At 40.9% G+C, this 144,179-nt stretch overlaps 2 protein-coding genes and 1 long non-coding RNA gene across 3 annotated transcripts; 1 reads left to right on the top strand and 2 right to left on the bottom strand.

Moving 5' to 3' along the window:
• Positions 1-203: 203 nt before the first annotated feature.
• LOC134296610 (uncharacterized) lies at positions 204-5,044 on the bottom strand. Its single transcript, XR_010003405.1, has 2 exons — positions 4,723-5,044; positions 204-2,917 (listed from the first exon to the last, which is right to left on the bottom strand). It is a non-coding gene; the product is annotated as an uncharacterized LOC134296610 (long non-coding RNA).
• Positions 5,045-5,237: 193 nt separating this feature from the next.
• Positions 5,238-73,923, top strand: smc5 (structural maintenance of chromosomes 5). The gene is made up of 24 exons (XM_008103295.3): positions 5,238-5,482; positions 9,550-9,691; positions 16,608-16,660; positions 16,859-17,021; positions 20,367-20,501; positions 21,742-21,882; positions 23,048-23,209; positions 27,806-27,877; positions 29,217-29,472; positions 30,570-30,724; positions 31,598-31,711; positions 33,848-33,942; positions 34,246-34,378; positions 35,448-35,621; positions 38,685-38,854; positions 43,811-43,934; positions 47,082-47,204; positions 56,066-56,191; positions 59,565-59,660; positions 62,750-62,854; positions 64,137-64,256; positions 67,080-67,259; positions 67,344-67,439; positions 73,067-73,923. The coding sequence occupies exons 1-24, from the start codon at positions 5,307-5,309 to the stop codon at positions 73,193-73,195; spliced, it is 3,240 nt and encodes a 1,079-aa protein (XP_008101502.1). The 5' UTR covers positions 5,238-5,306; the 3' UTR covers positions 73,196-73,923.
• An 11,279-nt stretch (positions 73,924-85,202) lies between these two features.
• klf9 (KLF transcription factor 9) lies at positions 85,203-119,439 on the bottom strand. Its single transcript, XM_062971986.1, has 2 exons — positions 117,951-119,439; positions 85,203-90,313 (listed from the first exon to the last, which is right to left on the bottom strand). Exons 1-2 carry the CDS (start codon positions 118,531-118,533, stop codon positions 90,084-90,086), a joined length of 813 nt encoding a protein of 270 aa, XP_062828056.1. The 5' UTR covers positions 118,534-119,439; the 3' UTR covers positions 85,203-90,083.
• Positions 119,440-144,179: the final 24,740 nt, after the last annotated feature.

Consider the following 144,179-nt stretch of genomic DNA (forward strand, 5'->3'; position numbering starts at 1 on the left):
TCAATTGAATTAGAAGATGTTATGGTACGTGATGCAAGCTGAAAAGAAAGTACATAAATTGTAAGAGGGAAAAATATGGACAGAGAACTCAAGACTGAATTGAAGTGATCAAGGGAGAAAATTGGGATCAAAGAATAGATAACAGATCAGAAGGAGAAATTGTGGGTGGGGAAAAATGAGAGAAAAAAGAAAAGGAACTTACAACAACAACAACAACAATTTTATTTCTTACTCCCCTCTAATTGTGGCTTTAGGCGGGTTACAGCATAGTTAAAACACAAACATTGGAAAATTTTTAACACACATTTTAAATGTGTTTCTATAAAAGATTCACATTAAACCATATTTCTATAAATGCATACAAAATAGAGAATGCTGCTTTAAACAGAGGATAGGTAGAGAAGCACAGTATTGCATCACTGTCACACTATAAAGCAAGAAACGGGAGTTTGAGACAGAGCAAAGTTATTGGTACAGGGAGGGTGAAAGGTAACAGTAATAGCGGGGTGGCAGATCTGTTCCTTCCGTCTTATGTCAGTAATAGATAATTGACTCACCACATACCGTAATTATACTTCGATTCTGACACACTGCTTAATAGATTTTGTTAACTATGAATCAGAGAGTTGGAAGAGACCTTGTGGGCCATCCAGTCCAACCTCCTGCCAAGACGCAGGAAAATCGCATTCAAAACACCTCTGACAGATGGCCTCTGTTTAAAAACCTCCAAAGAAGGAGCTTCCACCACACTCCAGGGCAGAAAGTTCAACTGTTTTATTTATTTATTATTTATTTACAGTATTTATATTCCGCCCTTCTCACCCCGAAGGGGACTCAGGTCGGATCACATTATATACATATAGGGCAAACATTTAATGCCCATATACACATAGAACAGAGACAAGACGCAGAGGCAATTCAACCTTCTCCTGAGGGGATGTTCGATTCTGGCCACAGGGGAAGCAGCTGCTTCATCATCCACTGTGATAGCACTTCCTCATTCCAACATCATAAATTAGCTAAATTTGCCTCCCCACTTTATAAGTGGTACCTTATTTCCTACTTGATAGATGCAACTATCTTTCGGGTCGCTAGGTCAGCAACGAGCAGGGGCTATTTTTTATTTTTTAATTGACGGGTGCTCACCCCGCCACGGGCTGGCCTCGAACTCATGACGTCATGGTCAGAGTGATTTATTGCAGCAGGCTGCTCACCAGCCTGCGCCACAGCCCAGCCCCTGTTGAACAGCTCTCACAGTCAGGAAGTTCTTCCTAATATTCAGATGGAATATCCACCTAATATAATTAAATATGTGTGCTCAAGAACGCACAGTTTACACTATGTTCTACTTACTGAAGCTTTTGTACCCACAATCCTCAATTATGGGTAAAGACAGCAACCGGCAATAAATGTAATTGAGTGTTGTTGTGATTATGCTGTGTTATCAGAGGCACAGTGCACAAGGCAAATTATTGTTCTTGCAAGATTTGAAAACATTCTCCGTCTGCATAGTAAATGCATTTGCCTGATCACTACCTTTTGGCACAAAATACAGAGATCTATAGTACGGAGTTCTGAGGAATGTAATCTTTTTGGATTTCTAAATGATAGATTATTGATTCATTAGATATGGCTCCTTTGTTGCATCTACTGATGCTGCCGCCGCAGTTACTACTTCAGACTGAACTTGAGGCAACAGCTTCTGACAACGCTGTTTCTCCTTCTGAGGAGTTGTAATAGATAAAAGTAAAAAATCAGTTGCCTCAATGCAAATATGACAGAGGAAGAAAATGTGCAGATTCTTGTTTTTTAAAAAATAAATTAAAAAGTGAGGTAAAGTGGCAATTTCTATTTGGGACATCCTGTTTGACATCCCAAACAGAAATGGTGGGTCATGAGACTCCGCCCCCAGACACACATCCGAATTTCAAGTTGCTGATGGGATGCATACTGATTTCCTGATCATACACGAAAACTCAATCGTTTTTCAAATAGTACAGTTAGAATAACACCTAAAAATATACTGTTTTCCAGATGGATTTCCAACGGGATGGGGTAAACATCATGCGACTGTTGGAAATAATCTTAAATAAGTCTCAGAAATGGAATATTTCTCAATGTGATGAGGTCTTAAAGCTGGAGATCTGTTTAACTCCATGCTGGCTGGATCTGCTGTATTTACCTCAGACTGCTGTGGAGTGTCTGTCAGTGCTGGTGGGTCATCCTCAGCAATGATTGACTGAACCAAGCTGGGGAGATTGCTGGGAGCTGCTGACATCCATCTCCACCATTGGCCCTTCCAGCCACTTCCCGCCGTTGGTCTGAGCTGGCCATCACAAGTGTATAGAAACCTCACTGCTGTAAATACATTAGCCTTATTTAAAACATGTTCCTATCTCACATTTGTTGAAAGATGGTTTCAAGAGCCACCGAAACACCCTAAAGGCATGAGATCTCTTGTGATCTTGCAAGCTATGCAGGGCCAACTATGGTTAGTACTTGGATGAGAGACTGCCAAGGATTGCCAGGTACTGCAGGCTATATTTCAGAGGAAGGAACTGGTGAAACCACTCCTAAGAAAACACGGATGAAACTCTTAGGGTTGCCATTAGTCGATGTGCAATTAGTTGGAGATGGCAACCTTCTCAAGCCTCCTCTATCCAATGTTTTGTCTGTCTATAATGTGTCGTTTATTTCTTGAAGTGTATGTCTTCTTTGGTTTGCAAAGAAGTTCTATGTGCTTGAGGCAGTGGGAGGGGCTGTAGACCATGTGACTGGTTCAGTAATTGTTTAGAATGCAGTTTAAAAAGATGACAGTTGAGGAATGATAGTTGAGGCTTGAGTCTGAGTTCAGAAGCCAGTGTTGGAAGTCTGTTGAGGCTTGAATTCCTTGGAAGTAGACTGTTATAAAAGAGAGCTGGACAGAGCAATATCATTTTAAAGAGACAGTTAAAGACTATAAGTTAAAAATACAAACTGAAACATTTTAAAGCTTAACCTGACGGGAAATGTATCTGTATATGTAAATACATGAAGGTGTGAGTAAAACAAATATGTTATTTGAATCTTAGGAACCCCGGTGGCGAAGTGTGTTAAAGCACTGAGCTGCTGAATTTGCAGACCAAAAGGTCCCAGGTTCAAATCCTGGGAGCGGAGTGAGCGCCCACTGCTGCTCCAGCTTCTGCCAACCTAGCAGTACAAAAACATGCTAATGTGAGTAGATCAATAGGTACTGCTCCAGCAGGAAGGTAACGGCACTCCATGCAGTCATGCCAGCCACATGACCTTGGAGGTGTCTATGGATAACGCCAGCTCTTCGGCTTAGAAATGGAGATGAGCACCAACCCCCAGAGTCAGACATGACTGGACTTAATGTCAGGGGAAAACCTTTACCTAGTTGAATCTTTGTTTGCTGACAGTATCGAATAGAAACAAGATATTTACATGCCCAGTGATCTTCCATTACCCAAAAAACTAAAGGAACACTCCTGAAACTCCACTACTCAATGTTATGATCCTAACAGGTTATAATCCCCAATAGGCTATGATCCTAACAAGTTATAATTCAATAGTCCAATAAAACTTGAAGTCATGTCCACACATAAGAGACAGTTTGATGTGATTTGAGCTTGATAGAGAATAGCCTGTAACCTGAATAGGTAAAAACACCACGTGGAGAATGAAGTGGTACACAGATTAAAATGTAAGCATAGCGTATTTTGAAAGCCAGTATCATACTGCTAAACAATGCAGTTTCAAATTGCATTATATGGAAGTGCAGATGGGGACCAAGATTCAAATCCTTATTTGGCCATAGATTTGCCTAAAGTCACTCAGAGGACTTCCATGGCCTATTGCAGATATGAATCCTGGCCTCCAGGGTCATAATCCAGTGAATTCACTGCTCAAACCACACCTCAGTGATATTATATTCTTACGCAGTTGTTTTGTGGCATGGATTATTGGAAAAATAGCACTTGATCCGACTGGTGTGAGTCATGAGCACCTTATGGAAAGGAACATGAGCCCTGTATTGATTGTGACTTCTTTTCCCTGCTAATTTTAGCGAAATGTATAGCCGCATTTCTATGGATCATTTCCCCATAATGACCAGTTTGGTTTGGTAGCTATTTGTTGTTCACTGTTGCCAAATCGACTACCATTTATGGCAATCTCATGGACTCTGGGCCAAGTAGAGTTTCAGGATTGAATCCATCCATCTGGAATGGGGGCTTCCTGTTTTCCTACTGCCTTCTGATTTGCCCTGCCCAATTACTGTCCTTTGTAGTGCATCATCTCATGATATGGACAACGTACACACAACAGTCGCTTGACTTCTAGGGATTCTAGTGGAAGACTAAGGATGCAGCTGCACTGTAGAATTAGTGCAATTTGACACCGCTTTAGCTGCCACAGCTCAGTGCTATGAATTTCTGGGAGTTGTAGTTTGATGAGGCCCCAGCACTGTTTGGTAGAGAAGAATAAAGACCATGTAAAACTACAGCTCTTAAGAGCATTGAGCCATGGCAGTTAATCTGTCAAACTGTATTAACAAATGATTCCCCCAGGCAATAAGCAGCCAGACCTTGAAGCTGCAAGGCTATTCAATGCTAAGGTGAGCCATTGCAACATTCCCACCTGGCTCAAGCAGACAAGGGTTCTTTCTCCCACCCTCGACATTACACAGATATATAAACCCCATTTTACTAGTTTCCAACAGACCTCACAACCTCCGAGGATGCCTGCCACAGATGCAGGCGAGAAAATGCTTCTGGAATATGGCCATACAGTCCGGAAAACTCACAGCAACCCAGTGTATTAATTCTACACTATAGAATCTGCAGCTCAACATAACCTGAAGGTCTATAGTCAAAATAACTACATTTCCCAGTAAGCCCTGCGCAACCAAAACCAAGCTCGTAATTATTTCTGGCGCAAGGAATCATGGGGATGGTAGTTTTCTCCCCTCCGTATATAGTAGGAGTCATAAGAAAAAGCTTGAGACTTCTCCCGCTTTTCAAGCCGCCCCAGATGCACCATGTGGGCAAGGTGGCCAATCCTAGCGCCGCCCCGCCTTTATATGTTCCTTATTCCCCTCCCCACGCTCCGTGACCAATCAAAATCTAGCTACCGTTTTTAGCGGTTTCTAAAAGGGAGGGGCATATTTCCGAGCCCGAGGCAGTCCCAGCCAATGAGAAACGGCCTCAGCATGACGCTCCACCGAGCCGGCCAATGAGCGGCGGGGGCTCCTCTGCCGGTTTCCTAGACCCTCGCAACGAGAAGCACCGTTGCAAGAAGCCATAAAAATGGCGACTCCTGCCAAGCGCAAGTCTAAGGGAGCTGAAACCGGAGAGAGCAGTGTTAGTCGCAGCCAGAGGAAACACAGCGCGGCGGTGGCAGAGCCGGAAGGCGGTGGCCAGCGGGAAGGAGCGTCGCCCTTCGTAGAAGGTGCCATCGTGCGGATCTCTATGGAGAACTTCCTGTGAGTGCGGGCGGGGGGAGGAAAGCGCGAGGACTTGGCACGGGGGCGTGGCCCTTGACAGTTGAGGGGCGGGGCTTTGGGTTGCCCTGGAGACAGTCCTCTTATAAAAGATGGAGGGTGGAGGTCCTCGAGGGTTCTGTCAGCACACGAAATAGTCTCCAGGCAAGATGCACAGTTCAGCTCTTTAGAATCAATGTACTGTGGCACTTGTGCTTCGTAGCATTGAGCCACTGTGGTTAAAGTGGTATCAAACCACATTAATTCGACAGTGTAGAACAGGCATGGGCAAACTTGGGCCCTCCCTCCAGGTGTTTTGGACTTCGACTCCCACCATTCTTCACAGCCTCGGGCCTCTTCCTTTTCTCCCTCAGCCGCTTAAGCCTGAGGCTGTGAGGAATGGTGGGAGTCGAAATCCAAAACACCTGGAGGGAGGGCCCAAGTTTGCCCATGCCTGGTGTAGATGTAGCCCCTACAGCTGTATAGTACAGTTGTATAGTCTTGTATTTACTCACCATGTCTGTCTCCTGAGGAATCTGTATAACAACCAAGTAGCAACAGTAAGAACAGACCATGGAACAACAGACTGGTTCAAGATTGGGAAATGAGTACGGTAGGGCTGTATACTCTCACCCTACAGAAAACATCATGCAGGGCAGGGCAGGGCTTGACAAATCCAAGGCTGGAGTTAAAATTGCTGGAAGAAACATGAACAATCTTAGATATGCAGATGATGCCACGTTGGTGGCTGAAAGCAAGGAGGGGTTTATCTATTGCATCAGAAGTGACCCGAGGGTACAAGTAATATATTTGAAAACACAAGTTTTTTAAAAAAAACCCAAACAACAACAATTTGGCATTATACTAAATGTGCTTTGACCAGTAGCTGGCCACTTGGAGTGCCTCTGGTGTTGTTGGTGGATATGAAAGAAGCCTTCCTACAGGATCGTGACCCATCCAGGTGTCCTTTGGGCAATGTCTTTGTAGACAGCTGATTCTCTCACTTGAGGAGGAGTTGAGGCACCTTGTAACAAAGGTGGAAGAAGGAAATGCAAAAGCTGGGTTGCATTTAAGCATAAAATAACCAAGATTGTGGCAACCAGACTGATTCATAACTGGCAAATAGAGGGAGAAACAGACATTATATTTCTAGATGCAACGATTACTGCCGATGCAGAATCAGAATACGTTTACTTTTGGGATGAGAGCAATTACCAATCTTGATAAAATAGTGAAGAGTAGAGACATCACACTGGTAATGAAGGTCTGCATAGTTAAAGCAATGGTATTCCCTGTAATAACCTATGGATGCGAGAGCTTGGCCATAAGAAAGGCTGAGTGAAGATAGATGTTGGAGGAGAATTCTGATAGTGCCTTGGACCGCATAAAGAGCAAATCAGCCCATGCTACAGGAAATAATGCCTGGAGGGAAGGATATTAGAGGGAAAGATGAAGTACTTTGGCTACATAATGACAAGACAGGAAAGCTTGGAGAAGATAATGATGCTGGGGAAAATGGAAGGAAAAAGAAAGCGGGGCGGATCAAGGGTAAGATGTATGTATGGTATCTTTGAAGTGACTGGCTTGACCCTGAAGGAGCTGGGGGTGGCCATGAAGAGTTTGAAGCAACTGAACGAATAAACAACAACAAAATAGTAACTCCTTCCACCTCTCTCTTTGTACATAAAGGACCCATGGTTTTGGGTTGTTTTAGTTGTAAAATGCAATGTCAAATGCAATTTACATTGATGGTGCTATGAAAACAACAATGTAGATAAACAATGTTAATGTGCTACTATGCGGAATGTCCTTCCATCAGAACCTCAACATGCTCCAATTGCTGTTAGTTGTTAATGGTATAGACATCTCCAAAATAACAGAGTATTTTAAAAATACATAACAAGATACAGTCAGCTCACAGCAAGCAGACGTGAAGTGGCTTTTAAAAGAATTCTTGATTTAAGAGGCAAAGATGCAGAATTCAATTTCACCTCTGCAGGAGTCTACCATATACCATGCAGCTGTGGACAAGTCTCCATGGGGACCGCCAAATGCAGCATTGCCCAAACACAAATCAAGGAACATGAAAGACACTTCTGACTAATTCAACCAGAGAAGTCAGCCATATCAGAGCATTTGATGATGCAACCTGGACACAGGGTATTATTTGAGAACAGAGGAATGCTGGACCACTCTAACAACTCAGATTACACTGAGAAGCCATTGAAATCCACAAGCATGTGGACAATTTCAACAGAAAGGAGGAAACCATGAAAATGAACAAAATCTGGCAACCAGTATTAAAAAGCTCTTAAATCAGGACAGTAAATAAAGAACATCACTCAGAAAACAGGGGAATTCCAGACAGGAAACGAACAGGACCAGTTAACACTTCCCAACAAAAGATTCCCCCATGCAGTAAGAAGCCAGACATTTAAGCTGAAAGGCTATTCAATGCTAATCATGGTGGTTGAAACATTCAAACCTGCCTCAAACAGACAAGAGTCCTTTCTCCCACCCTGGACCTTCCACAGACTTGCCTAGTTTCCAACAGACCTCACAACCTTTGAGGATGCCTGCCATACATGTGGGCGAAACGTCAGGAACATAGCCATACAGCCCAGAAATTTCACAGCAACCCAGTGATTCTGGCCATGAAAACCTTTGACAACACATCCATCTTTAAAGTTTTAAAAGGTTTATTTAAAAAATATAGGAGCTACATTTCTCTGATAGAAAAGATTGGGTCTAAGCTTCTTTCTAACTCCATTATGTCTTAAGGTTCAAACAAAAGGGAAAAAAACAACTTCCAAATACTTTTTTCTGAATCACACAGAGTAGAGAGAGGTATGAATAAAGAGGTGGAAAAAGAAGTGTGACCACGAGGTCTTAAAACAAAAGGACATAAAATGCCATTCTACATATCAATTGGGATGGGAGGAGAGAGAAAACAAGATAGGGTTGTTGTATGTCTTTCGGGCTGTGTGGCCATGTTCCAGAAGCATTCTCTCCTGACGTTTCGCCCACATCTATGGCAGGCATCCTCAGAGGTTGTGAGGTATGGAGAAAACTAAGCAAAGAGGTTAATATATATCTGTGGAAAGTCTAGGGTGAGAGAGGTCAGTGTGAATGTGTAGTTCACACATTCACACTGACCTCTCTCACCCTAGACTTTCCACAGATATATATTAACCTCTTTGCTTAGTTTTCTCCATACCTCACAACCTCTGAGGATGCCTGCCATAGATGTGGGCGAAACGTCAGGAGAGAATGCTTCTGGAACATGGCCACACAGCCCGAAAGACATACAACAACCCTGTGATCCCGGCCATGAAAGCCTTCGACAACACAGAAAACAAGATACATCAACAGACATTTAGGAGTTGGGAGGGATTTCCTAATGCTATCTAGTTGCTTCTCATTGAAGACTGTAGATTTGAGCAGTGTGTGGTCAAATTCCAACAGTTAACATATGTTTAGGCATATTTATTTGTACAAACATTTGTTTTATTCAACCTGATATCTCTCTCTTGGACTTTAAACAGAATGGATGTCTTTGCTACATATATACCTGGTGCTTCTGCTCCCCTGCTTCAATCCTGGCTTTCTTTCTTCCTTTCTCTTCCTTTCTTCCTGTTTCTCCCCCTTTCCATTCCTTTCTTCCACTTTCCCTTTCTTCTTGCTTCACTCTGAGAAGGTCTACTCTCAATGTCTCCATGGCAACATGGATCTCTTTGCGACTCTTTCATCCTCCCTCCCCTTTATACACCTGTCCCCTTTCTTTCCCAGAGAAATCACAGAAGGCCACTTCACCTAGCAACAGACTTTGTGGTACAGACAGACATGTTTTTACACAAACACAGACAGACAGATCAATTAATGTGTACCACTTATACATTTTGGATAAAATAGGTATATAAATATTTGTGAATAAACATAATGGTTTTTAGAAAACAATGCAATATAAATATAATTCACAGCTGCTCTTGTAGTCCAGCTTTTTATTTCTTTCCGGTTGAATACATATATATTCCTCTAAAGGTTAATTTTGTGATAACATTTCTTTTCAGGACATACGATAACTGTGTGGTGTATCCAGGGCCCCATCTAAATGTGATAGTGGGAGCTAATGGGACAGGTAAATCCAGCATTGTTTGTGCTATATGCCTGGGATTGGCAGGAAAACCTTCCTTCATTGGAAGAGCAGACAAGGTGAGAAAAGCTCTTTCCAACCTTATACAATTATGTTAGAAATCGGCATAAATCTGTTATGGTATATTTAAATGGCGCGAGATAGCCGACATGAAGTTGCTTGATTATATCTGAAATAGCAAATAAATAGATGAATCCCAGGTCAGAGGGTTTGCTCATGATTTTCACCAAGCTGCCCTAAAATACTTTTTTCCCTCCCAGTTCCCTTAGGGCAGGAGCTATTTTGTTTTAAAATCACTGTATAGATTTCCAGATATTTTAGGAGCTTTGTTTTTTTTAAACATATTTTTATTGTTATTATTCTAGAAAAAAGTTGAAATAGAACACACCAATGATATATATAGCTTCCAGATACTATACATGCATCTGTATGGTATCTACTACTACTAATTTACAATTTACCTTCAAATGTCACTTCGTCGATAGAATGTAATTTTCTAACATTTGTGGTTGTAAACCTAATAATAATAATAAACTATGTATTATATTTTAGAGAAAATTCCCTGACCCTCCTGGGGGATATATTATACAACACTCTTAACCAACAATGTATTATAAGAAAACAGACCCAAAGATTACTTATAGTAAACAAACAATAATTTTGTTATCTAACATTTGTTTCTAATATTCTTCTTCTTTCTATCAATGATTTTTAGTAACTAAACAATGTTTGTGGCCAATCCTTAAATTCGCTGTTCATCTGTTCCACACAGATTCCATTTTTATGGCATTTTATTGATTTAATTTTAAGAGAATATGTCACTTTAACCAATTCATAGAATCATAGAATCGTAGAGTTGGAAGAGACCTCATGGGCCATCCAGTGCAAGAAGCAGGAAAATCTCATTCAAAGCACCCCTGACAGATGGCCATCCAGCCTCTGCTTAAAAGCTTCCAAAAAAGGAGCTTCCACCACAGTCCGAGGCAGAGAGTTCTTCCTGGTGTTCAGTTGGAATCTCATTTCCTGTAGTTTGAAACCATTGTTCCGGGTCCTAGTCTGCAGGGCAGCAGAAAACAAGCTTGCTCCCTCCTCCCTATGACTTCTGCTCACATATTTGTATATGGCTATCATGTCCCCTCTCAGCCTTCTCTTCTGCAGGCTAAGCATATCCATCTCTTTAAGCTGCTTCTCATAGGATTTGTTCTCCAGACCCTTCCTTCCCGTTCCTCTTCTTTTGGATTGTGTTTTTGATTTTCGTAGAATTCTTTAACTTGTTGCAAATGTTGTAATCCAGAATCTTCTATTATTGAGATGAAAGGGTAGTCCTTCCAGTTTCTTTGAGTGGAGTCTGTGAAAGACGCACATATGGGTTAACTCCTGCGCTTGCGCAACTGTTTGGAACTTTCTAGATCTTAAAAGAAACATTTTGGCAGAGGCCCCGCCCACTCTCCCATTGTACTATAAATGCCCGAAGGCGGGGAATGTGCCCTAGTTCCTTTTTCCTCGCTAGTTGCAGCAGCTTTTGGAACCTCTCTGGCGTTTTTTTCTGCCATTTTTAACGGTTTTTTTGAAACAGATTGCCTGACTATTGCTAGATTATCCAATACCAGTTTCTTCCCCATCAGAATGAGTACTACTTCATTCTTTAAAAAATGCCGGGCGTGCGGGGGCAAGCTTCTCGATTCGGATGGCCATTCTATGTGCCTACTCTGCTTGGGGGGAAAATACCTACCCCAATCATGCAAGATCTGCCTGGCCTTCACCCTGCAAGCGAGGCGTAACAAGGAATCCCGCCTTAAGGCTCTATTATATGAAAAAGCATTGGCTCCTGATGTGGCTCAGGCCCCTAAACGCCCGGCCTCTAAGCCACCATTCGCCTCTTCCGCAGAGGAGTCTGTAGAGGGCTCCTCTCCGAAGTCGATGCCTTCGCCTTGACCACACGATAGCCCCTAAGAAAGTTAAGCCTTCTAAGCAATTGGGGACCAAAACAAAGGAAGGCCAAAAGAGGCTTAAAAAGAAGGGGCAACTTGTCGGTGCCAAACCCTCAAGTACCCAATTGCCTGGAAACTCATCCCACCAGGGCTCACTGTGTGGCTGTCTCCCTGCCAGAGACTATGGCAAACCCTCCTGTACTTCCCCAAATCTCCTCTCCAGCAGCAGGACTTGGAGATCTGGCTGCAGTGAATGAGGGCGCACCTCCTTTGACTCTGGAGGCACCAGAAGCGGAGGGAATTGGGGAAAGAGACTCGATCACATCAAACCCTCCTCAGTTTCAGCCAGCCACCCGGTCTGGCAGCGAAAAGGCCCTGGACCAGGGAATGCCAGCGGGAGAGAGACTCCCACCATTCCTTGCGCCGCCGGCACCGCTCATCTTCAATTTCCTCTTGGAGCCCCTGATCCCGGAGCCCATCGGTGGCTTCATGATACTTTGCCAGCCTGGGGTCCCCGCACCGTCGCCCGCCTCTTTATTACTACGATTTCGGGCATTACAAATACGCCCCTCCCCCTGCCCGGCTACGGATTCTGCCACCATCTTGACTGTTGCGGAGGGGCGGTACCATATGCTGGGTACGCCCCATGCCAATGACTCACAACCAGGGCTCTGCCCCAGTGGAGGCAGCCCTTCCAGGCCCGAGTGCAAGCCAGAGCCACACCCCTCAAGCTGCCTTGCTTCCAGCAGCACCAGCAAAAGGGCCTGGAGGGAAGCTCCTTGCCTCCTCAGGACCGAGGCACTCGGTACCGACTCAGCTGCCAGTTGCAAATATGGAGGAACCCGACGACGATCCCGGGGATGCAGATGATTAATCTTCAGTCTTCTCGGGTACAGAAGAGCCTCCCTCCTCCCCAAATGGATGATGCAAACCTCCCTGAAGAGGCAAAGGGATTTTCTGCCTTGATGATGAGGCTTTCCAGAGCCTTAAAGTTAGCCACTTCCCAGCCTGCGAAGGCAGTGGAGGATCCCATGTTTCCATCATCCCTCAACTGCGGTTCTGCCTTCCCTCCCATTCCTCCTCTAACTAAGCAAAGCTTCAGGAATAGCCCCAGCCGCGGTGCCAGCTACACCCAGAAGGGCTGAAAATCTATACAAAATTGACTTAACTTCAGCGCCTTGGCTCACAGGGCAGCCAAAACCGAACTCCACTGTGGTTAACATTAGTTAATCAAAGCCTTCCCAGAGATCCCATGTGACTCCCTCAGATAGGGAGGGTAAAAAATTAGAAGCAATGGGCAAAAAGATGTACGCCTTTGCGTGCTTATCTACTAGAATGGCCCACTATGCGGCCTACATGGCTGGCTACCAAATCTACCTGTGGGAGAAAATCGCGTCATATATAAACCTCCTTCCACCAGCGGAACAGGCCCTGGCACACACATTTCACCAAGAAGCCTCAATACTAGGCACCTTCCAAAAGGAATTGGCAAAACATACCAGGGATTCCACGGGAAAGCTACTGGTGGCAGCGGTAGCCTTGTGACAACATGCCTGGTTAAGAGCTTCCGGCCTCTCCCAGTTGGCACGGAATGTGATAGAGGACTTACCTATGGATGAGACCGGCTTATTTAATCCCGAGACAGACTCCCAATTGGAGCATAACCAGAAAATGTGTCAAACAACGCATAAATACGGTTTCTCCCCTTATCTCTCTCACTACCATAGACTCTGCTGGCCATCCCGCTACCACTACAACTGCTGGAGAACAAGCTCCCCAATGTTTAAGGGACAGCGCCCCCAACCACAGTCAGCGACGTCTAGGAAACCACCAGTACCCTACAAGGGCCAGCAGCGTGGAAGAGGTTAAACGGGGATCGCCATAAGTGCCGCTTCTAGCCCGATGGTTAGAAGCAACTCACCAGTTCCTTCCAGTTCCTCAGTTTATGAAGTTCACAGTTGTTTGAGCGATTCCGTTGAGTCTAACTCAGTTGAACCCGGTTCCCGTTTTACCTTTCATTTTTCCTTAAGAACTCTGTCATGTCAGATTCCCTGCGGAGCTTTCAGAGATCGCTTACTCCCTTTTATCCAAGCATGGAGGAGGATTACTACTGACTCTTGGGTTCTTAATATCGTTGATAATGGCTACGCCATTGAGTTCCAGCCTCTTCCTCCAGTGGGGCATATAAAGATTACAAGGCCATCTGACACACTGCGTGAAGAAGTAGCGACGCTCCTGACTAAGGGAGCAATTACTAAACTCCATGCTTCCAACGTGTTGACGTGCTTCTTCTCCAGATATTTTCTTGTTTCCAAGCAGGGTGGTGGCCTCCGGGAAATCTTGGATCTAAGGGGCGTCAATTCCTACATAAAACCGCAGAAGTTTCGGATAATTACCCTGGCCACCATCCTTCCACTACTAACCCCACAAGCTTGGTTTGCAACAATTGATATCCGAGACGCCTACTTTCACTTACCTGTCACAAGACGCCACCGCAGATTCCTGAGTTTCGCGGTCGGCAACCAATATTTCTGCTTTAAAGTTCTCCCGTTTGGCGTCTCCACAGCCCCCCGTGTCTTCACCAAGTGCATGGCAGTAGTGGCGACCTACCTTCGCCAACGAGGTGTCACAGTATTCCCATATTTGGACGATTGGCTTTTGACCTCAAATTCCAGGAGACAATTGGAATCTGATATATCTCTCACCCTGTCTCTTCTACAGGCATTAGGGCTCATGGTCAACACTGAAAAGTCCTCGTTGACCCCGACAAGATACATCCATTTCATCGGAGCTATCATAGATTCCACCAGACAGAGAGCCTATCTCCCAGAAGATCGTTTTCGCTCCATACGATCTGTTGTCACCAAGCTCTGCAACTGAGGTTTTGCTTCAGCATTGGGAATTTAATCTCTCATTGGCCACATGGCGTCAATTACTGCGGTCATGCAGTTCACCAGACTGCGGATGCATCCGCTGCAATACTGGTTTTTCCAGAACTTCAGCCCCATAACCGACAGCCAAGACATTCGACTACACCCTCCAGTAGAGGTGTTGATTTCTCTACAGTGGTGGACGAGGCGTCACAACGTGTGCATGGGCATGCCCTTCAAACAGTGCCACCCCTCCCGACAACTCACATCACATATGTCCCTGCATGGCTGGGGTGCCCATCTTCAGGATCTAACAGTCTACGGCAAGTGGTTTTCAGTGCAGCATTCGGCAGAGTTGTCCTTTTCTCCTGTGTGGCATGACCACGCCTACAAAGGTTAGTAGCTTGTTAATCACCCATGAGTGCGTCTTTCACAGACTCCACGAAGAAGAAGAGCAAGCTGCTTACCTGTAACTGCGTTTCTTCGCAGTTACAAATTTGCACATTCCCGCCCATCCTCCCTGCAGTAGTCATGCCTAATTCTGATAGCTGCTGCTAGCGGCTACAGAACTAGGGCGCAGTCCCCGCCTTCGGGCATTTATAGGGGAGAATGGGCGGGGCTCCGCCAAATGGTTTCTTTTAAGATCTAGAAAGTTCTGAACAGTTGTGCAAGCGCAGGAGTTAACCCGTATGTGCGAATTTCACAGATTACCACTCGAAGAAAGGCAGTTACAGGTAAGCAACTTACTCTTCTCCCACCTATATACAGTGTTTTTCTTCTTAAACTTCTCTGTCAAGAAAGAATAGTCTCTTCTTGCCAACGTACGACCTAGGATGTCTTTCTTTATAATAATCTGTGTTCCTTGATATGTCCATTTATTTTCTCGATGTTTCTGTAGAATCTCATATCTGAAACATTTCTTGACAAAGTAGACAAGCTCATCACTTGGTTCTTTCTTGTGATCCACTCTTCTTTTTGTGATCCGGAAAACCTGTTTCTGAAGTTCTTTATGCCCAAATAGTCTGCTATAAAGCCTGTATTATCATTCTCTTTGTGTCTTTTTGTGATTCTAACTGTGTATCCTATAGCTGGTGTAAAAAAGAAAAAATAACAGGCTCTTAAAATGGAAAGAAAAAAAATCTCATAATCTCCAAAAATTCGACTCTTCCAGCTTGCATCTTCATCAGTTGTTTACATTCTCCAAAAGTCTTTGTTCTTAATCAAAGAAGAAAAAATAAGCACTAAATCAACCTGATAACTGTTAGGGAATTCTCCCAAAAATAGCAGCGCATCTAAAAATACAAACAGGATACTTAATTGAGCAGTTAGCTCACAGCAAACAAGGTGAAGGGTTGTGACTGTAAAAGAATTCTTGAGCTTAGGAGGCAAAGATGCAGATTTCAATCTTTAAAGTTTCAAAAGGTTTATTTAAAAATATAAGAACTACATTTCTTGATAGAAAAGAATTTGGTTTAAGCATCTCTCTAACTCCATTACTTCCAAGGTTAAAAAAGCCAACTAATTGCTTTATTGAGGATTGCAGACTTGATCGGTATGAGGTTTACTTCAAACAATAATGCCCTGAAAGAAGAAAACAGACAACAAACTCCCATGGGCAGCAGTCTCCTTAATTTATTTTGTGTCAAAGCATTGCATAAATAAGTATAAAACCGATAAAAATAGAACACTTAATTCTCTTAATTCTCCTTAATTCAAAAACAATAGATGATTTGAAAGTTTCCCAAATATGTTTGCTTGTAAATTTTGCTTTCTATGTTATTGATGATATTAGAAGACTAATCCAGCTCAATCATTTACCCGGTTGTTTGCCAAGTGGCACTCAGTCACGAAGGGGAAAAATGTCTTTTACAGCTTGTTCTTATGGCAGCTTCAATGCACCTCTTCATAAGTTCTTTACAGCTCCTTAGCAGAATTTTGGGCTCACGAAGATGTCCCTCTGGTATCTCTTTCCTAGGAAATACCTAGCAAAAGTTTTTGCAGCTTCTGCAACAATGCAGTTGGCTATTTCTCAGGTCACCCTTGGGAGCTCCAAAGAAATGTGTCTGATCCCAGGCACAAGAGATCCCAGGGCTTTGTTAAAGACAAATAATAATATTAATAATAGTTACATGATGGGCTTTATTTTTTTTTTCAATCTTTTTCTCTTGTGCCAGGTTGGACACTATGTGAAGCGAGGTTGCAACAAAGGAGTGATTGAAATTGAGCTGTGAGTCACCAAATGTGTTCATCTTTTTATTTGGTGTATATGTTTTTAATTTTTTTCTTTCTGATCAAATTAAATGGGAAACTACAGTATCGATATATTGAATGATATACTGGATGAGCATGCTTTTTCCATTTTAATTTTGGTGTTTTCTATTTTATAGTCATGGGTAAAAAGTCACAAATCTTTTTTTTTACCTAGGTATAAAAATCCAAAAAACCTTATTATCACACGGGAAATATCTGTAACAAACAACCAATCTACTTGGTTTATTAACGAAAAGCTATCCACGCTCAAAGCGGTAGAAGACCACATCTCGGCATTAAATATTCAAGTAGGGAATCTTTGCCAGTTTCTTCCTCAGGTATGTAAGGATTTCATTTTGAAGAGAATATTCCTTGTAATGAAACAGCAGTTGTAAGAATTATCTCAAACCTTTTAATATACAGTAGAGTCTCAGTTATCTGTGATAATGGGGCGGGCCCAATCTCGGATAACCGAAATCCCCGGATAACAGGGAGGCCTGGTTTAGAGAAGCCCCGGTGCATGCTTGCTGCCTAGCAACATGCACCGGGACCTCCCCGAACGGCTGCTGGGCGCTGGGCGTAGGAAAGAGGCACTCTTTCCTCCACCCAGCGCCCGTTCAGAGAGGCAGTGGTGCGTGTTTGCTGCCTAACAACACGCACTGGGGCCTCCCTGAACAGCTGCCCGGCACTGGGCGAAGGAAAGAGGCACTCTTTCCTCTGCCTAGCAGCCCCCTTCAAGGAAGCCCTGGCGCCTGGTCTGGTGAAGGAGTGAGCGAGCGAGGGCCTTTGCTGCCCTCCTTCACTCACCCGCCCTCTGTCCCTCGCTCACTCACCAGGACCCGGCGGGGTGAGTGAGATAGAGAGTGAGGGGGGAAGGCCATTTGCCTCGGATAATTCAGACGCTCGGATTAGCAGGGCTCGAATTAGTGTGGCTCTACTGTACATGTCAAGTTTGTTTCCAAAAGGTACCAAATACAAACAAATTGAAAAATGAGTTGCAGTTTGCAGTTCCTAAGGCCATTTTTTAAAAGGTTTTTTTTGCCTCCAAACATCCTCTATGGTGTGGGGGTGCCAGATTTTTTATTCTTAGATTGCTACTTGTTAGAAATAATAATAATAATAATAATAATAATAATAATAATAATAATAATAATAATAAATAATAACAACAACTTTATTTTTATACCCCGCCCCATCTCCCCGGAGGCCTTGCCCGACACAACAACATAATAACAGCAATAAAACAATAAAACAGATATCCCAACAATAAAACATCAGCATCAATAAAACAGTCATAAAAATCAACGTACAGCAGAAAATGTTAAAAACAGGAGACAAAACACGGATTTGGGCCAAAGTGCAGAATATTTCAAAATAGGGAGAGGTAGTTTCACAGCTAAAATAGTCAATAAAGTGCAAGGTAATAATGGCAAAGCATCCTATTGTTGAGTGGGCAGATAGGTCGAACCTACAATGATTAATCATGGAAGGCCTTTTGGAAAAGCCAGGTTTTTAGGCTCTTCCGGAAGGAGAGGAGGGTAGGGGCCTGCCTGATCTCCCTGGGGAGCGAGTTCCAAAGCCGGGGGGCTACGACGGAGAAGGCCCTCTCTCTCGTCCCCACCAACCGCGACTGCGAAGGTGGTGGAAGCGAGAGGAGGGCTTCCCCCGACGAGCGAAGAGAACGTGCAGGTTCATAGGGGGAGATGCGGTCTCTAAGGTAGGTGGGTCCCAAACCGTTTAGGGCTTTGTAGGTGATAACCTGCACCTTGAATTGGGCCCAGAAAATAAACGGCAGCCAGTGGAGCTCCTTAAACAGAGGCGTAGAACGCACTCTGTAATTCGCTCCGGTTAGAAGCCTGGCTGCCGAGCGTTGTACTAATTGTAATTTCCGGGCCGTCTTCAAAGGCAGCCCCACGTAGAGTGCTTTGCAATAATCAAGTCTAGAGGTAACTAAGGCATGGACCACCAGGGTCAGATCAGACTTCTCGAGGTACGGTTGCAGCTGGCGCACAAGTTTTAATTGTGCAAAGGTCCTCCCGGCCACGGCCGACACCTGGGCCTCAAGAGTCAGCCCCGAATCCAGTAGGACCCCCAAGCTGCGGACCTGCACCTTCAGGGGTAGTGTGACTCTGTCAAGCACAGGTTGCCACCCAATACCCCGATGAGACGTACGACTGACCTAGAGGACCTCTGTCTTGTCAGGATTAAGTCTCAGCTTGTTCGCCCTCCTCCAGGCCCACACAGTAGCCAGGCACTGGTCCAGAATCCAAGGGGCTTCCTTTTGGTGGAAAAGAGTAGTAGAGTTGGGTGTCATCCACATAGAGATGGCACCGTACTCCAAAACTCCGGATGACCTCTCCCAGCGGTTTCATGTAGATGTTAAAAAGCAGAATAGAACCTTGCGGGACCCCACAGGTCAATGGCCAGAGGTCCAAGCAGGTGTCCCCCAGCTTCACCAACTGGGACCGGCCCTCCAGGAAGGACTGGAGCCACTGCAAAGCAGTACCCCCAAGGCCCATCCCAGAGAGCCGTCCCAGAAGGATACCATGGTATCGAAAGCCGCTGAGATGTCCAAGAGAACTAGCAGGGTCACACTCCCCCTGTCCAGTTCCCTGCGGAGGTCATTCACCAAGGTGACCAAAGCCGTCTCGGTACTGAACCCAGGCCTGAAGCCAGACTGTGATTGGTCCAGAAAATCCCTATCTTCCAAGAATCCCTGGAGCTGAGAGGCAACCACCCGCATTTACTCGAATCTTGTGCGCCATCCAATCTAATGCATATCTCAATTTTCAAAACCCTGGAACCAAGGCTGGGCTTTGGAAGATTTGGCTTCATCTTCTGACTCTTCTCTCTCTCAGGGAGGGAAAGCAGCTCTGTTTCCCAACTTGGGGGATGAAGGAGAAATGGCTTGGGAAGGGAAAGGGGCTCCTTTGTCTCTCAGCTGGGAGGTGAAGGAGAAAAGCTTGGGGAGGGAAGGCCCTGCTTCATCATCAGGCGGAGCCTGGTGAGTTTGGTAGTCTCACCCTGATGGAGGCGCAAAGGTACCTTTTTGAGTGCAATTTTAATGTGCCATTGAATCTAATGCACATCTCAATTTTGACTAAGCAGTTAAGCCAAAAAAGATGTGCATTAGGGTTGAGTAAATACGGTATTTAAATATAATATATTTCTTCAAAATGTTGCTGGTTGTTTGAGGGTTCCAGTTAACTGAAAATCTACTGTGTTTCTTATTGATAGCACTCTCTTGAAAACATTTTTGTAGATTCCTGTCGGCAGATTGTTCCCAGAAGTTTTAGCTGAAAAGTTATTGTTTTCTTTAGATAGGATACCAAGTGGGAATTTTTGGGATGTGTGTGTATGTTTAATATTAAAATTACCTGCCCAGGTCACAGTACATGGAGTCATCTGTTTGATGAGTAAAAGTTGTTAGCAAGCTTTAGAAATGGTGTGCTGGAAATTTACATGAGATTTTAAAAAAAATGTAAGCACATTTCAGTTGCGGTATTCTTGGGATGGCACAAGGAGCAATCCTATGGATAGTTTATCCTGTATGCCAAGCTGACTGCAAGAGAATAAGAACTCAGCACACAGGATCATCCATTTGTGATGGATTCCTCCTCTTGCCACCCAAGAATGAACCTTTATGGCAAATCCAATCTTTCATTTTTAGTCCTGTTTTGCAGGACAGAGTTGGAGAATTTGCAAAATTATCCAAGATTGATCTACTGGAAGCCACAGAGAAATCAGTTGGTCCTCCAGGGATGTACAAATTTCACTGTGATCTAAAGAGCTTCAGAAATAGAGATCGAGATCTTGAAGTAAGTGGCTAACTTTTATAGATAATATTTTTCCTCTTTCTAACAATCATAAACATTTCAAAATTAATATGTAACAATGCTTCAGTTTTAGAAGGATGATATATCACTAGAGCTGACCTTCATTAACACCAGGAGTTAGGGGTCTTAATGAAGGGTAATGTATTGCATCCTCACACCTGGTCCTTGGAGCAAGGTATTTTTTGTGAATTTTCTTTTTCAATCGCTGTTCTGAAGGAATTATTGTTAAGGTAATGATTTCTTATATTGATAGTGCCTATCATTTTTGAAACACTGAACAAATATTAAAACATAAGACATCCCTTGTCTAAAGACACAAAAAAGTAAAAGGTTTTGGCCAGGGAAAGAACTAAAACAACTGTTCTTTCTTTACATGCTGGATGGAGTCAAGCGGGGTTTCCCCTTTTGTTTGATACACACACACACACACACATACACACACATATACACACACACATACACAGCGTTCCCTCATTATTTTGCAGTTCGCTTTTCGCACCCTTGCTGTTTTGCGGGTTTTCAATAAATATTAATGTACATCATTTATTGCGATATTTTCAGTTTTGCGGGTTTTGGAAGGGGAAAGGGAGAAATAAAGGGAGAGGGGGGAGGGTAGGGTAGGGAAGGAATGGAAATAAAAAAGAGTTACTTAGCTTCCATTCTTCTCTGCCTGTGTAATGTATATTGTAACTGCTAAAATAAAGTATAAATATATAAATAAAGTATAAATATTGAACTAAATATAGTGTCCCTACTTTGCGGATTTTCACTTATCGCGGGTGATCCTGGAGCATAACCCCCGCGATAAGTGAGGGAACACTGTATGTGTGTGTGTGTTACTTTGAAGTTTTTGTTTGCGACATTATTAATTGATATTGTATTTCACTACTCCCCCCCCCTCAAAAAGTAATTGCTCTAAACTTACTCTGTTGATCACTACTTTACACGTCTTTTCATAAGGAAAAGTAGGTGATGAATATAATTAACAGTTTTGAAAAGTTACTTTGTATTAGAACTCCCTGAATTCTTTAGCTGTAAATTAATTATTGCAAGTGCCAATGATTCCATTGTCACTTATGGTTCAGGCCAACTGACTTGCTGTTGAAATCAAGTATTTTCTGGTTCCAAATTGTGGAAACCTGAATATTTATGTTATCATTTGATTTGTAAATAGGGCATGGAACAATGATAAAATGAGAACTAATTTTATTAATTCTGACAGAATGCAATAAAAGAGAAAACTAACAACCTCGAAAAAATGAAGCAAAAGAATGTAAGGTATGAGCAAGATGTGGAGAGATATTATACACATAAGCGACATCAAGATAAAATTGATATTCTTGAGAAAAAAAGGCACTGGGCGGTAAGATACAATTTTTAAAAGCTTCTTAAAATGTTTCTTTAAAATGTACAGACACACAAACTTGATATAACAGGGGTAGTTGGCTATAAAAGGTAATCAAATAAAAGATGATATATCGTGGGGAAACTACATAGAATTATTGAAGAAACTGCAAGGGTCTAACCCCTTGTCATGCAGGAACACATAGACAAAGCACTCTTGACAGAGGACCATTCAGCCTCTGTTTAAAACCACACTCCCAGGTAATGCATTCCATTGCCAAAAAAACTCTTACCATCTGGAAGATCTTTGTAATACTTAGGTGGAATCTATTTTCCTGCAGTTTGCTCCATTGCTCTGTCCAAAGGCACATCTACACTGGCCATTTCAGCGGATGTGGCCTGGATCAGCTCCATGGCGTAAGAAGGGGCAACCACGACTGCTGTCATTGCCATCCTGTTTCTCCCAGGTTCAGGTGGCCTGGGTACACGGGATGGCACTTACGTCTCCTCCAGTCCTCTGTGTCATGGTGGCTTATGGCTGTAACGTAGGTCATATCTGTGCAGAGTGCATATGATGACATGATTATGGTTACCGCAACAAAATCCTCAAGAAGAAATTTCACATTGGCAAATGATCAAAGATTTGGTAGAAGCTGTTCAGGACAGCATCAATTGCTTGGTGTTTACTAGCACAGAGACTTCATCAGGATTTCCAAGTCCAGATCTGGAGTTTCTCCCGGTAGCTTTAAGGGTTCCTGGAAGAGTAAACGGGTATGTGGCAGGCATACTTCTTTTTCTGTGATTGTAGACACTCTTTCCTTCATTATAGCAAGCAGAAACACTGTAGCAGAGATAAGATAGTCTCATAAAGGGAACAATATGTAGTGAACCTAAAAACAAGAAAAACTATGATATATTTTTTAAAATGATGTGACTCTTACCCTCCTCTGATGAAACAGAACAGAAATACGAATAATGAGTTGTCTGTTAATTTTAGTAAAGGTGCTTTTTTTGCTAAGTAGTACCTAGATAGGGCACCGCTCCTGAAACATAGTTTGATGAATCCCATGTTTGTTAACTAGAATTAATATCTGCCATCTGTCTGTATCCTAGCATTAACAGAAACTTCCTGAGCTATTTTGAACATGGTGTAATGTCTTTAATAACTGTGCATTTCTTGCCAGGTATACGAATGTGTTCGTAATGAGTATGAAGAGGCGAAAATAAGTCGAGATCGTCAGAAAGCAGAACTCAAAGCTTTAAAGGAAAAACTGTCTCCCATGAAGTGTCAGATTGAACAGGTTGAGAAAGAATGCCGAATGCTGGATAGCAAAATCAGCGAGAAGGTTAGTTTTTTAGATTACTGGTGTCAATTTGCTTGTCTCATAAATAAGTCCTACCCCAATTAAGTTCAGCCAGACGGTTGCATTTAGTATGTTCATTGCAACACATGGCGGACATATTCAATTATTAAGGAATAATATTAATAGTATTAATAGATAATAAAATAAAATAAATTATATTGACAACACATGACAGACATATTCAATTATAAAATATTAATAGATTATTCAGTAAAATACATTATATTATTGACATTAATACTTCAAATAAAAGATAATATGAATTATAGTTAAGTATTTGCAAATATCCAAGCGGGTGCCTTTGGATGAGAAGCCGGGATTTGGAATTTGAAGAGCTATGACGATGTTCCAGAAGAAGATGACATGACTGCTTTTAAATACAGTAGACTCTCACTTATCCAAGCCTCGCTTATCCAAGCTTCTGGATTATCCAAGCCATTTTTGTAGTCAATGTTTTCAATATATCGTGATATTTTGGTGCTAAATTCGTAAATACAGTAATTACAACATAATATTACTGCGTATTGAACTACTTTTTCTGTCAAATTTGTTGTATAACATGATGTTTTGGTGCTTAATTTGTAAAATCATAACCTAATTTAATGTTTAATAGGCTTTTCCTTAATCCCTCCTTATTCTCCAAGATATTCGCTTATCCAAGCTTCTGCCGGCCCGTTTAGCTTGAATAAATGAGACTCTACTGTAAATGTAGATTGTTGTACATGAAAAAATAAGACATCCCCTGAATATAAGCCCTAATGCATCTTTTGGAGCCAAAATTAATATAGGACTCTATCTTATTTTTGGGAAAATATGGTCTTTGTGGTTGGAAAGGTCTGTTATTCTCTTCAGCCAGCCTTGAAGCTGATTGAGCATACACATACAAGGGTTGCTCTGGATTTATGATAAAGCTCCTGGTTCAAGCACCTGATGTCTAGTAAACATGCACAAAACTTATATATCCTGCTCTTTCTAAGTAAAGAGCAGGATATATGAATTTCTTTCTCTTTTACTGGCCCACATTCAGCACTCTTTCTATATTTGTAGCAGTTCATGATGTCCCAAAGAGGGAAGAAAAAGTGTTTTCTGTTGAGGTTGACTACCAGTGGTCTATTGGCCTCATGTTGTCAACCCCTATTTTTGTACAGCCCCATTTTTCACTGCTACTGAATCAGTGGCACAAAAGGAGGCCATAATTCTGTAAGATATCTGTAAGATATCTATCCTCTAGACTGTTCCACTATTTTATGTCCCTGCTCCCCGTGGTTTTATTCATATGTCTTTCTCACCAAGTTTTAATTTAGTGTTCATGTGGCCTGCCCTGGTTTTTATTGCTTTTTCTGAATTTTGGATTATAATGTATGTTATTATTTATTGTATTGTTAAACTGTGTTATGATGTGTTGTTTTATATTTTGTCATATTGTATGGTTTTGGGCATGGCCCCATGTAAGCTGCCCCGAGTCCCCGTTGAGGAGATGGTGGCGGGGTATAAATAAAGTTTTTTTTTTAATTATTATTATTATTATTATTATTATTATTATTATTATTATTATTATTATTATTATTAGAAAACAAGTGGCACTGGTTATGACCATCTTGTTTTTGAAACCATAACTGTACTCTTCATTAGCCGCATCAAAGCATGATTCTGATTTAATTCAAAGTTTTTGCTCCCCTTTATAACTTGTTTACAAAAAAATGGAATGTATTTTCCAGTTTCCCTGCCATCATACTGCCAAGCCTGGCAGCGTGGAAGCAAATTTGGCAGCACAGTTAAGGCAGAGTGAATAAGGTGAAAATCACATGGATTTCAAGCATAGCCAGTGATGGAAGTACTGGCACTTGGGAAGTCCAATTATGTCTGAAGACCCATACATTTCCTTTAAAAATGTTTTTATTAGGTTTTCAAAAAGATACAACTTATAAACCACGCCCCACAATCTCCCTCCATCCCTGTAGCCTCACCCTTTAACAATACAAATAAAATAAACGTAAAAATAATTAAAGACATTAAAAACATAGTTGACTTCTCCCCCCCCCCCAAACTAGGGCTTCTAAAAAATGTTGAATTGTACTTTTATTCTAGTTGCTTTAACCTTTGATAAATATGAATAAGTATGGTTAAAATTGCTACTTATCCTCAAGAGATATTAATAAAAGAAATTAAATATTTTCACTAAAATTCAATTCTTAGAATTTCATCTTATATTTCCCATCTTAATGTATCCTAGCTTTTTCCTTTTAATCTAGATTTATTTTACTGCATTTCTACAATTTTCTCCAATCTATCATTGTATTTCCCCTTTCATATTAAATGTTTTTGTTCCTTTCACTCTCTCTATATTAAAATTTATATTTTATTTTGATTTCTTCCAATGATTCTGTTATATTTTATACACAACAGTATTCCTTATTAAAGGGATTATTCCACCTACCCACAAATAATCTTAATAATTAATTTAAATGTTATTGAATACTGATTTTTATATATTATAGTTCAGTATTTCCACCAAAATTCTTCCTTTTAATTGGAAGTAATCCTACTATTTTTCAACAATTTTCTATGTATTATCTTATCTTCAAACTATCCTCTTTCTTTAAAAAAAGGAATGATTATTTCAGTTCTTACAGAGTTTAATTTCCACACCGATGTCGACTTTTTCTGTACAGAAGGGCATCCTTGAATTAACATTTGTTCATTTAATTTTTATGTGTTTTTCCCAATGGAATGAGTTTATATGTAATTCAGTCAGTTCATGCGTGGTGGCACAATGGGTTAAACCCTTGTGCCGGCTGAACTGCTGACCTGAAGGTCAACGGTTTGAATCCGTGAGAGGGGGTGAGCTCCCATCTGTCAGCTCCAGCTTCCCATATGGGGACATGAGAGAAGCCTCCTACAGGCATCTCCTGGGTAATGTCTCTGCAGACAGCCAATTCTCACACACCAAAAGCGACCTACAGTTTCTCAAGTTGCTTCTGACACAATAAAAAATGCAGGTTTTGTTTATCTATCTGAGCAAAACTTGAAAACTTAAAACTCTCTTTCCTTCTGATTCCCATCTATAGTTGCCATTTGAGAAGTTGTCCATCCTGGTGAATGCAAGGAAAACCCAAACTGTGCTATAACAATTGCTGTTATTTAGGAAACTAATTGTTGTAGTCCAGCCATTGATTGTGCCTGTACCTTATGATCTCACTGGGGATTTTGGGCCTGTTAGGCAGCCTGATACTGACAGTGGTGATTTGGGGTCTGCAGATGAGCAAGAGAATCAGATGATTTTAGGCCCTGGGCAGGATAGCTCTCTATCTCACATTCTTAGAGATGCAAGGTCAGAGGCAGAAAGAAGCTTGGGGGAGGAAGATGCAAGGGAAGAAGAGACAACTCCAGGTGGACAAGTTAACGAGCAACAGATAGAAGATTAATGTTTAGGCTACAGAGGGTATCTCATGAAGCCCAGGGAAATTCAGCTCGACTATTATCGAAGGAACCCTTATCAGTCTTGGAAGGGCAACGGCTTGGATTTCTGTCTATATTAGAAAGACCAGCAGAGTATTCCCTCAGTCCAGACAACGTTGATTTTGGAGTCAAGTCTTCCAAGGAATTTTTAGTTTCAGGTTTCTTTGTGTTCATGCTTCCTAATATCATGTTTCATGTTTCATGTTCCTGTGGATTGTTCTTATATTGAATTTTTGGACTTGACTAAAATGATTAGGGGTCTGGAGAACAAGCCCTATAAGGAGTGGCTTAAATAGCTGGGTATGTTTAGCCTGCAGAATTAAAGGCTGAGAGGAGATATGTTAGCCATGTATAAATATGCGAGGGGAAGTCATAGGGAGGAAGCTTGTTTTCTGCTGCCCTGGAGACTAAGAAGCAAAACAATGGCTTTAAACTATAAGAAAGGAGATTCCACCTGAACATTAGGAAGAACTTCCTCACTGTGAGAGCGGTTCAGCACTGGAACACTCGGCCCCGGGGTGTGGTGGAGGCACCTTCTTTGGAGGCTTTTAAGCAGAAACTGGATGGCCATCTGTCGAGGGTGCATTGAATGTGATTTCCTGCTTCTTGGCAGGGGATGGGACAATATGGCCCATGAGGTCTCTTCCAACTCTGATTCTATGCTCTATGATTCTATGATTTACTTGCGTTTGTATTTCTGGCTTTTGATGCATTCCATGTATTTTGAACTCTGAGGATTATTCCTGCTTTTTGGACATTGATTTTACCCTATTTAGCTGGATTGCTTTTCAATAAACTGCTTAGCTATTTTATCTTTAATTGGTTTGTTTGTTAAGTACAGAGGTTATTCTCAGCCATGAAGTACAACACTAATAAAATGACTCCATAAAGCTTGTAACTGTTATTGGTACAACCTATAAACAGCAGTAGTACATGGCCTTGTATCAAGGCAATTATTCCTTAGAAATTGTTCCAATTGGGCCCAAAGACTATGCATAGGTCAATCAATTGTATATTAGTACAGTAGCACGCATGTGTTCGCTATAACTCTTTAACTGAATTTTCTAGGACATTTCTTAATTAGGGCTAACTTCTTTTTTAAAATGTTTTGCTATATAGACTGCAGCTATCAAAGCAGCCTCTGAGAAATGTAAACAGCAACAGGATGCTTTGGAGAGAAAAGACAAACAAGTAAGACATGTTTTTCCTTTTAAGATCTTAAGTTACATCTTGACAATCAGACACAATCGTCTTCTTCCTACTTGTGTTGATTTTTTAAAGCTTTTAGTGTTAATTTCATTCAGTTACCTCCATTTTTTAAAAAAATGTGAATGCAAATATTGAAAATTATATATTAATGGAACTTGCATTTTTGCTTGATGTTGGCACATATCCCACATAATATTGACAGATAAGCATCTTTTAAGGTGAAGCTGTGAAATCTTCATTGCATCATTTCTCATGCTAAGGGATTAGGGCCATAGCTCGTAGCCGTATTGTTCACACTTTGAATACTTAAGATCACATGCTTAGTCCCTCTTAGAGCAGAGTTTTCCAAATGGTGTGTCGTAACACGTTTAGGTGCGGGCTGTGGGCTGCAGTGAGTAGGTGTGTCACATGAGCATAATGAAAATTGACAAAAATCTTTGAAATGTGTGTTATTATCTTACAAACCATATATTCTTAACTATATGATGAAAGGTTTTCATGTGATATGTTGTGCCCCCAAACATTTTGTTATTACAATTTATGCATGTGTTTGTATTTCTTATAAGAGATTGATTTAACCTCCAGTTTGCCAGTAAAACTGAATCACTGTGTTGTGAAATGATGCATTTCTGAAAGATGTACCACCAACATGAAATGTTTGGAAAGGCTCTGTCTTGGAGAGGTGCAGCCAATCCGTATCAGCAATACTGAACTAGGTGAACCAAAGGTTTAGCTAATAACCCTGTGGTCCTAATAAAGCAAGTCAAGCTGATTATTATTAATTATTATTATTATTATTATTATTATTATTATTATTACTTTATTTTTATACCCCGCCCCATCTCCCCGAAGGGACTCGGGGCGGCTTACATGGGGCAGCCCAGTCAACAACAATAAAACAAAGCAATAAAACAGATCAAAACAACAATAAAAACAAGTCATAAAAAATCACATACAAGGACAAAAGATAAAATCTTGGATAAAATCTAGCGAAACCTAAGCCAAAAGTGCTAGTTATGTTGAAATCATCAGGAAGGGGTGGATTATCCAAATTGTCGTCGCCTTCAAGGTGCTGGAAGAGGCGTAAATATGGGACTGTTATTGGAAAGGCAACAGAATAGGATAGTCCTATTCTTCTTTCAAACAGGTAGTGAAGAAATCACCCAGATTTTTTATTACATGGAATGATGATGATTGTATTTACTTGGGCAATAACTTCAGTTTATCATAGCTAGAAAATTGTCAAATTTTCCCTTTTCTTGCTGCTTTGTAGAGGAATCTTATTTATTGATGATCTTTTTGGAAAAATCTCTTTCCTTAGATTGATGAAATTAAACTAGCTTTCAGGATTAAGAGAGAGGCAGAAATGGACCGTCAGAAGAGAATGGAAAACACTTATAAGATGATAGAAGATTGGAAAAATGAGCTTAAAAATACAGATAACGCTGAGAATATTCAGCCTCAGTTGGATCATGTCAATTCTGCCATTAAAAATCTTCAGGAAGAGAGAGCAAATGTTGATGGGAGTCTCCAAGAGCGGCACAGACAAAAGCAAAACTTACTGCAAGAAAAAATAGGTAAATAAATTGCATAGATGCTGTTAATATGCTTGGAATTTCGCAGGAATGCAAAATATCTTTGAAGTTATACAATCTCATTCAGCCTGTGAATTGCATGGGCAGGAAGGAGCTATGATCAAATTGGCTTCTACAGGTTTTTTTTTTTTTGGATCCTGCCATTGATATTTGAATGTGTTTTTGCACACTAGGATTTACCTAATATTTTCTTATTTTAATCTAAGTCTCCATTGCAAATGTATGCTATTGTGGACATTTATATTGGGATAGCTGTAAATTCTGTCATGTAAAGTTTAGCTCTTTGTTATATGAATGGCAGAGGTGAAAAATAGGATTTGTCTTCCTGTGTCGATGCTGGACCTTTTTCCATGTATAGTCCCTTATACTAATATTTACTGTCTCCTTTTTTTCTCCACAATTTGGTGTATTATCACCTGGAACTGAAATTAATTTAATTGGCATTGTTATCATTGCATTTATAGATCTCTGATTAAATACACCAGTTTCTGGAGGGCTCCAGAGTTTGATGGCATTCATATCTTTAGCATCTGTTAAATAAGACTCACAATTAAACCTCTGCCAAAGATATTTTACTGGGGAATAGAATACATACACAACCAACAATTGCCTACTGTTTTTGGTTACTTAACTTTTGTGGCATAATTTTTTTTGATCCTCCCATTGTTGAGCTGTGTCTCTGCTTTAAGTGTTGAGAATACCTATTACATTTATTTCAGTTCCAGATTGTAACACAACAAAATGTGGAAAAGTCAAAGCAGGTGGATATTTCTGCAAGGCGTTGTAGATAAGTGGTTCTCAACCTGTGAGTCCCCAGATGTTTTGGCCTACAACTCCCAGAAATCCCAGCAAGTTTATCAGCTGTTGGGATTTCTGGGAGTTGAAGGCCAAAACATCTGGGGACCTACAGGTTGAGAACAACTGTTTTAGATCTTTCTATTGATTGTGTGTCAGAGTGATGGGTTCAGCTGAAAGCATTCTGTTTAAGACATTTTATTTTATTACTATAAAATAGTGTCTATATTTGTGATTATGAAGGGTAATAAAGCATGACTTTTAAAGCTGTGTCAAAATTTCAGGGGTAGCTGGTCGCATTGAGAAGTTTGAGAATTTGATGAATGTGAAGGAGGAGAATCTGAGAAGGAGATTCCGAGACACATACAATGCCCTTTTGTGGTTGAGACAGAACAAAGACCGGTTTAAAAGGCCTTTCTGTGAACCTATGATGCTTGCGGTAAGCCAATTCACTTCAGTATTGCACAGCTTAATCTTCACTAAAATTTACACATTGCTTAAGTTACAACTTCAGTTTTAAAGCTTTCTGAAATAATCCACTATTTTTAAATGAATGGTGAAAATTGGCATACATGTGTCTTCATATCTTCAGTTGGTTCTGCAGGTATAATTTGCTTTGTGCAATTGTAAGCATGAAGAGCACAGAATATTATTTTATTTAAAGCCTTTTTATTAGGGAGCTGCCATGTTACACAGTGTGAGGCAACAAACATATGTTCAGAAAGGTTTAGCTTGCCTCCAGAAAAACAGCATTCTGACTTCCTAAGGCATAGGTTTCTCCAAGACTTGAGGCTTCTCATGTTACCCAGTTGTGGTGATTCCTATGACACAGAAATAAAGTAACAACACAACTACAGTGCAGCCATACAGACTATGAATTAAATAACTTATTTATTGTAATTTGAGTCTCTTCAAACAATATCTAAAATTCTGTTTGTTTCTTGATAAACACTCCATGTAAGCCAGACTTTTAAAATTAATAAGCAACTAAATTGAAATTTTGCCATGGCAAAAATGAAGTAGGTTTAAAAGACATGTGTACCTATGTGGGTATATGTGCACACCTTTGCCACACTGTCAGTTTCAGACTGTGTAACATTCCTTAATTCCTAGATAACATTTTTATTATATAGACATCTTAAGCCAGATTATATTTAATCAGTATAATATTTACAAATGGAATTTCACATTTCCTTGGACATTCTTGTATTTTCTAATGGCATGTTGCTGTAGTACATCACCTTCAAGTGCAATTTGTAGTTATTTTTCTGTTGATACTTTTATAATTGTTTCTATTTTTCTTCCTACACAGATCAATATGAAAGATCAGAAGTATGCTAAGTATGTGGAAAATCACATTTCATCCAATGACATGAGGGCCTTTGTCTTTGAAATCCAAGAAGATATGGAAATCTTTCTAAGAGAGGCAAGGACTTAGCCACATGATTACAAAATGATTGATGCCCCATATGAAGACCACAATAAATAGGTTGTTCATTTACCAGCATTTTAAAAAATACGATGACTATATAAAAAAATCAGAAAGCCACTGATTTTCTTGTCCCAGAGATCAAATTATATAGTATTCCCATCCACCCCTCTGCAAAAATGAGAGAAGCACTTCAAATATTCCTAGGGTTGAAATAGACCCTAGGACCCTAAGTAATGAACTATTGCTCTACAACAGAAATGGGTGGCTTGAGGACTACATGCTGTTCCTAGGGATGATTTTTTAGTCCTTCTGTGCATCATAGGGTTCAAGAGTGACTTCTGTTTTTTTTTTTTAAATGGCCTTTCCTGGACAAAAAATGTGGGAAAATGCCCAGGTCTCCTAGAATATATTGGGGAGTAAAAAAGTATTATTTTGTCTACATTGGATGTAACAGAGCTGTGGAACCTTCAGGGTATGGGGGAATGTTGTCTAATAATAATAATAATAATAATAATAATAATAATAATAATAATAATAATAATGAGTCTCACTTATCCAAGCTTCACCTATCCAATATTCTGTATTATCCAACGCAGTCTGCCTTTTAGTAGTCAATGTTTTTGTAGTAAATGTTGCAATGTTTTGGTGCTAAATTCGTAAATACAGTAATTACTACATAACATTACTGTGTATTGAAATGCTTTTTTCTGTCAATTTGTTGTAAAACATGTTTTGGTGCTTAATTTGTAAAATCATAATGTAATTTTATGTTTAATAGGCTTTTTCTTAATTCCTCCTTATTATCCAAGATTTTCACTTATCCAATGTTCTGCCGGCCCGTTTATGTTGGATAAGTGAGAGACTATTGTAATTTATTTATTGCCCATCTCTCCTTCAGCCCGAGGTGAGGCACAACATAGTTAAATACTTCTATGAAATTGTATATTAAAACATAGTTACAATGCAACCATGAAAGCATAAATTAAAACGTAAACATATAAAATACCTAAGACAAAAGTTAAAACACAATAAACATAGAATGTGATTTAGAATTCATAATTAAAACTGACTGGGTAGGGCTGTCAGAAGAGATACATCTTTATATGGTTTTAAAATCCCATCAGCTAATTTAGTTGTTGGGAGGTCTTCTGGCAGGTCATTCCACAGTCTTGGGGTGGTTGATGAAAAGGTCCTCTGGGTGATGGTCACCAGTCAGGTTTTGACTGGCTGGAGTGGCTGCTTCCCAGGGGACCAATATGTTCGAGGCGATTGTACGGAAGAAAGCCATCCTGTAGGTAACCTAGACGCAAACAATCATTACATTGTAATCATTACATTACATGACAAACTATCATGTCAGACTACACAGAGAAGCCATTGAAATCCACAAGCATGTGGACAACTTCAACAGAAAGGAAGAAACCATGAAAATGAACAAAATCTGGCTACCAGTATTACAAAACTAAAAAATCAGAACAGTAAATAAAAAAGCAATACTCTGAAAACAGAGGGTTTCCAGACATGAATCAACCAAGGGCAGTTAACGACTCTAAACAAAGGATGCCCCAGAGGCAGGAAGAAGACAGCAGATAAGCTCTTCAATGCTAATTTAAGTGATTAACTACACAACATTCATACTGACCTCTCTCACCCTAGACTTTCCACAGATATATATTAACCTCTTTGCTTAGTTTTCTCCATACCTCACAACCTCTGAGGATGCCTGCCATAGATGTGGGCGAAACGTCAGGAGAGAATGCTTCTGGAACATGGCCACACAGCCCGAAAGACATACAACAACCCTGCAATCATTACATTGTGTGATTATACTGGCCAACACACATTTTGGTACCTCAAATGTTAGAGCTGTTTTAGAAATGTTTAACCTGCTGATTCAAAAAATGACACCTGTTTCCCCCATCAGTTCCAGTTTTCGAGATGCAGAATATATGCTGAATATATTCATCTCCTCATCCATATCTAAGAAGGCAATTTTCTGAATCAGTGCCCCAAGTAACCCCAGGAACAGCTCTAAAAACAAGGCACCAAGAAAGTTTTTTTTTGTTGGACTATGTTATCATTTTGAGGTAAATTAAAAGTCTTTTTTTCTTCCTTGGTGTTATTTTTCAGGTGCGTGACAATCAGAAACTAAAAGTGAATGCGGTTTGTGTACCTAGTGAATCCTGTGCTGAAAGCAAACCTTCAAAACCAATTGAAGAGTTGCAGTAAGTGTTAAGCTACTAGCAATAAGATCTAACGCTAGTTTAAAGAACACAATTTACACATCTAATGATGAGGGAGGATTTCAGTCGAACCAAGTGGCTTTTTCTCTCTGTCAGATTCAGTGATGGCTGTAGGAGGAGGAGGAGGATTAGGGTTGAAAGAAAAACATAATTCTGACTGTAAATGTGCAAAAGTTTGACTAAAGTTAATTTTTCATCTTAGTCTATTTTTCTTAATATCCTTGCTTTGACAATTATTTATCTTTGTGATGGGAAAGGTAAAGTAACTGAATTTTCCTTCTTCAGCCGGTATGGATTTTCCTCTTACATGCGAGAATTATTTGATGCTCCTTCCCTTGTGATGAGGTATTTGTGTTCTCAATATCGTGTTCATGAGGTCCCTATTGGAACTGAGAAGACCAGGAACATGATTGAAAGGGTGAGCCATATTATAGAATATGCGGAAGGGGTTGTACTACTTAGAAAAGACTGCTGATTCTAAATTTTTGTTCTGAAAATAAAAACTAATACCTGTTCCTTGTGTATTCACACTTACTTGGTGTCTTAGATGTTATTTTTATATTTTAGTGTATTCATATTGTTTATTCAAAAAACTTAAAATTGCAGACATTATCACTCCACTTCAATTCCAGCCCTAAGAAAGTACAGCAACGTTTGAACTTTAAATGTTTTTGCTAGTCCTCTAGAGCTGGGCTTCTTAAACCTTTCCACTTGCAATCCCTTTGAGCCTGAGACATTTTTACATGACCCTAGGTATATAGGTATATAAAATAAGTATAAAAACTAAACACTTACTGATAACAAATCAACATTTGCAAGGCTTGCAAAATGGGCTGATTTTCCTTTTTATAAAGTACAGCTGAAGCATTTTCTGCAAAGTCTACTGTAACTCTGTGCAACAGATTCATATAAATATCTGAAACAGCCACTAGCTGATGTTCAGAAAACCTATACTCCTGCCAAATTTTTCGAGGCCCCAACATTGAGCTAAGGGGACTCCATTTGGGATGGAGACCAACAGTTTAAGAAGCAGCACTACAGAGAAGGGGTAGGAAATAGGCAGATCTCTAGGTATTTATGGACTGCAGCTCCAAGAATTCCCCATTATTTGTTTTGATAGCTGCACTCCAACAACACCTAGAAAGTGATCCCAGCACTGACCTTGTTTTGAAGAGATTTAAGTGAAGGAGTAAGTCTTTCTACGATTTCAGTCAAAAGTAGGTATAAAAGCAGAGCAAGAAGGGTTATGGAGCAGGACTTGGACATTCAAGCCAGTTTTTTCTTCTGTAAAATTCTGCTTCATGAGTGATAGTGAGCTGGGGTGGGATATTTGTGTCTCATAACATCTGTTTTCTGTTATCCAGAATTAAAAATACATGTTTGTTTTTTATTTTGTGATTTCCCCTAGTTTTGCTCTTCTTTAAATGCCCTCCCTTTTAGAATTACTGTGTTATAATTGTGTGGTGCTGGCTTTCATTGATGCTCAGGTCATAAAAGAAACTAAATTGAGACAGATCTACACGGCAGAAGAGAGATATACAATAAAAATATCAGCTTACACAAATGAAATTGTATCCAGTAATACATCACTGAAGCCAGCACAATTCCTTACTGTCACAGTAGATGCAGATGAAAGAAAACAGTTGGAAAATCAAAAGGCTGTAAGTTGATTTATGTTATTTTTTTCAAGAAAATAGATAAGCAGCCCATGATTTTAAATGTTTGGGAGTCAATGATTCTGCACTGTTTGGCCTCAGCAATTTGGCAAGCATTTTCTATCAATTTAACTCTTTGAGGCAACAATTTCAGTGAATTCATTTGCAAGGAAACGCCAGGTAAATATTTTTAGAATCAAGAGTAGTCACACCTGAGTTTTAAGATGCTCTGTTCTAATGGTTTTAAGGAGACTTTTCTCTCTTTTATTTTCTTGACCTTTGAATAGTTTGTCTATGCAAACCCTTAATTACATTGCTGCTTGTGTATGTTGGGTATTGTCAGGACCCTGGCTGCAGAGCACCAATAACCATGCGCAGAGACCAGAATCTATCTAATATCTTTATTAAGAAAATATATAAAGTCAATAAAAACAAGTGTAGAATATAGTTCAGAAGTAGACCTTTCAGGAAAGGTCAAATATAGTCCAGGAAAATAATGTCCAATATGTGATATTAAAGTCCAAAGTTATAATCCAATAACCGAAACACACACTTTGCCAAGCAAAGTATGGGGAGAAGACAAGGTCCTTAAGTCCATAGAAACTTGGCAAATAGGCTGGAAGCAAACTTGATACTTGGCTAGAACAAGACTCGAAACAAGGCAACAAGAGCAAAAACAAGGTCCGTGGTAAACGCGGGACAAGGCAGGGCTGGAAACTTGATCCGGGGAACAGGGAACTGGAGTACGAAGTCTACACACGATCTCACTCCTCCAGCTGACGAATTGACTCCGCAAGGATTTCTTTGCGGGCAAACACCTATATAGGATCTTGTTTTCCCGCCAAGGAACACTTTCCCTGGGGAACAAGAAACGAAACCCATACTGTGTCCAGATGCATGACTCCTTAAAGTTTCCCAAGGGAAACAGACTTAATCAACTAATTGTCTGGCAGCTATCCTGGTGCTCCTGCGAGTCGCCTCCCGAGCGCTTCTATCTTGATTATAATAATCCCGGCGAGAAAATGGGGGAGATTTCTGCTCAAGGCTTGTTTGGCTGACTTCTTGTGGCCAAACATCTTGCAGGTGCAATGGCTCCAATTCTGGCTGAAACGGTGGAAAACCCAAGTTTTCCTCTTCATCTGCCACAATAGTACTAGGAACGGGACTACATGGCCCATGAGTCATCACAGGTATGTTTTTGCCCCTGGAAAATTGCACACTTATTTTAGTAACTGCCAATAGATCAATAAGGCAGGATGGGTACTAGCCACCCCACTGCTGAATTGTCTTATGCTAGAGCTGATCTCAGAAGTGGGGTTAATTTCCCCAAGACAGTCTCTAATCTCACCTTTCTAAGTAAGGACATAGAGCAATTGGTAACAACACCACTCCAGGCTTCCTTGGATAAAACAAATTACCTTGATCCATTCCAGTCTCAGTTCAGATCTGGTCATGGGACAGAAATAGCCTTAGTTGCCTTGGTGGTATTTGACAGGAAGTGTTTCATACATAATATCCTGTACAAAACCCCCAGAAAAATAAACCAGATGAGGTCTGATAGTCGATAATCTAAATGTCCTCTCTGAAAGGCCTTGACTTAGCTTCTAAATGAGCTCAGTAATTTGGTAATACATGCCTCACAAAGGAAGCTATTCCGTGGGGTAGTGCCATATGCCCAGCCTACCAAGGTGATGGTTGTTCGCTCCCAGAGCAGGAATCTTCTTAAGGATCTTGAAAGTCTTAGGGGGTGGGTGGGGTGGAATATCATGAAAACAATATTTACTTCAACATGATTTGCATTCTGGCAGAAAAACAGTTTTATAAGGAACTAAGGTGTTAAATATTTGGTTTCTGAGAATATAACATTAGAGGAATACAGACAGTTCCCGAGTTCCTGTTGCACTCCTAGACTGCGTAGGCACCTTAAAACCACACTGGAGCCCCAGACTATAAGCAAATAAGCTGTTTATTGATGGTTATAAGTAAGCACAAGCAAATAAAGTTCAGAATAAATAAAATGGGTTTAAATCCACAAGTGTATTTAAAAATCTTAAAGCAAGAGTCTAGGAAAGTCACTCAAAAAACGTAGTCCAAACCAGATATCGAACTCAGTCCCATGAAAAGCATCAAGAATAGTCCAAACAAGATTCACTTCCAAGGCATGGAACAAACTAGAACCACAGGAAACAAGACTAGACTGCAGGATCAAATTCTAAAGTAATCCAAGGTAATAGAAATCTAAATGGCAAAGTGACTGGAACATTCAACTGGATTCAAGGGTAAACAAGGCTGGAACTTGAAGCAAAATCCACGGCTGCAAGAATATACAGGAACACGGAGAAAGATTTTTCTCTCTTGAATTGCAGTGTTGCCACCTCTGCCATAGCAGAGAGTAACCCGGCATTTAAGGAAAATCCAAGGTCTTTCTTTCATGAGAAAACTCTTTTCTCTCATGAGAAAACTATTCATTAGCGTGCTTCAAAAGCAGTCGTTTACTTTTCCGTAAACATTATCTTTCACTCCTTCTGTGAGTTATCGCCTCCCTCCTGTCAAACACATTATCCTCCTCTAAACTAGAATGTCCATCTGACACCTGGTGAACTGGCCTTCATCTCAGGCCCAAACCCATAGTCGTCTGGCAAAGCAGGTGCAGGGACCATTACTGGCTCAATCTCAGGCTCAGGCTGAGCTGCAAAAGTTACAAACATCTGGCTTACATACAACTCATAGTTAAGAACAGGGGTGAGATGACAGGAAGTGACAGGAACTCTACCCTTAGGAAGGGAAATTTGTCTAGGTATAGATCCTGTTTCTTACTAGAACTAACTTCTGAGCAGATATGCAGAGGATTTCACAGTTGACAAAGAAATTTGTGGCTGACATTTGTAGATTTAGTTGTTGAAGACAGAAGACAGCTAAGTAGTCCAAATTGTAAATTACTGTTTTGTTCAGCAGGATTGTTGAATGAGGAGATGTGTTGGTTTCAAGCAGCAAGTGACATAGAAATTTAGTGAGATTATGCTAAGAACATTGTAAAATCATATTTTCCTTCTGTGCTGTTTATATTAGGAAATCGACCGTCATTTACAGTCATTAGATAACTGGATGGCTGAACTATCTGGGGAACAGAAACTTCTGGAACACAGAGACAATGAGCTACGACAACAGAAAAAGGAACTTCTAGAACAAAAAAATAAAAGGAAGCAGTTGGAATCAAAAATTAGCATGAAATATGACAGGTGTGTGATTTTATAAAATTACATGTCATTTGTTTTATTATTTATTTTCAATTTTTTCATTAAAAAACAAAACTCAGCAAACTGGAGTTTTACTACTTTAATATTAGTCATTAAACAAATTGTGGGGTGTGGGGGAGATCTGTTGAGAAGAAAGAACTTCTGACATAGAAGATACAGCTGGGCTTTACTTATTTATTTTATTTATATCCCATTTTTCACCCAGTATGGGACTCAAAGCAGCTTGGAATATAAGTTAAAATAAAATAGCTAAAGGCTGAAACTATTGAACAGTTGATCCTATTCAAACATGACTTTAAAGACTTCAACATATATTATATACTAGCTGTGCCCGGCCACGCGTTGCTGTGGCAAAGTATGGTGGTATGGGAAATAAATTATTGAGGAATTGGTGGTAGTTATGGTAAAGGGTAAAGGTTTTCCCCTGACATTAAGTCCAGTCGTGTCTGACTCTGGGGGTTGGTGCTCATGTGCATTTCTAAGCCGAGGAGCTGGCGTTGTCCGTAGACTCCTCCAAGGTCATGTGTCTTGACTGCATGGAGCGCCGTTACCTTCCCGCCGAAGCAGTACCTATTCATCTAATCTCATTTGCATGTTTTTTAACTTTAGTGTTGGCAGAAGCTGGGGCTAACAGTGGGGGCTCTTTCCGCTCCCCCAGTTCAAACCTGCGACCTTTCAGTCCAGAAGTTCAGCGGCTCAGTGCTTTAACACGCTGTGCCATCAGGGGATATTATTTCCTAAAGCTTGTGAATATACAATATTTCTGATTGGTTTTTTTTGTCTGTTGGAGGCAAATATGAATGCTGCAATTAGGCAAAATAAATAGCATGTAATGGCCTTGCAGCTTTAAAGCCTGGCTGCTTCCTCCCTGAGTGAAGTTTTTGTTCGGAGGTGTTCGCTGGCCCTGATTGTTTCCTGTCTAGAATTTCCTTGTTTTTAGAGTGGTGTTCTTTGCGATATTTTATGTGCTTCTACTATCTGTGGCCCTCAGAAAACAGAGGATTTGCCAGACTTTGGTGATGGGAATACTTTGTTGGGAGGTGTTAGCTGGCCCCGATAGTTTCCTGTGTGGAATTCCCCTGTTTTCAGAGTGTTGTTGTTTATTTAGTGTTCTGATTTTAGAGATTGTATTGTTCCGTTTTATTATACCACAATAATTTTTATATATTCTGATTTTAGTGTTTTTGAATTCTTGGAGACAGATTGTATTCATTTTCACGGTTCACAGCAACACAATAATAATAGTAATAATAATGATGATGATGATGATGATGATGACGACTTTGGTAATACACACTGCTTCACTCCCTTCTCAGCTTCCTTTCTGGAAGAATCCTTTCTTGGGACGTGTTAACTGGCCCTGATTGTTTTCTTTTGTGGAATTCACAATTTCCCTGCTTTCAGAGTGTTGCTCTTTATTTACTGTCCTGGTTTTAGAGATTATATTGTTCTGTATTGTTCTACCACAGTAATTATTTCATATTACAGTAGAATCCAACATTTGCTTATCCAATGTTCTGGATTATCCAACACAGTCTGCCTGTTAGTAGTCAATGTTTTTGTAGTTTAAATTCATTGTGATATTTTGGTGATAAATTTGTAAATACAGTAATTACTACATAGCATTACTACGCATGGAACTACTTTTTTGTCAAATTCGTTGTATAACATGATGCTTTGGTGTGTTGAAGGGCCTTGAGTCTACACTGCCATATAATCCAGTTCAAATCTGATAATCTGTATTTTATAGGCAGTGGGGAAGAGGCCTAAGTGAGGCCTAACTCTGCCTGTCCCCTGGGCTGAGTGGGTTGCTAGGAGAACAAGTGGGCGAGCTTAGCCTTCTAACTGGCAGCAATTGGATAAAAACAATTATTCCTCTCCCTCTAATTAGGACTTTATTTTTCTTTTATTTTTGTTGTATGAACGTAGATGCATGGATGAGGGGTTGTGCTGCCAAGTTTAGTGGGATGTGTAGTTTTGTTGTTTTGTCCTAGGCCGAAATTCCATTACCATTTTATTTATTTATTTATTTATTTATTTATTTACAGTATTTATATTCCGCCCTTCTCACCCCGAAGGGGACTCGGGGCGGATCACATTATAACACACATAGGGCAAACATTCAATGCCCATAAACACATCAAACAGAGACTGAGAGACACACGCAGAGGCAAGTTAACCTTCTTCTGAGGGGATGTTCGATTCTGGCCACAGGGGGGAGCAGCTGCTTCATCATCCACACTGACGGCACTTCCTCATTCCAGGTCGTAAATTAGTTAATCTTGCCTCCCCACTTTATAAGTGGTACCTTATCTCCTACTTGATAGATGCAACTATCTTTCGGGTTGCTAGGTCAGCAACAAGCAGGGGCTATTTTTTATTTTTAATTGACGGGTGCTCACCTCGCCACGGGCTGGCCTCGAACTCATGACCTCATGGTCAGAGTGATTTAAGGCAGCTGCTCAACAGCTGCGCCACAGCCCGGCACACATCTTCTCTACGTCCTTCAACCAGTTAAGATTAAAATAAAATAATCTGTGTGCCTGTGAGCTAAAGAGAGCAGAGAGGGGCTCAATAGCCTTTCTCCTAAGGGAAATCCATAGCCTATGAGCAATAACTTAAAAAGGCCTCTTCTATATCCTAACAGATGAACCTGGTGTTTTTGGAACAGAGAATGCTCTCCCTCCCTCGGTTGTAAGACCTGGGCAGGCTTTCAGATACTTTGGACCTAAGCCATATAAACATTTGAATGCTCTGGTTTAGAATCTAGAGTTTTCACCATCATCTTTATTTAGGTTTTCATTGGTAATTTACTACAGTGGTACTACATGCTTGCTTCTTATAGTTTCCTATCACATTTTAAAAATATAATTTGAATACCTGAAGCCCTTCCATTCCAAAATTTCCTAGTCAGATATGTTTGCCATCAAGTTCCTTTGTTCACTTCACTTTCAATTATCCTCCTTAGCAGTACTTTCCTACAAGAAGTTTTACATAGTTTGGTTCCCTTTGCCCTAATTTTTATTCTATTTACTATAATATCAGTCTTACTTACTTACTTAGGTGATCCCTCGTAGTTCGAGGATGATGGTCCTCCATTTCTTGGAAGACGCCTGTGCGTGATTTTTTTTAATGTGTGGAGGTCGGTGCACGGCCGGTCAACACACAGCCTTCACAGATTGAGGTCCCAGCAGTGGTGTGATTAACACAATGAGAGTGGCTTCTCAGTGTGTTGCAGCCTTTTTCCGTCTTCACAGCCGTTGTAACATGTACCATGTTATCCTCTGCCTGCTCTGCCGTTGAGGTCTTTTGGGTCTTCGGATTGTTCTTGGTCTGGATCCTCCACTGTGGCCACTCCTGGGAGTGTGTGACTCCTGTGGTTGTGCCCGCAGATTCATTGGAACACACAAGCCCCCTCACCATGTCAAGGTGACAATCCATCAAGGGGGAGTATCAGTCTACTAGCTACTTGGGCTTCAGTAGCAGGCTGTATTTTCACTTGATTGGACATAGGCATATTCCAGGCACACTTTTGTTTCCTTTAATTAGGTTGATTGTTACAGGATTTTGGCATACTTTGCACAAACAGAATTTTCTCCCCTATAGGTAGCTAGATAGTTGTATGTTTCCATATCTGTTGTATGGGAAAAATATGGTTTAAAGATCAGTGGTAAGCAAGCAATATGCACGATCAAATGTAATTTTCTTCATTACCAGTAGGGAAGATACTGGATGGCTGTTGTCTTCAAAAACAGCGGGACACTACCTTGCACACAAGAACTCAAATACTTACCAATTTACATAAAGTCTTCCATATGTCTCTCCCTGTCCTGCCTGCTTGTATGGGATGCCCTCCTTCTCTCAGCAGTCATGGAAAGAAGGGGAAAGGAGTAATAGAAAGACAATAACGACAGTAAAAGAGGCTCTAGCATTTCCTGCTAAAAGAGGAGTTGTACAGTCTTCAAATGCCTAGCTTGCCCTTTGTGCGTGGGGTGATTCAGGAAATATTTTGTGTATGGACAGTTTGCTGGCCACCCCTTTAAAGTTACTGTACTTCCAGGATCTATGGTAACAAGCAAGAATGGGTAGAAGTGTACCCCTCCATTTTTGGTAGCCATAAGGATATTAATACTGCTGCTGTTTCGCCGTTCCACTTATTCTCTCATTTCCCTTCTGTGGTCATCAGGGGAAAGAATGGTGAGCCACTACTAGCACTGCTACTATTATTCAACTACATTTCTCCCAAGTGTTCTTCTTTTTGGTAAATTGGGTCCAGCCCAATCAAGGATTACAGCAGAGTTCTTCAACCTGTGGAATTCCAGGTGTCTTGGACTTCAGCTCCAAGAATTCCTGATCATTGAACAAGCTGGCTAGGGCTTTTGGGAGTTGGAGGCCCAAACAACTGGAGGGATGCAGGTTGAATAGGCCTGGATTAGTGGGACATTGGCTCTCCAGCTGTGGCCACCCCTTGATAAGTTTGTACTTCTAACATCTTGCCCGTGGAATCAAGATAGGATAGTTCTATTCTAGTAATACTACTGAAGATCCTAAAGGCACCAAAACCATTCTGATCTAGTACTAACTAGGTCAGCCCTAGTTAGTACTTGGCTTGGAGACCACCAACAAATATCAGGTAGACTATATTTCAGAGGAAGGGACTGTCAAAACCACTTCTGTGGATTCCTTGCCTAAAAAAACTCTACGTAATTCACAAGGTCACCATAAGTCAATAAGTGACTTGAAGGCACACACACACAACACTACTAATATTATTTTTTCAGCTGTGAAAAGATATTTAGAACCTTTTTAGAGTGCTCGTACAGCCTATTTTCTCTATATTGAAATATATCTGTCATTTTAGTTGTTGGTAATGTCTATTAATAATTTCTGGGAATTTTGTTGTGATTCACACAATGTCCATAAAATTTTCTTGTACAGTTTAAGACAGATGGAACAAGATGCCATCAACCTGGAAGAGGAGGCTGAGCAAGAAAGTGAGAAAATAAAACAAATTAACATACAGAAAGTAAAACTTGTAAAAGAAATTACACAGCTAATAAAGGTAAAACAATTTCTAAAGGGTGATTGTTGGCACTACTGCATATTATGAAATTATGATGAAATAATGCTCTCATTCTGTTTTGAATAAGGCACATGTATAACTACAGTACATGAATTGATAGGCATATTGGACGTGGTTCTTAACTGCAATTCATTCAGCAACAGTCTCCATGTTAGAAGAATTTTGCTGAGTGATGTTGGATGATTTCAATAACAGATGTTCAACACATGCAAATTATTATTTGTGTTATATGATGTGCATTAGTTGAATATACTTTAAATTGGTAGAATTTGTTTATTTGGTATCAGTGTTATTGTCCACCTACGTGTTCCAGTATGTGCCTCAGGAGTTTTCTGGTCTGCAAAAACATCTGTTCAGATCTGTGGCTTTGAAAAAAAATCTGCCTTTGATTATCCAGTTTGTTTTTTAAAAAACCTGCCCTTACCTCCAAGACAGGAGGAAGAGGAGGGATAGTCCATCCCCAAACAAACAGGTCTGTTTCTGGGTGTTTGGGGTTTTTTTGCTGCTTAAAGAAAAGAGGAAGGAGAAGGGAAGTTCCGAATTCTAAAGTGCTCTATTTCAGATTTTGTAAATTGCCTTGCCTTTGAAGCTCCAGAGAGCACTGTTTCAATTTTGTAAACTGTCTTGCCTTTGGAGAGAGAAGGAAGGAAGAGAGAAAATGAGCCCCAAAAGGCTGTGCGACAATTGCATGAAGAAAGGCTGGAAGCTAATTTTTGGAGGGGGTGCCACTCTTATTCGGTGGCAACTATTATGCAGTGAATTGCTGTAATTAACTCATCCTGGGCAAAACAGTTAAAGGAGGGTTGAGCTTATAACCCCGTGTTTCTTTTAATGCAGGGTTGAGGAATGTCCGTTCCCTAGCAAGTCTGTTGTCAGTATTTGGTAATCCTCCTAGGCCTATTTTATTTATTTATTTATTTATTTATTTATTTATTTATTTATTTATTTATATCACTTGTATTCCGCCTTTCTTACCCGAGGGGACTCAAGGCGGCTTACAAATCTGGCAAAATTCAATACTAATAAACAACAATACAGTAGAATAAAACATGAAGCAATTAAAAAGAATTAGGCAATAAACAATAAAACAATATACAAATTTAAAACCTATAAAGTGCTTAAAACCATTCATCCAAAAAACCTGTGCATAATCCTTAATGCAGACCGAGTCAAAGCTGTCAGAGCTTATTCTTTAAACGCTGGACATAAGGGATAGGTTTATTCTTAAACCTATCTCTTTATGCCCAGCTCCCAGGGCCCAACCATAATTGGAAGTTAGCTCTTCCAAATGTTAACCATATTCTGTTAACCTGCACTCTTCCCATTCCTCTGACCACTCACACTTCTACATTTGGGAGGTGGAATGCATAATTGGTATAGAAGTACAGTGTCGAAGGAGTGTCAAAGGCTTGAGTATTTCTACTGGATGGAAAATGTGCATTTATGATGTTTGCTAATTTCAACATACTCCTCATGAATGCTGTCACATTTCTGTCATTTAGATAAGGAGTGCTCTGGCTTTAAATAAATGTGTAGAGAGTCAAAATATGGAATAGATACTTTAGGGTGGGTGGACAGAGGAACAAGAGTCGTGTTGTTTTTCCTCACTGATGTTGCAGACACCAGTTCCATTACAGATTGCTCAGATTATGACAAACATTTTAGAGGAAAAAATGCATCTTCCTCAGTGCCTAAATGCTGTGTTTTATAGCAATAATAATAATAATTTTATTTTTATACCTCACCTCCATCTCCCTGAAGGGACTCGGGGAGACTCACACATGGGACAAAAGGTCCACAAAAATAAAAGCAAAACAATAAATTAAAACAAAAAACACAATTAAAATAAAGCATAGCAAAACATAAAAATTAAATAAAAACACAATTAAATACAACATAAGGGTATAAAACAACAGCTTTAAAACTCGGTCAAACAATGCATGACAAAAAACCAATAACCAGAAATACTAAGATGGGCATGATCAGGCTATAATAAGGACTGGGCATAGGATAGTGCAAAATAGGATAGCATAGGGCCAGGGGATTGGAAGAAGTGCAGAGACAGAGAACTATCTGGCTAACTAGGGACTGGGCATTTATAAGCAGAGACTAGTCATTCTCAAATGCTTGTTGGAACATCCAAGAACATATGGCGTCAACGTATTTGAGACATTTCCCCAAGACATTGTTTGCACGCAACAACTGAGCAACAGTCAGGAAATATACATCCCCTCACATACCAATACTGCATTGACTGAGTATCACTCATTATTGGGTTGCTTAAAGCATGGGTGGAGGGAACATTCCTTGGTTCTACTGCCTGTGTACTGAAATGCCACTAGATGTTCCTGGGTTTTAAGTTTAAGACCTACACCTACATATAGGGACAAAAATACATGTGCCAAGTTGAGATCATAGTAAAAAAAAGATCCCATTCTTGTGCTGTCTGGGAAGATACTGTGTGGTATAGTATGGCAAAAAAGAGAAGCCTATAGAGCAGGCATCTTCAAACTGCGGCCCTCCAGCTGTTTGGGCCTTCAGCTCCCAGAAGCCCAAGCCAACTTGTTTAATGATCAGGAATTCTGGGAGTTGAAGGCCCAAACTATTGGAGGCCCACAGTTTGAGGATACCTGCTATAGAGTTATGATAACTGATCCCATTCATACATGATGGAATAGCATAATCAAAAACCACAATCCTGAACATTTATAGGCTTTAAGTATTCAGTTAGAGGAAGTAGATACATAACACTATATTTGGAGTATAGAAACTACCCACATTTTCAATTACACTATTAAAATAGATCTAGCTTATACCTAACTTCTAAATACCTAAAGGTAACAGATCCTGTCTGATCTTGGAAGCTAAGTAGGATTAGTCTTGGTTAGTTCTTGGATGCCAATGAATATTAGATATTTCTGTAGGCTGTGTTTCTGGGGAAGGAACTGGCAGAACCCTATCGGAGTATTTCTTGCCTAAGAAAACCATTTAAAATTGATTTGGTTGCCATAGGCACCCATAGCAATAAAATGTTAGCACAAAGAGAAAACATGATGCCTCCGAACATGTAGCTATTTCAAGCATGACAAATGTTTTCTTTAGCAACTTCTGATTTTTTTTTTGCAGATTTGTATCACTCTGAATCAACACAAAACAGCTTTGGTTCTACAGAAAACCACAGCTGCTTTTCATAAGAGCAAATTGGAGTCTGACTCTAAAGCTGCAACTGTAGAAATCCAAACTGTAGAGGTAAGAGTTCCATTTTACACTTTCTTGAATGAACATGAAAACATATTTAATATGTTAACATTTGGAAGAGTATCTGATAAAAGCTGCAGGGAAACATAGATCAGTGACGGAGCAGAACATTCAGAACCCGAAATTTCAAAGTAGGAATTGGAAAATCCTATGAAACATTGGAGGACACTTTTCTCATTTTGGCCACAGCTCTTTGGCAGTATGCTGCTTTGGCAGGGAGGGTGGACAGGATTTGTGCTGTTTTAATGGTGGGGTCCTCCTGTTGGATTCTTCACTGCCTGCCCACAGTGGTCCACAGCCAGCTTGCTTGTCTCCTCCTCTGAGGAGACAAGCAGGGTGGCAGCGAACAATTGAGAGAGAACAGACAGCAAAGTGGAGCTGGAGAAAGAAGCAAAAAAAGAAAAAAAAAGAAATTAGGAGCCCCATCTGCCAAATAGTTTTCATCACCACTGATACTTCTTTGCTCAGTTTCAGCTGGATCTCTCTGCCAAGTTTGAAAGGGCTGCTGATTTTTTGTTTTGTCTTGGTGGCGGCGGTGGCTCCCTGCTGCAGCAGTAGCAGCAGCAGCTGAGAGTAAAGCAAATAGGTTTATCTTTTAGACTTTCTCAACACAAGCCAAGCTCCAAGATCTGAGAGCTTATTCCGTGCTGGAAAATTCTGAAAGAACAACAGCCATCTTTGTTCCTCTGTTTGTTGAGGTTTTCCTCCACAGCTGACAGGTCATTTCTCTACTTTAGTGAGGAAGCAGCAAAGAGTTGCCGTTGCCATCATTTTTCTGCCCAGAAATTGGAAAATGCCACTGGAGAGAGTAGAAGAGGTTAGTCCTTCTTTTAGAGTGATAGAGTGGCAGGAAAATAGTGACAGTGGTCCCCGAGTTACAAATATCCGACTTACATACGACTCTTTGTTACTAACTTGTGGGGGGGGGGGGGGCTATATGGGCCTAGAAGTGGGGACACCAACCAGCAGTGCTGTATTTGAAAAGCACTTACATGGACAGGTAAAAATAAATAATATGTTAAGACAAACATATGTCCAAGTTGTTGTCGAAGGCTTTCATGGCCGGGATCACAGGGTTGTTGTATGTCTTTCGGGCTGTGTGGCCATGTTCCAGAAGTATTCTCTCCTGACGTTTCGCCCACATCTATGGCAGGCATCCTCAGAGGTTGTGAGGTATGGATAAATTAAGGAAAGGAAAGAATATATATCTGTATAGTCCAAGGTGTGGCAAGAGTTCTTTGTCACTGGGAGCCAGCATTAATGTTTCAGTTAATCACCCTAATTGGCATTGGAAATGTTTTGTCCCTTGCCTGGGGGCATCCTTTGTTCAGTCAAGTCCTTATTGTGTTGGTTCCCATCTACTGTTTTGATTTTGGAGTTTTGTAATACTGGTAGCCAGATTTTGTTCATTTTCATGGTTTCTTCCTTCCTGTTGAAGTTGTCCACATGCTTGTGGATTTCAATGGCTTCTCTGTGTAGTCTGACATGATAGTTGTTAGAATGGTCCAGCATTTTTGTGTTCTCAAATAGTATTCTGTGTCCAGGCTGGTTCATCAAATGCTCTGCTATGGCTGATTTCTCTGGTTGAATTAGTCTGCAGTGCCCTTCATGTTCTTTGACTCTTGTTTGGGCGCTGCGTTTGGTGGTCCCTATGTATACTTGTCCACAGCTGCATGGTATCCGGTAGACTCCTGCAGAGGAGAGAGGATCCTTCTTGTCCTTCGCTGACCGTAGCATTTGTTGGATTTGTTGGATTTTCTTTGTGGGTCTGTAGATAGTTTGTAGGTTGTGCTTTTTCATCAATTTGCCTATGCGGTCAGTAGTTCCCTTGATGTATGGTAAGAACACCTTTCCTCTGGGTGGATCTTTGTCTTGACTCTCATGGCTTGTTCTTGGCCTTGCAGCTCTTCTGATGTCTGTGGTGGAGTATCCATTGGCCTGTAGAGCCCAGTTTAGGTGGTTGAGTTCACCTTGGAGGAGGTGAGGTTCACAGATTCTTTGTGCACGGTCTGTCAGGGCTTTGATGAACCAGCCTGGACACAGAATACTATTTGAGAACTCTTGCCACACCTTGGACTATACACAGATATATATTCTTTCCTTTCCTTACTTAATTTATCCATACCTCACAACCTCTGAGGATGCCTGCCATAGATGTGGGCGAAACGTCAGGAGAGAATACTTCTGGAACATGGCCACACAGCCCGAAAGACATGCAACAACCATATGTCCAAGTTGCATTTAACGTAGAACTCCATGCAAAAAAATTTTTTTTTAGTTTTGCTTAGTATGGTGTAGGGTTAGAGCAAGCATGGACAAACATCAGACCTCCAGGTGTTTTGGACTTTACCTTCCACATTTTCTAACAGCCGGTAAGTTGGGTAGATTTTCTGGGAGCTGAAATTTAAATCACCTGGGGGCTGAAATTTGCCCATGTCTGGTTTCGAGCCACTGCCCCTGAGACAACAGGAAGTGAGAGGAAATCTACCCATAGGAAGGGAATATTCACTCCTATAAGAGTTATCATGGGAGAAAGGTGTCTCCACTGAAGGTTTATTGCCAAACTTTGTCTCCACGACAACCCAATATTTTAAAAATTCAGTTGTCACAGGGACAGAAAGAGAAATGAAATCTTCAGAATAGGCACAGACAACAAAGCAAACGATACAGGGGTGTTAACACTTCCCATTGCTGTCCAATACAAAATAATTGTGGCTGGAGTTACATTTTAAAAATGTTTATGTTCTGACTTACATACAAATTCATCTTAAGAACAAACCTAGAGAACCTATCTTGTTCATAACCTATATATATGGTAAGTTATAGTAAACGAAGGAAGAAACCTCTAAATCTGTTAATGAAAAGGCAGAATTGATAAAAGTAAGAGAAAGGGAGATCATAGATTCAGTGGAAGGGAAAAAGATCATGAATTCCTTCTCTGGAATGGGTGCAAATTGATAGTAACCCAAAGGATTGTGAATTGCTTCTCTATACTATCCAGAGAATTGTTGACAGCTAAAGCCTGGATATAATGTATAAGAAATAACAAGGTATTAGCTCTTTGACCAATAACAAAAGCTTGACTAAGTCATTTTGAGCATAGTGTATTCCTTTTCTAGTATAGTAATTTGTTTTGTTACTTTTATCATTACTTTTTATTATTGACCTTAGTAAGACTTACTCACAACCAAATGTATGTATAATTGCAGCCTTAAGTGCACATAGTAAAGTAACAGGGAGAACATTATCTCTTCTCCAAACAAAACTTTAAAATCCGTATAATCCTTCCTGTAGAAAGAGGAAGACCTGTTCCGTCTCCCAGGAGTTTGATTTTACAAGCTGCCCATAGTTGTAGAAATAGCACCTGTTTGCATTTGTTCCAGGGTTGCTGCAGATTCTGCAGCACTCTGATAGTTAGCCATTAGTAGAGTTTGTAGCCAGCTCAGCAAAGTCTTTGCTGCTTGCAGCTTGCAAATGTATCTTTTTGTTCTGGAGACCACCCCTTTTCCTAGGGAAAGAAGGTTCCATTTTGAGAAGCCCCTTGCCTTCTAGACTGAAGAAAAAAGATGTCAGATGTGCTTGTGTGGCCAAGCCAGACCAACTCTGACAAAGCCATCGTAAGTACTGATCTCTGCCTTTAAAACCAGTGCTGAGCATACATAAGGAAAGACCTGCTCTTTCTAAAAATAGTAGCTTAGCACTGGAGCAGAGAATATCTCAGGATTTCTCTGCCACTGGAAGAATCCCCCCACCATCACCCCATCTTCTCCTCGCAGAGGCCCTATTGCCTCCTTGTTCTTCCTTTTTCTACCAACGTAAGCAAAAAAGCCTTTTTTTGTTGTTTTTAATGTCCCTGGCAAGTCTGAGCTCATTTTGTGCTTTAGCCTTGCGAACCTTTTCCCTACAGGTGTTGGCTATACTTTTGAATTCTTCTTTGGTGATTTCTCCCCTTTTCCACTTCTTGTGCATGTCTCTTTTGAGTCTTAGCCCGGTTAGAAGTTCTTTGGACATCCATTCTGGCTTCTTCGAAGTTGTCTTTTTTTTTCTTTGTTGGCACTGTTTGCATTTGCGCCTTGAGTATTTCACTTTTAAAAAACTCCCATCCATCCTTAACTCCCTTGTCTTTTAATATTGGCGTCCATGGAATGCTGCTCAGTATTTCCTTCATTTTTTGGAAGTCAGCTCTCTTAAAGTCCAGAATGCGTGTTTGACTTGTCTTAGTTTCAGCCTTCCTTTGTATCGCAAACTGCAGGAGCACATGGTCACTTGCCCCTAAGGATCCGACCACTTCGACTGTATTGATCAGGTTTTCCACATTTGTTAAGATTAGATCAAGAGTAGCCGATCCCCTTGTTGCCTCTTCTACCTTCTGGACCATAAAATTGTCTGCAAGGCAAGTGAGGAATTTGTGGGACTTTGTACTCTTGGCTGAGTTTGTTTTCCAGCAGATATCGGGATAGTTGAAATCGCCCATGACTACTATATCTCTTCTTTGTGCTTGTTTGGTCAGCTGTTGACAGAATGCTTCATCAAGTCCTTCATCCTGACTCGGAGGTCTGTAGTAGACACCCACAACAAGATCTCTTTGAGTCCCGGTTCCCTTTATTCTTATCCAGATGCTTTCAAGCTGGTTTCCCGGATTACAGTTTTGCATTTCTTCTGCAACGTAACTGTTTTTGACATATAAAGCTACTCCCCCTCCTCTCCCCTTTGTTCTATTTCTGTGAAAGAGGTTATAGCCCTCAATGGCTACATTCCAGTGATGGGAGTCATCCCACCAGGTTTCAGTGATGCCTATGACATCATACATGTGGTGTACTAAAAGTTGGAATTGGTCTTGTTTATTTCCCATGCTCTGTGCATTAGTGTACAGATATATAAGCCCATGTGACCTTCCCCCGAGCTGTTTATTTGGGATTATTGTGCTCTCAGTACTTGATCCTTGCTGTGTTTGTGCAGCCCTCCGTTTAGCCTTTTGGCGGTGCCCTGTGGTCGTGGGTAATATAGTGTTCACCAGGCTGTTGTTCCCCTCCCCCAGTGGATCTAGTTTAAAGTGCGCCTGATGAGGTTTGTGAGTCTGTGCGCAAAAAGATGTTTTCTTCTTGTGTGAGATGCACTTGCCAGTAGGCCGTCCTCCTGGAAAAGTAGGCCATGGTCGAGGAAGTCAAAACTCTCCTGACACCATTTTTTGAGCCAGTTATTGACCTGGCTATTCAGGTCAATAGACCTGTACTATTTTTCCGGCCCTTGTAGAGCTGTGTCCTACAACGGGGAGGAGGGATGAAAAGATCACATGTACATTACACAGTTTTAGCTTTGTTCCCAGAGCTCAAAAATTGTTTGTGATCTTTTGAAAAGTATGCCTAGCGGTGTCATTGGTTCCTACATGAATCAACATAAGGTGGGGAGGGTGATGGGGCTTTAGGAGCCTGGTGAGCCTCTGAGTGATATGGTGTATTTTTGCCCCCGGGAGGCAGCATATTTCTTGAGCCATCCCATCCGGTCTGGAAATGATGGCTTCCGTTCCGCTAAGGAGGGAGTCACCTACTACCAAGACCTGTTTCCTTTGAGGACTGACAGGGTCCCTTTTGTGCAAGACAGTGTGTAAGTCCCCTGAAGAGTTTTCCAGTTGAAGTGAATTGTGTAGGTGTAAAGTATTGTCCTCTTCCTCGACATCCCCAGTGCATTCATCAATGACAATCCATTGAGATGCGTCCAAGAGCCCATCACTCTCCCAAGGGTGTTCCTTTTGCGCCTGGTCTACAATTGGGGATGGAGCATCTGCATGATTGTGTAAGTGTGAATGTGGTGATGCATCGCCCCTGTCAGGGCTATCCTCCATGCATTGATCAAGGGTGGCCCACTGAGTGGTATCTAAGTAACTGTGGTCCTCCACAAGATGTGTTTCCTGATCAGATATTAGTGGTGTAAGAATTTGGAATCTATTGTGTAAGTCAAGCTGAGCAGAAGTATTCTGCGGAGGCTGCCTGGTCCTGTGTTTCTTTCTACGGGTGACCTCCTTCCAAGTCTGAGGGTTGTGGACATTTGAATAGATCTCCCCATAAAATTCCTCATCATGCTGTTGGTGTGATGTAGGTTGTGTATCTAGAACAGTGTGTTGTACAGTGTCCAAGAAGAGCTCGAGTTCCTGAATGTCCTTAAGGGTCTTAATACGGTCCTCGAGTTGTTGAATCCTCTGCTCCATCAGTCATCTGTTTGCATTTGGAGCAGATGTAGTTGACTAGTTTTTGTGTGAAAAAGCAGAACATGCCACAGCTGGTGATGAGATTGGAAAGTTTTGCTTTTGTTGCATCTTTTGGTGAGTGAAGTGGCCTAGTGGGATCTTTATACAGTTAGGTAATATGCACACACTTTATGTGTAGACTGCCAAAAACCACCTCTTTCTGTGTTTGTTTATGTTGTTTTGTTTTCTGTATATACTGTAAAGGATAGTTAGTAAAGGTGTCTTTTTCGTGCGCACCGTTAGGCAAGTGTGACACTGGCTAAAATAGCTCCCCCAATCACTCAATTAACAGGGCACAATGCCTGCTGTCAATCAACTTAAGTACCTGGCTCTCTTTCAATACAACAGTCACACAACAGTTAGACTTTGACCACAGAAGCCAAGTCCACACTCAGTTTCCAATCTTGACCAAATCTTAGCCAAATCTTACCTGAAACCTGAAGTTCTACTGACTTCGCCTCAAAAACTAGCTTTGAGCTTAGATAGTTATAGACCTGTTCTTTCTGATAGCTCAGGGCTAGGGTAAAGAGGATCTCAGGATCTCTTCGCCTTTGGAGGAAGTTAAACCAGCAACTAAAGGGGAAAAGCAAGAAAGGAACATCTGCAAAGTTTTATAAGTTGACTGTTTATATTTGCATGCCAAGTCTGCCATGGACTTTGTGAAAATAAAATTTTGTTTGATTGTTCAGCTTGAAGTGCCTTTGGTTACTGGGATTTCCAGAGCTTCTAAGTAAGGCCCCCGCAGTTCACCTGGGCAAAGGAAGAAGCACATCTTAAAGCTTTAAAAGGGTGTGTCGGCATAAGACCATTTATTTGATGATGATGATGATGATGATTTTATTTCTTACCCACTGCTCCTTGTGGCTCAAGGGAGACCACCCTAAAGTTTTTGGACCTTAGGACTATAACAATAATTATTAATTCTGAAAGACAGCAATAGCATTCCACAAGGTGGAGCAATAGTCAGGTTCTATAAGATACCTTGATATGTTCATATATATCTTCCATAATCATCAGCAAAATAATATGAAGAGGCACAGTGCTTACACAGATTACACTACCTTGATAAAGTAGGTCAACATTTCTCATTCTTTCTGCACATATAAGCAGAAATGAGGAGGGGCTAGTAATGTTTTCTCTGATGGTTCCTCTTACCTCTTAAATGCATCCAGTGCTTGCCCTTTGAAAGCTCTGGGTTCAGATGAACTGGATTGCAGCAGTTAAGTGTCTGTTGCTGTTGTATAACTAAGAAGACTTGAACGATCAATTGCATGATGTCTTGAATATTTTCCTGTTCCTGTGCATTGTGTTGATAGTCTTTCATAGTGCTTTGAACAAGCTTGTGGCAGACAGGCAAAATACTCATTCTTCGTTTCTGTGGGAGACAAATGCCACATATGTGCCTTCTGTGATCTTAACATAGGGGTTCATTGAGAGTACTACAACATTGTTCCTTGGATTAGAATATGTTGCCCTTGTTAACATGCATGTACATTTTTTTAAAAAGCCACATGAATGTTGGCAGTTTTTGTGTGTTTTTTGTATTCAGCATAGCTTTAAATCAGGAACTCAAGTATTATCATAAGCAACTACAGTTGTTTGATTTGCTTAATGAAAATGAGTAGCAAATGTGTGTTTTTATGACCCATATGGAACAGTCAGGGGGATTGTTAGCCCCATCTGCTCATCAGAAAATTGGCACTGTCACCTTTGTGTTTGACAACTGTTTTGAGAGAGACTTGTTAATTGTCTTGCTGAGTGTGATTTTTTGGTACATGTGCTGTGCACATTTGGGGAAAAATCCACAAAGTACTACTCAAAACATACATCACAGTTTTTATGTTAGAACACCTTTCAAGAACATAGCAGTCCTGTTTCCTTCTGCCTGTATTGTTCATCTGTAATAATCTGGGACAAATGTGAGCTTGTGTGTTACTTCAGATCAGTATTCCAAGAAATGCTGCCCCACAATTAATTCCCCTGTTTCTCTTAATGTGAGTGGAACAACTTGTGATTCAAAAATATGGGAAATTTTCAATGCTCTATGGAATATCTATTTGAAATTACAGGTAACAGGTATCAGATAAATTGCAAATAAAGTGCGTAATAGTTCCAAGGTTGCAAAGCAAGGACCAAGTTTATTATTCTTTAGAAGCCTTAATGTAGCTATACTTCATGTAAAGAAGCTTTTTCTTCAGAGAAGTTGTTTTTCTGATTGATAAGAGATACATGTATTTACTTGCTGGTTACCAGTGGTCCCTCTAGCCCAGCAGATTAAGCTAGAACCTCCAGTGTGATCTGAAATGATTGCCTGGATTAGATCTCCTGAAGTTGTGACCCACTTTGTGAAATGCTATTCATCTCCCATGTATGTGGGCTGCTGGGTATTTGCCACCCTCCAGTTGTTGCAGTCTGATACTGATAGTTAGGAGATTAATTGAATTCGTGGTTGACCATCAGATTTTGTCATTGGCCTGTTTTTTTCTGGCAGATCACAGTTTCAGAGGCCATATTCTTATCATGTTTGTTTGTGAAGTCAGCAAGGTTTTTTTTTTACAAATACTGTAAAAAGAGTGTAATCAATTTGCACTGCTTCTATTTGTTATAGCACCAGGTTATGGAGTTGGAAAAAGAAAAACACATGCTTTTGGAAAAGTGTAAAGAATTAATGCGGAAAGCTGAACAAGCTTGTGGTCTCCGAGCAGGTGAAAAGGTTCCAGCAGCATTAAGCGAAGTAAGTACCACAACAGAGGATATATTCTTCCTCTTTTTTCTCTGTGCCACCCCCCCCCCCCCAATTTTATCTTTTTTTAGAATTAAAACTATATTCACTATTAATCTTCTTTCATGTTTCTGGAATATTTCCATTCTGAAAAATCAACTTCTACATTTTCTGTAGAAGTTAAAATGTTTATAATATATAGTAGTCTAGTAGATATACTATCCAGCCCAGATACTTTGACAATCTTATTCTTTTTTAATTGCTTCAAATTTCTCTCTCTTCTATCAGGCCCCTGTTTTCCTTGGCCCTCCTCTGAACATGCGGATGCAGTGGCCTACCGTATCCCCAGGCTGAGAGGAGCGCTGAGGAAGAGACACAGCGCTGGCAAGCACTCTCTGGAGAGCATTCCCCAGTGCCGTGTTTCTCCTTCTCTGAGCCTTGGGAAGGTGGGATGCCTTTCCCAGTCTTCAAGGAGAAGTGGGGGAGAAGCACGGCGCTGGCAAGATGACTATTGCCAGCCATGTATTGTTCTTTCTCCTCTGAGCCTTGGGAAGGCAGGCCTTCCCTGGATTCAGAGGAAAATGGGGAGAAACACGGTGCTGGAGAAAGGGTTCTTGCCAGTTTTGTGTTTCTCCTTCTCCTCTGTAGCTTGGGAAGGCGCAGGTGCACCTTTCCCAGACTTAGTGGAGAAGCTGGGGAGAAACATGGTGCTGCCGAGAACGCTCTTGAGAGCGCTATGTGTCTCCTCCGGTTTTCCTCGGAGTCCGGGGAAGGCCCACCTTTACAAGGCTCAGAGAAGAAGGAATAACACAGCTCTGATGATAGCCATCTTGCCAGCACCGTGTTTCTCTCCCGCTTCTCCTTGAAGACTGGGAAAGGTGTCCCGCCTTCCCAAGGCTCAGAGGAGAAGGAGGAATACAGTGCTGGTGAATGCTCTCTGGAGAGTGCTCATCAGTGCCGTGTCTCTGCCTCAGCGCTCCTCTCAGCCTGGGGCATCCACATATATAAATATATAAAATAGATATAGAAATCAAGTATTTACTGATAATAATTCATAAAGAAATTTATTTATTTTAAAACAATTATTTGGTATACATATCATTTTACCATTTATTACAAATTAAAGTAAATTTGCATACTAATGAAATATATGTGTTTGTTTCATTTTTTTGTAAATAATTAAATCTTAGGTGAATATTTGATACTGCAGGACAGAGCATCTTCAGCTTTTTCAGATTTGATCAATATTTTCATTGTATCATTGTCAATACAGCTTTGCATAAATATGTAGTACAAAATGGCAGAATATGTTTACATCTGTTTCAGAAATTTTTGGAAATTCTGTCTTAATCCCAAGCCGAAATGTATTTCATGCATTTTTTTCCTATGAAACACAAGTTTTAAACCTATATCACTTGATAACATGGCAGTTTTTTTTAACTTTCAATGGCAAATGACTGACATCTTTTATTTATATTAACTATGGTTTAAGAACCCAACTTTGTTTTTTAGAATAAAAATGTGAAGTTCTTCTGAAACTGTCTCCAGGCACTTCAGATGCTCAATAATAATTCTTACAATTAAATCTTTGGCGAAGTTATTTTCAATTATAAAATCATCTGTAACTGTAGACATTTCTCAGGAACTGTTTTCCACCCTATACTTCCATATGCTATTTTTTAAATAAAACTATGCATTCTGTCTTTTTAGCATACATATGTTACATTTTCTTCCTTGAATCAACATGCTTCATTGAGTTTTTGAAAATATCCAACAAATAACAGTTTCGAAAGCTTTAAGAATTTGAAAAATTAACAAAATTTTATTTTTGCTTAGTCGAAAATATAACAATTTCATCTTTCAATTTCAATAATCTGTCTAAACTTCATCCTCTTGAGAGCTACTGTACCACTGCATGTAATAATAAGCTTTGGTAATGGGGGTCCTTCTCTTTGCAAAGATTTCAAAACAAATTTGAAGTGTTCGTAGACATTTTTGAAAGCCTATTTGGCATTAACTACCCATACATTTTTTTTCTGTTAAATTACTGGCCAATATATATTTTTTAATCTTTATTCCATGTTTCCCCGAAGCATCTGTTTGTATATTATGTCCAAAGTGTTAGGCCGACCATATTATATAGTATTTTACATATTCATCTTCTAAATTTTAATTTCAAGACAATTGTATCCTTTTAAAATTACATGATCATGTTATTACACACTTCTAAATACAAATAATTTTCTCTTCCTTACCTTGTTTAACTCTCTTTTAAGTTATGAATAAGCAAACCAGTTGAGATCTGTACCCTCTTTAAAAAAGCTCTTTCTTGACAAAATCCTTCTCCTTCTAAAAACAAAAGATAGTTCTCTCTTGAAAAACACTTCCTATGTGAAGGTAAATAGTAATATATTAGGGAAAAGCCATTGTTTGTATGTCACAGGAGAGCCTTTCTGATAACAGGATTTTTGGATCCAGCATGTACCGTGTCTTAGTCATACGGTACTAGAGATAACCATACCAACAAAATCTTAAGTCATGACCCTTCAGATCCAAAAGTCTCTCATCTCTAAGCAAAATCCATTCTTTCATCCACACAAAACAACAGGCCTCGCAATACAGTTTATACTGGGCATTCCTAAACTACTTCTATGCAGTGGATTTCCATGGTCAAGTAGGGATTTCAACCCTGTTCCCCAGAGTGTCCATGGGCACAACAAATGTATGCGTAACTAGAAGAGATTCTCTCATACTTCTCTCCAGCCCAACTTTTCTTGATTTTAAATACTAAGTGTTTTCAGGTACTAAAAGCACACGCATGCATATATTTGAGATTTGGTAAACTATCTAGGTTCACAAATGGGTTTAAATGAACTGTGATATTTGTGAAGCCTTGGATTTTGAGGAGGGAGACGAAGATGATCTTTGGAGTGGCAGGAGAAAGAGTCTTGTCAGTATTGTGGCACTGATCTTGAGAAATGCTTGGTGTCCCATCAAGGCTCAGCCCAACTATAAAAAGCTCTTTGTTCTTTTTAAGCATATAGCAATTCCTGCTTGCACTGAAGTGCAGGGAGACTTGGCAGCTAGACATTTCATTGTTTTTCAAGTGTTTGTGAGATTTAGGAGGTTCCAGAGAATGAAAGAAACTGTTGCCAAAGCCCCCCCCCCCCCCCAAAAAAAAAAAAAAGGTAAGCTCAACACCAGTGAGTTGGAAAGCATAACTTTGGGGTCCCTGTAGATGCTGGAGCACAAGTCTACATGAAGAGAAAGCAGAGCTTCCATTCATAGGAAAGAGAAGTATTTCTACGTACCCTAACATAAATGTTTGCATTGCCATTACCATATTATTTGACAGAAACTTGATACAAATGTTCTTTTCTTGTAGGCACTCAAAAGTAGTCCAAATTCAGTGGAAGAAATTGATGCTTTGCTGAGTGAAGAGAAGTCTAGAGCTTCCTGCTTCACGGGCCTCAGCGCTTCTGTATGTATTTCCAGTGTTTGACTCCCACACTGTACTAGGTTGCTTAGTGATAATAATAATAATACTAAACTAAGCAGCAGGAACAAAATGTGTTGTAAATGCCTGTATATTAGAATTTTTAAAAGTATTTTTTTAAAATTAAGGACCAATGTGTTCTATGCTGCTTCTGTTCTTTAAGAAAAAAGAGGAGGAGGAGCGGGAGGGAGGGAAGATGTGAAAAAGCAAGAGAGAGAAAATTCACTCTGGCTTTTACAATAATTTATAGAAGCAGACTTGTTTCTTTAATACTGGGCTGACACGTATCCTGTGTAGTCTGTTTACCCGCATGCCCCTTTTGCTTATAAAATCAGGTTCTCTTGTTTGCATAAAATAAGAATTAACGATTCAACTGTATGCTGATCTATTTTAGTGAGCCGGCTAAACTCCACCTTGACCAGCGTTTCTCAACCTGTGGATTGGGACCCCTTGTGAGGGGGTGTCAAAGAGGTCGCCAAAGACCATCAGAAAACACATTCACATTTGGGCATATTGCGTACCCGTGCCAAGTTTGGTACAGATCCATCATAGTTTGAGCTTTCTGGATGTAGGTGAATTACAACTCCAAAACTCAAGGTCAATAACCTTCCAGTATTTTCTGTTGGTCATGGGAGTTTTGTGTGCCAAGTTTGGTTCGATTCCATTGTTGGTGGAGTTCAGAATGCTCTTTAATTGTAGGTGAACTATAAATCCCAGCAACTGCAACTCCCAAATGACAAAATCAATCACCTTCTACCCCACCAGTATTTAAATTTGGGTGTATCGGGTGTTCGTATCAAATTTGGTCCAGTGAATGAAAATACATCCTGCCTATCAGCTATTTAGATTACGATTCATAACAGCAGCAAAATTACAGTTCTGAAGTAGCAAGGAAAATAATTTTATGGTTGGGGGTCACCATAACATGAGGAACTGTATCAAGGGGTCATGGCATTAGGAAGGTTGAGAACCACTGATCTTGACAGAAGCTTTCACTTCTCCCCCCTCCCCCCAAGTCCTGTTTTGTTTGCTGAGTTTTGTCATTTGTGTTAACACAAGAAATGTTGTAACTGCAATATCATGTGTCCAGGACTAACAACTAAATGCTAAGGTTACATACAGTTCCAGAACCTGATAATATCTTCTTAAACAACAAACATGCTTTGGCTACATTCTGTGCTGGTCACACAGACCACAGATATGGATTATCATGTATGCCTTAGATATTGCATATGAGTACTTCGTTGTTCCCTGTGTGTAACTCTGAAGGTCTATAAAATACTGATGCTTAGAACCTGACCAGCGCTGTATGTAGGTTGGACTGAAAGTAGTGCTGGGACTTGGTAGATTCTTTGGGCAAAGTTATTGTTTGTTGTCTGTTTGCTTTCTTGCTCAGTTTCAGGGTTCATTCACTGCTATTGCTTCCATCTTGTATTTAATCAGAGTGGATTCCATTTTAAACTGATAGGTTTTCCATTCTGGTGTGTAATTTGAGACTGTGTTTATTGGAAATTCAGCAGTGCCTTCAATTTTTGTAACTTAAGCTAGAAAAGTTTTTGGGATTATGAATATAAACGATGTATGCATTACTAGTTCAAGCTAATATTTTAAATGGGCTGTCCATTGAAGAGTCTGAACAGTAAGTAGGTGCTCTGAATTACTTCCCATCTCATAGTCTGATAAGGACCCGCACCTATAACTGGCTTCTCTCGAAGCCATTTCAAATGAAATTATGTTTTTGCTTCGGGGAGGGATACAGTGGGACACAATCAAGGATAACCCAAGTTACTTAAGTGCTATATAGGTCAAATGTGCTAATTGTAGTCCAGTGGAAGGGTTTCACCTTTGTTAGGAGTCATTTGGCCTAGCCCTGAATATGTTTCAAGTTACTTAGGCAGACATTGACCTGAATTCTGTTGCTCATCCTAGCTAGAAAATTAATCCTTGAATCAGTTGGATTTATGTACCTGTCGATTCAGCTGGACTCTAGTTGGAAGTGACCAACAGGATCCGTGCTTTTGGCAGTGCATGCCCTGGGAAGTAGCCAAGGAAACAATGGAAAGATTTATCAGAAGTAATGAAATTAATGTTGGCTGACTTACAATTCTTTTAAAAAGGCAGAAAGGCAAAAAATTTAACCTTTTTTTCTAAGAAGGCTCTTTGTGGTTTTAAACTTGAGTCCTAAACTCCTCAAAGCAAGTGGTAATGGATTTTAAACTTTGAGTGGGAGAAGGTTTGTATCAGAGAATAAACTTCAGGTCTGTAGGAGGGCATTCATGTTCTACTGTGTTCACTGGGCAAGTTCAGTGATCTTTCTCTTAAACCAAATTCCTCATTGTACTGCTACAGTCGTGGTCTGCTCATGCATGGCTTGTATCTCTCATGGAGCTGAGTATATTTCAATCCCTGTATCTGTGGAGATATGTTCTGATACTTTGTGTGAATATGTAAAACTGCAGATAATAGCGGACCTTATTGAAATGATGGACCACAGAGTTGCCCTGGAGCTCCTAGAAAATGCCTAGAGAGGGCATATTTTGTTGAGCATTGATATATGAAACCCCAGATCCAGTGGATACATGGATTATACTGTATAGCACCAGGCAGCTCCCCCTTCTCCTCTTTCATCTCAACCATTGCTGACAAATTTGGCCAAAGCTGAGATACTATTTTCCACTTGTGTGAGTTTTGTTGGCAAACTCCGGAGCATCTCAAGAGTTACCTTCTCTTAAAGATAAGGAAAATTGAAAAAGCTGAGCTGAGAAGTAAAAGGGGTTTGCAAGCCCTCCCTTCTTCATTGTACCAGAGGGCTTCATACATTTTTTTGGTATGTGAACAACTAATAGAAAATACGGTATTCTCAGGATGGATGAGAGGATCAATCCACAACATCTGGGTTTTTCACATCTCAAACCTAACTGGCAGGAAATAAAAAAAATAAAGACATTGTGAATTGTTCCTCCCATCATCCCAGAATAACTATTCTTGGTGAGTATGACTTCTCATTTTGCATGACTTGCATTATGTTATCCATTTGGAGGATTCTTTCAGGAAGGTTACCTTATTCCTACCAGGTTGTTGAAGAATGTAAAAAAAGGACAGAAGAAATTGAACATATGACACAGCAGCTAGAGAAGGATCAAAAAGAGTTGGAGAATTATAGGAAAAATATTTCACAGGTATTTTGCATGGATTATTATTTTCATTATTTTCACTGGTATATTTGTACTAAAAGAAATTCTATTAAAGGTACAGTAGTGTATAATGACCAAATTCTGGTACCAAATGCTGTCAGTTAAGTATTTCTGTGTATGAATGCCAGGTTGCAAGAGCTAAAGTCTGTATCTGCAGGAGAACCAAAAATTATGGGCACATGTTTACACCAGTCCTCTCCTTCTTTCACTGCTACTCTGGTGCAAAACAATCCACAATATGATAAAGCACCATCCATACTTAAAATGCCAGGTATTAAGAGCTGAAAAGGCAATGGCAACACTGAGTGCAAACATGAACAGAATTGGCTCATGCAAATTTCTAATCCGAGTGAAAAAAAAAGTGTGAAATTGGTGGACTGTTACTGCGCAAGTGTTTCACCTGTACAATAGCTTTCAGAAACCACTGCTTGATGATGATTGTAGTTCATGTCTATGCATGCTGCCAGCATCTAGGGCAGGGCTGTCAAACTCATTTTCATCAAGGTTTATGGTTGCCGTCAAAGTGCTATTGAATCCATGGACAGAGAATCCGTGCCTACAGAGGGCCAACTATATTTTTTCACATAGTGGTCGTTGCTCTTCAGTTTTTATGCCATATGGGTCCCCAGATTTTATTGAATGACAGCTCCCATAACTTGATTATCCGTCACGTGGATTGGGGATAATGGGAATTACGACGCAACAGCATTTGTGGCTCTGATGTTAGAGAAAGGTTAAAGAGCATTTTGAAGTCTGACATCATCTCCCCAAACCTTGTATCTAAATTCAAATCCCACTATCCTGACTGAACAGAACAAATTGCAGCCTTCCAGATGTTACTGTATCCCCAACTTTTATCAGCTGTAGTCATGATGAGGAATTCTGGAGAGCCACATAAAATGACATGGTGGGACGGATTTGGCCCGTGGGCTTTGTGTTTGATACATGTGATCTAGGGCATGGTGGAATTTCAAAATGGTGTAGCACAGGCTCCCCTATTTTATACATCAACTGGATGTGCAGTATGCCATCTTCTCTTTGCCCTCTTGCCCACTTCCTTGGCCCCGGTTTATATCTGGCATAGCTCCTTGGTGCACCTATACTTTCCCACACTGCTGCCAGAGGTGAGGATGATGATTAGGGGCATTAGCAATATATTACATATTGGAAACTTCAAGTGAATGGTTATTCAATAACTACGTGTGGAATCTGATTGCTTTTGGTTTTGATATCCTGTTAACATGTTATGAGTCTCCTTTATTTTTAGGTTAAGGAAAAGTGGCTAAATCCTTTGAAACAGTTGGTTGACCAAATCAATGAAAGGTTTAGCAGCTTTTTTAGCTCTATGCAGTGTGCAGGGGAAGTGGATCTTCACACAGAAAATGAGGTATGATTATCTGGATTATATATTGTTTAATGAAGAGAAGTAATCTCTCCCTTGGGTGTCTGAATTTTAACACCTCAATTAAAAGAGGAGAAATAATCTTCATATCTGATTGCTTTTGGATATCATTGCTTCGGAAATAGTTATGGGAAGGTTGTAGCACACTTTCTTTAGAAGTATAAACTGTTTTTCCCTGAATGGAATTAGCAATAGCATACACATCTGAACACTTATCTGATGCAACACTATTAGCAATTTCAATTGCAGATCACAAACACTCCACATTTGTTCCCAATTTTTTGTGTTTAGTTATTATGCTAAGAAATGGCATTCAAAACAAGCATATGCAGATGAAAAGAGCAGAGCTGTGCGAAGGCTGCGGGACACAGTTTTCCATAACCATGTTGAATTTGATAACGTAAACAAAGGTAGGCTGCAATCCCATGCACACCTACCTAGGGCTAAGGCCCTTTGAAAACAATGCTGCTTTCCTTTGAGTAAATAAGCATACAGCTGTAGTAGCAGTGTAGAATCCAATTGAAAAGAAGAAAAGCCTGGTGAGTAACCTAAAAACAAGGATCAGCAAGGACAGCACCCTCCAATGAGTCCAGAGATCTACTTGCTTTATTCAATCACATATTAAAATGAATATTTTCTTATTTACTTCAGTGGAGATAAGTAAAGTGCTGCTGTTCGTAACACTTCTGTGGTTAGGTAAAATCTGTCTTCAGCCCCAGATCCTTGTGTTGGGTAATTTCAAAAAGCATTTCTAAAGTAAAGCAGCAACAACAGCAGTAGCAGCAGTTTAGCAGATCAGAAGCTTCTTGAGCTAGCACTAAAGCAAATGAGCTTCAGCAATACAGGAGCAGAGTCAAGCTTTAAAAGTTACAAAATACTTAATTCAAAGAACTACATGACTAGATAGGAAAGTAAAGGCCTAGCTATCTTAATTATGTAACTTTCTGGAGACATTTTGTATCTCTCCATGTTCACAGGAAAAGAACAAAAGGAAGGACTCGGGGGCTTGCAATGGGCTCAGAAAAGAGTCCCCGAGAAGTATCAGCCTAACAAGTAGGGGAATAGAAGGAGAGAACAGAGTGACAGGCAGACAGAGAGGGCAATGAAGGAAAGGACTCTCTGCCAACTAACTCATCTGCCTTTCTAAGTCCTTGATGAGTATAAATTTGTGCAGGATGTGGTTGGGTTGCAATACATTGATGGCTTAGTGCTTAATAATGGAAATCTACCAGGATAGTCTCTTAGCACAGAGATACAGTGTGGATTTCTCAATGTCTCTTTCTCTCTTTTTCGCATGCTCAGACTCAACATGTACTGTTCCTGGAAAGTTGTTGACTCTCCTTCGTCTTAGTCAGCATGTGGTTGTTTGCATTCAAGTATTGTGCAATGTGACAAAGCTGTCTGCTTGGCATTAATACTACATTATTGAATTAGTAAAAAAAAAGTAGTGCATGGGTATGACTTGGGTGTTCTAGAGAGTCTGGAAAATATCTGTGTAATTGCACCTCCATAAATTTTATGGCATCTCATAAAAGTCCTTGTGCCATAGGAAGTGCCATACTGAGTTTGATTTTGAATGCTAGTGCAAGGCTGCCTGTTCTTTCATGCTGGCTGTAGGTGCAATGCTCTGAACTGCTGCACATGTGAAAATAATTTGGATTGTTAGACAGGAGTTGACAAGTCTATGCTATGCAGTGGAGATTGCCCAGAAAAGCCAAAGAAACCGTCAAAATGATCACTGGGCAGAATACTCTTCATGACAGCAATGTGTTCGCAAAATCCACTGACAAATATCCATATTTGATATAGAGGCCTCCATCTTCCCAAATGGGTTTTAAGGTTGCTCTTCAAACACAGTATAGTGGGTCCTTGGGTTTGGTTCAAGGATCCTTTGTGGATTCCAAATCTCTGGATGTTGAAGTCCCGTTAGAAACTGGTGCAGTAAAATGGTATCCCTTGTATAAAATGGCAAGATCAAGGATTGCTTTGAGGGGGATTTTTTCAAGATATTGATGATGGAATCCATGGATGCAGAGTCTGTGGATATGGAAGGGCAACCATAAAGTATTAAATAAATCTTACATTTATTCCAGTGTACTGTCAACATTGCTTGTTTTGTGGTTGAAAGTGTATTTGAAAACAGGAGTCTCCAGCTGCTCCACTATATTGACATAGTAAAATTTTAACTTTAGTTTGGATGTAATGTCTGAATTGACAAACTGTAGGTTTTCATGCTATGGGTAGAAATTAGTCTGCAAATCAGACATATATGTTATCATCATGGGCAATCATTCATGGCCGAGTATGATTGTGGTAACCCCTCTGGATGCAGCAGTTCAGCCAGAGATAAATGAAAGAGGCAAACTATGTTTAGGACACCATTTCTAGCTCCCTCCCCATATGGTGTGAACAGAGTGAATCCTAAATAAGGTTGCTCATACATGGATATAGCTGCTCCATTGCTCAACTGCTTCGGACCTTGAGTTAGAATGAGTGAATCCATATCCACTGCTCACATGCTGCCCATGTGATATTTCAATGTTAAGGCAGTGACTCTAGTTTTGACTTAATGCTCTGCCTACAGAGTCAGGAATAAGTATGAGCCCCTAGTACTAAGCAGATGGGATATAAAAATGAATAAATAACTGTAGTCTGTGACTTATCTGTTGAATATTTAAAAGCTCAAAATATGGCTGCATATCTTGGTCTGATGTACTGTCAAAATTGGCCACTAGAATTTTCTGTTTTCTTATTTATTCTCATTGGTCATATGTTACTTTATAGTTCTCTAATGTATTTTTGTTACAGGAAGAATATGATAAGTATGGGATTCGGATAAGGGTTAAATTCCGCAGCAGCACGCAGCTTCATGAACTGACTCAACACCATCAGAGTGGAGGGGAGAAAAGTGTTTCCACAGTGTTGTACTTAATGGCCTTGCAGGAACTCAACCGATGTCCCTTCAGAGTGGTAGATGAAATAAACCAGGTATTGTTTTTATCATTGTTATGCGTATGAAAATGGGACATTTTTTCAGCTGTAAAATATTAATGCCTTTTTTTTCTTTTAAAGGGAATGGACCCTGTTAATGAAAGGAGAGTCTTTGATGTAGTGGTAAAAACTGCCTGTAGAGAGAGCACTTCTCAGTACTTTTTTATTACTCCAAAGGTGTGTATCTACAAACTGTTTAACTTCTCTGTCTTCAGTACTTTTCATTTCTTTGTTTACAACAATAAATGTTGTCTGGAGCATTTAAAATCCAGCTTTAAAAAATTACTACATTGGTTCTCAAAGTTTGGCCTTCCACATGTTTCAGGCTTCAAATTCCAAAACCCCCAGTAAGCATAGTCAGTGATCAAGGATTCTGGGAGTTGTTATTAAAAATCTGGAAGGCCAGGGGTTGAGGACCATTGCTATAGTAGAAGCTGAACACAGGAGAATGCAAGTCTTGAGTTTCTGTCAATGCAGGAGTCATAACATTTATCTGTTGCAATGCTGGGTTTAATCTCTTTCCTTCTAGGTGAATGGGATGATAACAAGGCTTTTGGGGCTTACTAGGGCTAGTAACAAATTAGCACAGGGAATGCAAAAAATAATTTCCAGCTTTTAAAAGTTCTGATAAAGTTTAGTTCAAAGTTATCTTTGAAATTCCCAGAATACTACATCTAATACGACATTTTTTCCAATCTGTTAAGAAACAGAAGTAAAAAACAAAGTACATTCAGGAATCCCATTGTATGTCTACTCCCAATGTATAAGATTGTGTCTCTTCCTAAAGAGATTTCCTAAAGAGATTTTTTGTGACTTTCAGGGGAAAGCCCTGCTCTCCACCTTCTTGATAAATTAATCAAGTCTTGAGAAAGATCTGGGCCTTTTTAAGTTTTGGCTCTGTGGACGTTCATTTGAGACAGATCTGTGTCTTTGAAATAATAAAGAAAATGGCACACATATTTTTGTTGAATAAAAGGCCCTTTTCCTCATGTGGCAAGAGTTTTCCTATGGAAGAACTTCTTCCACTGAGATAAAAAATACTTTTACAGTCTTAATCCATTGTGAATCTTGTGCCAGTAAGGCTTGAAAGCTTTACAATAATGAGTAAGATTGGGTATCCACCAGGAGTGTTTTGGATTTCTAGGGGTTTTTTGCATGTTGGAATACCTGCATTTGCATACACTGATAATGAGACATCTTAGAAATGGGACCCAAGCCTGCATATGAAATTCATTAATGTTTCATATATACATTATAAACATAGCCCAAGGTAATTTTATGCACAATATTTTTAATAATGTTACGCATGAAACAAATTTTGTATACATCAGAAAGCAAAGGTGTCACTATCCCAGCCAACTATAAGGATAGTTTCAGATTTTGGAGTATTTTGAAATTCCACGTAAGAGGTGCTCAACCTGCACTTAATGGTGAAGCTTTAGCTCTATAAATAATAATGCTGAACACGTGCTGATGTGCAGTCTAGAGGCACATGAAGTTACTAGTGGTTGTGGTAACAGTGGATGGATTTATGTTTTGCTACTTGCCTCTGATACAAGCCCCTGTCCACTTCTGGTAGTAGTCTTGAAGTGAAGGATGTATTGGAGAGCTCATGGGCATTTCTCAAAGCTGAGGAAAATCCTATGGTGGTTCAGTCCTTTTGAGGCTGGTTTCAAAGTTATTTTGAGTATTGTTGGTCCTCCACCCAGAGTGGTATTAAATGCTGCATTAGTGATGTTGCCTTAATGCCCTTTGCCAACTTTATTTCAAAAAATATCTTGATGTTTACTTCTTTCTGTAGTTATCATTTGTTTTTCTTGCCTGTCATTCAGCTTTTACATAGATTGCTTTAGATCCTGCAGTCGGATCAGTGGCAGAAATCTGTTAGGTTGTACTCATTAATAACTTCCATGTGGCAATGCTTATGTAGCCAATATGAGTGATGTGGAACTTTATAATAATAGTGGAAGTTGAATTGAGATCATAATTTATTCAGTATGTGTTATCCATTGGATATTATCCATAGGATTTTCCTCAGGGCCTACACCAGGTTTGAGAAATGCCCATAAGCTCTCCATAAGTAGGAGGATTACATGGAGCCACCTAGCTACAAGGCAGCAGCCTAGTATGAATAGAGTTCTGATGGACTAGCCAGCTGATTGGCCCAATTGATTGGAAACCATTGACTAGTAGGATGTCTTAAGTATTTTGTTTTGTTTTATTATTGTCTTGTGGTAAAAACAGCACATTGAGTGGATATTGTTACACCAACTGGTTGGGAGAGAGCCAGCTGAAGAACTGGGTAGTTTTTGTATGGAAGTATGCCTGCCAAACAGAACACCAGAGCATGCAGGATTGGTAAATGTATGCACCGTAGATTGTTGTACATGGAAATAATGGTAATAGCAAGAAATTCTTGATAGGATTCACAGTTTGCCTGGTCATGCTGGTTTGTGATGACAACTTACTGTACAGTATATAATAATGTTAATTTTTTTGTTCAACAATAAATGTGAATTCTTCAAGGAAAAATAAGACATCTTCTGAAGATAGGACCTAGTACATCTTTGGGAGAAAAAATAATATAGGACACTGTCTTATTTTTGAGGAAACAGGGTATTACATATTATCTCCTCAAATATTTGGGGGCTGAACTGGCATGTTTCACTGAAACTTGACTGAGATGATAATGCTCCAATGTGGGCTCAGGCCCTCCCAGACTCTCTGGCTGAGCTCATGGAACTGGTCTTGGAGGTGTTTTGAAATCACCCAGGTTTCTGCTTCTGGGCAACTTCAACATAACACTGGAGTCCAGTTTGTCAGGTGCCCTTCGGGAGTTCATGGTATCCATGACAAACAAGGGCCTATCCCAATTGAACCGACACATTAAGCAGGTCATACCCTTGATGGGATTTTCAGCTTGGAGCATATAGATCTGTGAGCGGAGGTGATCAACATCTCCAAGTTGTCACGGACAGATCACTTTCTAGTTAAGGCTATTATCACAGCTACAACCTACCCCTACAGGGGTGGAGGACCTATTAAAACGGTCTGCCCTTGAAAGCTAGTGGATCCTCTGAAATTCCAAGAGGTTTTGGAGGGTACTGTCCTATCAAATCCCTAGTCAATAAATGGAATCAAAATCTAACCAGGGCTATTGACATGATCGCCCCCAAACGTCCTCTCCAATCTGTTACAAATCAGGCTCCCTGGTATACAGAGACCCTCAGGGAAGTGAAACAGGAAGGATGATTATTAGAGTGCAGATGGCGGAAAACCCAACTTTTATGCGACAAAACATAGTATAGAGGGCACCTCTGCTCCTATAAGGTGGCAGTACGTGCAGCGAAGAAAGCTTTATATTGTTGAAGGCTTTCATGGCTGGATTCACTGGGGTGTTTTTGGGCAGTATGGCAGTATTCTAGCAACATTTTCTCCTGATGTTTCACCTGCATCTGTGGCTGGCATCTTCAGAGGAACCGATGGTGGTAAAGCAAGTGGAGATTATAGACCTCTGGGATGTCCAGGGTTGGAAAAAGTACAAATGTCTGTTAAACTAATGTAAAGGGTATAGTTAGCAAATTTGATTTGCAAGTTTTTGAGTAGTATCCATCCATTAGCATGTAAGTAACTAGTTGATTAAGTGAGCCTTCATTATTTGATTATGTAATTCTCTTAAAGTAAAGGTAAAGGTTTCCCCTGACGTTAAGTCCAGTCGTGTCTGACTCTGGGGGTTGGTTCTCATCTCCATTTGTAAGCCGAAGAGCTGGCATTGTCCATAGACACCTCCAAGGTCATGTGGCCGGCATGACTGCATGGAGCGCCGTTACCTTCCCGCCGGAGGTAACATAGTCTGTGCGCATTCAGAAGAAGACCTACAAGCCACTCTGAACACCTTTGCTTGCAGAAGCATACGAGAACCTCGGCCTCTAATTGAACATCGAGAAAACCAAAGTGCTCCTTCAACAGGCACCAGCTAACCCCTCTGCAATGGCAGTAATACAGCTTAATGGTGTAACATTAGAAAACGTTGACCATTTCCGCTACCTTGGCAGCCACCTCTCCACAAAAGTCAGCATTGACACTGAAATACAACACCGACTGAGCTCTGCGAGTGCAGCATTTTTCCGAATGAAGCAGAGAGTGTTTGATTATCAGAACATCCATAGGGAGACCAAGGTGCTTGTTTATAAAGCTATTGTCCTCCCAACCCTGCTATATGCCTGCGAAATGTGGACGGTTTACAGATGTCACACTCAACTCCTGTAGTGTTTCCATCAGCGCTGCCTCAGAAAAATCCTGCAAATCTCTTGGGAAGACAGGCGGACAGGCAAAGACCCCCAGCATTGAAGCGATGCTCCTACGCCATCAACTCCGCTGGAATGGCCACGTTGTCTGAATGCCCGATCACCGTCTCCCAAAGCAGTTACTCTACTCCCAACTCAAGAACGGGAAACGGAATGTTGGTGGGCAGGAAAAGAGATTTAAAGATGGGCTTAATGCCAACATTAAAAACTGTGGCATAGACACTGGGAACTGGGAAGCCCTGGCCCTTGAGTGCTCTAGCTGGAAGTCAGCTGTGACCAGCAGTGCTGCGGAGTTTGAAGAGGCATGAATGGAAGGCTTAAGGGAGAAATGTGCCAAGAGGAAGGCGTGTCAAGCCAACCCTGACCGGGACTGCCTTCCACCTGGAAACCGATGTCCTCACTGCAGGAGAACATGTGGATCAAGAATAGGTCTTTTCAGCCACCTACGGACACACCCCCAAGACCCCACAACTGGAGGACCATCATCCTCAGCCTACGAGGGATTACCTAAGTAAGTCTCTTAGTTGCTTACATGCTAATGGTGGATCTCAACACTTGCAAATCAAGCTTGCTTATAGTTTTTAGATGATTGTGTGTTTTTAGCGATGTTGTGACCCGCTTCAATCCACAAGGAGAGGTAGGTAAGTAATAATAATAATAATAACTATTATTATCTTGCCCACCTGACAAAAATGCACAGCTTTGGTGAATCAAAAAAATGAAGCATGGAACAGCATAGGTATCCAAGAAATAAAATATAGGTGCTGTATATTGATTAAGGCACAACTATGCTTGGTGTGTGTGTGAGAGAGAGGGAACTGATTTTATTTATTTATTTATTTATTTATTTATTGTTCAAACTTATATGCCGCCACTCCCCTAGGGCTCGGGGCGGCTTACAAGAACAGGCTAAAATCTAACAATTTAAAAACATCTTAAAAAATCTTTAAAACATATTTTAAAAACATCAATAACAGAAATCAAAAGCCTGCCGAAACAGGTGTGTCTTACATGCCCTGCGGAAGGCTGATAAGTCCCGTAAGGCACGAACTTCAGGTGGCAGAGTGTTCCAGAGATATGGCGCCACTGCTGAAAAGGTCTACGTCTAGTTGTTGTTAGACACAAGGTCTTAAAACTGGGGACTTTCAATAGGTCTTGGTCCTCAGAACGGAGGGATCTCTGAGGTTTGTAGGGAGTGAGGCGGTCCCTCAGGTACATTGGCCCTAGACCATGTAAGGCCTTAAAGGTAAGTACCATCACTTTGAAAGTGATCCGGTGCTCAATTGGTAACCAGTGCAGCTGCAGTAAGATTGGTGTTATGTGGCATCTCATTGGGACTCCCGCAAGGAGCCGGGCAGCTGCATTTTGCACCAATCTGAGCTTCCAGATCACCGACACAGGAAGGCCAATGTAAAGGGCATTACAGTAGTCTAGTCTTGAGATGACCGTAGCCTGGATCATTCATTAATTGAATTCTCTTCCTTGCTCACTTCACAGCTGTTACAGAATCTCACTTATCACCAAAAAATGACTGTGTTGTTGGTCAATAATGGACCTTATATGCTTGAATCAAGAAAGTGGGACTCAAAGACTTTTCTTAGGAGACGTCGGAGAATTCAGCCATGACTAATCAGCAAAGATCTTTCTGATGCCTTTTGGAACCAAGGAGAACAGTTGGAGCAAGTTGAAGAACTTAATATTTTTCTAATATTTAAAGCACATCTCTCTTGAAGAAACTGTTGATGGTCTTCATTTTAAGTAACCATATGTTTCAGCTTTTATGATTATTTCTTTGGGAAGACCACAAGTGTGAATTCTAAGGAGGAGAATTTTTTGTATTGTAGTCATCCAGTGGTGCATTTTGGGTTATAGTCTTTTAGAGCTTTGATGTATTTAGATCTTTTTAATGTGAGTTGTAAATGTTCTGATACAGCTTTTGCAGGTATTCGTGAACTGGTAAAGATCTCTGTTGAGCAAGACAGTTTTAACTTGTGTTTCAGTCCAGTATTGTGCATTCAAAAGAGACAGTCCAAACTGTTTAATGAGAAATTATATGTAATTAATATGCAGTACAGGACTTCAAAAAGCGCTTTCTCTGCTTGCCCCTAGAGTAACATCTTAATTGTGTTTCAGAAGAGGAAAGGTTTCTGAGAACTGCCAAAGATCTAAAACGTGCCATATCTTCTTATTGAAAACTCAGTAGGAACTATTGGCTTGACTCGTGTTTGATAATTTTATACCAAAGACCATAAGATGGAACCTGTTTACAATTTTCCCATTGTTTTGTTGTTGGAAAAATAATCTTCCTCCATATGTTGTGAAAAAGTTGTATAATAAATTTATACTGGAATTTTTTTATTAGTCATATTTTCAAAACACTTTGTATGCCTCAGTTTTTATATTATTCCTTTGAGAGAAAAATGTAAACATTTCACAATAATTCAAATCAATCACCTTTGAATTTTTTTCCTCAACACACTTTTATTATGACTGGTAACTTTACTGAATTTTTAGAATTAATTATATCTAACAAGAAGAGGGAGATGAGAAAGGGAAAAGGGAAAGAGACAAGAGGTGACTTACACTATATTTATCCAGTCTTTTAATCAAGCATCTTCTGGTGAGATGTAGAATTTGTCTGAAATTGATGGACGGGTAGATGTTTGCAATTCCAAATAATCATTTAGACCAGCTGTGTATAACCTTTTACTTCCCTGGGCCACATTAGAAGGAGAAGGATTGTCTTGGCCGCACACTGCCATAAAACTAGAGCCACAATTTTGTGTTGGGCCAATTCATAGCTGTTCTGGGCCACAAGTAGCAAGAGCATACTGTGCGCAGCAGCACTGTGTCTAGTGCAAAATATATAATTTTTTCACAATTCTTTTTACATGATATTGTAATAGAGTCTCTTACTCTTTATTTTATTAATTAATTTTAACAGTTTTCATGTCTTCTCACTAAACTGCAATTATAATGTGAATTACAGAAGGTACTCTAATATTTGTAGATGTAACGTACTGTGATTATTCCATTCCTTTCTGTTATCATCAACTAAGTTTGTGCTTGAGAACTGCACAACCAAGTTACTAAAAAAATCTTAATGATTTCAGTAGGTTTATTATTTTGTGTTGGGCCTCATTCATAGATATTCTGGGCTGCATGCAGCCCATGAGCTGCAGGTTGGACAAGCCTAATTTTTAGACCATAATAATAAAGAAGAGGGAATTTGAAAAGGCCCGTTGAATACAGTGATACTGCTAGTTAAACATAGAATATATTAAGCATTTTATTCTGGACTGCAATAGATACCCAAAATTGTGCTGCATATGTACAATGAATTTATTGAATTCATTGAGATGCCACCAAATTGCTTTCCCCACTGTCACATATGCAATGCTGTTATCACTCCTGCAAAAATGAATATTATAGGTCATGCCTGAATCAGTGATTTTCAGACATAAAGTTTAATTAATAAAAAGGGCACATGAATGTCTCATCTTTCAGACTTTTTTTAGTACTTTCCTTGAGAATGAGCATTTAGAAGGCGAGGAAAAGTGAAGCGGAAGGAATGGTCTGTTGTACCAGATTTTGTCAAAAACTACACATCTGGTTGTAATGCCAACTTTATTTTGTGGCATCTTTCCATTTGCTGGTTTTAAACATTTACCATCTTTTGTGATTTGGGTATTTCACCATGTTAACAAAAACATGGTTTGGTTTGATGGTTAATCATATGATTGCTTACGTTCATTCTAAGAGCTTGGGCATGACCAATTATTTGTTTATATTGGCGCCACTAGCACTTCTTTAGTCATTATATATTTCAGCTACTATCAGAACAACTATAAATCTGATGTTAGAGAGAAAGGTGAATTGGATTGGATTGATGACGAAAAGAGAAGTTGTTCCACCCTCCCTCAAAGGACCAGTCATGCAATTTCCCTTGCAAAAGTTTGGGAGTGGGCTGAATAAAAGTTCACACTTCATGTCATACTTTCTATCGACACTGACATGATGCACCATGTTTACTGTTGTTTTCATAACTTCTTTCCCCTGGAAACTGAGAATGCCTGTTAGGTCCATATATACACAAAGACGCTCTTTGTGGAGGGCAGGGTGCGCCATTTCAATTATGGATTTGCTAGATTATTCTTTAATCAAGCAGCAACCAAACTGTTGAAGGAGCATCTGCTAAGAGTGCAATACTAGGTAAATTATATGCTATACCCCAGGAAATCTGAGATTTGGGTTTTTACCACCAGAGGCCACTGTAATACCAACTGCTAGGTGACTGCCTTGCCTTGAAAGCAGCACTTTGCACAGAAGGGGGAATAATGCCTTTCATTTTCAATCTGAATGAGTTGCATGAGCTCTTTCTCTAAAATATATTGGGCTTCCCTGTTTCTTTGCAAACAAAATTTCTTAGTTGGCTGGATAGGAGTGAATAATAGGTGTGTGGCAAGCACCTGGGGGAAACAAGAGTCAGGAAAAGAGGAAGTAGATACTGGAGATGTGGAGATGGTAGTGCCCTGATAAATCACAAAGTTGCTGATAAGAAGGGAGCTCACTTCAATCAACATGTGAACCTATTGGCATTAGCAGGCTGATCTTTTTGCTTGAAACGGATAAATAATGAATGTATGAACTGAATACAACTTACCAGACAGAATGGTTAGTTATGCAGTCCAACACACAGGACAACAGCAATTTTAGTGCTAGGTCTTCACAGTATATACATCTAATAAGCCTTTGTGATGTTAAGAGTATCAGAGTTTAAATGGTGGATCATGCTTATGTTTCGTGGCTATTTCAGAAATTGGCAGAGTTTTAATGTACAATTAGGTTGTTCCTCCTAATCCTTGTCCCTGGTATAACTCTTAGTACCGAAAAGCAATGATCATTCTGGCTTCATCACTAGCCCAAAAACTTCCTGCAATCTAAAGTCTGTTTCATTGGCATCTGTATTTTTCCCCCCAGAACTGGTATTGTAACTGCTAGCAAACTATTTATAGAAATATGGAAATTAAGTTAGGCAGAATGTGCGTAACAGTTGACATTATGCTTTGTATAAATGCATATACCCTTAGATAAAACATACACTGCATGCACACCTATATTAAATTAAAGTTGTGATAAGGACACATGCACACACAAATATCCATATATCTATATCATCTATAGATGATATATTGGGGGCCTCTGGTGGCACAGTGTGTTAAAGCGATGAGCTGCTGAACTTGCGGACTAAAAGGTGCCAGGTTCAAATCCTAGAGCAGAATGAGCGCTTGCTGTTAGCCCCAGCTCCTGCCAACCTAGCAGTTCGAAAATATGCCAATGGGAGTAGATCAATAGGTACCGCTCCAGCGGGAAGGTAACGGTGCTCCATGCAGTCATGCCGGCCACATGACCTTGGAGGTGTCTATGGACAACGCCGGCTCTTCTGCTTAGAAAAGGAGATGAGCACCAACCCCCAGAGTCGGTCACAACTGGATTTAACGTCAGGGGAATACCAACCTATATCATCTATGTCTATAGCACATTATGTATGCTTATTTTTCTGTCTCAGCATGGCAAAACCTTTTTACATTGGTGAGATTGTGTGTTTGTCTGAGGCGAGAGGTTATGCTGACAGTAGCAGTGCTGCTAGTAGGGTCTCTCATGTCAGATAGGATTTGTTGAGTCAGACTGAATGTGCCAAACAGCTACTAGACAGCAGCAGTTGTGTAGGGTGACACTGGCAAAGGATTTCTCAGAGGCAACAGCAGTGGCACCATAGCTAACACTAATTAGTACTGTACAGAAGAATGCATGGTAATCCCCTTTTGAATGGCCTTTATTACAAAAACCCTATGATGAAACAATCCAAAATGAGACGAAATAATGCCAAATGATAAAAATACCCAATCGGAGACCTCTTCCACAAGATCTGAGAAATCAAAAGGGAATTTAAACCAAAAGTGGCATAAACCAAGTAGAAATAGAAAGATGGTGAGAACAATGCACTGAAGAAATATATAACAGAGGCAAAAGAATGAAAAATTCATTGAAGGAAGAACTATTTGAAGATGAACCTAAAATTTTAGCTGGAAGCTGTACTCGGAGCACTTGGAGTAACAAATCAGCAAGAACAGATGGCATATCAATAGAGCTACTTCGAGCTACAAGGACAGAACCTACTCTAGTTCTAGGTAAAATCTGTCAACAAATATGGGGGGAAATGGTCCACAGATTGGAAATGCTCAGTATATATCCCAATTGCCAAGAAAGGAAACACAGGACCATTGCATTAATTTCACATGCGTTCAGAGTGATGCCCCAAATTCTACTTCAACTTTTATCACATAAATGTCTCCACAGTGACCAAAAATGTGAGCACCACAGAAATAAGTTGGACCTCTTTTTGCGTAAGTCCCTAATAGGTGCCCTAAATATTGATGCCATTCAATATTTAGGGCTAATACAATGACAATTCCACCAAACAGATCTATTGCAGTTAGTGGAACTTAAGTAGCTATGATTTACAAGTCCTAGTCATTCCAGTGGGTCTAATATTAAGCAGAACTATCATCAGATTTAGTCCTTCAGCAGCAATCCTGGTCCCATTTACTTGAGAGTAAACCCTCTTGAATGCATAGGATTTACATTCTTAATAATCATTTATACAACCGCAGTGAAATTGAAGCAGATGGAAGCACAGGATCATGCTCTGTTGTAAACAGGAAAAATAAGAACTGGTAAGATTATGTCAAATAAAGATGGTCTAAGGATGGAGCAATGGAACTTTTAAAAAAGCAGCCAGAACCATATATAACAGGTGTGCTGTCCTACTTGGCTTTCCCTCCCTTGCTTATTTCCTGGTTGCTGTTCTTGGGAGGAATGTTCCATTTGCTCCTGTTTTGGGGGTGGAGCTTGGGACTCCCCTTTAGGTTTGTATGAGTTGGTTCAGCCTGTGAGCTAGGCTCTAGAGCAGGGGTCCCCAAACTAAGGCCCGGGGGCCGGATGCGGCCCTCCGAGGTCATTTACCTGGCCCCCGCCCTCAGTTTGATAATATAATATATTGTATATACATATAATATTGATAATAACATTATAATGTAATACAATATAACACTAATAATAATACCATATAATAATATTAATTATATATTCTATATTACATGTAATATTACTAATAATATTACAGTATAGTGGCATAGTTCAATATAGTAACAAATAATGCTAATATTGTGTTATGCTAATAATATAATATATTGTATGTACATATAATTTGTAAGCCAATCTGAGTCCCCTTTGGGGTGAGAAGGGTGTGATACAAATGTAGTAAATAAATGCAGTAAATAATAAATAAATAAATAAATAAATTTTAGACTTAGGCTCACCCAAAGTCTGAAATGACTTGAAGGCACACAACAACAACAACAACAACAACAACAACAACAACAACCCTAATTAACTTGACTATCTCATTGGCCAGAAGCAGGACTAAACTTCCCATTGAAATCCTGATAAATGTATGTTGGTTAAATTTGTTTTTATTTTTAAATGTTGTATTGTTCTTTCATTGTTCTTGTTCTTGTTGTTGTTGTTGTTACACTACAAATAAGACATATGCAGTGTGTATCGGAATTTGTTTGTATTTTTTTCAAATGATAATCCGGCCCCTCAACAGTCTGAAGGATTGTGGACCGGCCCTCGGCTTAAAAAGTTTGAGGACCCCTGCTCTAGAGGCTTTTCCCCTCCTTTTGGGATTCCAGAGAAAAACCTCTTAGAGATAGGTCTTAGAATTTGGTCTGGGTTCTTTGACCTGGCAAATTCAAACAGGCAACATAAATCACGTACTTACCTTACAGTTTACCTCATAGCCTTGTACTTACCTATAGCTTAGATAGTGTACCTCATAGCAAAGTACTTACCATCATAGATAGTACTTACAGCTTATGTATTTACCTCAAAGATAGCAAAGCTTATAGTTCACCTTGTACTTACCACCATAGCTTTGTGTACTTACCATCATAGATAGTACTTACCATACAGTCATTATAGATAGTATTTACCTCATAGCCTCATACTTACCATTACAGATAGAGTTCATCATAGCCACGTACTTACCTTACAGTTTACCTCATAGCCTTGTACTTACCACCATAGCTTTATGTACTTACCTTATAGTCACATCATAGCTTTAGGTATTTACCTCATAGCCTCATACTTACCATTACAGATAGAGCTCATCATAGCCACGTACTTACCTTACAGTTTACCTCATAGCCTTGTACTTACCTATAGCTTAGATAGTGTACCTCATAGCAAAGTACTTACCATCATAGATAGTACTTACCATATAGTCATTATAGATAGTATTTACCTCATGTACTTACCTCCTATATAGCAAAGTATTTACCTCATGTACTTACCTCATAGCCTTATGTACTTACCTTATGTACTTACCTTATAGCTTATCACCTTATAGTTTACCTCAGAGTTATTATAGATAGTTCACTATAGCTGGTATTTACCACATAGTTATAGCTGATAGTTTACCTCAGAGTCATTATAGTCATTATAGATAGTGCTTATCACAGCCTAGTACCTACCTTTCCTCATAGCTTATGTGTTTATCCTTTATAGTCTCTATAGCTTTCATTCTCAATCAATATAGTTTTATTTCTGTATAATTTCAGTGATTTTACCTCATATTATTTCTAATACATTAAAAGGACTGTTTCCTGTTTTCAATAAACATATTTTTGGTTATCTTTAATCAGCTTCTAGAGTATTTACTTTGGGGTTTGAGGTATAATTATAAGGTAAACCGAAGCCGCTTGGGTAGCCAGACCTAGAGATAGCCATTTCCCCCCAGCGTGCCTTCACAACAGGCATGGGCAAACTTCAGCCCTACAGGTGTTTTGAACGTCAACTCTCACAATTTCTAACAGCCAGTAAGTTGGGTGGGATTTCTTGGAGCTGAAATCCAAAACACCTGGACGGCCAAAATTTGCCCTTGCATGATATACAAGAACTCACCAAATGTGGATTTAACACAGGAAAAGTAGCGGACGGAAATAGAATAGAAAGTATTATTATGTTGTATGTTTATGTTTCATTCACTGGCTGTGATTTTGGGTAGGGTTTGGTTGCCATCTTCCATCCATGCAATCCACGCTTTTGTAAACTTTAGGACTGATGGAATATATATAGTATATACACACACACATCAGAAACTTTTCTGTTAGCCTTTCAGAAAAGTCCAGTTAGAAATAGAGTTGGGGCCAGGTAGAAATAGAGATAAAGGTGAGGATCAGGAAGGAATTGATAACATCTTGAGAAGATTGGATAGGGGTAGTTAAGAAGAGAGGAACTGATGTGATCTGAATAGGGTTTGTTTGATGGGAGCTAACAGTATGGGGAAAATTCAGGAATTTCATGTTTAATTTCTCTGATCAGCACACAGAGTTTTCCAAAGTTGAGGCCCAGATTCCATATTATGAAAAGAATCCTGAGCCTAAAAGGACAAAGTGAATAATGGTTGGAACTGTGGAGCCAACCTGGGGAGGGGATTCCTATACTCAGGAGTGATGGCCATTGTTGATCAAATATTTTATTAGGCCAGGTTGTTTTATGTGAAGTATCCTCGCAATAGTCCTTACCTTAGAAAACCATATGAAATGCATGGAGAGATCATAAGCTGACAGGTGACTTGAAGACACACACACAAGCATCCTCTGTGTGTACTACTGAAGCGGAACATGTTGTCATACATTTATTATTCATGTGGCTGGTGATGGTAAAAACCAACTGTGCTGTACTTAGCTTTTGAAAGTGTATGTCCATGTGCTGGTAGAATAATACAAATTGCTTGATGGCCAAGGTCTTGGAGAAGGGAGCCACTGGGAAGGGTGAGTTTATGGGCTTTGCCACTTTGGGGGAAGAGTGAGAAAGGATAGATTGGGCCCTTCAAAAAGGAGTAAAAACCAATGGTTCTAATGGCTCATAGTGGTTGGTCCCTTCAGAATGGAGGGTAGTATCCTGAGAACACAGACTATTAGTAGTCTAGAGAGGAAACATGGAATGAAATGAATTAAAAGGACATTAGACAGAATGAGAGAGAAAAACATTTCAGAACAATGTGGAATGCAACCGTTTAAAGACAGCCATCTGGTTTCTGTCCTAGAAATACTGCCTTGTAAACTGGGACTGTAATATCACAGAAAAGGCTGTCACCCTCAATTTCCACATTTTATTCCATTATTTAAAATCTTGTAATTTTTCATCTAGCTGAGGCCCTACGTGAGACTTTATTATGGGACAAGATCGTCTTGCTGTCACCAAGTTGCAGGATGGAGGTGTGTGGGATGAAGGCATTGCCCCCACAATTTGAATTTTGTATCTCCCGTTCCAATGAAATTTTTCCTTCATTATCCGAATTTTTAGCATTGCAATAACTTAAATTTTCAACGGTGTATTTAGAAACAGTTTAGTTTACCTTCCCAAAAGGCAGGCAGAGATACCATGGATATGTGAACATAATAAATACAAATTCCATGTGTGAACTATTTCAAGTATCTCACTTTGCAATGCTGAAAATTTGGGGACTTGAGGAAAATGTTATTCAGGGGACAGGGAATGCACTTTTATTTGAAGGTGTGAAATGGTATGTCACTATTAGCTTTAGAGGTCCATTCCTAAAGATTTATTTTTCTCAGCAGGAGTTTCAGTACAAGGGCTAGATGTAGGCAAAGCCTGAAAATAACACTTTGGACTACCTGGGAGTCTAAAATGTAAGTTTCTTAAACTGTTTTTGGGTTTGTTGTATGTTTTCCGGGCTGTATGGCCATGTTCTAGAAGTATTCTCTCCTGACGTTTCGCCCACATCTATGGCAGGCATCCTCAGAGATTGTGAGATATGGAGAAACTAAGCAAGGAATGTTTATATATATCTGTGGAAAGTCCAGGGTGAGGGAAGAACTCTTGTCAATTGGAAGCCAGTGTGAATGTTGCAGTTAATCACCCTAATTTGCATTGAATAGCTTCATCTATTGGCTACTTTTGCCTGGGGGCATCCTTTGTTAGCTGCCCCTAATTCCCATGTCTGGAACTCCTCTGTTTTCAGAGTGTTGCTTCTTATTTACTGTTCTGATTTTTGAGTTTTTTTAATACTGGTAGCCAGATTTTGTTCATTTTCATGGTTTCCTCCTTTTTGTTGAAGTTGTCCACATGCTTGTGAATTTCAATGGCTTCTCTGTGTAGTCTGACATGATAGTTGTTGGAGAGGTCAAGCGTTTCTGTGTTCTCAAATAATATACTGTGTCCAGCTTGCTTCATCAGGTACTCTGCTATGGCTGATTTCTCTGGTTGAGTGAGTCTGCAGTGCCTTTCATGTTCTTTGACTCGTGTTTGAGCAATGCTGCGTTTGGTGGTCCCTATGTAGACTTGTTTTGGGGTTGCACTTCTGTGCAGTTCTAGGAGAGTGAAAGATTATTTCTATAATTTTGTAGTTAGTATTTGGTCACTGTTTTGGACTTCTTATTGGTGCTATTTTAAAATTTAACATTTAATTGATAATCTAAGTCTCATTTACAACTGCAAGTTGTATTAAAATTTGCACTTACACATACAACAATCTAAAAATGTTACAATCACTTTTGCGACAAGAACAGAAAGAAAGAAAAAGAAGTAATAGTTGTTAGTATATTGTGACATGCTACAGCATAAACAATATAAACTTTATTACACGTTGAATTTGACAACACTCTGGCAAATTCTTTGAAGTTTTGTCTCTTGAAGCAATATTGTACAAAGTATTTTCCTCTCTTGTAAATGGCCAGTGTTAGAAAATATTGATATTTGGGAAGTTATTAGATTTTCAGTTTGCAAAATAAGCCCATTGTTTCTCCATCCATCCTTCAAATCCCAGGAATTGCATCTATGGTCCAATAAAAAAAATGTACATCTTCCCTTGGCAATAATTTATCAAAATTGATGTTCATTCTTATCTTGAGCTCTATCCAAGAAGAAGTAATAACTTGCATGTGTGTGTGCCTTCAGCTTGCCTGTTCAGTTATGTTGACCCCATGGATTTCGAAGAGTTTTCTTAGGCAAGGAAGAAGAGGAGTTTGGCCTGTTCCTTTCTTTGAAACAGAGCCTACAGCACCTGGCATTCCTTGGTGGTCTCCCATATAAGTACTAATCAGGGCTGGCCCTGCTCAGTTTCCAAGAAATAGATGGGATTTGGTGTCTTTAGGGTATACATAACCATAAAATATGTACAAGCTTGTTCCCAACTGTTGCCATCTTCACCACCAACCAATAGTTGAAAACAACCTGGTATCCAACATGTTGGGATGAATAATAGGATTTTGACTATTATCTCATTTGTTTAGAGCATTTACATCTACCCTTCAGCTAAAGCCTCTCAGAGCGGCTTACAAATTGTTAATTTTACAGTTTCCTGCCTTTACCCTTACAATCTAGACACAAAAGGAAAGGGGAATGCCAATGGAGGAAGGGGCTAAGTATCAGAAATGCTGGTTGCTCTTTTCTCCATCAAAGGCTATAGCAGTGGCAGTTGTCTTGAAATAAATTCAACATAAATAAATTCAGTTTAGGCCATTGAGTCAAATGATGTATTTACCCACATTTTCTATCCAATGGTTTCGTGAGAACATAGAGATTGCCCTAAATAGTGAAGAGAGATGAGCCCAGCTGATACAATGTAATTTCAAGTGTCTTGTCTAATGGCCTTTAATGTAGGGTCATAATGTGAGGAGTAAGAAAGATGCATTGGACCCAAGCTGCCCTATTCTTCAATAGAGCTATATTGTTTCATGCTTCAAGTTGTATCTGACTTATGGTGATCCAAAAAAAAAAATCCCTTCGACATACTAAAAGCGTTGATATGCTTAGGTGATCTAGATTCTCTTACTGATCCTCTTCTAATGGATGTCACTCATACTCCATGTATTAATGATGGTGTTGTTGCTTACTTACAGGTGTGATGTCTTTCAGCTTTATAACCATCTTATTGTCTCCTTCTAGCTGAACATTGCCCGTGATCTTTTCTTCGATAGGAGTGTCAACTCAGCCTCCCCTCCACTTGCAAATTCATTAATCAACACTTCTTAGCAGTTGTCACGGTGACTTTGAACTTACCATCCTGTACAATTTAGAGATGCTTTTCACATCCTTGCCTTTTTCAATCAACTCATCAGAAAGTCCAATTGCCTTCATGAATGGCTCCAATTTTCATGGCATCGGACCATTGAGTCACATTGGAGGATCTAGGGGTTCCTAGAGAGAACATTTTAATCAAATCTGTGAATAATCAAATTTGCAAAAGTCAAACTTGCAAATGTTGAGGGATGACTATATTGCACTTTCAACTCTGTTTGCAATACAGTAATTAATTGATGTAAGTTGAGGATGAGAGGGCAAAGTGAGAGGAGAAGAAATAAACTGGGACACTTCAAAACCAACTGAAAAGGGGAAGAGTATTCATCATGATTGTTCTTTTCCCAAATTGGGACAATACCTGACAAAGTGGAGATTACATGTGACTCCCTGTAGCTGATGTATGGATCCAAGTGAAATGTTTTACAATCCCAACTGACACAAATCATTTCAGACATTGCTGTTTCTTTTTATTATTTTTTTATTATTATCTGGACAATTTATATACATATGTACAAAAACACCTATGCCTACTTTTTTCTTTTTTACAATTTCATGTGATTTACAAAACAGGACAGCAAAATAACTTAGAAAGGATACGAATACTGTACAAAAATAAAATGGATTAAACTTGTAAAGGTTGGTATTTTACAGTGTTACAGATTTGTTAATCTGTCATAAAACAGCATTTGAAGAGCATCTGAAGTTCTGGTGCATACTGGACTAATTCCATCAGCAAACAGAAAAGAGACCTATATAGAGGTCCTCAGAGTTGTTCACAAAAGATGTTGTATAGCTATAGTTTTAAAGCCATGGCTTCTCTAGGAAGGTCTTTCAGAACTGAGGAGAGGAGCCGCCTTCACATCAGCACTCTTTTAAGAATTTTCAGAGTAACGTGGCAAGTATGTTCGCAGAGAACTTGATTTTTCTTTCTTCTCAAAATTTGCAAACAGTCGCCTCCCAAACTCCCTTTTCTTAAAAAGATTACAACTGATGCTGAAGTTTGCACATAAAATTCATTGACTGCTTTTGACACCAAGAGACAAACACATTTTACTTTGATTTTGTTGTTGTTAGTAGTCGTTAATAAACTTTGGGCAGCTTCTGATGTTACTTTTGGAAGACCCCCTAAGAAGCATGGTTTACACTTCAATGCTGATCAGGTTTATTTGGAAGCAAGTCTTCTGAAACTTGCCTTCAAATAAGTGTGTTGAGAATTACAGCCAAAGAAACAGTCTTCTGCTTCTAAGAGTAGAGTCATGACCCTCCTTGAGACGTGTCCTATATACATATCTCTTCTGGGGGCACAGGCATGTAAGTTGCTTTTCCAATAACACATTTCCATGAATACACCTGGGCCTATATACATGTTTGGGCCTGGGAATCCTTGTCACCATTTCTCTGCTGCAAAGCACTGGAGAGGAACAACTTATAAAACAGAAGCATCTAGATTACTGCCCGCTCATGGATTTTCCTTCCAGTCCACATTCCTCTGCTTAACTCAGCTTGAGTAAAAGACAGAGGTGGGTGGGGATGGGCCAAGTACCACCCCAGGTATCATTTCTCTCCTGAAAATTGTTCTTTTATCCCCTGAATTACTTTGACAGAAAAGAAGTGGCACCCAATATTCCCAATCAGAGTCTGAATGGTGACTTTTCCAAGTTACATTGAGGACTGCAACTCTCTGAATCCTCCATCTGTACAGTGACCAAAATCAGTGAGGGATTATGAGAGTTGCAATCCAGAAAAAATACCATTCCAAGCTCTGTCCCAACATGGTAATTGCCACCAAACACATACAGCAGCCCTTGAAAACCTAGTTATGCACACCCATATCTGCTCAAAGTAACATAGGAAGCAGTCCAGTGTCACTCCGTGGCCAAGGGCTGGTGCACAGGATGTCTCCACTCATAGTGGTAGTTATCCTTCCATCATGCAGTGACAAAGCCAAGAAGGCTGGGTGTAGTGAATAAGTTGTCTGACGAGCTAAACCAGCCACACACCTTAGTGTGAAGTAAAGCAACTATTCACCACAAGTCGGTGGCCGCACTAAAAACACTTCCACCATAAGCGGAGTGGTCATGTGCACCTCACTATAGTGACAATTAAGAGCAGACTTCCTCCCACATCCTAGTGCCTCCAGGTCTGTTGAACTGCAACTCCTATCATCCCCAGCATTGGCTGGACATAGAAGTTGTACTCCAACACACTGGGAGGGCTCCTGGTTATGGGAAGGCTGATTAAGAGTTTCACAAATTTGAATGTTATTTGAATGCTTTTTGGAAATATTTTTGGCTGTTTTTGGAATCTTTTAAAATGGAAGATCTATTAGAGAATAAACCTAAACATTAAGTTAATACATTCTGTGATAGCCTTTGCACATTAAGGATGTTTTAAAGAGAGCAACAACTCACACGATCATTTTGTTTTAAACGATATTCTGCCTACAAGCTGTGCGTAAATAGATTGTTAGGGCACAGCGAAGTGTTGTTTCAGGCTGTTTGGCTGGTCGGGTTAAGGCAAAGCTATTTCTTTAGCCTACGGTAGACTAGGAAACCACGTGGCTGGCACCATTGGGCCACCTTGGGCCTTCTAACCTGAGAGGCCAGGTGATCACTTCCCAGCTGGGAGCGGAGGTGACCACATAGTGTGGAAATCATATCCATCAGGATACACCCGGTGTCCTAACCACAATGCCACCACACCTCATTTTCTTATGTGCCTCAGTCTTCCATCTGACCAGATTATTTGCCAAGGTGTTGTTGTTCACTGTGCCTTTGGCTTGCCTTCCGAAATAACAGCATTCAGCATTCAAGCTGTAGTTAGATAATACTGCACTTGTCCTACATCAGAGCAACAGTATTGTTCTAGTCGAATGAGCAAGACTTCCTCAAGAGTTTAGGCTCTGACAAGTTGGTATTTTATAGTAGGGGAGGATGGTTGGAACGATACGACTTTGTGAGTTGCTGGCCTACCTCAAGGTCCTCACCCTAGTCACACAAGGCAGCATTAACAGTACTGGTAAAGCAGAATACTTTTTACACAAGAGCGATAGAAATAGCCAGGCTACCTATTTTTTTATAAGGAAGAACAAACGTCCCTATAACTTATTTTGGACACCAGAAATTAATTTTGGTTTTATCATAAAACAAACGTTTCAAAAAGCTGAAACGGAGGTAGAAAGTGTGCTTGGTTTCCTGACATGTCTTCACTGAAGAAAACTCATCCCTTTTTGCTTTTAAAATGCCATAGATTGTTCTTTGCCCCTAACACCTTTATTTAGAAGCCGTTCTCTTCGCATAGACAGATTTTTATAATGAACCACACAGGTAAAAATGCTAGATGCATACTGAGTTCTAGTGCTGGAAGCCACAGACGATTGTAGAATACTCTACTCTCTGAGATGTTGTTTTATTTTTTTTTCTAGGAAGCTAGCTTTTTATCAGGTGAAACAAAGATACTGTCATTGCAGGTGTACTTTACAAGAGTTGTATATGTACAGATTCTTTACAACGATGGGGCAAATTGACCCTGGTATAATCCCATCGTCTGCAATGTGATTATCTCAGGGATTAATTTAGCCCTATATTTAGGACAGTTGCACCTCGTCTTCCTTCATGCGAAGGAGGAGTAAAGAACATACGACCAGGAGAACATTTCTGGGGTTGGATGGGGTGGGTGTCTGTAAACATTATGCTCCACCATTACAAGAGATGGGGGAGGGAAAGTCTGTGATTACAACCTCTGTAAGGTTCATGCTTTTAACATTAACAAAGATGACAGCTTGGCTAGACGAGAGAGAGCCCCCACCCCCACCCCCAACAATGATGCGTTTGCTCCTGTTCGAACGAACAAACCTTAGAGTTGAAACAGGTGAAATATTGCCATGGTCATTGACTACACCAAGCCTGCCACACAGAAGGAGGCTGCAGAGTACATCAGGGCAAGGCTTGTGTCGTCAAGAAAGATTCTGACATACCTCCCGCGGCGGTGGTGGTTGTTATTGTTGTTGGTTTCCCCTCCCTGTACTCTGTACAACAGCTGCAACTTATGAAAAGGTAGAAGTCTGTCGAAAAGTTTGTAAAAATGAGTAGTAGTTGCCTCTGATCGAACAGAGAGTGTTTTGTGGGTGGGGGGAAGATATCTTGTTCCCTCCACAAATGCACATAGTTCCCGTTGGCTGATACAGGAATCTGGCAAGTAGATGAAAAGAATGCACCATTGAGAGAGAGTGAGAGAAAGATAGTCAGTCATAAGGAAAAAAAACCCTTTACAAAAGTGGTAGCTTATCAAGATGGTAGCTGCTGTTATGCATTCATTCCAACAAAACACAGCAGAATAAAGCACTGTTAGTGGTATTCATATAGTACAGTACGGTATACACTTTTCAGATGAAAGTCTAAGAACAGCTGAAAGAAGGAAAATTTTACGATCTCATACTTCTGCCACATTATTTAGAGTGGCTTGCTTGTTGCAGTGTTGTTATTTTTTCCCAATGGCAAACCAAAATCAGAGCCACATATGTACGATACTAGCTTATTTCATGTTTTCCTTTTTTGTTTCGAAATTTTCACCAGAAAAAAGGAGCAGCTTATAGGCCAAAGTATAGCTAATTTAAAAACAAAAAAACCCCCAAAAGACCTGGTTGCACCCAACAGGTCTTCCTGAGTATAAATTTCAGCTTTGCTCTTCCTTTGTTATTTTTTGTATACCAATCCGCTAATAAAAACAACAGATGTAATGGTTTTTTTTACCCTTTAACAGTCTTGAATAGAATGGTTCATTGAGAAAGAGAAGTGAACCTTCTAACGATGTGCTATGGAGCTTGGTTTCTTTTCAAAACTTAAGAAATACTTAGGCGTGTTGGAAAGTGGTTTTCCTAAACTTTTTTTGTTTTGTTTTGTTTTTTTAAATACAAGCAGCATTACATTAGTCAACAAAACATGTCCATGACACAGCAATCACAAAGAGCTTGGAATCACTACTGTGGTGTCACAGGTCAAACCACCCAGTCGGACATATATACACCAGTGTCGATTCTTTGAACTATATATATAAAAAAGTTGCATTATTTCTGCTGATCCCCACACTTATTTCCACCCTTCCCCCCCCCCCCCACTCCCACTCAGCAGCCACTGATTTAAGACTGTTGTTGGTAGCATAGCAGGGGTGGATGGGACAAAATATCAAATCTTTTGTTTTCAAACTTCCAGCTACATGTGCTTTAAAAATGCAAGTCGGGGGAATATCACTGTACAGTGGCGGACGTATTTGTGCTGATCAGTTATGCCCCTTTTGATGGTGGTGGTGGTGGTTTCCCCCTCCGTCTCCGCCAGTCATTCCTTCAAAAGGAGGCCGCACTGGCCTTTTTAGACCGCTTGATCATGCTGGGGTGGAATTCGGTATGGCGGCGGGCATGCTTTGTCAGGTGGTCGCTCCTCATGAACCGCTTCTCGCAGAGTGGACATCGGAACTGCTTCTCCCCGGTGTGGGTTCGGTAGTGCCGCGTTAGCTCATCGGAGCGAGAAAACTTTTTAAGGCAATCTGGCCAAGTGCAAGGGAATGGGCGCTCACCTGTGGGGAGGAAAAGAGAAGCAGAGGATTAAACGTAAGTAGGAAGGCTAAGGCTAGTAGTGTTTGATTAGAAGTTTGGAAAATGAACACTGCAGTATTTGGGTGCAGAGAGTATTTTTAAGGAAGTCTGCGGTTGCTGTGAAGGAAGTAACTCAGGTCATTTTTGTCAGTATTGCAAAATATCGATGCAAGGCCAGAAAGTTATTTTTGTTCTTTACAATATGTTCTGTCTACTTGATCTTTATGAAACAAATTGCATTTTCAAATCCTAATAAATCAATGGCATCAATGGGAAAACACACAGAAAAGGCAAGTTAGTGTCACCTCTTTTTTGGGGAATACAGCTCCCAGATTCCCCCAGGGCCAGGCAGTATGTCCACTGGTCATGCCGGTTGAGGGATCTTGGGAAAAGTAAAGTTTTCCCAAGTTCTGGGAAAGTTTCTTGTACAAATCCTGTTCAGGCATATGGCACTATTCAAGAGACCAGATGGCCCAACTCTGGCAATAGATGTCAAATGTATTGTCGAAGGCTTTCATGGCCAGAATCACTGGGTTGCTGTGAGTCTTTTAGGCTGTATGGTCATGTTCCAGAAGCATTCTCTCCTGACATTTCACCCACATCTGTGGCAGGCATCCTCATCTGAGTGACAATCTTAGTTGAAGGTATCACTTTTGGTATTTCTTGCTATTGGAAATTCCTCTTGCTGGCACTGAAGCTGTTAAAGCTAATAACTTTAATGAATTTAATCAATTTGTTATCTGCAGATTAAAAGCTACATCTGAGTACAGATGAGAGCCAGAGCTAGTGGCTTTCCAGAAGGCTTCTCTCCTGACGTTTCGCCCACATCTGTGGCAGGCATCCCCATGTGGGCGAAACGTCAGGAGAGAAAGCTTCTGGAACATGGCCATACAGCCAAAAAGACTCACAGCAACCCAATGTCAATGTAGTTTTCTGGAATCCTCAATGCAGAAAGATGTCCTGGTTTGTAAGCCAGTGAGTAGTTAAATTTTTATCCAGGATTAAAAGCACAAGTTGTACTCTTGGGCCACTGCCTCTGGCTCTCCTCTGTACTCAGATGTAGCTTTTAATCTGCAGAGAACAAATTGATTAAATTCATTAAAGTTATTAGTCTTAACAGCATCAGTGCCAGCAACAGGAATTTCCAATACTAAGAAATACCAAAAGTGATACCTTCAACTAAGATGGTCACTTTTTAATCTGGTTAGGTTATGAATCATGCCACGTTAGCAGAGCATGAAGAAAAGACATCAAAGATCCTACTGTCATCTTACTATGGATGGGTATTTAGTTATTTTATTAAACATTATGCCAACATATATCACTAACAGGAGGTCTGCTATAATGTGGACACAGATAATTCATAAAGAATGTGGGCAAACTCGTCCTGAAAGCAATACCAAATTGTAATACTTTTGTACAGCAAATTCATCTTAATCATATAATCTTTCAATTGATCATTATGGTCATCCTCCTCATCTTCAGATTTAATCTGTTCAAATATTTGTTGTTGTAGTTGGCCAGAATCCTAATGGATTGTTACAAATGCATACCAAGTTACGTATTCATGACTGCTTCACATACATATAGGGGATTCAAAGGGAGCATGAAAGTTTGCCAGTTCCTACTTATTGGGCAGCAGAAGCTGCAATTGGCAGAGGTTAGTCCTCCCGTTGCTCAGGAAGTGGATGGCCCTGCATGCAGTGAGCAATGTCCTCTGTGAGCAGGGATTGTAACAACTACACTGTTTCTGCCCTCGCAACAGAGACTGAAATCTCTAGAGAAAAAAGTTTTTATCTGCTGATGGAAGGGCAAGGAAGGAGGCATGCTAATCTCCCTTGGGAGGGAATTCAAAAGCCTAGGGACAGCTATGGAGAAGGTCCTCTCTCTCTCCGCAGGAACATTTTTGATTTTTAAAAATTCTGGACGCATTCGGAGAATTTCAAGGTTCGCTCTCAAGTGCAGATTAGTCAAATAATATAGGTGACTTATCCATCATCATTTCACATCCATTATGTCGACAGTATTGATTTTAACAATCAGATTATAATCTATCTGAGATAGGGACCACATATCTTGATTAAAGTGTGTATTGCTACCGGTATGTACTATTATTCAGCTGATCAAAAGAAATAAACGTTGTTGCTCTACATGAGCTACAAAATCGAAGCCCAATTTGGAGCGTAGCTGCTTTGGACTGGACCCGGATTCTGATGGGCTATTTTTATCCTTCACACCAGAGTCATGTGTAAAGACCAGATTGTCACTAGCCGGTCACCCTTACCTGGGCTATCCTTTGTCTCCATGGCAGTCATTCAGGGAGCTCTGGAGAGCTTGTGGCTATTGCTAGGCACCTCTGCTAACATCAATGAGAAAGCAGTATGACCTGGAAAAAGGAGGGGGTAAACAACCTCCTTTCCTCAGGACATGTGGGTGCCTTTGCTGACCTCAGTAAATATGTGAGTGATAATCACAAGTTTTCCACAGCTCCATGACCAGCTGCTGTAGTGATAATGGTCAGCAAAAGTAAGTTCCATCCTCCTTTTCCTGTGTCATGGAGCATAGGGAAATAAGGACTGCAGCACTGGCCCATGTGGATAATGGACTGGTTCAAATTAGAAATTAGCTGTCTACACCAACCCCAAGGTGCAAACACTGGCGCATTCCCCAACTTCTGCTAATGCAGGGTAAAACCAAGTTAACCAGTTTTATCCCACATTACAGCTCAGACCATAAGGAAGGCTGAGCGAAGGAAGATAGATGCTTTTGAACTGTGGTGTTGGAGGAAAATTCAGTGTCTTGGACCGCAAGAAGATCCAACCATTCCATCCTCCAGGAAATAATGCCCGGCTGCTCACTGAAGGGAAGGATATTGGAGGCAAAGTTGAAATATTTTGGCCACATCATGAGAAAACAGGAAAGCTTGGAAAAGATCATGATGCTGGGGAATATGGAAGGAAAAAGGAAGAGAGGCTGACCAAGGGTAAGATGGATGGATGGTATCCTTGAAGTGACTGGGTTGACCTTGAAGGAACTGGGGGAGGCAACGGCTGACAAGGAGCTCTGGTGTGGGCTGGTCCATGAGGTCATGAAGAGTCGGAAGTGACTGAACGAATAAACAACAACACAGCTCAGAAGTCTATCTGTTCAGGTCCACCCTCTGGACTGTTTTGGGGTTTCTGGCCAGTGTAGACATGTCTTCTTCATGTGGCTATCTGTCATCTAACACAGAAGAGCTTACTCAAAGGATTTTTTTTTCCCCAGAAGGATGAAAAATTGGTTGTTAAGACTAAAATCTGCCCATGTCCTACTGACTTTTAGTAGTTTAGGTGATCACCTAAACAGAGTGATATTTTCCTCAATCACTGCCAACGATGAATGCTTTTTGTTGTGAAAATGCAGAAGTAGACTGGGATGTTGGTCAGAAGAGCTTTTCTGTTAAGGTCTTCAGACTGTTTCACCTGGACAGTTGCCATGTAGCATGAGGAGCCAAGGAACGAGAACAAGGAGAGCTCAGTTTTCTATGAATCATCTCTACAAACCTGTGTCAGTTTTCTTTCCCCTCTTCTCTTTTACTGGCACCAGCAGCTTGTAAGATGTGATTAATTATTTTTGTATCTATGAGCCTGCTAAATCTCTCACACATGGCATTTTAATAGAGTCAACTGTAGCTTTGAGGAACGAGACTAAAAAGAACCCACATTCCAAATAAATAGAGAAAAATACATCTGCTCTATCTACTACTTTGGCTGATTTGATTAAGAAAATTTCACTCCACTTCCCCTTCGAAGCTTCGACAAGGACTGATGTGACTGAGTCAAAGCCTACCATTCCAAAGCAAAATTCAGATAACTAATGACATATGCTATCAAAGCCATTTACCCTGAGCAAACAACCATTAAGAATCGCTTTTACTCCTACAGACTGCTCTCAGCGAAACTAACATCTACATTAAAGATCTGTGAGGATCGCATAATCTGGCAGATACTCATACCCACACGTGGCCTACAGTCCTTTCAAACAAAACACATATAATAGGTTTTCAATATGAAATGCCAGCCCTCAGGACAAAGCAAACAAAAATTATAGAAAGGGACAGTACAAACTCAAGAACATGAAACATCCAAGCTCTGTTGCAAGACAGGTGGTGTTAGCAAGGGCATAGTGCCCTAAAGGCACAGGATCTCACGTGATATTAGAAACTAAGCAAGGTCAGTCCTGGTTAGTATTTGGATGAGATACTGCCATAGAGGCACCAGGTCCTGTTTGATATTAGAAGCTAAGTGGGCTCATCTCTGCTTAGTACTTGGATGGGAGGCAGTAAATGAGTATCATGTGTTGTGGGCTACATTTCTCCATCTTTGGATGTTCCTTGCCTAGAAAAAAACTATGACAGTCAAGAGGCTGCTACAGGTCCACAGGTGGTTTGAAGGCACACACAATCGCAAGCTGTATTTCAGAAGAAGGAACTGGCAAAACCACCTCTGTTTATGCCTTGCTTAAGAAAACACTATGAAATTCATAAGGTTAACATAAAGAAATTTGAAAGCTCATATACATACACAGAGCAGAATAAAGTATGTCCAACCCAAAGCATATGTTTTCTGAGCTCAGTGAAATTCAAAGTGTGCGCACATGCACACACCCCTCTCTTTTGATGTAATTGACATTTGCCTGTATGTAAAATTCTGGAAAGAAGGCTCATAAGGTCATGGGTCAAAAAAAAGGGAAAATGTACAGAGCAGTCTGCAGTTTTGTGTGCCTTTTTAGAGCCCTTTCAGCAGTGTATGTGCAGAGTTTCAGAATAAATAGGCTTCCCTATTCAGTTCAGCTTTTTTGTATCAGGAGCGACTTGAGAAACTGCAAGTTGCTTCTGGTGTGAGAGAAGGACGTTGTCCAGGGGCCGCCCGGATATTTTGATGTTTCACCATCCTTGTGGGAGGCTTCTCTCATGTCCCCAAATGGAGCTGGAGCTGATAGAGGGAGCTCATCTGTGCTCTCCCTGGGTTGGATTCAAACCGGCAACCTTCAGGTCAGCAACCCAACCTTCAAGTCATCATCAGTCCTGCCGACACAAGGGTTTAACCCACTGCGCCAACGGGGGCTCCTATCCATTTCAGTAGATCTGTATTGTTTAAAAAGATAACTGGGTGGAGCTGCATCTTTTTAGGAAGAGAAGCTCCACCTAGTACAGTGGGGTGCGAGTGACCATCAGCATATCAGATTCTCTACATCTAGAAAGGATCACTGGATTCAGGTGGCCTAAATCCTATTGGTTACTCCCAACTTGAGCAAACCTACTGAATCAGCTGATGATTGGTGAATCAACAAGTAGGTAAACCCCACTGATTAATAGATCTACTCTAGCTGGAGCTAGCAGCAGGATTATTTACTGGATCTACTCTAGTTTGAAATAACGGCAGGATTATTTACTATTGCTTGGCCAGATGACTGCATATTCTCAAATACAGCTTCACAACCCTATAGCCTAGAAACCTATTTTTCTAAAAATAAACCAGAATGAAAGTTGCAATGAGTATGAATCAAAATATTACACCAGTCAACATACTCCCTAAGTAAAGCCTCAGACTTGCAGTCTGTTACTAGCCAGTCATGTCAATATAAATGGATACTGAGGCTTTTATGCACCCTCTTAGAAGTCTCATGAATGAAGTAATATGCACAGACTCCGATACCAGTTCTTGATTGTTGATAAGAATCACAATCTTAGCTAATTTTGCATTCAGTCCCAGTTAACTGTCTTGTTCAAACCTACCAGTAGTAACAGAAGGGAGATATTTTTGTTGTAGTTCTAACATGACATTCAAATTGGGAGATAATTGTTATCTGTAGGTGAAATTGTAAAGCAATAAGAATTTTGTCATATGAGCCCATGCACTAATTAATTGGTGTCTAGGCAGTCTTGTCTTTTACATATAATAATTTGAAGCCTAGGCTTGGTGTTGCTGAATTTTTTAAAAAAAATTGTAAACTTTCCAAGTCCATCAAGCATTCAAGTAAATATTTACATTTTCTAAAACTGCTTCTTCCTATAAGAAGGAGCAACTTTAGGATGATTTAGTTTAAAAAATGTTTTAGTGCAAGAGGCTACTGTTAATGAAAACAACATGATAGCAAAAATTCAAGGAATTGAAATTTTGGGAGACAAACTTTAATTACCTAACTCAGAGTCTACATGGACCATATAATGTAGGGCTAAGCCAGAGTGGTAATACTCTGGACTAGTTCCTGGTGAGGCTACATAGCCCATCTCTGTCCCACTGCAGTGAGAGGATGGCGTCCCATTTTGTCATCATTTGTCACTTCTGGCAGTGGCCACAGATCTCTGGAGATCTCCTGGTGTTACTGGACATCTTTGCTGATGGCAGGAAAGGCAGCCACATGACTTGGGAGAAAAGAAGGTTGATTAAGTACCCCCCAAAAGTGCCATCCCTTTCCCCCATGCCATGGTGCACAGAAAAAACAGGAGGGCAGCATTGTCCCATGTGAACAGCTGGGCTGATTTGAATTAGATCACACCAAGTGTGTGGCTGCTCTGGAGCTTCAGAGAAAAGGACTTTGTGCTTCACAACATTCATTCTCCAGCTCTTAAAATTGGTGTGGAGCCAGTATAGTCAGTAGAGATAGGTAATGGGACTTATACACAACACAAGGACCACTGCACAAGTGGCAGGATAGGTGAGCATCTGTGGGTACTTCTTCCCCTTGCTATCATTTCTCAATGCCAAAACTCGTAAATGGCCCTAACTCTCCAAGTCTTTTGGATCTTTTCCATCCTTTCCTCCACAACACATCCTTTAAACATGTCCTTACTCTTACAAGGAAATAAAAGTATGTATAATACAGCAGAACTCCAGTGACCTATTAAATAAGCAGCTTATTGGAATGAAGGAGCCATCTGAACTATTAAGTAATAGTGGTAGACCTCTGTCTGGGACTACAATACTAAGTATACATATAGAAAAGTGTAAGGTGTATGGAATTTATGGCTATTTTATCTTGCCTATCTTCAGATTCTGTTTTAGATAAGCTTTCCCCAACCTGATGTGCCCTAGAGGTGTTAGTGTACAGCTCCCACCATCCCAGCCAGCAATGGCCAGGATGGCTGTTGATAGTCAGAGTTCTAACCCAACAGATCTGAAAGGTGACAGATTGGGGGAACGTGTCATACCTAGACCTTTTCAATCTTCAAAGTATAGATATTGAGGTATGCCATCTATAAAGGTAGCATACAATTATTTCTACACAGGTTGGACAAAAAATAGACATAAATACAAATCCTCAATCAAAAAATCTGAAATTCCCCCAAATTGGATACATTTTTGCCAACAGCTGCCTGCTTCTTCCTTTGAAGCATTCCTGCTCATTCATTCACATACGAAAGTGGGTGGCTAGAGAGCTCCCCAGAGATCTCCTGTACAGAACTGTATTTGCTGGCCCTCCCAAATATCGGGTCCCTTATATCCTCAGTTTCCTTGCAGACTAACATCTCATACGCAAGTAGTGAACAAACAAGCTGAAGTACTAGAAAGAGATACTGGGCCGGAGAGATACCTGAGAATCTGTATAATGGTGGGAAGTATGGATTTGAACTGAACACTACATTTGTATTCCAGCTATTTTACAGACATTTCAAAATCCACAGATATCATAAATCGGAAACACTTCCATTCACAAGCATTCTGGATAATGGATACACAAACTGTATTATAATTAAATAAAAATGGGGTGGAAAGGTTAATAAAATCAATATTGGGGTGCATAAATATATTTAGCAGTCTTGGTTTTGATATGAAGTAATATTTCTTCTTGCTGAACTTGCAGACCGAAAGGTCCCAGGTTCAAACCCCGGGAGCAGTGGGAGCGGCTGCTGTTAGCTCCAGCTTCTGCCAACCTAGCAGTTCGAAAACATTCCAATGTGAGTAGATCAATAGGTACCGCTCCGGCGGGAAGGTAACGGCACTCCATGCAGTCATGCCGGCCACATGACCTTGGAGGTGTCTATGGACAACGCCGGCTCTTCTGTTTAGAAAAGGAGATGAGCACCAACCCCCAGAGTCGGTCACAACTGGATTTAACGTCAGGGGAATACCAACCTATATCATCTATGTCTATAGCACATTATGTATGCTTATTTTTCTGTCTCAGCATGGCATAACCTTTTTACATTGGTGAGATTGTGTGTTTGCACAAGACATGACTGGACTTAACGTCAGGGGAAACTTTTACCTTTTACATAATAATTCTTCTAACAGGTGTATTAACAATATAGATTTGAGATGCAGGATAATGGGGAGTAATGGTGGTGACATAATGTGAGTGCCACGTTCCTAAGCTACCTGTAACCCAATGATGAGATGATTAGTATCAAAACAATATTTATCTAAAACGATGTACAACTATATAGGCTAGGTTCAAGGAGTTGTGTGCGCTCAAGAGAAACAAGTGAATGCTACCACAATATAGGAAACAAAAGGTCCCATGAGATACTGTGAGAAGTAAATTATCTGCTTCTTAGAAGAGGAAGATTAATCCATGATAAAAAGGATAGAGCACCCCCGTAATAGCTACAGCCTTTCTGTACCTAAGTATATTTTTGTGACGTGGTAAGACATCAAGTTGGGTACATTCTGCCATGGTAGTGTCATCCTCCAGATACCCTCATAATTCTAACAGGGACCCTGCCATGTTATTCTCAGATTAACAGCAAGGCTTTACATCTCGTTCCATTGAACTTTACTACATATTCAGCCATAAGAGATTACGGTACCTTCATTTCCCATTGTGAGAAGTATGTAAGGATGTCCCTTCTTTTCCCACATGATTTTTGGGTAAAAGTGGTGTCTAGAATGAGAAATATAGGCAGTAGGTACACATGTGTTATAGATACACCCATAAACATTTCAGAAAACATTAACATTAGCAGCCTCACTGCAGGAAACCTTATGGGGAAAAGAATGGGTTAAAAATTGGAAATGATTATTTTATGATGGTTTCTGTATTTTGAAGAAGGCAGTTGGGAGTTTAAATCATGAGAGATGCTTCTTAAGAAAGACTTAAGTTGCTTTTATGCAACTTAAGGATATATTTAATCAAGATAAGACACATGCAGCAATAGAGAGCTAAAGAAAACGAATTTACAGTTGGGCAAAGATTATGAATATGCATATATGTGGCCTCTGAAATTAGAGACAGAAGATGAGGCTATACAAGAGTTAAAGCTCAAAACTTTTGATACAGTATCCAAATGGGATACAGGAAATATGGAAAATGTGGTTTAAAAATACAAAATTTGTGTAGAAATTTAAAAGGAAACATGCATGAACACAGAGATTGTACCTAACACCAAACAAGCTTTAAAAATGACTCAGAATATTTCAAGTAAATGTTGAGGATTTCAAGATAAGGAGGGCTATTTTTTCCATATGTTGGGGATTTATAAGAAGGCAAAAAGTTTATTTTTGTCAGGTATATAAGCCGCCTTGAGTTCCCCTTCAGGTGAGAAAGGCAGGATAGAAATGTCGTAAATAAATCAATATTGGTCTAAGATTTATATGTTAATCCAATATATATATATATATATATATATATATATATATATATATATATGCAAAGATAGATTTTGTAATGTCAACATAAATGTTTCTGCAAGATATTATAGATAATGAAATGGACAGTACGGTAAATACGGATTACTTCTCTACAGCTGCAAGAATACTGTTTTCTCCAACCTGGAAATTGTTTGAAGCATCAATGACAGAAAAATGGATGGTTAAGGTTGCCGAGTTAGCCCAAATTGTCTCAGAAATTGGATTTTTTAAGGAAGGTCAATTGAAGATTATTTTTAAAATGTTGGAAATCATGTATGAACTTTTTGAGTAATAAGAAATCTAGATAAAGTAAAGGTTTTCCCCTGACATTAAGTCTAGTCGTGCCCAATTCTGGGGGTTGGGGCTCATCTCCATTTCTAAGCTGAAGAGCCAGCATTGTCCGTAGACACCTCCAAGGTCATGTGCCTGGCATGACTATATGGAGTGCCGTTACCTTTCCACCGGAGCGGTACCTATTGATGTACTCACATTTGCATGTTTTTAAACTGCTAGGTTGGCAGAAGCTAGGGCTAACAGTGGGAGCTGACCCTGCTTCCCAGATTTGAACAGCCAACCTTTTGGTCAGCAAGTTCAGAAGCTCAGCGGTTTAACCCGCTGTGCCACTGGGGGTGTCCTATAAGAAATCTACTGATGCAATAATATGTGGTTATGCTTACTAGTAATTCCAGTAGGATTATGGTTGCTAGTAATTCTAACAGGATTATTTAGTTGAATCTGTAATGCTAGAATTATATTTTTTTATTATTTTTAATTTTCATTATATTTAGCATTGAGTGTCAGAGCCCTACTTTTTTAGCTATGTATCTTTTCTTTTTCAATTTCTTTTTCCTATTTTCCTCTCTCTCTCTTCTATCTGTTTTATTTTTTTATTCTCTGACTGTATGCTCTTTTGGCTTTGATTCTAATTTAGATTTTTAGTGTTAAAAATCAATACAGAGAATATATATATATATATATATATATATATATATATATACAGAGAGAGAGAGAGAGAGAGAGAGAGAGAGAGAGAGAGAGAGAGAGAGAGAGAGAGAGGCAGTTGAGAAGTTATTAATGGCACTCAGAGTCATATGGAATCCAATGAAATGTAATGACTCGTGTTCAGAGTCCTTCTGGGCACATAAGAACCTGATAAAAAGGGTTCCGGTTGCATTGACATTTCAGCTTTTGCAGAAGCAAAACAGACCCAGTGTGGAAGCAGAAGAGGAATGCAGAAGAAAGATAATGGACTAACCTCGGTATTTTTCAAGCAAACACTTTTAACTGAGAGCTCTAGACAAGACAAGGAGGAAATACAAATATAGTTTGAACAATTATATTTTCTGAATAGAAATGAATGACAACTAGGATCCGCAAATCTATATATATAAAAGAGTGATGGCATCACGGCAATTCACAAAACAACAAAAGTACAGGCCCCCCAACCTCAAAATTTGACAACACAACCCATCATCCACACCTCAAGGTTGATACAACAAAAAGAAAAGAAAAATAAAGTCCTAATTAGAGGGAGAGCAATAATTTTTTTATCCAATTGCTGCCAGTTTAGAGGGCTAATCTCTGCCCACTTGGTTGCCTAGCAACCAAGGGACAGCCAGGTTTCTGTTAGGGGACAGGCAGATTTAGGCCTCACTTAGACTTCTTCCACAGATTATCTAATTTGCACTGGATTATAAGGCAGTGTAGACTCAAGGCCCTTCTACCCAGCTATATAACCCATTTATAATCTTAGATTATCTGCTTTGCACTGGATTATCTTGACTCCACACTACCATATAATCCACTTCAGTGTGTATTTTATACAGCTGTGAAGAAGGGGCCTCAGATAATCCAGTTCTGAGCAGATAATATAAGATTAGAAATATACAGTAGAGTCTCATTTATCCAACGTAAACAGGCCGGCAGGATAAGTGAATATGTTGGATAATAAGAAGGGATTCAGGAAAAGCCAATTAAACATCAAATTAGGTAATCGTTATACAAATTAAGCACCAAAACATCATATTATACAACAAATTTGACAGAAAAAGTAGTTCCATGCGCAGTAATGCTATGTAGTATTTACAGTAGAGTCTCACTTATCCAACACTCGCTTATCCAACGTTCTGGATTATCCAACGCATTTTTGTAGTCAATGCTTTCAATATATCGTGATATTTTGGTGCTAAATTCATAAATACAGTAATTACTATATAGCATTACTGTGTACTGAACTACTTTTTCTGACAAATTTGTTGTCTAACATGATGTTTTGGTGCTTCATTTGTAAAATCATAACTTAATTTGATGTTTAATAGAGTTATCCTTAATTCCTCATTATCCAACATATTCGCTTATCCAACGTTCTGCCGGCCCGTTTATGTTGGATAAGTGAGACTCTACTGTACTGTATTTACAAATTTACCACTAAAATATCACAATGAATTTAAAACACTGACTACAAAAACATTGATTATGAAAAGGCAGACTGCGTTGGATAATCCAGAACATTGTATAAGCGCATGTTGGATAATATGAAATAATTACTGGGATAGAATAATGCAGAACAATATAATCTCTAAAACCAGGACAGTAAATAAACAGGGGAATTCCACACAGGAAACAATCAGGGCCAGCTAACACCTCCCAACAAAGTATTCCCATCATCAAAGTCTGGCAAATCCTGTTTTCTCAGGGCCACAGACAGTAGAAGCACACAAAATATCGCAAACAACATCACTCTGAAAACAAGGGTATTCCAGACAGGAAACAATCAGGGCCAGCTAACACCTCCCAACAAAGTATTCCCATCATCAAAGTCTGGAAAATCCTCTGTTTTCTCAGGGCCACAGACAGTAGAAGCACATAAAATAACGCAAACAACACCACCCTGAAAACAAGGGAATTCCAGACAGGAAACAATCAGGGCCAGCTAACACCTCCCAACAAAAAATTCACTCAGGGAGGAAACAGCCAGGCTTTAAAGCTGCAAGGCCATTACATCCTAATCATTTTTCCTAACTGCAGCATTCATACTTGCCTCCAACAAACAAAAAAAACCAATCAGAAATATTGTATATTCACAACCTTTAGGAAATAATATCCCCTGATGGCACAGCATGTTAAAGCACTGAGCTGCTGAACTTCTGGACTGAAAGGCCACAGATTTGAATTGGGGGAGCGGAGAGAGCCCCCACTGTTAGCTCCAGCTTCTGCCAACCCAGAAGTTCGAAAACATGCAAATGTGAGTGCATCAATAGGTACTGCTCCGGCGGGAAGGTAACGCCGCTCCATGTAGTCATCCCACATGACCTTGGAGGAGTCTACTGACAACGTCGGCTCTTCGGCTTAGAAATGGAGATGAGCACCAACCTCCAGAGTAAGACACGACTGGACTTAATGTCTGGGGAAAACCTTTACCCTTGACCTTAACTACCACCAATTCCTCAATACTTTATTTCCCATACCACCATACTTCGCCACAGCAACGCGTGGCCGGGCACAGCTAGTGAACTATAAAAAGTTCCACAGGGGAAAGGCATTTCCCAAAATGTGACTGCTTGGGAGGGCCCTTCCATACAGCCCTATATCCCAGAATATCAAGGCAGAATATTCTACAATATCTGCTTTGAACTGGGTTATCTGAGTCCACACTGTCATATATTCCAGTTCAAAACAGAAAATGTAGGATTTTATTCAGCTGTGTGGAAGGGGCCATTAGTAAAAACCTGCAGAGATTACTCCAGAGAGCGGAGGTAAATTCCTGGCTAAGAAGATCAGTTGTTCCTCTTATACTCTGCTGTCCTGCACTTGCTGGCTGGCCTTGGATCTACCTCCTTGGCAATGGCTTTAATAGCTCAACTACACTTACGCTGAGACTTGTACTTTACAGACAAGAAAGGAGGCAGAATAAAACACCAGTGTAAACAAACGTCTGCCCTGGCAATGTGTGTAGTACTGCTAAAATAGCCAACATCTATTATTGCAACAGTTCATTGTAAGGGCTCGGCTCATAGCTTGAGAAAAGACAAAAAAAAAATGGTTTTCAAGCCAAACCTAATGCTAACTGCTGGTCTTTTCCCCCTTCCATAAAGTGACCATTTTAAAATGCACTATATATATATTGTTAACATGTTTAAATTACTGACTTACCCGTAGGCCTTTATTTTCTGCTATGGCATCTTAGCTGTGAACACTTTCCCCTTAGAGGCTCAATTGGTGCTGATGCTGGTGACATTTTACCACCAAGTAAATATATGGTTTTGGGGTTAATTTATTCAATTTTTAAAACAGAGGTTAATTATGTCAATATGTTTAATACAATTTTATTCTGTTTAAAGTTATCTGCTTTGAGCTGGATTATATAGCAGTATAGATTTATATAATCCAGTTCAAAGCAGATAGTGTGGATTATCTGATTAGATAATCTGGATTATATGGCAATGTAGAGGGGGGGGCATAGGCTTTTGCCCTTTGGCTGAGTGTAAGCAACCTAGTGCCCTTCAGATGTTTTGTAATACAATTTTCACCATTCCTAACCATCTTGCTGGTAGTGCTAATGGCATCTGGAAATAAATAATAATACATAATAAATACATGGAGCCCCCGATGGCACAATGAGTTAAACCACTGAGCTCCTGAATTTGCTGACCGAAAGGTCAGCGGTTCGAATCGGGGGAGCGGGGGGAGCTCCTGCTGTTAGCCCCAGTTTCTGCCAACCTAGCAGTTTGAAAACATGCAAATGTGAGTAGATCAAGTGGGAAGGTAACGTCACTCCATGCAGTCATGCTGGCCACATGGCCTTAGAGGTGTATACGAACAACGCTGGAGATGAACACCAACCCCTAGAGCCAGATACGACTAGACTTAATGTCAGGGGAAAATCCAATCCAACAAATAATAAACTTTATTTATACCCTATCCCTTCTCCCCGAAGGGACTCGAGGAGTTGGAATAAGGTAGGAAGCCAGCAAGAATAAACAGTACAAAGGGAGTCACACATACAATGTTTCACCATTCATGTGTGTACTTTTTTACTCCTGGATGAATGTAAAGAGTCATTTAAAAGCTTAGTATTGCATATCCCTCTGGAAACCCCCCCCCCCCCCCCCCCCCAATTCCACCAGATTTATATAATCATTTAGAATACAGTTTGCTTTCTGCCTGATGTGAAAAAAAGGTTGAAGCTTTTGAGATTTTGCATATTTGCAGGTTGGGGGTGGAAGACATGAATAGGTAGCACATGATTTAAAGAATTCTGATTGATACAAAGACAAGAGATAACCTTCTGGCCTCCAGAAATCAGTCTGTTACTTCTTCCCACAAAAAGGTTCCACTGACAGAAGGTATATCCACCCAGTTCTATGGATCTTCCTGCATCCCTCTATTCACTGCATTCTGCAAAAACCACCCCCCTTATAACAATTGAAGGGAGCTGGGGAGATCCTCTTCTGCCAGTCCAATGTAGAGAAATAACTATTGATCATGACATGGTGAAGGACACTAGACTATATAGTTTAGGAAAAGATTAGACATATTTGTCGAAGAGATCCTAAATGAAATTCTACATCAGAAAACTTCCCCAAATTTCTAGCATTGCAGTAAATTACAATTCCCTTTGAGCATTTAGTGATATAGTTAGACATCCAATGAATGAGGAGGGTAAAGTTACCAAGGGCACATGAATGTAGCAAATATGACTTTTTGGTGTTCAATGACTCTGGAGTCCAGGGTCAAATGCCTACTTGACCACGGAAAACCACTGGGTGTCCTTGGGCAAATCACACTCTCAACCTCAGAGGAAGGCAAAGGCAACTTCTCTATCAAGTAATCTTGACAAGGAAATCCCACAACAGAGATAACAGACGTCAGAAATGACTTGAAGGTACTCAGCTACTTGAGTACTGGATGCAGCAGCAGACTTTCCATCCCAAATGCAAGTGTGGCCTAAATGTCTGGCTATTGTTGTAAATTAATGCCAGATCAAATGGACTTTGCAAAGGAATTCATATTTTTACTCATATTCATATTTTGGTTTGCAGCTACTTTTACAAAGGTGGAGCTTTGCAACCACTCCATAAATAAAAGCATATACTAGAAGGGCAACAGATGAACCCAAAGCATGTACTCACAGTCCAGAAGCATGAATCCCCACAAAGAATACATACAAAACAATCCAAAATGCCATGCATTCTTCTTTGTCTCCCAAGGCCTCTGGAATTTGAACATTCCTCTTGCATCCAAGACTGCTTAGAGCTTTTGTATTGTCCAGGCATACATCCTGTTCTGCATTAACACTAGATCCACCATCCTCACCCTAGGCTCTCTGGACACCTATTTCAGTTATATGTCAGAACTGTCCAGAAATTATTATCACACTTCCATGTAACAGCACCAAAATGTGTTCAGGTAAACTTTTTATTCCATGTTACAGAATGACTGCTCTTATTTCTCTGGGCTGTTCCATTCTGTCCTTTATTTTTTTTTCTTCTAGCATTGATTATCCTGAATGAATTATTACTGGCCAGCCAACAGAGTCTGAACACCCAATTGCAAGGACTTGATCTCAGAATTAAGGATTCTACTCTCACTGAATCCAGATGTTCACATACAGTTGGCTACTTCTTGGCCAGCTGGCAACTTGAAATAATACTAATGCTAGCAAGAAAGGAAACGGATTCAGGTCAGTCCTTGAAAGTATTGAAAAAATTACTCTATAGACTATAGCTCTTTCAAACTAGCCAAACTGGTCAAAGTATTCTGAGAGTTGTTGTCTAAAACAGTATCTTTGTAAGTTCAATTCAGGCTTAAGATTGGTGACTTGAATTTCTATCCTCTGTAGACAAGAACACTGAAGGGAATGCCTGGTATTCTTTTGGGCAGTGGTGACACACAAATGGCTATCTGCATCAAGCTCTCTGTGCTAATGTGCCAGGCACAGTAGGTATGGGCAGCAAATTAGTTGTTCTCACTTGGAAGGAACAAATGTAATTTGAACTGCTGCATGGCAGTACGGTTCTCAGCACACCAGTTAAGCAGCAAGAGTGGGAAGCAAGATCTCCAGATTAACCCAGTGCAGATAAGATGTGTGAGCAAAATATCTACTTGTCTGTACAGGATATTTTTCTTGCTGCATTGTATAACATATGCAAGGCACCTGGCATTCCCTGTATTAAAATAATGAATGTTGGGACAGATTTTTTAAAATTGGAAAATAGTGTTACACATTCCACACCTTCATACGTGTTCCCGCTTCCTTGTCTTACTGCCCTGCAGAATTTAGAAACTGGCATCCTTTTTCATTTCTTTCTGAATGGGTAAAGGAATGGGAAAATGCTTTGTTAGAAGAAATGTGTATTTTGCAAGTTGCCTCCTTGGATTAGAAAAGACAGGGTGACATTGGTTGAATAATAAAATATCTGCAGGTATTCAGGATGACCTCTTCTTGAGCAAGAGAAAGACCAGATATTTGAGCTTTCTTAACCTAGATCCCATAACCAGCTCGGTATGAGTAAAGCAAGGCTTTTCTGTGACTGTGCCATAGGGATGAGTGTACATATCCAAAGAGATACATGTGGTCATTTTTTTTCTAAGTGGCACACAAGTAGAGTTCAAACTCTAAAGGGGCATAGCTTTCCTAGTCACTGTTCCATGATAAGACATGCAATAATAATTCATTAACTGCATTTCCTGACTTATCAGCAACACCGATTTGAAGATCATGGGGGGGGGGGGGGGTGTGAGTGTGAGTGATGCTTTTCTTTCCAAGAAGCACCTGTGGTTTTCCTGGGTTCTGCTATAGAGCAAGAAGAAGCTTGGTTAGTTGGCTGTGTGTGGGGCTTGAGTACAAGTGAAGGCTTCATCCTCGTTGTGGCTCATATAAGATGCTTACAGTTAATTGAATTTAGTTGTCATCCTTACTCACCTACCCCTAAGTGTTTGAGGCTCTGTATAAATCAGTAGTTTTTCATGTTTGATCCTCTAAAGCAGTCATTCTCAACCTGTGTGTCCCCAGATGTTTTGGCCTTCAAGTCCCAGAAATCCTAACAGCTGATAAACTTGATGGGATTTCTGAGAGTTGTAGGCCAAAACACCTCGGGACCCAACAGGTTGAGAACCACTACCAGAAACCCTGACCACTGAGCAAGCTGGTTCTGGGAGCTTCAGTCCAAAATTTTGGGAGGACCAAAATATGAGAACCATTGGCATAGATTGCCTTGTTAATAGTATCACACTGCTAATACTGTTACAACTTTAGTGTTTTCGCATGGGGTTGGATCCACCTTGGAATAGATTCTAGTATTGTAGGTGATTTCCTTAAAATACTTTTGGGTGTAGGCCACCAGGTCAGGGGCAGATGGCTTTCCCTTACTTCCAGGTGAAAAGGAAATCATGCAGAGCTGCCCAAGAGGCTTGTTGGGTGAATGGCTTTCCAGCTACCAACAGAAAGATCCACTGATGAATGGGCTGCCATTGACTAGTAGGCAGGCCAACTGATGCTTAGAGCAGTGGGACAAGTCAATTAAGCTGTAAGCAACAATATTTTGGACTTTCTCATTCCAACAAAATGTGTGTGGTAATGATTCTTGCTAAAAGTGAAGCCCTGAAATCTGGTCTTTTCAGACTGCCCATTACTAGTAACCAAGGCTACCAGTCGTTCAGAGCTTGGATTACTCCCACAATCACCCTGCCAGCATGGATTCTGACAACCGTAGTCCAAAACGTGACTCTCCCAAGCTTCGACTTCTTGGTATGAAAGGAATAAATCGATAAGTATGACTCGCTACTTTCCATATGTATTTTAATTCTTGAGCTAGAATATGACAGTTTTCTAATTCAGGTGAAGAAGAAAGGGCAAGGAAAAAGCTTTCACTTAAACATTAAGAAGACATTTCTGATTATATGAACTGTTCAACAATGGAATAGATTGTTTTGGAGGGGGATGGACTCTCTATTTCTGGAGATCTTTAAAGAGAGGTTGGATGAGCATCTTTCATGAGTGCTTCAGTTGTGTATGCCTGTATGGAAGCAGGTTGGATTAAACAACCCTTGGAGTCACTTCCAAGTCTACGATTCTAAGAAATGAACATTAGATAGCAATAATTGTAAATAATTTCAATGAAACTAGTCCTCTGTACCCTGCAATTCTGCAACCTGATATACATATTATATTTTAAATCAAACAGATTGTATATATCACTAGCATATGCATTAAGTACCGTAGTAACAGGATTCTTGTAAAGGGAAATCCTTACTGCCAAGCCAGTAACTTCAAGTAGCCATTTTGTTCACGAGACTATATCCATGAGCCATCCATTCATATATCATATTTCTACCTGTGAGTAAACAGTAGAGGAAGAAAAAAAAAGTGGGACTTCTGATGTGAAAATAAAACACCAGACGGTGGCTCAGAAGGGTGTACAAGGGCAAACGACCCACAGCAAGGAGCTTGTTCCACTCTCCATGTCTGCACTCGTCATTACTTAAAAGGAAAGACATTTTTTTACATATATGAATGTATTCATGTATTATCATCTGTGTAGCTGAACACTGGGTAAAATGCAACCTTTGGGTTGCATATATCCTGCATGATCCTTTGTGAGAGATCCAATGTGTTTATTTATTAAATGACACTGCTATTTGCTGCCTATGGTGCACATAGCCTCCCAACCTTAAAATGTACTTTATTCTTTCTTTGCCCTCTTCTCAAATTTTGTTATGCTACTGCTACAACATGCTGTGAGAATCCTCTCAGTAGATTGGTTTAAAAGTCCTTAGGTAATTCTCATCTTGTCTTCACCTGCAACTGCAGCCCTTTAATGTTAATTACCATTGTGGACTTAAGGGGTGGGAAATATGCATCCTTCCAGATGTTGTTGAGCTGCCACTCCCAGATTTTTTCACACTTTCCTATGCTGGATGGAGTTGCTGGGAATTCAAAGTCCCATGGCGTTTGGAGGGCTGCATGATTTTGGATCAAGGAGTTATTAAAATGTAGGCTGATATTATTTGTGCAAGAATCCTGGAACTCACACAGTGAAACATGGGAAGGATGCATTATGCAACCAATAAATTCCTACTTTTCTGCGGAGGGCCCTTCCACACAGTCCTATATCCCAGAACATATAGGGCTGTGTAGAAGGGCCTAGAGACTTTGACTTATGGCAACCCTATTACAGAGTTGTCTTGCAAGATTTATCCAGAGGTGGTTTCTATTGCCTTCCTCTTAGGCTGAGAGAATGCAACTTACTAAGGGCATTCAGGGGTTTCTATGTTCTCCTGTAGTCCTACTCCAACATTCAAAAAAAACAAAACAAAACAAAAAAAAAACACTAACCACAGGGGCTCCCAGGGATGCCTAGTGAGATATAGCATGGTCTCTGTATCTATGGGGGCATATTCCAGTCTTCACTTCCAGCTCAAGAATATAAAGGAATTGTACTGGAGGACCTAGAAAATGCCAGTGAGAAAATATTTTGTCCGACATAGATAAAAGAAGCCATGGATGCTGACCCTGTGGATAGGGGGTGGGCATGTTATGTTTTACTAATGACCTCCGAATGAAGAAAAAGCTTGATTGAAAAATTATTGTAATAATCTAATCATTAGACTTACAGACCACAGCATTTTTGCCCTCCATCTACATCTTCCACTACCTTCATAATTTTCATGGTTTGAGCTATGATAGATTACTCTTGCAAGGTTAGGCCAGAATAGACATGAGTTGAGGTTCAGACAGACAGCAATGGCTTTCATGTCCCCATCCTATACATTCACTAGGGTGGACCAAGCCTAGCCTAAATTTGAGGATACAATGGTTTCTACAGCTGGGAGATCTAACCAGAAATGCTTTGTGGCAAGGATACTGTAATGGCTGAAACTGCCCGTGTACTCATAAATCTTAACAATTAAAATGAATCAGAGCTCACTGAAGAACATGTTACTCAAGGAAAATGAGTAGGAGGCTGAACATGGGTGCCAAGAGCAGAAATTCAGTCCCTGTTCTTCAGAATAAATTCAAGAGCATGTGATAAGCATTAAAAATGTAAGACAAAGGAGTAGCTAAAGGCGAACATGCATCGTCTTTACACTGAGGCCGTGAGAGACTGCATAGTAAATCAGACTGATGGCCCAGAAACCAGATGCAGAAAGGGGCTATTATTTTAATCTTAGAAAAGTTACTTTTTTCTACTGCAACTGCCTCTGTCTGAGTGAGTCCGGGAATTATGGTGCTGACAAGTAACATTTCCAGGATCTAGTTTTTTAAGCTATTGGAAGGACTGGAGATAGGAAAAAGAAAAATGAAGGGGGGAGGAGCATTAGAGGCAACAAGAGATCTGACAAAAGAACATAGTCAGGAAATGCCAGCTGTGGAATGCAACAAGAACCACGAGTTTTCAATCTGGCTGGCAAGATTTGTATTTGCATGAAGAGCTCACATGCTCATTTGCTCTGGACAACAATATATTGATCTACTGCAGTGGTTCTCAACCTGGGGTCCCCAGATGTTTCTGGCCTACAACTCCCAGAAATCCCAGCCAGTTTACGAGTTCAAGGCCAAAAACATCTGGGAACCCCATGTCGAGAACCACTGATCTACTGGATCAAGCTATACAAGACTCCCTTACTTTTCTCCTTTGCATCTGCTACACTTCTGCTATAGTAGTATTCCTGGTTCATACTAGATCACATACTAGATCAACTGTGCCTCTTCAGATGTTCTGTTCTAGTACAATTCCCACTGACCCTGACCATGCTGGTTGGACTAATAAGGTAATAGGAGATGGAATCTAACAATATCTGAATGGCCTGCGGCTCATTTAACCTCTACTCCAGCACTAATTTGAGAATGTTTCACCAGTCATTTGTGCCATTTATAAATGCTGCAAGCAATAATCCAGTAATTTACTTATTTATACTTATTATAAATTGCTGTTATTTCAAATCAAACCTCAAAGTATTGTTTAATAACTGCCACCCAGACCACCTTTCTTGGTAGAAGTCACATAGCTAGATTCAATTGTTATTCCCAACTGCAATCAGACCAAGGATGGGAATCATGAGACCCTTTGGTTGCTGTTGGACTTCAATTCCTAGCAGGCCTAGCCAGCAAAGTCAATGTGAGGGAATTCTAGGCGTTGCAGTCCAAAAGTGTCTGAAGGGCTGCTCAATTGCTACTCCTAAGTTAGGTCCCTTCCACACAGCTGAATAAAACCCCACATTATCTGCTTTGAACTGGGATATATGGCAGTGTGGACTCTTGATATTCCAGTTCAAAGACAGATATTGCGGGGTTATTCTGCCCTGATATTCTGGGTTATATGGCTGTGTGGAAAGGCCATCAGATCACTTAATCAATGGGAAAATGGTAAGTCAACACTTACAAATGTCCTATTGATTCCGCCAGTCCACTTTGGTTAGGGTTAACAACTGGATTTAGTCTAGAGTTGTTAAACTGATGCTATTCATTGAACTAACTTGGTGGGAAGAAGTCTTGAACTCAGAAATCATTTGAAGTAGAATGTAAGTGGGCGTACATATAAACATGATAGATCAATGAATAATGCAAGTGCTTTACATTACTAACTTACAGAAGGGCCTCAGTCAATAGTTCTGAGGAACAGTGAACACTACAGATGCTCTTTATCTGTAGAATACAAACCAGTGGCAGGAAGAGGGAACGTGCCATGGTATTTTTGATACTGCAGCCATTTAGGGCCCTTCTACACAGCCATATAACACAGAATATCAAGGCAGAAAATCCCACAATATTTATTTTGAGCTGGGTTATCTGAGTCCACATTGCCATATATTCTAGTTCAAAGCAGAAAATGTGGGATTTTATTCAGCTGTGTGGAAGGGGCCTCAGACTAACCTGAAGCTTGTTCGTGCTGCTTATTTCTTACTTAGTGAAAGTCAATGCATTTCTACCATTTCAGGTATCGTGCTTCCTACTACCCATGTGGATCCCCCCCCCTTTCCTTGCTAAAAGGAAACAAATCTCTCATAAAAACAAGTGGCGTGGCATTTAAGGCAAGCAAGCACGACTTCTGTGGCTTCATAAGTGAGTGTACCAAGCAAGCGGGCTGGTGCTCACAGTCTTTTCCTTCCTGTGTTCTGTGTCTGTAACCACAGGAATCACTGCTGAGTGACACACGACACTCCTTTTCCTGTTCTTCTTCCATCCTGCACAGCGCACGATGCCAGTTCCGTGAGCAGAAAAGCAGGGCTGGGATTCTCTCCCGGGTTTCCTTCCAGAGCAGTGAGAACTAGGCCAGGAAGACACTTCAGCGGGAGTTCAGCCAGGATCCATGTTTTGCCACTCCCTCCTGGAGGGAGATGCAGCTTCATACACAGATGCTTAAATACTATCTTTTACTGGCTACTAAAATGAAACCCTTTCTCTCTCAGTCCATTTTTATTTTAATTTTAAAAGACACTAGTATTGTGTGTTGTTTCCCCATGTGTTTCTTTAATAATTCATGCAGAAATACTAACACTGAGCATTGTAAACCTCTCCTTTCCTCCTCTCTTTCCCCCAAAACGTTGGCTTCCATGTGCATTTATTTGAAATTGCTATGTGAGCTGGATATGTCACCAACCTCCAACAAGTGCTTAAAATTTTTGAAAAACAAGATGGTTTGCAAGAATCTGAATGACCGCAACAGATACATTTCATATATTACTGAGCTAACATCCCACCAAACAGCTGTATCCTCTATAATTCATATTGGCTAGATCAGAGCATGGAATTGCTCTTAGGGCTAAGCTGAGTTATGGATAAACACTCAACATTCACTTTAGCTCCTTGTCCCATTTTTAAATAAAGGAAATTTATGGAAAAATCCATATTTACAGAATGTAGAAGGAAAACCTTTCAAAAATCCATAAACCCTGTATCAAGGTGGTATTGGGAATCTTCCTCATATTGCACCATCTCCAAGCATGCAATCTCTAGAACAGTAGGAAGACTCCATTCATCCTACTGAGTTTTCCCACCAGACTATGTCAAGACAAGCATCAGATGAACATCGGTCACACCCATCTCCAACAGCAACCATCTCCAACTCAAAAATAGAGACGTGTTTTCTTTGTAAATGACTACCAATACATAATCTCATAACCACCAAAAAGACATATTATGGTAATAAAACATGTTATGTCACTATAATCTTACAGGTCATCATTGTAGTTTACCCACCATTTCATACTTGATCATGGATCATACTGCCAAGACACCTATGCAACATGAATGGACACTAGGGTTTTGTGGGAAAAGGTGGCCAAGATGGCATTTGCCCATCACTTGGTCCTTCACAAAAGCTCTCCCTAGCTAAATCCACGTGGAAGTGAGCTGTTTGCTCTTTCAAGGCATCACACTGCCACTGCTAGTGATGCGCATGCAGTGACTGCAGCATACTACCAGCTGTACTCGGAAGCAGAGAAGGTAGCCCTACATTAGGGATCGAGGTTTGACCGAGGAATAAGCAAGCATACCCTTGGAAATGTCAATTTTGACTCAACACAAACAGATAAGGCAGTTCTCAAAAATTCAAATGGATCAAAACGAAGACAGCCGCCATATTACTCAAAGCTAATTGAGCACAGAATGCGTGTACAAGGACAGGTGTTCTCGGGTTGCATTAAGCACCTCCAACTGCATCCCATGGACAGGTTCAACATCAATTAAACACTCTGGTTGCCTTGTCTGCCTTTTTGCTCCCCAGCTAGTGTTACGTTCCCAGGCTGTTAAGACATTAGGAGCGCCCTCGTGTTTCTTCATGAGATTTTGGAAAATACGTCATCAATTCACGCCGACTTGTGGAAACCTGGCCACGCCCAATGACTTATAGAGAGACAAGATGTGCCAGGAAGGCTAAGCCAAGAACAGCTCTAAGAAAAGGCCGCTACTATAGCTACAGAAGCTAAAGGGGGAGAATTGTGAGGTTAGCTCACTGTGCTACATACTTCCTTATTTATGCTGGAAAAAAGGCCATTTACAATGTATGCTGTGTTACATAAAATGGGTGGGAAGGCCTTTGGAGAGAGATAAAAACTTGTCCTGGCGAGAGCTGGTCTGAATCGATTGAAATCCCTCAAAGCTGTGTGCCTGGCATCATCTCAAGCCATCCACATAGGTCACTGGCTGTCTCTCTCTCCCCCCTCCCCCAAAATATGCACACATATTCCTTTTAGCTTCAAATAAGCACTTTTTTTTTGAACTAAACAGCTCCTCTACTGGTCTGACATTCTCCGTGTAAGCAGTCTTCAGCAATGTGCAGAGAGGGAGGAGAGAAGGGGGAAAATGCAAGATTGAGTCGCACCAGAAGCAAGCAAAACGCTCTGCCACCCACCCGCCCGCCCGCCAGTCCCGACGTGCCATTTGCCTTCACGCCCTGTGTACCCACATGTACCCACTCGCCTGCCCACCCCCCCTTTTTTCTTCGAAGCCTGGAAGAGGGGAGCCCTTTCTGTGGCAGCAGAGAAGCCGAGCCAGGGAAGGAGAGACAAATAAGCAGCACGCAGCATCTTTAAGAGAGGAGTTCAAACGAGGACAACCAACATACTGAGGAGAAAAAAATAAAAAGGCAGAGATGGAGAGAAGCAAGAGCCGCAGAAGCAGCAGCAGCAGCAGGAAGACTGAAGCTTCGCTCGCTCGCCTTTATATAACCGAAGCCATTCTGTAAACAGGTTGGGCTTCCCTGGCAAGGTCTCCGCCTGCCCAAAAGGGTCAACCCCCGGCTCTACCTCCTCATCCCTCCTGCCTTATGTCTTTTAACTGTATGTTCTCCCCTGAAGGGAGAGGAACCAAATAAAATATATTATGACTATTACAGGAGACTCAGTTAACCCACGGGGATTGCTAGATGCTGGATAAATGCCATTTCTGGTGGCTTGAGTTATGATTAAAAATAGGCCTGTTACTGTGTCCCATATCACGAGCTCTGCATTGACTGGATATTAACACTGAAATCCAGTAATTAGAAGGCAACTGAGACAAATGTAACTGAATGTGACACAGTTTGAATGTATTATCAAAACAGCTGTGAGAATGCAGTATTATTTCTTCGAAGAAGGCCAACCTAACTGAACGTAAGACAATTGTACTGTATGATCAAAACAGCTTTGGGAATGCAGTATGATTTATTTGATTTTTTGCTTGATCGGTTAACTGGTCATGGAATCATCATAGAATGACAAGAGTTGGAAGAGACCACAAGGGCCACCCAGTCCAGCCCCCTGCCCTGCAACTGAGAGTCTATTGTATTATTAATTATTGGTATTACTATAATTAAGCCCCCCTCCCAATATTCTAATGCCAGTATTATTATGTTTTTCCTGTAATTTTCCTGCTGGTGGCTTAAGAATTCCAGTTAACTGATCATAGAGGGATAGAGCGGAAAGGGAACACCAGGGCCATACAGTCCAGCCCCCTGACATGCAACTGAGACTCTACTGCATTAATCATTATTATTATTATCGTCATCATTATCATGTCTCCCTCTCCTAATGTATCTTCTGGTTTCTTGAGAGTTCCAGTTAACTGATCATAGAACTGGAAGGGAGCACCAGGGCCATCTAGTCCAGCCCACTGCCATACAATTGAGATTCTACTGCATTATGTATTATTATTATTATTATTATTATTATTACTATTATGTCTCCCCTCCCAATAATATTGCTTCCATTGCTTGACAGTTCCAATTAACTGATCAAGGAGGGATAGAGCTGGAAGGGAGCACCAGAGTCATCCAGCCCAGTGGTATACAACTGAGAGTCTACTGCATTACATATGATTATTACTATTATTTTTAGTTCTACCTGAACATTAGGAAGAACTTCCTAACTGTGGGAGCTGTTCAGCAGTGGAACTCTCTGCCCTGGAGTGTGGTGGAGGCTTTTAAGCAGAGGCTGGATGGCCATCTGTCAAGGGTGATTTGAATGCGATTTTCCTGCTTCTTGGCAGGGGGTTGGACTGGATGGCCCATGAGGTCTCTTCCAACTCTAGGATTCTATGATTATGTCTCCTTCTAACAATATTATTTCTTCGATTGTTGGAGAATTCTAGTTTAGCAATCAGAGATAGAGCTGGAAGGGAGCACCAGGGCTATCTAGTCCAACCCCCTTGCCATACAACTGAGGGTCTACTGCAATATGTATTATTATTATTATGACTCCCTCTCCCAATATTATTGCTTCCAGTGCTTGAGAGTTCCAGTTAACTGATCATAGAGGGATGGGGTTGGGAGGGAGCACCAGGGCCATCCAGTCCAACCCCCTGCCATGCAATTGAGAGTCTACTGCATTATTTATTTATTTATTTATTATCTCCCTCTCTCAATGTATCTTCTGGTTTCCTGAGAGTTCCAGTTAACTGATCATAGAAGGATAGAGCCGGAAGGGAGTACCAGGGCCATCCAGTCCATCCCACAGCCATACAATTGAGTCTACTGCACTATGTATTATTGTTATTACTATTATTATGATGTTTCCCTATCCCTATATTATTTCCTCAATTGCTGGAGAGTTCCAGTTAACTGATCGTAGAGGGATATAGCAGGGCCATCCAGTCCAACCCCCTGCCATGCAACTGAGAGTCTACATCATCATCATCATTTTTATTATTATTATTAATATTATTATTATTATTATTATTGTTTTCCTCTCCCTATGTATCTTCTGGTTTCTTGAGAGTTCCAGTTAACTGATCATAGAGCTGGGAGGGCACACCACGGCCATCCAGTCTAGCCCACTGCCATACAACTGAGAGTCTACTGCATTGTGTATTACTATTATTATCATTAGGTCTCCCTCTCCCAATATTATTGCATCCATTGCTTGAGAGTTCTAGTTAACTGATCACAAAGGGACGGGGCTGGGAGGGAGCACCAGGGCCATCCAATCCAGCCCACTGTCATGCAGCTGAGAGTGTGATCCCCATTATCCTCACCATTCCCATCATCATGCCTGCGAGTATTCTGGGGGCTGGGCGGGAGGGCTGGCTCACCTGTGTGCACTCTGTAGTGGGCTTTGAGGTGGGAGGACTTGCCGTAGACCTTGCCGCAGCCGCCGTAGGGGCACTTGTGCCTCTTCTCGGCGGCCAGCTTGCCTGCCTTGGCGGGCGGGGCGCCGTCTTGGCCGGGCGCCCCTGGCCCGGGCGCGCCCCCGGGGCCTTGGAGGAGGGCCAGCGGGTCCGTGGCGGGGGCGGGCGGCGGCGGGGCGGCGGCCTCGGGGCTGGAGCGGGCCTCGCTGTCGGAGGAGGAGGAGGCGGCGTCCTCGTCGTCGGGGCTCTCCACGCTGTCGCTGCAGACCGAGGAGGGGGGCGCCGGGGGCGGCGGGAGGGGCCGGTACTTGTTGAGGTCCAGCAGGCTCTTGGCGATGGTCACCAGCGTGCAGTAGTCCTTCCAGGCGTCGCGGGGGTCGCCCATGTCCTTGGTCACGGCGGCGGCGGCAGCGGCGGCCGCCTCCTCCTCCTCCTCTTCCTCGGGCAGCTTGAGCAACTCACCGTCCGTCGGGCCCACGGAGCGGTTGGAGATGGAGACCAAGCACTGGGCGGCCACGAAGTCCATGTACGCCACGGCCGCGGACATCCTTCCCTGGCCGGAGACGTGTCCCAGCCCACGCCTGGGTGGGGGCGCCTTGGAGGCCGCTCCAAGGGCAAGAGAAGGGGCCCGATCCGGAAATAAGAAGAAGAAGAATAAGAACAACAAGAAGAAGAATCCAAAGGTAGAGGAACTTCCTTGGTGTCTCTCGCCTGCCGCCGCCCTCTTTCCCAGGCTGGGTGGGCGGCTGGAAGGCAGGCAGGCAGGCAGCAGGGAGAGAGGTGTCGCAATCGCACCGAGGGCTGCGGATGGCGGGTGGGGTGCGGTGGGCGGGGTGGGTTGGCTTCCTCCTCCCGGTCCTCCTCCTCCTCCTCCTCTTCTTCTTCCTCCTCCTCCTCCTGCGTGGACGGCGTGGGCTTTACATAACCGCGACGACCCTGCCTCTACCTCCGGAGCCTGGCCGCTGCCTGCCCAGGGGCCACCGCGGCGCCCTCCGCTCGCGCCAGAGCGCGGGAGGGGAGGCCTCGGGCATGCAGCCCCGCGAGTGGGCGCCCGGCCTGACCCTGCCTCCTCCTCCTCCTCCTCTTCCTTGACCCGGGTCGACCAGGGGCGGCTTCAAGTCATGCGATCCGCGCCTCCCTGGCTTCAGCGCGCCCCTCTCTGCCGCCGGAGGAGCGCCCTCGCCCTGGGGACGGAGAAGCCCTTCCCCGCCCGCCCCGCAGAGTCTGCCTCGGGACGCCTCTCGCAGAAGCCCATCCCGCAAAGCAGGCGCCCCTTCCAGGCAGGCAGCGTCCCACCCCCGCGGCTCTGCCCTGCTCAGCTCAGCTCTGCGAAAGAAGGAAGCAAGCGAGCAAAGCACACACCCCCGCGGGCGGGCGAGCAAGCAGGCGGGCGGGCGGGCGGCTGAGCCGGGCGCAGGCAGCCGCGTCTGTTTACCTTCTCCCCCTTCCACTCAGAAGGGCCCTTTTGGCGCGGGGGGCGTGTCCTCCCAGCCTGGCCGCCGCCAATCCGGAGGCTCCCTCCCCGCGCCGCGTGCGGCTCCGGACCCCCCTTTTAAAAGGGCGATGCGGGGAAGGCGGGGAAGGAAGGCGCCCAGAGGGGAGGAGGGGGAAGGAGCAAAGAGAGCCCACAGACCCCCAACAAAAGCCCCCCAGGATCCGAGGGACACCCAAACTCTTCTCCTCCCCCCCCAAGGAAGGGCTCCCCGTCGGAGACCGGGTTAAGCGTCTCCCCCCCAAGTCCTTACAGTCCCAGCAACCCAGCAGCCAATCCAAAGTGATGGGGCTGATGTCACTCGCCCGGGCTCGGCCAATCAAAAAATCATTCACTGCTAGGACCCAAGGAGGTTGGGAGCCCAGGTCAGGAATGTGGCAAGGAGGCCAAGGGAAGCGTTGGCCCGGGAGAGGGAAAGGTCAACCCACCCATCCATTCATTCAGTAATTCATGGTTTTTTTGGGAAACATAATAAATACATAATAAAACTTTATTTATATACCGCCTTATCTCCTGGAGGGACTCAGGGCGGTTTCCAACATAACAGAAAACCATAAAGGTAAAAGTTTCCCCTGACGTTAAGTCCAGTCGTGAACGACTCTGGGGGTTGGTGCTCATCTCCATTTCTAAGCCAAAGAGCTGGCATTGTCCATAGACAACTCCAAGGTCATGTGGCCGGCATGACTGCATGGAGCGCCGTTACCTTTCTGCTGGAGCGGTACCTATTGATCTACTCACATTGGCATGTTTTCGAACTGCTAGGTTGGCAGGAGCTGGGGCAAACAACGGGCGCTCATTCCGCTCCCGGGATTTGAACCTGGCACCTTTTGGTCTGCAAGTTCAGCAGCTCAGTGCTTTAACACACTATGCCACCAGGGACAGAAAACCATACAACAACTTTAAACCATACAACAACTGAACATAATGCAATAATAAACATAAGTACACAAGACGTACAAATCAAACATACTTTCTTGGGTTACAAGGAACTTCACCAAGTTCTTGCAGAAACTATTGATAGCCCTCCTATCTATAGTTGGCATCTCTGGAAATGATCTCCATTGGTAGACATCACACTGGCAATGACGGTCTGCATAGTTAAAGCAATGGCATTCCCCGTGATAACCTATGGACACGAGAACTGGGCCATAAGGAAGGTTGACTGAGGGAAGATAGACACTTTTGAACTGTTGTGTTGGAGAGTGCCTTGGACCACAAGAACATCCAACCAGTCCATACTCCAGGAAATAATGCCTGTTGGAGGGAAGGATATTAGAGGCAAAGATGAAGTATTTTGGCCACATAATGGGAAGACAGGAAAGCTTGGAGAAGAGAATGATGATAGGGAAAATGGAAGGAAAAAGGAGGAGTGGCCAACCAAGGGCAAGATGGATGGATGGTATCCTTGAAGTGACTGGCTTGACCTTGAAGGAGCTGGGGGCAGCGACGGCCGACAGGGAGCTCTGGCATGGGCTGGTCCAGAAGGTCACAAAGAGTCAGAAGCAACTGAACGAATAAACAACAACAGCCCTCCTAAGTTCTAGGTATGGATGGAAGGTAGGCCAAGTAAAGGCACCATATCCCATGTGATCTTGGAAAGTCAAAAGTGTCAGCCCTGGTTAGTATTCAGACGGGAGAACACCAACGACTCCCAGGTGCTGTAGACTCTGTTTTAGAGGAAGGACCTTCACAACCAACCCAAACTATTCCTTGCCTAAGAATATCCTGGGGAACTCATGGGATCACCGTAAGTCAACAAATGACTTGCAGGCACAGACAGAACTTCTAGATGTTGTTGCGTGCCTTCAAGTTGTTTCCAGCTTATGGCAACCCTAAGACAAACCTATCACAAAATTTGTTTAGTGGGGTTTTTATCTTTGCCTTCTTTTGAGGATGTGGGTGCCCAGGGTCATCCAGTGCATTTCTGTTGTTGAGTAGGGGTTCAAATGGTCTGCAGAGTCATAGTCCAAAATTAAATCCACTACATATTGGAAATAACAACCTTCTTCAAGCATCCACTAGTACAGTAGAGTCTCGCTTATCCAACCTTCGTTTATCCAATGTTCTGTATTATCCAACGCAGTCTGCCTTTTAGTAGTCAATGTTTTTGTAGTCAATGTTTTCAATACATTGCAATATTTTGGTGCTAAATTTGTAAATACAGTAATTACTACATAATGTTAGGGTGTATTGAACTGCTTTTTCTGTCAATTTGTTGTAAAACATGATGTTTTGGTGCTTAATTTGTAAAATCATAACAAAATTTGATGTTTAATAGGCCTTTCCTTAATATTTCCTTATTATCCAACATTTTTGCTTATCCAACGTTCTGCCAGCCCATTTATGTTGGATAAGTGAGACTCTTCTGTAATTTGCTTATATATTATTCTATTTGCTTACTGTATTGTATATGTATGTTTTGGTGTGCAGCTTTCCCTTTACTCTATGTTTCTTGAGGTTGTGGGAGGGGCTGCAGACCACATGATCAGATCTGGGACTGCTGAGATCGGGGACTCAATTTTAGTACACTAAAATGCTTTAGCCATGAGATGCTTTGAACTTCAGACTCTATTCGAGCACATACTCCATCATATGCCATGTAGACTATGGACTGTTAAGAGCAAACTCATATTGCTCTTGAGTATAAGAAAGATGTCCTGTATTATCTACACAGAGAAACTACTTCAAACCTATCTGTAACTGGATTGACAAGTTATGTACCTGTATGATTTTCTTTCTGGCAATTGAATACAAATAAACTTTCTTCTTCTTCTTCTTATTATTATTATTATTATTATTATTATTATTATTATTATTATGCTGAATACATGAAGGTTGTGAGTAAACCAGATACATTACTTTAAACAAAATCTATTTTATTTTTGTCTCTTGAGGCCATGATATAACAAGGTATTTTATGGGAGAGTAGTTGTTTTTGGGCACTGAAAAGAAACACTTCTGAAGAACTGCTGTTTTTGTGCATTGGCATAATCTCTGTTCATAACAGATCAGAGACAACTAAGTTATCAGTCTAACAACTGAAACGCCAAATTGCCTTGCATAAGTACAAGTGGATATATACCACTGAAGAGAAGATTTTACTCAAATGAATTTTTGGCTCTTCTATGGAAGATCATACTTCTACAAAAAGTTATGATTTTCAAATAGTGGTGAATTCCATTTTTCTCCAAAAGGTTGCGGAGATTCTGGTTTTTCCAAAAGGTCACAATCTCTAAAATGTCATGCCTTTCCAAAGCTACACCATATTGGCTCTCTCACATGTACATTCTAGGTGTCTCAACAAATAAATATTGTAACCATTGAAAACGTATTTGTGTTTTTCAAAAAGAAAGACTAATCAAAATTGCAAGTGAATGTATCTACTGAAGGCCATCATGAAAAAGGTCATTTTCATTTACTTCTGCAAAGACAGGGTGGCCTTGGAAAGAACTTCTAGAGCCTAATAAAATTGTGTAGCCACTCGAATGGTCTTTTCCCTAATCCCAAGACAATGTATCTTTGGAGTTGTTGGCATCTCTGGACAGGTTCATACAGAATGAGAAGGTCTTTCAGAAGTTTTCCTTCTAGATTAATAAGGCTCATTGAGGGAGTCACACATGCCCAATGCACAGGTATTATTAACATCTAAGACTAATTATATTGTTTTGATTATTTAAAACACTGATGTATACAGAGAGCACAGATATTGCAATAATGTAGGGATTTGAACATTGGGCTTGGACTGTGAAGACCAGGGTTCAATCCCTCCTTGGTCATGGAAACCCACTGGGGGACTTTGAGTGAGTCATACAATCTCAATTCTAGAAAATCTCATAATAGATTTGCTTCCCAGTAGTCATAAATTGGAAAGAACATGAAGGCACACAATACTGTTGAGACAAAAGCATTTGAGGTTGAGGCCAGGTACAAGAGAACCTCCAAATGTGTTTTGAAAAGAAGCGCTACTCAATGAACCTTACTCTGTAGTTAAGCTCATAACATGCCAATGAAGGAAAGGGGCACACAAAGAATTTGAGTTGGAATCTCAACAGATGTATAGGAGGGAAAAAGAGTGTTAATTATGATTATTATAACAAAACACAGCCATTTGTTTGATGTGCAGAAAAGATCATGGCTGGCAGCCACTGGGAATTAAAATAGGAAAAGGGAAGAGAAGCGACCCATAGCTATGTGGTTCATCATGCATATCACCAAACACTCCCCACCCAATACTGTAATGAAGGGGAACAGTTGTCCCATGACAAATCCACTTACTGGATTATTTCCAACATGAAAAGTACCCCCCACCCACCATCATCATAGCATACCATATCTATCATCATTATTGTCTCATAGCCAACTGCACAGTCCTGTGACCAACAGTCCTTGGTGTGAACACCTGTCTGGAGTTCTCCTTAACAGTATGGTGAGAACAACTGTTGAGTATGGAGGAAGAGAAACTGAACTCTCATTCTACGTACAGTTCTCTCCTTTCTACACATGCTTCTCTCTGGTTAAAGAAAAGGGCCATTGCTACAGAACTCATACTTTTTGTTCATCGAATTTTACCCCAACTTCTTGGAGGTTCTGGTGTCATCATTCACATGACACACATTTTCATCTCTCTGGTGACAACTCTCATGCCTTGGCTTATGAATGTCCTGGGTGATGGGCTCACTCTTTACATACATGCTGAAGCAATTGATTCATTCCTGATCCTTGATCGACACTTGATCCTCTGTGACTTCTCAATACTTCTTCACATTTGATCATTCGAGACATTCTTCTCTAGCAGTGTACAATATTTGGATGACTTAATCTAGTGCACACACTTTCTGTGATGAGAAGCCTAAGGCTCTGGTCTCCCCACATCCTGCTCTGTAATAGGGAGATAGCACTTCATGGACTGATATTTTTGTAAGTTCCAGAGACAAATGTTCAGAAGGCCTCATTTTCCACATGTGGTTTTCCATGTCCATGATGTATAGCAGGGACGGAAAACCTATTGGGCCTTCATATATTTTAGACTTTAATTTCCACATGCTCTCATAGTCAACCATGCTGGATGAATGTGATGGTTGTGGTAGGCCATTTCACCAAACATATCATCAATTGTTAACTCTCCTTAGGTGAGTGCAGAGAATGTTAGATCACACATTTGATAGTGCATTATGCAGTGAAGCAGTGTTTTTCTATAGTTTGTCTGACCAAAACATGACATTGGAGTGTAGCTTTGTTGCCTCTGACACCCTTCCAGGCTAACCTGGGCTACTTTTTTGGTATAAAGGAGGGTGAATAGCTTATTCTAGAATGTTTTCCTTCTAAATAGATTGCAGGCTCTTACAAATTTTCAACTACCATTTCTCAACATCAGAAGTAGACTTCTGGTCACTTCACTTTCAGCTGCTCCTCTTTTTGTCATTGTTGGCAGTTACCAGTCCTAGAGAACAATTTCTCCATGGAGGTCCACTTTACCTCAGTCCTGAGTGCATTGAGATGCCTGGAAAACCCTTTGTTGGTTCCATAAACCCCTTGTGACATGTGGACCAGAGCTTTGGTTTTGTCATCCCCTGCTGCTTAGATGTGGCTTCTATAGACTTCTGTATTTCCTCTAAAATACATTAAGTGGAATTATGCTGGTTGTAACTTTATTTTTCACTCTTCATTTATTGGATATATACCCAACTTTTCTCCTAGGAGGGAATCCAACATTCAACAATATTCCAATTATTTTGTTATGTCTACTGTTGTTCATTCTTTTAGGTTTTTTTAAAAAAAGAGAAGTGGATTACATTCTCTTAAAACAAAAATAGAAGATAAATATGTTGCAAAAACAAATCTCTTTATTCACTTTCTCCAGATGACTCACTATGCACATTGGATGAGAAGGTGGCACACAGATTCTCTTACATGAACATCATGATTCATGTACAAAAAAGCATTTGTAACATTCAGGAAATAGCTCTGTGATTTTCCATTGAGCCCTCTTCTTCAGGAAATGTCACTACTCTTGAATGATTCTAAAACTGTAATAAGGGCAAATGCCCATTGCATTTTGGACTTTCATAAATTTCATTACAAGTATCTTGATCAAAAATAAACAGAAGATGAACCAAGTGATCTTTTGTCTCTAGTCATGCCTGGAAACAATTTTCTATGCTTCTTCTGTAAGTAACCCAAGGCTATATCCACACTGGATAATTACAGCAGCTTGACAACACATTAAGCGTCATGGTTCAAAGTTATGGACTTACGGGATGCGTAGTTTTAGGAGATATTTACCTTTTTCTGTCAGAGCGCTCTGTTGTTACTACACAAATTATGACTCTGAAAACCAGGATTCAAATTCCCATTTAGCATGGAAACCTATTGGGTGATCTTGGACAAGTTGCAGTCTCTCAGCCTCAGAGAAGGGTAAAGCTAAACCAATTTTGAAAAAAAATTGCTGAGAAAACTCTATGAGTCGGAATTGACTTGAAGGGCATGCAGCAATGACAACAACAACTATTGATCTGTGCTTCTTTTATGCACTGTTTATATTTTATACTATTATCTTATGCCGTATTTTATTTAATATACTATTCGCTCCCTTAGGCCTCATTATATGGAAAGGCAGAATAAGGAATTAATAAATACATATTAAAGGGTGGAGCCTGGGAAAAACAGACGGGCTCAATGGAAATAAAGGGGTTGGTTATTTATTTACATTCTTTATTTTTATCCCATCTTTCTCCTGATTAGAGATCGAAGGTGGCTATATAGAGCAGGCACGGGCAAACTTGAGCCCTCCAGGTGTTTTGGACTTCAACTCCCACAATTCCTAACAGCCTACCGGCTGTTAGGAATTGTGAGAGTTGAAGTCCAAAACACCTGGAGGGCCCAAGTTTGCTCGTGCCTGATATAGAGGGACTCAAGGCAGATGATGCAAGTAATCTGTTTGGAGCTATCCAAGGTCCCGAAGCCCCTGTCAGATGTTATTTCCCAAATGTCTGGTTAAACAAACAAACAAACAAACAAACAACAAACAAACAGGTTCTGTTGCATCTCAAAGATTAGCAAATGTATTACAGCTTGAGTTCCAATTGCAGCTTCTGGGACACCATAGTACTGACCTTAACAGTGGCCACAATGAAGAAATGAAACTCCAAAGGGAGATTAGACTGAAAGATTGCATTCTTCAGAAAGTTCTGCTCTGTCACTAGAAGACAGAATCCAAATAAAGGTTTCTTATCACACTATGTGATTTACCTAGTGCCAATTTTATACAACTGTCAATATTTTTGCATTTAATTTTCTTCTAATATCAACCACCCCCAACCATTTGCAGTGTGTGTATGTGTGTGTATATATATACACACGCACAAAGCATTTCCATCTATCACATGTAATAGTCCACAATCAACAAAAACATTTTGTTGTTCTGTTATGGAAGTTGCTTGATGAAGCCACCATAGGCATTTGTCATACCCTTAGGATTTTTACTTCTGATTATGTCAGGACATTGGTGGAAGATTTTATAAAAAGGTAGACAAAAACCATACACGGATTAAGTGCCATATATGGTTTGGCCCTAAATGAGAAACTCAGTTTCAGAATGAAAGACAGAATGTGTGCGAACATGTTTTACGATGATAACGCTGATCGTTCTTTATCTGCTCTATTCTTTCCTTAGACAATAAAAGTTTTTATAGACCCATGAATCTTTCCATCTATGGTGCAAGGAGCAAAGTTTCATAACCTGACTTTCCTTTCACTTTATTATAACTCTTCTTAGGCAGGTATGTCAGGAGAGAAAGTACACATAAAATCATAGTAATAATAGTCATTTACAAGGCTAAAACAATTAGATGATTTTAAAAAACTAATCAAAACAGAACAAAGAAACCCTGTTCAAAGGTTTATAGTCTGGATTAGTTAAATAATATAACAAGAGATAGAAGATATCAATCAAATACTAGGATGATGTAGGGTTTGGAAACAGGCATATGGCAATGTAGATGGGACCTTAATTGAACAATAGGCTCCACCAGATCCTAACTGCTTACACATTCTAGTCAGAAGGAATGTTTAAAGAGGGAAAATCACATGAATTAAATAAATAGAGGTCTTCTGATTAAAACCCCCCCGAAGAATGTAAATATTAATGAAATAAAAATAAAGTAGAAAGATACATGACAGCTGGAGAATAAATACAAGATACAACTTAATATATGTTTAGTACAATCTTATGCATGGTTCCTGAAAAGTAAATCTAACATTATGACTAACAGAGGTCCCTGTGGTCTTAAATTCAATGAGAAAAGAAATTTATAATCAATCAAGAAAAAGTAATTAAAAAGCAAGATTGTAATATCCGAAGAGAGAAAAAAAGCTAAACCATTGGATGAAAAATTGAGATTAAAATCTGAGATAAAATATGAATAAACGTAGGGCTACAGTAACCCAAATTAGGTAACATTGAAGAATGAACTATATGATGAAGAGGTTCATCCGAAATGATTTAGAGTTAGAATTGTGTGCCCAATTTCATTTTATTTTCCAATGTACCGTAAATACGTCAAATAGCAGAATATTCACTTACTTAGGAGACAAAGGCCTAGCATGACCCAATAGTTGAGAACTGAAAATAGCAAGTAAACATAAATAGTATTAGTATTAGTAGAATCACATCTACATGGAATCTGCCCAACATATTTGCATCGATTATACACTCAATCCAAACCTGAGAAATGTTTGGAAGAATCGTAAAGTCTATTAATTTTTTTGATAAAGTGGGGAAAACTTGGAAAATGTAAATGAACTACAGTTTTAATAGTTCTTAGGAGCCCCAAGTGGCACAGTGGGTTAAATTATTATTATTTGTGCCAGAGTTGCAGATTTTTATTTATAAAGTGGCATTTACATTTCAAATTCACAGCAAAGGTTTTGAGTATAAGCTTCTTTGCTATGTTGGGTCTTGGGAATGTTTTTCCTTACCTTACCTTTAAATCATTTAACCAAAGCTGAACGTATGTTCTTCACTCGATTTATTATTAATTGCAAAAGAAGCACAGCATTCTTTCTCAAATGCTTTCTAGGAGTCACCAAGCTCGCTATGAAGGAGATTTATCTAGATTTGGGAGCATTCAAAATAGGTCAGATGAATCAGAGTTCAGGATGCCTTCAATGGTTGTGTCTCCCTGAAGAGAAACAGCCTTTAAAAATATAGTACATATGAAATTTCACCTGTATGAAAACATACACAAGGATTTCAAAATAAAAGCTGATTTCATAAATGAGGGGACAATGAAAATGAAAAACCATGAATAAAGAAATTGCTTTTTTTTACCTGAGAGAACACCTCTCTAGCAATTTCTGAACAAACATGGCTTTCTTAATTTCCTGGGCAAAACTAGGTATATTAATAACGTGCCTGGTATCCACACCCAAAGTGCAGAGGTTTAATTTCCACTGGCCAATACCATGTGTGGACAGAGGTGGTCATGAACATTTCTTTTTCTAGCTATAATAAAAATTGCACCCCACACATATTTCAGTAAATGATAAAAATGAATTTAATCCGACATCTGAGCATGTTCTAGGCCAAAGCATACCGTAAACCAGTGGCTCTCAACCTTTGGTCCTTCAGATATTTTTGACTTCAACTTCTAAAAATCCCAACCAGTTTACCATCTGATGAGTATTGTGAGAGCTGAAGTCCAAAACACCTGGAGGACCAAAGGTTGAGAACCCTAGACTAGAAGATTTCTTCAGATCAGCCTTACAATTTTGAATACTTTGGCTTCACATTGCCCATGTGACTATGATCCCAGATCAGGGCAAGCAGCTACTGAGCTTCATGGGGCCACCAGGGATGTTTTTGTGGCTTCCTGAGTTCCTCTTCTGGTACAAAGATGGTGGAAATGTTTTCATGTCTTCAAGTGGACCTTTTTGGATCTTCAGAACTATATTAAAGGTGGGAGAGTCAATAGTGACAAGTAGGTTGTTATTGCTTCATTGTAGATAGATACCTTGAGGGTGGAAGGCAAGTAATTTTCCCACCCGGTATCATTCAAATTTATCCTTAAGTATGAAGTGTCTCACAAGCATAATGTGAGTTTAGAAGTGTCCTCCATGTTTTTGGAGTAGCTGACTTCCAAGTAATTGTCTATAGGATAGACTGCAAGCAGCCTTTGTTATTTCTGGGAGGGCTCAATGTTAATCAGTCTTAGTAACAGAACATTTAGTACACTTCTGACTGGTAATGCTTGAGAAGGCTGAATTACATTGGGGTCTTGGTGGTCCAATTTCACCAGTTCATTTCAGAAGTGTTTCAGTCACATCTGGATGGGAGCTTGAGCTCTTCCTGTGAGCTCATCCTGTCCTAGGCCCATACTTCCCTCTATTTCCAAGCCTGACAAGAAGTATACTTTGCATGTGAACTGCTTATATAGTACATCTCCCTTATTCACAGATTTGGTATCTATGGGTTCACCTACCCATGCTCCCCAAAATATCCTCCCTCCCTGTTATGTTTATGGGCCTCACTAGGTCCTCCAGTGCAATCCTATGGTATGTTTTTCCAGCCCAAGTATTATCAAAATATTGTAGACTGTATCCCTTGTAGATATGGGGGGCATACAGTATGATTTCCCTTTGACACAGAGTACAATTTAGTGGCATTTGGGACCCGGGACATTTTACAGTCTGTATCTTGGGTGATCACTTTGGGTTGCCTCCCTGAAATCCAATCATCCATATTAAAAGCAAACTGTATCAATGTCTTTAATTCCCCTTCCCCACCCTGCATTCCTTCAGACACTAATTCCATAACTTTGTTTGTATGGAAACACCCTCCAGCAAGGAAGAAAAAAAATGAAACCTGGTCTATTTAGAAAAACACCATGGAAGAGAGGGTCTTCAGGAAAAAACCAAATAATAAGTGGGTGAGGCCTTGTGCATAATTATTGGAAGAACATTCCATGCCTTGGGTGGGTGGGGGAGAATTGGATAATGTGAAGCAGAGACAAAGAGGGAATTGATACTGGTGTCAGTGCCGAGCCAGCAAGGCAGCATGCGAAGGAGGCAAGACCTTTTCTTCCAAGTTGTCCTGGCGTTAGAGCTCTCCTCTTCACGGAAGGGCATTTTAGGGGATGCACTCTTGAACAAGCAACAGAACACCATCTAAGACAGTGGTTCTCAACCTTCCTAATGCCGTAACCCCTTAATAAAGTTCGTCATGTTTTGGTGACCCCCAACCATAAAATTATTTTCCTTACTACTTCATAACTCTAATTTTGCTACTCTTATGAATCGTCAATGTAAATATCTGATATGCAGGATGTATTTTCATTCACTGGCCAAATTTGGCACAAATACCCAATACGCCAAAATTTGAACACTGGTGGGGTTGGGTGGAGGGGGGGGGGGGCGGAATTGATTTTGTCATTTGGAAGTTGTATATTTCTTTTCTTCTACTATTTGTTTGAGTTGCAGAAGCCCTCTGCCTCCTGATTTCCTGAGCAGCTGAAGTCTGTCAACATCACTACATGGGTGTAATGAGTAGGGGATTGTCATAAGTTTTCTTGTTTTTCTGTCCAGATCACCCAGCGCTGCTTGCATCCAGGTCACAATTCCAGCAGGGATGACAGGGATGGCCCAGGTGTTGATAGACTTGATCATATTTCTGCCATTTAATTTGCTCTTCAAAATTTTTCTGACCCTTTGGACATATTCTTTACTAACCACATTTTTCACATGCCCATGCTGGATATTGTCCAGCTATAGTATGCCCAGATATTTATAATAATATGGCGCTCCATGAATTCATGCTGGCCACATGACCTTGGAGGTGTCTACAGACAATGCCAGCTCTTCAGCTTAGAAATGGAAAGGAGCACCAACCACCAGAGTGAGACACGAGTAGACTTAATGTCAGGGGAAAACCTTTACCTTTTCCTATTTATTATTATTCAGTACATATGACTGGGATATATATGTATGTAGGAGCTCCTAGTGGAGCAGTGGGTTAAACCGCTGAGCTGTTGAACTTGCTGACGGTTGGCGGTTCGAATCCAGGGAGCAGGGTAAGCTCCTGCTGTTAGCCCCAGCTTCTGCCAACCTAGCAGATCGAAAACATGCAAATGTGAGTAGATCAATAGGTACCACTCCAGCGGGAAGGTAATAGCACTTCATGCAGTCATGCCAGCCACATTACCTTGGAGGTGTCTATGGACAATGTCGGCTCTTCGGCTTAGAAATGGAGATGAGCACCAATCCCCAGAGTCAGACATGACTGGACTTAATGTCAGGGGAAACCTTTACCTTTACCTAATATATATATACACGTATAGAGGTCTCAATCATTTTGGATAAGGGCCTGTGAAGGTGAAGCATCCTTTGTTAAGAATTCCAAAATCAAAAACACCACAAACAGCCATCTCCAAGATTTCTATCATTGAGTGCATATATATGCCAATACAAGTATTCCAAAATCCTATTATTATTTCTGCTCCCAGGCTTTTGGATAAGGGATTCTCAACCTTTACTCAGCAACTGAATTTTGAAAAGGTTAAGCATCCTTTATCAGGAATTCCAAAATCAACAGACCACAAAATGCAATCTCCATTCCATATATATTACATGACACACACACACATATTGTGTAGGTATATATATAAATGATATATATATATATAGCAATCATTGTGTGGGCATTTATATAAACGATATATATAAATGATATATATGTAAATGATATATATATATATATATATATATATATATATATATGTGTGTGTGTGTGTGTGTGTGTGTGTGTGTGTGTATTATTATGTGGGCATATATATATATATCGTATAAATTATATATATATATATATATATATATATATATATATATATATATATATAACATGTGTGTATATATATGTATGTATGTATGTGTCATTGTGTGGGCATATATATAAATGATATATGTAAATTATATATATATATATATATATATATATATATATATATATATATATATATATATATAAAAAATTGTGTGGGCAAATATATCGTATAAATTATATATATATATATATATATACACATATATATATATTACATGTGTATATATATGTGTGTGTGTGTGTCATTGTGTGGGCATATATATAAATGATATAAATGATTATATTTATGTGTGTGTGTCATTGTGTGGGCATATATATATAATACAAGTACAGTATTTCAAAATCCCTTCCATGGCAATACAGGTATTTCAGAATCCCCACAACGACAATAATGTGTGTTCCCAGGCACTGTGGATGAGATCTCCTCAACCTGTCCCTGGTTCCCAAACTTTGTTGGGCGAAGTTCCTCCTCCAATGCAGAGCGGGGGAGCGAGAGAGCGGCGGTGGGCCCCCCTTGCCCGCGCACTGCAGGCTGCAGATGTACGTGCAACGGAGCCACACGCTGTTCCGGCGAAAGTACAGGCGTCGCCCTTTTAAGGCCGTTCTGCAGGCAGCGGAGGGGCGGGGGAGGAGGCGAAGGCGCCCGGGTTCATCTGAGGACACAGTCCCAGTTCTCAGAAATCCCTTCGCTGCTGGAACATCGAGCTCCCTTTTTTTTACTGCAGTTGAACAAACTGCCCTAGATTGGGGGCTGGTTGAGCCCGCCCCCAGCTCCTCTCGTGCGGGGAGCTCAGGGCGCCCGGGCCCACGTGAGCCGCACTGAAATTAGCACCTACACCTCGCAGGGAAGGAAGGAAGGAAGGAAGGGAGGAAGCCAGCAAAGGAGGCAGACAGGCAGGCAGAGAGAGAGACAGGCAGACAAGCAGGCAGGGGCTGCGCGGGGAGGGCGGGCGAGGGGAGGGGAGGGGAGGGCCGGCTTCCCTTGGCAGCCAAGGTGGCTCCTGCTCCTGCTCCTGCTCCCGCCGCCTGACTTCTCGCCCGGGGCGTTCATCAGGGTTCATGCCATTCAATGCAAAAGGCAGGAGGAGAGCCACCCGCCTCCACTTTCCCTTGTCACTCCGCTTGCTGCTAGACCCCTCGGCCAGTCTCGACCCTTCCCAAGGCCAGGCCTGCCTCCCTGCCTGCCTGCTGCTGAACCCATGATGCCGCCACCATCCCCATCCACACCCTTTTCTTCTGTGAAATGCAAATGCTTTGGGGAAAATCTAAGGCATATTTTGGAAGAGGAGGAGGAGAGGAGGAGATCTCCACCCTGGTGCTGCTTATTGAACACACTCGGTGTGATAATGCCCCCACCCACGCGAGATCCATAAGGAGGGAGATATATATATGTGTGTGTGTATATGTTTGTATATATACATATATACAATCACATACATAGATGCATGCATAAATACATGCATACACACATATACTTACATACATACATACGTGTATGTATGTGCATTTGCATGCATGCATATATGTGTATATATGTGTATATATGTATGTATGTGTATATTTATGTCTATGTATGTTATCTGTATGTATGTGTATATGTGTGTATGTAGGCATGTATGTATGTATACATACCTATGTCTATGTATGTTATCTGTATGTATATGTGTATGTAGACATGTATGTATGTATGTATATGTGTGTATGTAGGTATGTATGTATGCATGTGTGTATATGTATGTATGTAGGTATGTATATATGTATGCATATGTATATATGTATGTATATGTATGTGTGTAGGTATGTATATATGAATGTATATATACATATACATACACAGATGCATGCATACATATATACATACATATATACATATACATACATATATACATACCTACATAGACACATACATATACATACATACTTATATATACATATATCTACATACACATACATACATACACATACATACATACCTGCATAGACACATACATACATTTATACATATGCTGTAGATGCGCGCGCACACACACACACACCCAGAAGGTATAAATAGGGCCATTGGAGAGAGCAGCACACGCTTGGGGGCACCGTGGAAAAAAGGGAAACTAAAAAAAGCCACCACCCTTAGACATTCCCCATTCCCCCGCCCCCCTTTGGAGTGGAGCATGGATGACACATTTGCAGTGATTCTGTTCCGTGGGGTGTTTTTCTCCTCCCCTCCCCCTTTTCTTTCTCTTTCTCGCCTGTAGCTTTTCCGCGTGAGTCAGAGTGATGCGTTTCCTGTAGCTACTGCTTTCTCTCTCTTTCTGTGTGTGTATGTTTTGAACAGTTTGTTCCATCCTCCTCCTCCTCCTCCCCCTCCTCCCCCCCCGCTTCGAGAGAGACAAGCCCAGCCCTCCACGACTGGGCCGCCTTAGAGAGTCCAGCAGCAGGAGAAGGACTCCTCGCCTCACCGATCTCCAACCCCCTCCCCACCATTTCTTTTCACTCTCTGTCTTCCTTGACCTCAAACGTGCCAGAACACATTCACACGCACGCGTGCACACGGCGACACGCGTGCCTCTGACCTCGAGGAGACCTCCAGGAGAGAGGGCACCTCCCCCAAATTAAAGGGGAGGGGGTGAAGTACATCAAATATCTAGTGTTGAAATAGCATCATCATAAAGGTGTGTTGTCGAAGGCTTTCATGGCCGGAATCACTGGGTTGCTGTGAGCTTTCCCGGCTGTATGGTCACGTTCCAGAAGCATTCTCTCCTGTCATTTCGCCCAGATCTATGGCAAGCATCCTCAGAGGTTATGAGTTATATTGGAAACTAGGTTAGTAAAGTTCATATATCTGTGGAATAATGTCCAGTGTGGGAGAAAGAATTCTTGTCTGTTGGAGGCAAGATTGAATGTTGCAATTGGCCATCTTGATTAGCACTGAGTGGCCTTGCTGCTTCAAAGCCTGGCTGCTTCCTGCCTGGGGGGATCCTTTGTTGGGAGGTGTTTGCTGGCCCTGATTGATTCATGCCTGGGATTCCTCTGTTTTCAGAGTGGCGTTTTTTATTTACTGTCCTGATTTGAGCAATTATAGCCGCATAATAAGGTGGGCTGGTTGTCAAGCAGAAAAATCCCATTTAGAGAACCCTTCCCCACAAGGCTCAAGGATATAATAGACCCCCCCTTAAAAATAAAGAGGGGGTTATGTAGAGCAATGAATGCAATCTGGGGATCTGGGGAAAGAGATCACTTGATGACAATTCTAACAATGTGGGTTTGCTGAATGTCACCGGATAATCCCACCCTCATTGTGGACCCCTCCCCGAAAGGATACAGGGCTGCGGGGAGGGGGGAATTAAGTAGAGCAATAAATCTAGGAAGATATACACTCACATATATGTATATCCAGAGATATATAAACCCCACTTGCCTAGTTTCCAGCAGACCTCACAAACTCTGAGGATGCAGGCGAAATGTCAGGAGAGAATGCTTCTGGAACGGGTGAGGATTAAGTAGAGCAATACATATGGGGGGGGGGGAGGGGAGATCATCTTTCCACAGATATATAAACCCCAACTGCATCTGTGGCAGGCAACCTCTGAGGATGCCTGCCACAGATGCAGGCGAAACGTTAGGAGAGAATGCTTCTGGAATGGGTGAGGATTAAGTAGAGCAATACATATTGGGGGGGGGGGGGGGAGAGATCACTTTTCCACAGATATATAAACCCTAACTGCATCTGTGGCAGGCATCCTCAGAGCGAAAGGCGAAACGTCAGAGGAGAATGCTTCTGGAACATGGCCGGAAAAAACTCACAGCAACCCAGATAGATCACCTTCTGTTGCTTCTCACATCATAATACGGTTTGCAAGAAAACCCAGCACACGCCCCTCTCCCATGCTGGACTGACACACCTCTCTTTCTCTCTCTCTTGATCCAATTGGACCCACGGTTTCTGGGGTCCTTTCTCCCTCCGCTGCTGGCCCCATTGCTTACCACTCGTCCCCTCCCCATGACACCTGCTCGCCCCCCCTCGCCCCCTCCTTTCCCCCTCTTTTTCCCCTTCTCCCTCCCTCCCAGCATCAGAAGCAGCTCCTCCTCCTTGCCTCCTCCCTTCCCTCCTCCTCTTGCGCCCGCCCTCCTTCCCGCCTGTCCATCAAGCGGCCGCCTCCCTCCCGGGCTCCGCCCCCTTTCACCTCAAATAACCCGCCGTTCCTCTCCTTCGCCAGCCCTCCTCCCTTCGCCTCGTAGGCTCTCCTCCTGCCTCCATGTTGTACACACGGAGAGAGCAAGCCAGCCAGCGCGCGCGCGTTCTTTCTCTCTCGCGCGCTCTCAATCTCGCGCGCGCGCGCCCCCCGCCCCCGCAATATATAATGCCATCACTGGAAGGAACAAAACACACAGAGCTGGCTATTCTTTTTTTGAGGGGGGGGGGGGTCCCTCTTTTCTTCCCTCCTCTTTTGCAATGCATATTGTCTCTAGCATCACTCCCTCCCCTCAGTTGAACTCGTTTTGCACTTGGAATTGGGGACAAAGGGTCGAGCCCCCCCCCCCCCAAAGCATACTAAAAGCTCAAAGATGGATCTACACTGCCACAACTGGATTATAGGGTCAGTGTGTAGAATATAAAACCATGTAATGCACTTCAATGCTGTTCTATATGTATTTTAATTTGGATTTAAAGTATTATTATTTATTTCAGCTGCATTATAGGGTCAGTGTACAGCAGCCATGGGCAAACTTCGGCCCTCCAAGTGTTTTGGACTCCAACTCCCACAATAATAATAATAATAATAATAATAATAACAACAATAATAATAATAACAACAACAACTTTATTCTTATATCCCGTCCCATCTCCCCTGAGGGACTCAGGGTGGCTCACATGGGGACCAAGCCCAAAATACAGCATAAAATACAACAGCATTTAAAACATATAAACATATGGAATTGTTAGGAATTGTGGAAGTTGGAGTCCAAAACACCTGGACGGCTGAAGTTTGCCCATGCCTGCAATGTAGAGGCTGTGTATGCAGTCATACATATATTTTAATTTTTTATTTAAATAATGTATTATTTCTTTCAGCAGGTGTGGGTGGATTTGCATTAGAGTAGTCCCATTCAATGCATTTCAATGCAGTTATACATTTATTATTATTATTAATAATAATAATAATAATAATAATGTTTTACAGTAGAGTCTCACTTATCCAACATTTGCTTATCCAACATTCTGGATTATCCACCGCATTTTTGTAGTCAATGTTTTCAATACATCGTGATATTTTGGTGCTAAATTCGTAAATACAATAATTACTACGTTTTCTGCCAAATTTGTTGTATAACATGATGTTTTGGTGCTTAATTTGTAAAATCATAACCTAATTTGATGTTTAATAGGCTTCTCCTTAATCTCTCCTTATTATCCAACATATTCACTTATCCAACGTTCTGCCGGCCCGTTTATGTTGGATAAGTGAGACTCTACTGTATTTATATACCACCTTATCTCCTCAGGAGGACTCAGGGTGTTTTCCAACATAAAGCAAAACATTCAGTTGACCGTACAACAATAAGAACATAATAAATATAATGAACATAATAAAACAAGAACATAGAATTCAAAACAATCCACAAAAGTTAAAATCCAGTTTCAATATCCAGGTTCAATATACCAGTGACCAGAGCTTCAGATTGGACATGGTCAAATATGATGGGCTAGGCTGGGACAAGTGCATTAGAATATTATAGAGCCAATTAGTGGATAAGGTGCAAAGCAAGGTCCTAGTTGATAACCGGGGGTGGGTTGGGGGGCGGGGGATGATTACTCCTGCTCGAAAACCTGCAGGAACCTCCAGGTTTTCAGGTCCTTCTGAAAAGAGGGCAGTATAGGGGCTTGCCTGATCTCTCTGGGGAGGGCGTTTCAGAGTCGGGGAGCCACCACCAAGAAGGCCCTCTCCCTCGTTCCCACCAACTGCGCTTGTGACAGTGGCGGGAGCGAGAGTAGGGTGTCTCCAGCAGATCTTAAAGCCTGCACCAGTTCGTAAGGGGAGATGCGATCATGAATTATACATATATCTTCCCCTATGAACCATCTCGGAGTTTAAGATTGTCTGGAGAGGTCCTCCACTTGGTCCCGCCTCCTTCTCAGGGATGAAAGACAGGGCCTTCTCAGTGGTGGCCCTTCAGCTGTGGATTTCACGCCCCAGGGATATTAGATCAGCGTCCTCCCTCCTGACCGTCCAAAAAAGAGTGAAAACATGGCTTTGGGATCAAGCCTTCGGAGAACAACTGTAGTGCAGTAGAGGGATATGAAATTATGTGCAATGACTACTGGAATGGCCTGGATTGCAATTGCAGGTACGTAGTGTGGTTTTAACAGTAAATGTGACAGAAGCCGCAGTGGTGCAGTGGGTTAAACCAGTGGTTTTCAACCTGTGGGTCCCCAGATGTTTTGACCTTCAACTCTCAGAGTTCCTAACAGCTGATAAACTGGCTGGGATTTCTGGGAGTTGTAGACCAAAACACCTGGGAACCCACAGGTTGAGAACCATTGGGTTAAATCCTTGTGAATGTTAACCTGAAGGTTGGGTTCCTGACCTGAAGGTTGCCGTTTCGAATCCACAAGATGGGGTGAGCTTCTATCTGTCAGCGCTAGCTTGCGGGGACATGAGAGAAGCCTCCCAGTAACACATCCGGGCATCCCCTGGGCAATGTCTGAGATGGCCAATTGTCTCACACCAGAAGCAATGTCGCTTCTGACATGATTTAAACAAACCAGTGAATGTGTTTTCAATTCAATTTTAAAATGTTTATTTTAATTTTACTTTGTTCTAAGGCATCAAATAGTTGCCTATTTGTAAAATTGCATGGCCTGGCAGTGTAGTTTCAGGCTAAGATAAAAGAGGAAGAACCCGGAGGGCATCTGTTGCTTCTCTCCTTGAAACTGGCACATTGCAGACACTCGGTGCTGTTTACTTCCCTCCCCTCCTTTACTGGGTGGGGAGTCCCAGTGCCAAATATTCACAGCAACAGTCATGAGATTTCCCTGGAAAGGATGTTTACGAGGCCAGGCTTTTCTTTTTTTAAAAATAGGAAGGGTTGCGCCACTGCTCTGTGGAAGGAAGGGGGCTTAGGGTGAGCCAGGCTTTGCTTCTTGTGGGAATTTCTTCTCTTCTGGCTCTTTTATGTGCTTCTCACACTGGCAGGCGACCAGTGTGCCCAGTATAGAAGCCGTGATGGGCAGGGGAGCCTCCCTGGGGATGGGCATCACCGCTCTGCTGTTGCCAGGAGCCCCTTCCTCGCCTGGAATGTCTCTCATTCCAGCACATCAAAAGCTGCATAGAACATAAGGAAGATCCCTGGACCACGTAGAGAGCATTCCACAGAACAGGCTGTTCCCCGCCACCCGTGTGTGTGTGTGTGTGTGTGTGTGTGTGTGTGTGTGTGTGTCCCTTATCTCTGACATTTCTGGAAAAGATACGGCTCAGAGCTTGGCAATGGCCAGCTCTGCCACTGCTGCAGCCGAGGGAAGCCGGAGGGTTGTAGGGGGCGCTCCTAAGCCATCTTCCATCACAACCTTCCAGGCAGGCAGCAAGAATGCATCTGTTATCTTGGCTGTTTACAGGCTCAAGGACTGGTCTGGTGGGAGTTGAAATCTGAGAAGGAGAAGGGGGTTACATGAAATTATTATATATTTTGGTCCGGACACTGGAAAGTGAAGACAGTGGCAGAAGAGGCACCTGCCCCATAGGACTAGAAGCGGCACATGTCGCCTGCTATTTCGGCTTCTCCAAGCTGTCCAGCTGGAGCAAAGATGAGCAAAAGGCTCCACCAGAGAGTTTTCCCCATAGCAAATCTCTCATGAAATAGAGCTACCCCAGTGCCTTTCCCCTCCTTTTCCCCCACCCCCTCTAAAGGTGCCCCCAGGGGGGTTTAAATTTTTGGTGACTGCCTAGATACACTTTCGAGCATATCTGTCTATACAAAACTCACATTTTATTTATATGTATTTTTGTTCCACAAAGGCTCCTACATGGTTTTATGGAATGATAAAGGAGCCCATGGTGGTGCAGCCGGTTAAACTGTTGAGCTGTTGAACTTGCTGACCAAAAGATCGGCGGTTGGACCTGGAGAGCGAGGTGAGCTCCTGCTATTAGCCCCAGCTTCTGCCAACCTAGCAGTTCGAAAACATGCAAATGTGAGTAGATCAATAGGTATTGCTCCAGCGGGAAAATAACGGTGCTCTATTCAGTCATGCTGGCCACATGAACTTAGAGGCATCTACGGACAATGCTTGCTCTTTGGCTTAGAAATGGAGATGAGCACCAACTCCCCAGAGTTGGACACGACTAGACTTAATGTCAGGGGAAAATCTATACCTTTACCTAGTGTTATAGAATTGGAAGAAACCACAAGGGCCATCCAGCCTCTGCTTAAAAACCTCCAGAGAAGGAAATTTCACTGCACTCCAAGACATCATATTCCACTGCCAAGCAGCTTTTAACATCAGGACGTTCTTCCTAATGTTTATTTGGAATCTTTTTTTTCTTGCAATTTGAACCTGTTGTTTCATGTCCTAATCTCCTTCATCTTTGATTATTTTGTTCGCCCTTCTCTGGACATGTCAATATCCTTCTTGAATTGTGGTGCCTAGAACTGGACACAGTGTTATTCCAGGTGAGATCTGACCAATGCAGAATAGAGTGGACTATGACTTCCCTTGATCTCAACACTATATTCCTATTGATGCAGCCTGGAATTGCATTGGATTTTTAAATTGTTGCATCACACTATTGACTCATATTCAGCTTGTGGTCTACTAAGACTCCTAGATCTCTTTTACATGGACTGTTTTCAAGCCAGGAATCACTCATCCTATATCTGTGCATCTCATTTTTAGTACCTACATTTCTCCTTCTTACAATAAGTTTGTCTTTATTTGTCTTTGCTTGCTATTAATGACTGTATTTCCATATTAATGTCAAGTCATGGTATAGCATGCGGTATAGTGTTAGTAAGGCCTGCTTTTAATTGTAACTCTCAAGCGACCAGAAATGACATTTATCCAGCATCCACCAATTCCCATGGATATGAGTGGTAAGTCGCTCATTTATTTTAGCCAACCCCAGGGTACTTCAAATCAATAACAAAGCATTTCTTTAAAAACAGACCTGCTTAATTTAAAGTCACCAAGTGCTCACCAAATAAGGAGATCTTGTGACAGTTTCAGAGTTTGCTTTTAGCAGGTCTCTAGGAGAAGATAGTCTTCAAGATCATGTCAGTGCATGCACTTCACATATGGATTTGGGTAACTGATAATGCTAATGACAACATCTGTCTTGGATATGGCAAAGACAGCAGGTGGCCTTTTGCCTATCTGATTTTCAAAACATGACTACCAAGATCCATATTAGGACAATAACCTTTAATAGGCTAACCCAAAGATCACAAACAGTGTGTGGGCTTCTCAAACTCTCTTCATCAGGCTAGATGGTAAACAAGCAATGGGTGAGGAGGTTGGCTTGTGTTGAAGCCAGATAATCTGCATTTAGTCACAGTTTTAAAAGGGAGTGTGGAAGACCTTGTAGACTTTCAGATTAGGCTGTGCAAGGTGCTGTGATATAGTAGCAGCTAAGAATATTCCTAGGGCAGCTGGGTTAAGATAACAAGGTTTGACCCTTGTTTTTAGAAACAGAAAATGCAGCTGTTATTATGATCCCTCTAAATCTTTTGACAAAAAATGCAGGTTTCTTGGTAGGTGGAATATAGAAAAGGAAGACTAGACAATTTATATAACAGCCAAGCCAGAAATTGTTTTAGATTGTATATTCGGTTTCAGAAAATTAGTTTAGTGACTGGGTTGCTATGAGTTTTCTGGGCTGTATGGCCATGTTCCAGAAGCATTCTTTCCTGACATTTCGCCTGCATTTATGGCAGGCATCCTCAGGGGTTGTGAGGTCTTTTGGAAACTAGGCAAGTGGGGTTCATATATCTGTGGAAGGTCCAGGGTGGGAGTAAGAACTCTTGTCTGTTTGAGGTGGGTGTGAATGTTGCAATTGGCCAACTTGACCAGCATTGGATAGCCTTTCAGCTTTAAGGTCTGGCTGCTTCCTGCCTGGGGGAATTCTTTGGTGGGAGGTGTTAGCTAGCCCTGATTGATTCATGCCTGGAATTCCTCTGTTTTTTGAGTGTTGTTCTTTATTTATTGTCCTGATTTTAGAGTTTTTTTTAATGCTGGTAGCCAGATTTTGTTCATTTTCATGGTTTCCTCCTTTCTGTTCAAATTGTCCACATGCTTGTGGATTTCAATGGCTTCTCTATATAGTCTGACATGGTAGTTGTCAGAGTGACATTACTTGTAGGGGGGCTGTTCCTTGAAAAAACAAAGTTCCTGCTTCAAGATGGTATACAATTATCTTCTTCTTGCTGTGTTTGCCTTTTGTGTCTTTAGTCACTTCCAGACAAGGCTTTGGTTGTTCCATTCACAAGAGTGATGTGTGTCCAGATACCACTTTCAGTTCATAACCTTTTCTTCCATTTTTTTTCCTTCTCACCCAGAAAACCATCAAGAGGGAAAATATGTAATAGCTACATGATGCCCTTTGACTTACAGATTGTTTGTCTAAAACATTCTAAATCAGCAAGGCCAGGGCAAAACTCCTCTGAACAAATTCTGCCAAGAAAACCTCTCTGGATCACTGTTAGTCAGAAATGACTTGAAGGCAAACAATGATAACAATCCTAAATATGAGATGGGTCTTCCAATTCACCTTTGCTCCCTTTCTTAACTGGAGTCACGTGTGTTATATAGGAAGTGTTTTCACCCTGCCATTTTCTTAAATTGGAAAGTGGGGAGGGGCAAGTGACATCTCCCTATTATCTCATCAATGATCAGAGGTTAAGAGGGGATCCTTATTGCATATGTATTGCTAGCCAGCCAATAGTATGGTAAGGGAAAAGATTTTGATTTTGCAGACAGAGGAATGGGACTGTATGCTTCCCTCTACATTGAGAAAACAACAGTGGACAACAGTAGAAGGCATGACATCATGAGAAGCAATTTACCCAATCACTATCTGCCCCACTGAACTATTCTCAAAGTGAAGGCAATTTGTCCTGAGGACCCAATGTCAACACACTGTAGGTTGAAACAATGAGATGCAAATTTGCTCTTATCATCGTCTCTATTTTGGGATGACACCTCAGGTTATGCACCCAGTTTCATGTGCTGAGTAAGAATGGGGAAGAGCCATCTATATGGCTGAGGATGTCTGCCATAGATGTGGCCAAAACATCAGGAGAGAATGCGTCTGGAACATCACCACACAACCCGGAAAACTCACAACAACCCAGAAAGAAATCATTATAGACTTCCAAGCACAGCTAGATCCTCCAGCATAGTACTATGGGCATCTTCCGGCAGAAGCTTACCATAGCATTACAGAGGAGGACCTAGAAAATGTCTAGAGAAAACATACTTTTTTTGGACATGGGCAAGTGCAGATACTGGTCCAACCATTACTGGGGATGTTGGTGTCACATTGTAATTGTAAATAACAAGAGAATGCTTAGCTATCTCAGTTATGGGAATTTCTATGCTTTAAAGTAAAGAGGTAATAAAGGAAGGTCTATGTCAAGTATCCAGGACCAGATAAGCTGCATACAAGAGCACTTTACTGGCATGGCACATAAACACACACATATATTTATTTATTGAAGTCAATAGACTATTTAAACAGCATGTTAAATACATTTTAAATCAGCACATTAAGATATTCACATTTAAAATATGGATACAGTTTAAACAAATTGATAATCATAAGAATATAATATATTAAATATA

This window comes from Anolis carolinensis, chromosome 2 (genome assembly GCF_035594765.1).
Source record: "Anolis carolinensis isolate JA03-04 chromosome 2, rAnoCar3.1.pri, whole genome shotgun sequence".
Classification (NCBI taxonomy): domain Eukaryota; kingdom Metazoa; phylum Chordata; class Lepidosauria; order Squamata; family Dactyloidae; genus Anolis; species Anolis carolinensis.

What these genes read in the sequence shown, in the direction of transcription:
- klf9 (XM_062971986.1), bottom strand. Translation starts at nt 118,533, where the DNA reads ATGTCCGCGGCCGTGGCGTACATGGACTTCGTGGCCGCCCAGTGCTTG. An exon ending in CCACTACAGAGTGCACACAG is followed by an intron (nt 90,314 to 117,950) that starts GTGAGCCAGCCC and finishes TCCTCCCCACAG; the next exon opens with GTGAGCGCCCATTCCCTTGC.
- smc5 (XM_008103295.3), top strand. Translation starts at nt 5,307, where the DNA reads ATGGCGACTCCTGCCAAGCGCAAGTCTAAGGGAGCTGAAACCGGAGAG. An exon ending in AAACCAATTGAAGAGTTGCA is followed by an intron (nt 33,943 to 34,245) that starts GTAAGTGTTAAG and finishes TTCCTTCTTCAG; the next exon opens with CCGGTATGGATTTTCCTCTT. An exon ending in AAATTACACAGCTAATAAAG is followed by an intron (nt 43,935 to 47,081) that starts GTAAAACAATTT and finishes TTTTTTTTGCAG; the next exon opens with ATTTGTATCACTCTGAATCA.